Raw genomic sequence first — 142997 nt, 5'->3', positions numbered from 1 at the left:
AGATACAATCTAAGTCAAATCCCTTATGAATACACAGTGGAAGTGAGGAACAGGTTTAAGGATTTAGATTTGGTGGACAGAGTGCCTGAAGAACTATGGATGGAGGCTCGCCACATTATACAGGAGGCAGCAACTAAAACCATCCCAACGAAAAGGAAATGCAAGAAAGCAAAGTGGCTGTCCAACGAGGCCTTACAAATAGCGGGGGAGAGAAGGCAAGCAAAATGCGAGGGAGATAGTGAAAGATACAGGAAATTGAATGCAAATTTCCAAAAAATAGCAAGGAGAGACAAGAAGGCCTTCTTAAACGAGCAATGCAAAGAAATAGAGGAAAACAATAGAATGGGAAAAACCAGAGATCTGTTCAAAAAAATTGGAGATATGAAAGGAACATTTCGTACAAAGATTACCATAATAAAAGACAAAAATGGAAAGGACCTAACAGAAGCAGAAGACATCAAGAAGAGGTGGCAAGAATACACAGAGGAATTATACCAGAAAGATATGGATGCATCGTACACCCCAGGTAGTGTGGTTGCTGACCTTGAGCAAGACATCCTGGAGAGTAAAGTCAAATGGGCCTTAGAAAGCACTGCTAATAACAAGGCCAGTGGAAGTGATGATATTCCAGCTGAACTATTTAAAATTTTAAAAGATGATGCTGTTAAGGTGCTACACTCAATATGCCAGCAAATTTGGAAAACTCAGCAGTGGCCAGAGGATTGGAGAAGATCAGTCTACATCCCAATCCCAAAGAAGGGCAGTGCCAAAGAATGCTCCAACTACCGCACAATTGCACTCATTTCACATGCTAGCAAGGTTATGCTTAAAATTCTACAAGGCAGGCTTAAGCAGTATGTGGACCGAGAACTCCCAGAAGTGCAAGCTGGATTTCGAAGGGGCAGAGAAACCAGAGACCAAATTGCAAACATGCGCTGGATTATGGAGAAAGCTAGAGAGTTCCAGAAAGACATCTACTTCTGCTTCATTGACTATGCAAAAGCCTTTGACTGTGTTGACCACAGCAAACTATGGCAAGTTCTTAAAGAAATGGGAGTACCTGATCACCTCATCTGTCTCCTGAGAAATCTCTATGTGGGACAAGAAGCTACAGTTAGAACTGGATATGGAACAACTGATTGGTTCAAAATTGGGAAAGGAGTACGGCAAGGCTGTATATTGTCTCCCTGCTTATTTAACTTATATGCAGAATTCATCATGCGAAAGGCTGGGCTGGATGAATCCCAAGCCGGAATTAAGATCGCCGGAAGAAATATCAACAACCTCAGATATGCAGATGATACAACCTTGATGGCAGAAAGTGATGAGGAATTAAAGAACCTTTTAATGAGGATGAAAGAGGAGAGCGCAAAATATGGTCTGAAGCTCAACACCAAAAAAACGAAGATCATGGCCACTGGGCCCATCACCTCCTGGCAAATGGAAGGGGAAGAAATGGAGGCAGTGAGAGATTTTACTTTCTTGGGCTCCATGATCACTGCAGATGGTGACAGCAGTCACAAAATTAAAAGACGCCTGCTCCTTGGGAGAAAGGCGATGGCAAACCTAGACAGCATCTTAAAAAGCAGAGACATCACCTTGCCAACAAAGGTCCGTATAGTTAAAGCCATGGTTTTCCCAGTAGTGATGTATGGAAGTGAGAGCTGGACCATAAAGAAGGCTGATCGCCGAAGAATGGATGCTTTTGAATTATGGTGCTGGAGGAGACTCTTGAGAGTCCCATGGACTGCAAGAAGATCAAACGCATCCATTCTTAAGGAAATCAGCCCTGAGTGGTCACTGGAAGGACAGATCATGAAGCTGAGGCTCCAATACTTTGGCCACCTCATGAGAAGAGAAGACTCCCTGGAAAAGATCCTGATGTTGGGAAAGATTGAGGGCACAAGGAGAAGGGGACGACAGAGGACGAGATGGTTGGACAGTGTTCTCAAAGCCACAAACATGAGTCTGACCAAACTGCGGGAGGCAGTGGAAGATAGGAGTGCCTGGCGTGCTCTGGTCCATGGGGTCACGAAGAGTCGGACACGACTAAACGACTAAACAACAACAACCGTAGCTTTGCAAATAAGCCCACAAGTTACTAGCCCTCAACATTTCACTTGTTCGCCTTGACCTCATTAAGTAGAGAAGTGTACTGTCATTTTGTGACAGAGACGTTTCCTCCAAGGCAACTGTCCTAGAATGCCAGTCTGCAAAATTTGCCAGTCACCATTAAGTAGATATCTCATTCGCAAAGTCAGTTGTTTCATTTCACAAATGCTGTTTTTGTAAGAGACCCAAACAAATCGGGGTGCTCTGCTTACCTGTCAGGGGTTCAGGAGCAGAGGCACAGGAAAGGGAGGAAATAGAGAGCGAGGGGGAGGAGTCCGAAGGTAATGTTAGCGATGACAGCGGTCCGAGGTCTCTGAGTCTTTCCAGCGAATCGGAAGATTCACAGAAAGGGGCTCCCATGGTCAGAGCAAGGGGGGTGCCGAGGGGGACACCCCAGGAAGAAGGGGCCAGAGGGGACTCAGAGAGAAGCAGTTGGAAATCAGGACCAGCGTCCACACCAGAGTGCAGTAGGGGGGAGGAGTCCCAGGCATCGGGATCAGGCGGCGCACTGCCAGTGGGAGGACATGAGTCAGGATTGGCCACGCCTCCATCGGGGAGCGAGGAAACGGTCGAGAGGAAGGTTGAAGGCTGGGCGCGCGCGCCAAGTTCAAATGTACAGGAGGGCGGTGCAGTTGGCAGCCCGGATAGGGAGCCAGGTCCCAAAGCCCGCCGAAAAGACGGGGAGGAGTCAGGGGGGTCAACGTCAGCGTCAGAAGAATCCAGGAAGGAAGGGACCCCGGGGGGTAGCAGGACCCAGAGGAGAAAGGAGAGACGGAAGAGGTGGAGTAAGGCTAGAATCTTAAACTGGTGTACAGGGGGCGGAGACTCAGATGGAGCTTCGCCGATCTAACCATGAGACGTAGAGTTGCACGCAGCAGCTTGAGAATGGAAACTGTAACTCAATAAAGACTTTTGTTTAATGATCGCTGGCTAGCGTGATCCTCTGTGAGCTAGGATCTGGAAGCAGCTCTGACATTACCTTTTGGCGTCGATGCTCAGTGAGGACGTCCAGGTGATGATTGTTCAACTTTGAAGATTGGGTATTGCTGCAGGAGTCTCTGTTTCTCTCGAGGTAAATGATTCCTTAAGCTATTACATTATTTCTAGAGGGTGGAGGAAATGCTTGTGCTTTCAGTTTAGAGAGCAAGGGGGAATTCTGGGGAATTCAAGCAAAGAACGAAGCGTCAAAACAGAGCTTTGTGGCTTGAGTATGACTTGATCTCAGTCCAGACAGATCAACCGTATGTGGCCAGTTTACAAGCCCCCCTACCCCTGGTACCCTTTCTCCCTGTATTGCTGCTCCAGAACTTTTCACTGCTTAGAAATGTAGGACACAACATTGGATTGTCGGAGGGGTTGGATTCCTATTGGATCGGTTAGTCTAGGCTTAGCAGAGTGAGCAGGGCAGGCAGCCCCTAGTGCCGTATTTACATGTAAGCTAAACAAGCTATAGTTTAGGGCCCCACTCTCTTGGTCCCCCCCCCCAATTTAAAGGAAATAAAACCTGGATGTACATTTCCAAAATATAAGGTAAAAAATATAAAAATAAAACCTACAGACAGCAACAGTGTTTTGTGTTGTGTAGGGACGCGGGTGGTGCTGTGGTCTAAACCACTGAGCCTCTTGGGCTTGCCGATCAGAAGGTCGGCGGTTCGAATCCCCGCGACGGGGTGAGCTCCCGTTGCTCGGTCCCTGCTCCTGCCAACCTAGCAGTTCGAAAGCACGTCAAAGTACAAGTAGATAGATAGGTACCGCTCCGGCGGGAAGGTAAACGGCATTTCCGTGCGCTGCTCTGGTTCGCCAGTCATGCTGGCCACATGCTGGCCACATGACCCAGAAAAACTGTCTGCGGACACATGCCGGCTCCCTCGGCCTATAGAGCGAGATGAGCGCGCAACCGCAGAGTCGTCCGCGACTGGACCTAACGGTCAGGGGTCCCGTTACCTTTTAGCCATCACAAATAATACTGCTTTCTCTCAAAGTTGACACCTTTCACGAAAACTGATAAGTTACCTGTTGTAGGGAATCATTTCTCCTCTTTTCTTAATCCAAACCCACACTTTTAAGCCACTTACTTAAGCAAACTTAGACAAATTCTTTTCGAAGAATAACAAGGGTCGAGAGGAGGGCTAGGTGTTACCTGGTTTTCAAAATCGGGATAGAGCACCAGCTAAATTTTGCAATATCACCATGTCTGCAATCAGGATGGAGCTATGTAGAGGCACTAGCTGGCTTCACAGTTTTCCCCGCATGGTGATTTTTGCATAGAGCACACACACATACTTTAAGGCTGGGCAATGTATCAATACATTTGGGGGTGAGGAAATAAGTTTGAAGTCCACAGCGTGGTAACAGTGCCATAATATTAATCACAATGTGTGCGCGTGCCGTGTAAAAAACCATTATGTGGGAAAAACCGTGAAGCCAGTCATCGCTTCTCTCATGGTTCCTTCTGTCCCTGTTGCTCTGCACTATAAAATAACAGTTGTAAGTGTCTTAAAGCTAAGTAAAAATGTATCTGTTTTAGACCCCTAAGTAGCAGCAGTTTTCAGGACCTTACCCCCTTCACCTCTACATAGAGAACCCCTAGATATGCCTCTGCGCGTAAGATGTGATCATGCTGTAGGTACAGTCGTACCTCGGAAGTCGAACGGAATCCGTTCTGGAAGTCCGTTCGTCTTCCAAAATGTTTGGGAACCAAGGCGTGGCTTCCAGTCGGAAGCCTCGTAGGCCGCGTTGGACGTTCGGGTTCCAAATAACGTTCGCAAACCGGAACACTCACTTCCGGGCTTGCAGCTTTTGGGAGCCAAAACGTTCGACTTGCAAGGCGTTCGGGATCCAAGGTACGACTGTAAATTTATTAGATTGCCACATATTAAACAACTGAATCAAGCAAGAGGAACAAAACACAAGGACACATTTGGCGGAGAACAGTGAAACTTTATTGCATTTACAAACACACTGGGAAATCAAAGGCAAGCCCCAAAAGTTTGCACCAATTTATGGATTGTACTCTTTTTATTTACTGTTTGCTATATATAAAAAAAATCTGCTACTACTTTAAGTGAATGGATAGGACCACATTAGGGTGTCTCAAGAATATGGTGGATAAAATGCTAATGATTTGTGTTGCTGTACTGTAAAGGATGGGGGGCGGGATTCAACACATTTTTATATGAACAAGTTTATGCCTAAACATTAATTGTACCCTTTCATTATCTGCTTTTCAAAATCCATCTAGGGTTTCCCACTTTACTCATTTTTTGATACGGCCTTTAAAAAGAAATCCTGGAACACCTCCCCGATTTCTTTGTTATACTGTAAATTTGTAAATAGCTACTGCAATCGATTTTAGCTCATTGAAACAAGTATCATGTTATATATATTATATATGTTTTCCATTTTTAAAAACTTTGTGTCAAGCTAAAAACCCTGTGCATCAAAACCGTGGTCAGTTTAGCAGTGATGCCCGAGACAAGTGACTGTCCTTGAAGGATATCAAATTACACGGTAGGCGGATTCCATTCAAGCTGCTGCAGGTGCAGAAGTCTGCTTCAGAAGCTGCCATTTGGGATCATCTGGGAAGTGCTAATAATCAGAACAGGATGGTTGAGGAAGTAAATCACATGGTACCTGAAAAAGAGAGGTCAATAGTGCAGTATTTAGCAACACTATCTAAATCAGCAATAGGGGCAAACAAAGGTATCTAAGGTAGAGCATGGAATACTTACAGACCCAGTTCAGATGTCAAGTGAAACCATGGTTTAGTATGCTGGGAATGAGCCAAAGCAAGACTTGGGCTCACACATTCCCCCCCTCCTCCCTCTACACAAGCGGTGAAGAGTTTGGAAACTACATCCTCGTTAGGCTTAACCACAGCTTGTGCCTCACCCAAATCTGATGAACTATGCTTATTGTTAACCATGGTTGATTGGTTTGATAAGCCATCTTTAAACCATGGCTCATCCAGCTAGCTTGTTTAAACTCTTAATCTCAGGGTCGTGGGTTTGAGCCTCACACGGGGCAAAAATAATAATCCTGCATTGCTGGGGGTTAGGCAAAATGACACTTGTGGTCCCTTCCAACTCTATAATAACTCTATAACTTTATAACGTTAACCACAGCTGAGAGTCTGGGGTGGTGTGCTAAACCAGCCTTCGCCAATCTGATTTCCTCCAGATGTTGCTGAATTCTTATGTCCCATCAACCACATGATAGTCAGGGATGATGGGACATCATCATCATCATCATCATCATTTATTACTTATACCCCGCCCGCCCGCCCAGCCAGGTCTCCCCAGCCACTGTGGACGGCTTCCAACAGGAGCTTAAAAATACATTAAAACATCAGTCATTAAAAAACTTCCCTAAACAGGGCTGCCTTCAGATGTCTTCTAAACATCAGGTAGTTGTTTATTCCTTTGACATCTGATGGGAGGGCGTTCCACAGGACGGGAGCCACTACCGAGAAGGCCCTCTGCCTGGTTCCCTGTAACTTGGCATCTCGCAGTGAGGGAACCGCCAGAAGGCCCTCGGCGCTGGACCTCAGTGTCCGGGCAGAACGATGGGGGTGGAGACGCTCCTTCAGGTCTACTGGACCGAGGCCGTTTAGGCGGCTTTCAAGGTCAGCACCAACACTTTGAATTGTGCTCGGAAATGGACTGGGAGCCAATGTAGGTCTTTCAAGTTCTGTGGTCTGGGCGGCCGCTCCCAGTCACCAGTCTAGCTGCCGCATTCTGGATAAGTTGTAGTGCAGGACCTCTGAAAGGGCCTCTGGTTCTCCATCCCTGTGATATACACTGCAGTAACAGCTTGTACATGAGGCTGATTGTGGATGTAACTGTGATATCAAAGGGAACAAGACAGAGGCTTCTAATTGGCTTTACCCATTTTCAGTGGTTGATGTTCTTATGACTGCGACGGTCAGTCCTTCTGCATTTAAGTCAGATCATGCTGATGCTCCAGTGTCACCGTCTGTTTCAGAAGCTGCCACTTGGGGTCCTCAGGGAAGTGCTTCTTAATAAACAGAGCGGGGTGAGTAAGGAAGTAAAACTCATTGTACCTGCAAAAGGAGAAGGCGCAATAGTCTAGTATTTCATAATAATGCCTAAATCAGCACCAGGGCCAGACAGGCAAACAGAGTGGTGATCCAGAGCAGCTGGAGGGCATCTGGTTGAGGAAGCTGCTGTGTTGCAACAATCCAGCCTCCAGAATCCCCAGATTTTACACATGTAGCCCAGAATAAGCACAACACTCCAGAACTGTTCAAAGAGGATAAATAGATGGTATCTATCCCTGCCATCAGGACGCTCCATGCCCATGGCTTAATAATAATAATAATAATAATAATAATAATAATAATAATAATGAAATATTACTTATACCCCCACCCATCTGGCCGGGCCTCCACAGCCACTCTGCACGGAATAACACTTCAAAGATTAAAAACTTCCCTAAACAGGGCTGCCTTCAGATGTCTTCTAAAAGTCAGATAGTTATTGTATTTCCTTGACATCTGATGGGAGGGCGTTCCACAGGGCGGGCGCCACTACTGAGAAGGCCTGGTTCCCTGTAACCTCACTTCTCACAGTGAGGGAACTGCCAGAAGGCCCTCAGAGCTGGACCTCAGGCTGAAGGATGGGGGTGGAGACACTCCTTCAGGTATACTGGGCCGAGGCCATTTAGGGCTTTAGAGGTCAGCACCAACACTTTGAATTGTGCTTGGAAATGTACTGGGAGCCAATGTAGGTCTTTCAGGGCCGGTGTTATATGGTCTCGGCGGCCGCTCCCAGTCACCAACCTAGCTGCAGCATTCTTATTGCACTTGCTTACATTAATCAGCCCTGTGGCCATCAAATTGCAAACTCTGACAAGTGGTCCAAGCAAAACAAAACCACCTGAAAGCAAATGAAGTTAACTGTGAGAGCCAGTTGGTGGACTCGTAATCTGGGGAACCGGGTTCGCTTCCCTGCTCCTCCACCTGCAGCTAGTCACACTTCTCTGAAGTCTCTCAGCCCCACTCACCTCACAGAGTGTTTGTTGTGGGGGAGGAAGGGAAAGGAGATTGTTGGCCGCTTTGAGACTCCTTAGGGTAGTGAGAAAGCGGGATATCAAATCCAAACTCTTCTTCTTCTGCTATCCCCTCAGTGTGTCCCACGCTCTGCCTGGTCTGCCTAACAACGTACCTGAAAGAGAACTTGCTAAAAGCAGTATTCACAGAGCCACTTCCCCAGGTGCAGTCTAAGAGATGCCACCTTCCATCAATGCGGACAGCATTCCAGGCATGGTCGCTCTTCCCCTTTACGCTGCAGCTGCCTATCAAATACTGGCACTGTATCCCTGCAATACTGAGAGGGGAAGGAAGGTATTCAGGAACAGTGTTGCTACCAAGAGGACAAGTGGTTGCTTTCACCGCTTTGATAGGCTGGAGTGGCCGCCCTTCATTTTGCTGGATCAGAGAAAACAGCAATCAGGTTCTCCACAGATTCTCATTTGCTCCAATTTGGCAGGAAAACACAAGTTTTCCTGGGATGAAAGAACAACAACAACATTTGGACACGGACCTGGAAAGCCAGGACCTGTGCCTATAAAGCACAGAGCAAAGGTAAGTATGGATGAGGAACTAAGTCACACAGGGAAGAGACCCATTAAATTCAAGTAATTTTTAAGTCTATGGATTCCAGTGGATCTACGCAATTCAATGCAGCCCTATATATGCAAGTTTGCTTCAGGATCATTCCTCCACTTACATGGTGGGTCATGTTCCGGAACCCCATGCACATAAGCAAACATTGTGTAAGTAGGGTAAAGGTAAAGGTAAAGGTAAAGGTAAAGGTAAAGGTAAAGGTAAAGGACCCCTGAAAGTTAAGTCCAGTCACAGAGAACTCTGGGGTTGCGGCACTCATCTCACTTTACAGGCCGAGGGAGCCGGCATTTGTCCGCAGACAGTTTTTTCCGGGTCATGTGGCCAGCCTGACAAAGCCGCCTCTGGCGCAACAGAACACCGAAACCAGAGCAGCGCACGGAAACGCCGTTTACCTTCCCGCCGGAGCGGTACCTATTTATCTACTTGCACTTTTTGGCATGTTTTCCAACTGCTAGGTTGGCAGGAGCTGGGACCGAGCAACGGGAGCTCACGCCGTCGTGGGGATTCGAACCGCCGACCTTCTGATCGGCAAGCCCAAGAGGCTCAGTGGTTTAGACCACAGCGCCACCCGTGTCCCTGTGTAAGTAGGGAGCACCCACTAAAAAAAAGCTCATTTTTTCCTGCTCTCCAGCTCTCTCTCCCCACAACACTCCTTTCAACCAGAGTTGAAGCTCTGGAGCTGGCTGGAGGACCTGTGGAAAAGCAGCAGCAGCTGCCATGCTGTGACGTGTGTCAGCTACTAGGTGGGGAGGCTGAGCAGCCTAAACAAAGCCCCACTGTGCCTCCGTTCTCTTTGGGGCTTCCTCCGCTCCCACTGAAGTCCTCTTTGGGTTCTGGCGAGGGTCTCCTCATGAGCCATGAGGACTCTCCAGATCTCTCCCGCCATTTTCTGCTTAGAATCTATTGATTTACATATTTCCGAGGGCTGTCACGTGCGAGTTGATCACGCCTAAGCATGGAGATAGCTGCCTAGGGCAAGGGGTGGGGAACCTGTGGCTCTCCAGATCTCCTATCGCTACAGCCAAGTAACAACCACTTGCCATGATGGCTGGAGCCAACAGAAGTTACCTGCACATTTCTTGAAAGAGTCGAGCATATCCACCGCAAATAGCCTTTCCTGACTGAAGGACATCAGCTGGTTTAAATGACACCTTGTCCAGGTTATAGCAGCCTTCCACATCATATTCTGTAGAAATAAAGACAATGAGCACCCATTCTGATTTGCTTGTGGGGTGGCAACACTTTGCCACACTTTCCATCGTGTTTCTCAATATCTTTCCTGGTTGCCAAAATCTGACTGGGGGGTGGCGTGGCTTGTCTTGCAAGAGCTCCAAATGAACTTTTGATTGCACAACATGAATTTGCCCATATGTGATTGAATCGCACCTCAAAAGAGAAAGTCTGGAAGCACTCGTAAATCTGCTTTGTGTAGACCCAGGGTCTTGTTGCCAAATAAAAATGCACACTGGTGCAAGGGTTAGGAGTCGGGAGACACCTCCTCTCCTCCCGTGCTGCGACCTTTACTTTATTTTGACAAAGTAATAAGAATAAATAAATAAGAATAAAAATGTGCACCCCACCAGCGAGACCATTCCATTGTAACTATCCAACCTCCCAAAATTTCAACACCTCTAGCGATGGTTTGACCCCTTTCCGTTGTAACAGTACAAATTCTACAAACACCCTCCATATCTCCTCAAAATCATTCCTCCTGCATATTCCCCGTCTTACCTTAATGGCACATGTTCATTTATCATTAATAGCTATGTATCCCACACCTCTTCATACCATTTTTCCATTTTATATTCTGCTTGCCCCTTCCACTTGCTAGCTATCATAATTTGTGCAGCTTTCAATAAATTTGTGAGCGAGTCCTTCATAGCCTGCAAACCTTCCACCCCATCGTAAATTGATAATAATGCTACCGCGGCACTTTCAGTGAGCTTTAACCCAGTGATTTCTGTTATCAATGAGCACCTCCTGATCCCTTCTGAGATTCATGGCTGAACAGAGATCCCAGTCAAGCTCTGTGTGAGCCAAACACCAAATCACTGATCCACACAGGTTACAATCCAGAATCCTTTGTGCAAATGGAGCTGACATGACTGGCTATGAAATGGTGAAAATGCCCGAGACAGCTGCAAAGAAGCCATGAGTTTAATGTCCATGAGTTACTTACATCCATTGATTTCAGCCGGTCTACTCTGAATATAACTTGCTTTGATATGACCTTACGTATCCATCTTCCTTGGCTGGCAATCACTGGACTGGGTGTCTGCTACAGAACTCTGCTACAGAGCTGGATTCATGGGCGCAGGGCAGTGACAAAGGCTGATCTTTTAATACCGGAAGTTGTCAGAGGCAAGGGGACTCAAGTATGCAGAAAGGTGGTACCCCCACCTACCTATATGGTGGCAGATCCACATCCAAATGGCTCGCACTTTCTCCAGGTCACTGGGGGCTTTTTGCAGCAAGACACTCACCAGGTTTTTCACGCTATTCCTGACATTCACCTGTTTCACAGAAGGTAAATAGACTTGGAAGCAGTTAATATGGACGAGGGGGTACCAGTTCCTTTCTTCTACCTAAGTCCACTTGTTTAAAGAAATTTTAGGGTGCAATCCTGCGTGCACTTACAAGAGTGTCTCTTGCTGAATTCACTGGGATTGCACAGTTAGTCGATTAAGTGTATGTGTTTTACTTGATTGATCAATCAAAGAATTTATTATACTTGCCAAAAATGTACCCTTGGGGGGGAAGTTGTTCTGAAGGGAGACGCATGATTAACCTTTCCTTTTTCCAGGGTTCACAGGCGTGTTATTTCTACAATCTTCAGCTGAAACCCAAATCCTCTTTGCTACTGTCTCCCCACAAGTGCAGAGTTCCCCCATTGCTACTGGCAGAGGAACGGGGGGGAGCGCACTGCCCCCGGCACCATCGGGGAGGGGGTACCATTGCGGCCGCCCCCGACATGCGCCGTGCACCCCCCCACGTGCCGGGCACCACGCCCCCAGGATGCATGTCACGCCCCCGCAGGCGATGTGCCACGCCCCTGGGACACACGCCAGCCACGCCCCTGCCTGCTCTCCGCCCCTGGTGCCAGAGCATGCAGCTTCGCCACTGCCCATCGCACCTTTGGGTGGGTGGAAGTACAACTGGGGGGGGCATTCTGGGGGCAGGGAGGGACCAAGGCAACCCTGGATCCTGGGCCGGCCCTACTGTTGTCACTTGACAGCACTGGGGGAAACCCAGGGCTGATTACTGCACCAGTATATTAATTTTATGCCAGTTTAATTCTGGCGAGGCCCCCCAGAGATTCCTGGGAGTTGTGGTTTGGCAAGGGCACTGAGAATTTTCTGTTAATGACTGCTAGCCTTGTTCACACAAGTATAGTACTCGGAGTTCCCCGAGGAGAGGAAATAACTACCAAATCAATTTCGGTCTGTAGTATAAATACGATCGAAAGTGAATTGTGAAAGAGAGAGGAGTCGTTCAAACCCTTTCATATTGCCTATGATTGCTAGCTCTCCTCCGAATTGACTTTGGAGCTATCTCCTGAATTTTTAAAGCAAAGCAATGCTGCAAAATAACTAAATATGGGTGTATATACATGCATTTAATTCACGCACGCACACAGAGAGAAAGAGAATCCTGTGGTTTGTTAAGGGTTCTAGAATTTGTAGCTCTGTGAGGGGAAAACTACAGCTCCCATAGTTCTTTTGGGGAGTTGGTGTTCTTTAAATGCATGGTGTGTGCAGCGCATGTGAATAGGTGCTCCACCGTGTTAGTTTTCTGGAAAACAGGAGCAGGGTCTTGTGACTCATGATGTTCCCAGTTCGGACCTTCCATCTCAACAGAAGTAATTGCCTCCTATCAGGAGAGGACACTTGAAAGCACTCTCAAATTCCAAATGCACATTAAAAACCTCAGCATCCTAGCAAATTCCTTGCTGCATATATCACAATAAGAGACAGCATACCTTCTGTGCATAGGCATCCAGTTCCTTAAACTTTGCCAAGTCTATTTGTATTGATTTCTGATTGGATTTATCCCATGGATAATCTAGGAACAAAAATGGAAACGTCCTTCTTGAAACAGTGGGGAAAGGGAGGGGGAGCAGAGGATGACCTATGATGTGATTTAAAGGGTTGGAATACAGGGAACCAATAGGGAATAGAGATAGGGAGCCTTTTCTGCTTCTCCCCAAGGGAAATACAGCAGCAGGGAGTAGACCAACGTTGCTCTGCTTAAAAGGACACAGACAGAAGGAAGGAGAGGGAGAATGCTGAACCAGGTAGGATTTTGATCTGATCTTGCAAGACCACAAGGCATATGGCATGGTTTGCACTTCCCACTGGAAGAGCTGGTACCTCCTTAGAGAAGCCCTCTTCGCACCAAACATCTGGCTTTGATAGGAATCCCTTAAGCCCGGCTGCAAATTTCACTGCATCCGTCTGCAATGTGCATTCAACAGAACGCCAACTGCAAGCTCATTTCAGGAACTATAATGGTAGCATAACAAGAACACAAACAGGGCTGCTTGAGGTGAGGGAGGAAATGTACCCACCCACCCACATGCCACATATTGAAGCTCCAGCCTTAGAGGAAAAAATATAGTGCAGCTTTTCCCCCCAGCCAGAACTCACTGGAACTGAGTTCTGGCACCTCTCAGGTTGGTGCCATTGCCATTGTAAAAGAACAAGGGAAGCGGTCGTGGTGAGTTCTGGCACCTCTTTTTCTAGAAAAATAACACTGAGCACAGTTAATTTTTACCATTCAAGCCTTGTTCCCAGGATATCCCAAGAGGCGGGTGCAGAGATGTAGCTTGGGGGGGGAGGGGGGCACTGGGCGCCACACCACAGGGGGCAGCACTTCCCGCGGGGCCAGAAGCGCGCCCGAGCCACGCATCTCTCCTGGGAGTGACGTGGTGGCTTGGGCCCCTGAGCGGCTAGCTACGCCACTGGGTGGTTGAGTGACGGGCTCATAAAATGATTTCCTAAGATACGCAGCACTACTAAGTAGTATTAATATATACAGCAGGTGTAGGGGATCTTTGGCCCTCCAGATGCTGGGGAACTACAGCTCCCATAATCCCTGGCCATGCTTGCTGGGACTAACAGGTGTTGTCACCCAACAACATCTGGAGGGCCAAAGGTTCCCTGCAGCTGACACAGAGGATCCAGATCAATAGCCATACATAAGCTTCTATTTACCATACAGATCTTCTTCCTGAGGCAGCATTGATGCTTGTACTCCTCCCATCCTGAAAGCCTACTTGAAAGGCGCTCTTTGGTGCTTCGAGCCAGGAATGAAATGCCCAACTGGAGGGATGAGGGAAGAGCATGGCTTGATCTGGGTTTATCAAACCCTTGCTTGGAGACCTTGGCATTAGGAGGCGAGTAGCAGGAAGAGCATCCATGAAGTCAAAACAAAGGGGGAAAGCATAACATGTTGGAGCAAACCAGCGCTGGAGTGTGTCAAAGTTCCCTGCGTGGGGAAGCGCAGATACAGAAGGTGTCCCCATTGCTCATTTCCTCTCCCCTCCTGTGGTTTCCAGCAACTGGTATTCAGAAGCATTTCTGCCTCCAACTGTGAAGGCAGAGCATAGCCATCAATGCTAGTAGCCATTGATAGCCCTCTCCTCCAAGGACGTGTCTAATGCTCTTTCAAAGCCATCGATGTTTCGAGGCCTTCACGGTCTCTTGTGGGAACAAGTTCCATAGTTTAACTATGTGCTCCATGAAAAAGAATATATATTTAGTAATTAGATGCTTCTTTGAGGTTAGCTATCCGACGCATCAGCCTTGTTAGAATTTCTATTTCGCTGCCAGGCCCCCACCCTATTTCTTGAAGCATCTAGCTAGAAGCTTGTGCCAGCTTCCTCAGGTTGGCTCTCTCCAGCTAGGCTGAATAGGTGGGAAACTTTTGGACTTTGCGTGCCAGATCCTTATTGGGATCTGTTTCTTGGGTCAAAATCCCTTTCACTACCAACAAAGAGACGTCAGGCCTAAAAGGGAGGAGGGAAAGAGCCTAATATCACTACAGTCTTGGAGAGTCTCCCCCTTTTAGGACTGCAGTGAGATCAGGCTTAAAGGAAGGAGGGGAAGCCTTCGGGAGCCCCCACCTCTCTCTTGAAGAGCTCAGCAAGCTTGGGCTTCACAGGGAAGGGAAGAAACCTCTCCCTCCTTTTTTAGTGCTCAGAAGGATCTGAAGGGATGGGCAATTCTACTTAGTACTGAGTATTGGCTCGCCAAAGAGCTCTCTGCCAGGAGTGCCATGGCTCAGCCCAACTGAATGGGATGTTCTGCGTTGATATGAAGGGGGAGCCATCCTGCTTAGCAATGGGTCCCTGGTTTCTGCATTTCTTCAGAGGATCCTGACAACTAGTCCCATGCTTTGAGGGCTGTGCAAAGAAAGCAGCTTTGGAAAGCCATGTCCTATCAGTCAAGCCTCACCCCTTACCTGCATGTGAGAATGGCCTCATGGACCAAATGGGGAAGACTTGGGGAGGGGGCAAGATGTGCTCAGAGGTCAGACGTTCCCCACCCCAAAATTTCACCTCAGGAACCGATGGACTCTTACTTTGCCTCACAATCGTTTTGAAATGTGCCGGGTTTTCGACGTTCGGGAGCCGAAACGTTCCAAAACGCAGGCGTTCGGGAGCTGAGCTTTGACTGTAATATATTGGCGTCCGCATGAAATCCGCCCCATCCCATTGTTGTCCCGTGTCTTTAAATGCAGGGTTTTCCCATCCTTTGGAAGTCCAAAAGGGGCATGATCTTTGTACTTAGCACACGACTGAGTGCTAGCAGTAGGAGGAAGTGCAGGGGCTGAGCCCCAGAACAAAATTCCCCCCATCACTGATTCTTGTTTCTTTTCTTATCAAGGCAAAATCCTACGTGTCTTTGCTTTTCGAAAGATCTCCAAGGGTACAAGGGGATCCCTCAGCTCAATTCTAGCAAGCGGGACAGTTCTTGAGTTTTGTGGTTACACATCAATAGTCAGCCAGTCTCCTGAAAGTGCCATGGGGCCTGTTATGTATTCAGTGGTCTTGAGTCTGGACTAAGGATTCTGAGCTCCTGTGTTCTGATTCGATACATGATATCCAATCACAGAACATTTCTGGATTTGGGCTTCTGCCATTGGCACTTAAACTCTGAGTCATGATTCGCAGCTTGGAAGTTTAGACAGCCAATCACGTGGGGAGTGGGAGTGGCCCAGGCCTTCAGAAATGTCTATAAGCAGTTGCTTCGACCCTGTTGTCCAGTTCAGTTACCAATCAACTCCTGTTTTTGCTTATCTTTAATCTTTTCCGAGAGACTATCTATCACACAGGATCTTAGAAAGTTGTCCCAAAACAAAGTTTGTCCTCAATACTGTCCTCTTCACATATATGGGGACATTCACCACCTGCACAGGCTCAATGTTTCCACATATTAAAGTAGCAAAAGTCCACATTAGCGGTGAATGTGAATTGCCACAAGCAATCTTGATTGCTTCTTAGCCCTCTCTAAGCAACATACAAACACGTACTCTAATGTAATTATTCTGTTCTAGTTGGCAAGCGGCTGCTAAGGTCACTTTGGTTTGACATCAAGGTTACTAATAAAGAAATAGAGGTGTTATACTGTGTGTGTATATATATATATATATATATATATATATATATATATATATGGCAATTATATAAATAATGTGTGTGTGTGTATCTCATAAGTGCAATTGTCTCTAAAAACATTAACTTGCCAAATATGCAGATTTCCCCCAGTGCTTCTGCTTTGCTAGGGTATTGGCTTATGTGACGCAGTCCTTCCCTTTTGAAAAACATGAGACCGATTGCCAATGCAACTGTGTTCTGGATAGATGCTTCTAATCGATTTTACATGTTCCAGCGAGTGATGTTTCTGTGGATGTTCCAGTCAGTCAGTCCTACAGAATAAAACTCAGGCATATTTTAGCCATCACACCCGTCCTTCTTCAGCCTTAATGTCTGTTTCAGAAGCTGCCATCTGGGGTCATCTGGGAAGTGATCCTCAATAAACAGAGCAGGATGGGTAAAGAAGTAAAACTCATTGTATCTGCAAAAGAAGACCGTGGAATCATGCAGTCTTTCATAACATTTCTGAAATCAGAACCAGGGTGAAGCAGGCCAAGCTGTTGAAGAATGAGTATGGAATATTTACATGCCCAATTCAGATTTCAAGTAGAACTATAATTTAGCATGTAGAGAATGAGCCCTAGAGGGCCTCAGGCTCACACTCTTCCCACCCCCCTCCATCTCTGCCCACCTGCAAAGAGTTTGGAACCGACCTCCTGGTTTAGATTAAGCAAAGTTTGTTGTCTCACCCAAATCCGACAAACAGCGCTTTATGTTAACTATGGTTTGACAAGCCGTCTTTGAACTATAGTTTACCTAGCTAGCTTGTTTAAACAAACCATGGCTAACATTAGCCACAGTTAAAGGTCTGCATTGAGGGCACAAGGAGAAGGGGACGACAGAGGACGAGATGGTTGGACAGTGTTCTCGAAGCTACCAGCATGAGTTTGACCAAACTGCGGGAGGCAGTGGAAGACAGGAGTGCCTGGCGTGCTCTTGTCCAGGGGGTCACGAAGAGTCGGACATGACTAAACGACTCAACAACAACAACAACTGAGGGTATTGGCGGCGAGCTTTGGCTCGATTGGCAGTTAGGCATTGGTAGGGGTATTGTTATACAAATGAGGGGGGGAGGAAGTGCCATCACCTTCCCCCAAAGCAAAGGGTAGACCAGTAAAGGATTCTGGGGGGCGTTGCCCTGTCCGAAGCCTATAGAGGTGTGGGCCTAAGGCACGCCCCCGAGCAGTGACCCCGGGGGAGATCCTAGTTGATGTACATCAGCAGGACTCCCCCTAGAATCATAGAGTTGGAAGAGACTACAAGGGCCATCGAGTCCATCCTCCTGCCAAGCAGGAAACACCATCAGAGCACTCCTGACATATGGTTCTCAAGCCTCTGCTTAAAGACCTCCAAAGGAGGAGACTCCACCACACTCCTTGGCAGCAAATTCCACTGTCGAACAGCTCTTACTGTCAGGAAGTTCTTCCTAATGTTTAGGTGGAATCTTCTTTCTTGTAGTTTGGATCCATTGCTCCGTGTCCGCTTCTCTGGAGCAGCAGAAAACAACCTTTCTCCCTCCTCTATGTGACATCCTTTTATATATTTGAACATGGCTATCATATCACCCCTTAACCTCCTCTTCTCCAGGCTAAACATGCCCAGCTCCCTTAGCCGTTCCTCATAAGGCATCGTTTCCAGGCCTTTGACCATTTTGGTTGCCCTCCTCTGGACACGTTCCAGTTTGTCAGTGTCCTTCTTGAACTGTGGTGCCCAGAACTGGACACAGTACTCCAGGTGAGGTCTGACCAGAGCAGAATACAGAGGCACTATTACTTCCCTTGATCTAGATGCTATACTCCTATTGATGAGGCCCAGAATTGCATTGGCTTTTTTAGCTGCCGCGTCACACTGTTGGCTCATGTCAAGTTCGTGGTCAACCAAGACTCCTAGATCCTTTTCACATGTACTGCTCTCAAGCCAGGTGTCCCCCATCTTGTATTTGTGCCTCTCATTCTTTTTGCCCAAGTGCAATACTTTACATTTCTCCCTGTTAAAATTCATCTTGTTTGTTTTGGCCCAGTTCTCTAATCTGTCAAGGTCGTTTTGAAGTGTGATCCTGTCCTCTGGGGTGTTAGCCACCCCTCCCAGTTTGGTGTCATCTGCAAATTTGATCAGGATGCCCTTGAGTCCATCATCCAAGTCGTTGATAAAGATGTTGAATAAGACTGTGCCCAAGACAGAACCCTGTGGCACCCCACTAGTCACTCTTCTCCAGGATGAAGAGGAACCATCGATGAGCACCCTTTGGGTTCGGTCAGTCAGCTGAGTGGTAGCATAGTCAAGACCGCATTTTACCAGCTTCTTTACAAGAATATCATGGGGCACTTTGTCAAATGCCTTGCTGAAATCAAGGTAGGCTACATCCACTGTGTTCCCTTCATCTACCAGGCTTGTAATTCTGTCAAAAAATGAGATCAGGTTAGTCTGACATGACTTATTTTTCAGAAATCCATGCTGACTATTGGTGATCACAGCATTCCTTTCTAGGTGCTCACAGACTGTTTGCTTAATGATCTGCTCCAAAATCTTCCCTGGTATGGATGTCAGACTGACTGGGCGGTAATTATTTGGGTCCTCTCTTTTCCCCTTTTTGAAAATAGGGACAACATTTGCCCTCCTCCAGTCTGCCGGGACTTCGCCTGTTCTCCAGGAATTCTCAAAGATGACTGCCAGTGGTTCTGAGATCACATCTGCCAGTTCTTTTAATACTCTTGGATGCAGTTCATCTGGCCCTGGAGATACATCTAAACTAGCCAAGTATTCTTGTACTATCTCCTTAGTTATTCTGGGCTGTGTTTCCTCTGCTGAATCATTTGCTCCAAATTCTTCAGGTTGGGCATTGTTTTCTTTATCGGAGAAGACTGAGGCAAAGAAGGCATTGAGGAGTTCAGCCCTTTCTGTGTCCCCTGTTTGCATTTCACCATCTTCTCCTCTGAGTGACCCCACTGTTTCTTTGTTCTTCCTTTTGCTACGAACATACCCAGAAAAGCCTTTTTTGTTGCTTTTAACCTCTCTAGCAAGCCTGAGTTCATTCTGTGCTTTAGCTTTTCTGACTTTGTGTCTACACGTGCTGGCTATTTGTTTGAATTCCTCTTTGGTGGTTTCCCCCCTTTTCCATTTTTTGTACACATCCTTTTTTAATCCTAACTCAGTTAAAAGTTCTTTAGATAGCCACCCTGGCTTCTTTAGGCACCTTCCATGTTTCCGTCTCATTGGTATTGCCTGAAGTTGTGCTTTTACTATCTCCCTCTTAACAAACTGCCAGCCATCATGAACTCCCTTTCCTTTTAGTATTACTGTCCATGGGATCTCACCCAGCACTTCCCTAAGTTTTATGAAGTCGGTTTTCTTAAAGTCAAGAAATTGAGTCCTAGTATGCTTGGCTGCTCCTTTCCGCTGTATAGTAAACTTCAGAAGAGCATGATCACTCGCGCCTAATGATCCTTCCACTTCTACCCCACTAACCAGGTCATCAACATTGGTTAGGACCAGATCTAAAATGGCTGTTCCTCTTGTTGCTTCTTCCACTTTCTGGACAACGAAGTTGTCTGCAAGGCCAGTGAGGAATCTGTTTGACCTTATGCTCTTGGCTGAGTTTGACATCCAACAAATATCCGGGTAATTGAAGTCCCCCATTACTACTATCTTCCTTCCTTTTGCATGCTTGGCCATCTGTTCCAGGAAGGCATCATCTATGTCCTCCGTTTGGCTTGGGGATCTATAGTAAACTCCCACAATGAGGTCTCTGTTACAGATAGGTAGCCGTGTTGGTCTGCCATAATCAAAATAAAAAAAAATCCTTCCAGTAGCACCTTTAAGACCAACTAAGTTAGTTCTTGGTATGAGCTTTCGTGTGCAAGCACACTTCTTCAGATACACTGAAACAGAAGTTGCCAGATCCTTCTATATAGTGAGAAGGTGGGGAGGGGTATTACTCAGAAGGGTGGTGGGAATGGGAGATTGGCAGATAGCTGGGATGAGCCTGCTGACGACTCTTAACGACTGTAATGGGTCTTACAGGAAAAGGCAAGGGGTGAGAAGGTGAGAAATGGCTTAGTCATGTATAATGGGATAAGAATCCAATGTCTTTGTTCAAACCAGGTTTCTCCATGGTTTTAAGTTTGGTAATGAGTTGCAATTCAGCAGCTTCTCTTTCCAGTCTATTTCTTTACTACAAAGGAATTTCAGAAATAGACTGGAAAGGTTCCCACATGAACCAAGAGGAAGGGGTATTTGTCAGTGGGTTTTATGATTCCTTGCAGTCGTTCAGTTACATCTTGGATCTTAGCCCCGGGGAGACAGCACACTTCCCGAGACATCTTGTCAGGCCCACAGATCACTGCTTCTGTTCCCCTCAGTAGGGAATCCCCTATCACCACTACACGCCTCCTCTTAGGTTTGGTCGGGGTTCTTCCGTGAGCTGTCTGTTCCAAGGTTGCCTGCACATTCCCTGAGGACTGACTTTGCTGCTCATCTTCATATACCTGATCGACTGTAATGAGGGAGAGATCCTCAAATGGAGTCTGCTCTTCGTCTTCCATGCGAGGGGAGAGGACCTCAAAGCGATTGTGTATTTCTAAACAATCAGAGCGAACCCTGGGCCTCCTACTTCTTTGAGTCCCGTTTCTCCATATATCTGGCTCCTGTGTTGGTGAACTAGCCTCCTTCTCAGGGGAGTCCCCTGTCTCCTCCTTGGTGGAGACGGTGTGCTCTGTTGCTTCCAAGAAGAGCTCCAGCTCTCTAATTCTTTGGAGCGTAGCTACACGTTCCTCCAGTTGCTGGACTTTGTCTTCTAAGAGGGCAATCAACATGCAATTGCTGCAGGTAAAGCTGCCTGCAACCTTTGGCAAGATGGCAAACATTGCGCAGGAACCGCAGGTGACTGCAGCTGTTCCCTCCCCCTCCATCTTGAGAACGTGTCGTTGGGGGTGGCTACAGCGGTCCTCCATCATAAAAAGCGTGAAGCCAGGACAAATAACTCCCCCCCCCAAAAAAACCTAGGTCTCCCCCAACGAACGTTTGAGACTAGCTCCCCTAAATCAAAAGATCTTGTTCTTGTTCTTGTCCTGTCCGGTCTGCCTCATTAGGGATGTGCATTGTGGGATTTTGATGGCGAAAATAGAATTATTTTGAGTGTCACCTGGGACCACTACTTTACTTTTCAGAAAAGCCATGGCTCAGTAGTGCTAACAGACCCAACTGTGGCCACAGCCTGCCTCATTTCTTTCTTTCATATTACAAGTTACAGGTAGGTAGCCATGTTGGTCTGCCGTAGTCGAAACAAAATAAAAAAATGCCTTCCAGTAGCACCTTAGAGACCAAATAAGTTTGTTATTGGCATGAGCTTCCGTGTGCATGGTATCTGAAGAAGTGCACAATCAATGAGCTTGATCGAGTGATACCAGTTTTTCAAATTCTGATAGTTATACCCCCAATGCCCCTCTTGCCTCCTAGCACCCTCTGGTTAATCCCACAGCCTGTGCCCACTCTGGGAACCCCTGTTCTGAGCAGTGAAAAACTATGGGGCAACAATACAGAAAGAAAGTGCTTTTTTAAAAAGCCAGTCCTTTTTTTAAAAAAAATGTTTAGAGGTACTCTCATTTTCCTAGGCATATTGAAATACTGCCCCTCAATGAGGCCAAAGGTAGATTCACAAGATGTTTAGGGGTATGCGTATGCCCCTCGCGTCCCCTCAGGAAACAAAGCACTGGGTAGGACAATACGCAGGCCACATCTAGGTGATCTTTCCTCCTGACTGAGTTCAAGCTGCTGCTGTAGTGAGTGCTGGGTGGGCCGCTCCGTTTCCTGCCAACTCCATCTGGCCTAGGGGCGGAGCCTGCACTCACCGCCACAGCTTAAGAGGCCTGAGGGAGGCTTCCGGGACACTGCTGCTGCTGCTCTAGTGAGTGCTGGGTGCGTGGCTCCCTTTCCTGCCAACTCCATCTGGCCTAGGGGGCGGAGCCTGCACGCACCTCCACAGCTTAAGAGGCCTGAGGGAGGCTTCCAGGACACTGCTGCTGCTGCTGCTCCTGCTCTATGGAGTGCTGGATGTGCCGCTCCCTTTCCTGCCAACTCCATCTGACCTAGGGGGCGGAGCCTGCACTCACCGCCACAGCTTAAGAGGCCTGAGGGAGGCTTCCAGGACACTGCTGCTGCTGCTGCTGCTGCTCTATGGAGTGCTGGGTGGGCCGCTCCCTTTCCTGCCAACTCCATCTGGCCTAGGGGGCAGAGCCTGCACTCACCGCCACAGCTTAAGAGGCCTGAGGGAGGCTTCCAGGACACTGCTGCTGTTGTTCTAGTGAGTGCTGGGTGGGCTGCTCCCTTTCCTGCCAACTCCATCTGGCCTAGGGGGCGGAGCCTGCGCTCACCGCCACAGCTTAAGAGGCCTGAGGGAGGCTTCCAGGACACTGCTGCTGCTGCTGCTGCTCTATGGAGTGCTGGGTGGGCCGCTCCCTTTCCTGCCAACTCCATCTGGCCTAGGGGGCGGAGCCTGCACTCACCGCCACAGCTTAATAGGCCTGAGGGAGGATTCCGGGACAATGCTGCTGCTGCTCTAGTGAGTGCTGGGTGGGCCGCTCCCTTTCCTGCCAACTCCATCTTGCCTAGGGGGCGGAGCCTGCACTCACCGCCACAGCTTAAGAGGCCTGAGGGAGGCTTCCGGGACACTGCTGCTGCTGTTCTAGTGAGTGCTGGGTGGGCTGCTCCCTTTCCTGCCAACTCCATCTGGCCTAGGGGGCGGAGCCTGCACTCACCGCCACAGCTTAAGAGGCCTGAGGGAGGCTTCCGGGACACTGCTGCTGCTGCTCTAGTGAGTGCTGGGTGGCCCGCTCCCTTTCCTGCCAACTCCATCTTGCCTAGGGGGCGGAGCCTGCACTCACCGCCACAGCTTAAGAGGCCTGAGGGAGGCTTCCGGGACACTGCTGCTGCTGCTGCTGCTCTAGTGAGTGCTGGGTGGGCCGCTCCCTTTCCTGGCAACTCCATCTGGCCTAGGGGGCGGAGCCTGCACTCACCGCCACAGCTTAAGAGGCCTGAGGGAGGCTTCCGGCACACTGCTGCTGCTGCTGCTGCTGCTGCTCTAGTGAGTGCTGGGTGGGCCGCTCCCTTTCCTGCCAACTCCATCTGGCCTAGGGGGCGGAGCCTGCACTCACCGCCACAGCTTAAGAGGCCTGAGGGAGGCTTCCGGGACACTGCTGCTGCTGCTGCTGCTGCTGCTCTAGTGAGTGCTGGGTGCGCGGCTCCCTTTCCTGCCAACTCCATCTGGCCTAGGGGGCGGAGCCTGCACGCACCTCCACAGCTTAAGAGGCCTGAGGGAGGCTTCCAGGACACTGCTACTGCTGCTGCTGCTGCTCTATGGAGTGCTGGGTGGGCCGCTCCCTTTCCTGCCAACTCCATCTGGCCTAGGGGGCAGAGCCTGCACTCACCGCCACAGCTTAAGAGGCCTGAGGGAGGCTTCCGGGACACTGCTGCTGCTGCTGCTCTAGTCAGTGCTGGGTGGGCCGCTCCCTTTTCTGCCAACTCCATCTTGCCTAGGGGGCGGAGCCTGCACTCACCGCCACAGCTTAAGAGGCCTGAGGGAGGCTTCCGGGACACTGCTGCTGCTGCTGCTGCTCTAGTGAGTGCTGGGTGGGCCGCTCCCTTTCCTGCCAACTCCATCTGGCCTAGGGGGCGGAGCCTGCACTCACCGCCACAGCTTAAGAGGCCTGAGGGAGGCTTCCGGGACAATGCTGCTGCTGCTCTAGTGAGAGCTGGGTGGGCCGCTCCCTTTCCTGCCAACTCCATCTGGCCTAGGGGGCGGAGCCTGCACTCACCGCCACAGCTTAAGAGGCCTGAGGGAGGCTTCCGGGACACTGCTGCTGCTGCTCTAGTGAGTGCTGGGTGGGCCGCTCCCTTTCCTGCCAACTCCATCTGGCCTAGGGGGCGGAGCCTGCACTCACCGCAACAGCTTAAGAGGCCTGAGGGAGGCTTCCAGGACACTGCTGCTGCTGCTGCTGCTGCTCTATGGAGTGCTGGGTGGGCCGCTCCCTTTCCTGCCAACTCCATCTGGCCTAGAGGGCAGAGCCTGCACTAACCGCCACAGCTTAAGAGGCCTGAGGGAGGCTTCCGGGACACTGCTGCTGCTGCTGCTCTAGTGAGTGATGGGTGGGCGGCTCCCTTTTCTGCCAACTCCATCTTGCCTAGGGGGTGGAGCCTGCACTCACCGCCACAGCTTAAGAGGCCTGAGGGAGGCTTCCGGGACACTGCTGCTGCTGTTCTAGTGAGTGCTGGGTGCGCGGCTCCCTTTCCTGCCAACTCCATCTGGCCTAGGGGGCGGAGCCTGCACTCACCGCCACAGCTTAAGAGGCCTGAGGGAGGCTTCCGGGACACTGCTGCTGCTGCTCTAGTGAGTGCTGGGTGGGCCGCTCCCTTTCCTGCCAACTCCATCTGGCCTAGGGGGCGGAGCCTGCACTCACCGCAACAGCGTAAGAGGCCTGAGGGAGGCTTCCAGGACACTGCTGCTGCTGCTGCTGCTGCTCTATGGAGTGCTGGGTGGGCCGCTCCCTTTCCTGCCAACTCCATCTGGCCTAGGGGGCAGAGCCTGCACTCACCGCCACAGCTTAAGAGGCCTGAGGGAGGCTTCCGGGACACTGCTGCTGCTGCTGCTCTAGTGAGTGATGGGTGGGCCGCTCCCTTTCCTGCCATCTCCATCTGGCCTAGGGGGCGGAGTCTGCACTCACCGCCACAGCTTAAGAGGCCTGAGGGAGGCTTCCAGGACACTGCTGCTGCTGCTCTATGGAGTGCTGGGTGCGCGGCTCCCTTTCCTGCCATCTCCATCTGGCCTAGGGGGCGGAGCCTGCACTCACCGCCACAGCTTAAGAGGCCTGAGGGAGGCTTCCGGAACACTGCTGCTGCTGCTCTAGTGAGTGCTGGGTGCGCGGCTCCCTTTCCTGCCAACTCCATCTGGCCTAGGGGGCGGAGCCTGCACGCACCTCCACAGCTTAAGAGGCCTGAGGGAGGCTTCCAGGACACTGCTGCTGCTGCTGCTCCTCTATGGAGTGCTGGGTGGGCCGCTCCCTTTCCTGCCAACTACATCTGGCCTAGGGGGCAGAGCCTGCACTCACCGCCACAGCTTAAGAGGCCTGAGGGAGGCTTCCGGGACAATGCTGCTGCTGCTATAGTGAGTGCTGGGTGGGCCGCTCCCTTTCCTGCCAACTCCATCTGGCCTAGGGGGCGGAGCCTGCACTCACCGCCACAGCTTAAGAGGCCTGAGGGAGGCTTCCGGGACACTGCTGCTGCTGTTCTAGTGAGTGCTGGGTGGGCTGCTCCCTTTCCTGCCAACTCCATCTGGCCTAGCGGAGGAGCCTGCACTCACCGCCACAGCTTAAGAGGCCTGAGGGAGGCTTCCGGGACACTGCTGCTGCTGCTCTAGTGAGTGCTGGGTGGGCCGCTCCCTTTCCTGCCAACTCCATCTGGCCTAGGGAGCGGAGCCTGCACTCACCGCCACAGCTTAAGAGGCCTGAGGGAGGCTTCCGGGACACTGCTGCTGCTGCTACTGCTCTAGTGAGTGCTGGGTGGGCCGCTCCCTTTCCTGGCAACTCCATCTGGCCTAGGGGGCGGAGCCTGCACTCACCGCCACACCTTAAGAGGCCTGAGGGAGGCTTCCGGGACACGGCTTCTGCTGGTCTAGTGAGTGCTGGGTGGGACGCTCCCTTTCCTGCCATCTCCATCTGGCCTAGGGGGCGGAGTCTGCACTCACCGCCACAGCTTAAGAGGCCTGAGGGAGTCTCCCGGGACACTGCTGCTGCTGCTCTAGTGAGTGCTGGGTGGGCCGCTCCCTTTCCTGCCAACTCCATCTGGCCTAGGGGGCGGAGCCTGCACTCACCGCCACAGCTTAAGAGGCCTGAGGGAGGCTTCCGGGACACTGCTGCTGCTGCTCTAGTGAGTGCTGGGTGCGCGGCTCCCTTTCCTGCCAACTCCATCTGGGCTAGGGGGCGGAGCCTGCACGAACCTCCACAGCTTAAGAGGCATGAGGGAGGCTTCCAGGACACTGCTGCTGCTGCTGCTGCTGCTCTATGGAGTGCTGGCTGGGCCGCTCCCTTTCCTGCCAACTCCATCTGGCCTAGGGGGCAGAGCCTGCACTCACCGCCACAGCTTAAGAGGCCTGAGGGAGGCTTCCGGGACACTTCTGCTGCTGCTGCTCTAGTGAGTGATGGGTGGGCGGCTCCCTTTTCTGCCAACTCCATCTTGCCTAGGGGGCGGAGCCTGCACTCACCGCCACAGCTTAAGAGGCCTGAGGGAGGCTTCCGGGACACTGCTGCTGCTGCTGCTGCTGCTGCTGCTGCTCTAGTGAGTGCTGGATGGGCCGCTCCCTTTCCTGCCAACTCCATCTGGCCTAGGGGGCGGAGCCTGCACTCACCGCCAGAGCTTAAGAGGCCTGAGGGAGGCTTCCGGGACACTGCTGCTGCTGCTCTAGGGAGTGCTGGGTGCGCGGCTCCCTTTCCTGCCAACTCCATCTGGCCTAGGGGGCGGAGCCTGCACGCACCTCCACAGCTTAAGAGGCCTGAGGGAGGCTTCCAGGACACTGCTACTGCTGCTGCTGCTGCTCTATGGAGTGCTGGATGGGCCGCTCCCTTTCCTGCCAACTCCATCTGGCCTAGGGGGCAGAGCCTGCACTCACCGCCACAGCTTAAGAGGCCTGAGGGAGGCTTCCGGGACACTGCTGCTGCTGCTGCTCTAGTCAGTGCTGGGTGGGCCGCTCCCTTTTCTGCCAACTCCATCTTGCCTAGGGGGCGGAGCCTGCACTCACCGCCACAGCTTAAGAGGCCTGAGGGAGGCTTCCGGGACACTGCTGCTGCTGCGGCTGCTGCTCTAGTGAGTGCTGGGTGGGCCGCTCCCTTTCCTGCCAACTCCATCTGGCCTAGGGGGCGGAGCCTGCACTCACCGCCACAGCTTAAGAGGCCTGAGGGAGGCTTCCGGGACAATGCTGCTACTGCTCTATGGAGTGCTGGGTGGGCCGCTCCCTTTCCTGCCAACTCCATCTGGCCTAGGGGGCAGAGCCTGCACTCACCGCCACAGCTTAAGAGGCCTGAGGGAGGCTTCCGGGACACTGCTGCTGCTGCTGCTCTAGTGAGTGATGGGTGGGCGGCTCCCTTTTCTGCCAACTCCATCTTGCCTAGGGGGTGGAGCCTGCACTCACCGCCACAGCTTAAGAGGCCTGAGGGAGGCTTCCGGGACACTGCTGCTGCTGTTCTAGTGAGTGCTGGGTGCGCGGCTCCCTTTCCTGCCAACTCCATCTGGCCTAGGGGGCGGAGCCTGCACTCACCGCCACAGCTTAAGAGGCCTGAGGGAGGCTTCCGGGACACTGCTGCTGCTGCTCTAGTGAGTGCTGGGTGGGCCGCTCCCTTTCCTGCCAACTCCATCTGGCCTAGGGGGCGGAGCCTGCACTCACCGCAACAGCTTAAGAGGCCTGAGGGAGGCTTCCAGGACACTGCTGCTGCTGCTGCTGCTACTCTATGGAGTGCTGGGTGGGCCGCTCCCTTTCCTGCCAACTCCATCTGGCCTAGGGGGCAGAGCCTGCACTCACCGCCACAGCTTAAGAGGCCTGAGGGAGGCTTCCGGGACACTGCTGCTGCTGCTGCTCTAGTGAGTGATGGGTGGGCGGCTCACTTTTCTGCCAACTCCATCTTGCCTAGGGGGTGGAGCCTGCACTCACCGCCACAATTAAGAGGCCTGAGGGAGGCTTCCGGGACACTGCTGCTGCTGCTGCTGCTGCTCTAGTGAGTGCTGGGTGGGCCGCTCCCTTTCCTGCCAACTCCATCTGGCCTAGGGGGCGGAGCCTGCACTCACCGCCACAGCTTAAGAGGCCTGAGGGAGGCTTCCGGGACACTGCTGCTGCTGCTCTAAGAAGTGCTGGGTGGGCCGCTCCCTTTCCTGCCAACTCCATCTGGCCTAGGGGGCAGAGCCTGCACTCACCGCCACAGCTTAAGAGGCCTGAGGGAGGCTTCCGGGACACTGCTGCTGCTGCTGCTCTAGTGAGTGATGGGTGGGCGGCTCCCTTTTCTGCCAACTCCATCTTGCCTAGGGGGTGGAGCCTGCACTCACCGCCACAGCTTAAGAGGCCTGAGGGAGGCTTCCGGGACACTGCTGCTGCTGTTCTAGTGAGTGCTGGGTGCGCGGCTCCCTTTCCTGCCAACTCCATCTGGCCTAGGGGGCGGAGCCTGCACTCACCGCCATAGCTTAAGAGGCCTGAGGGAGGCTTCCGGGACACTGCTGCTGCTGCTCTAGTGAGTGCTGGGTGGGCCGCTCCCTTTCCTGCCAACTCCATCTGGCCTAGGGGGCGGAGCCTGCACTCACCGCAACAGCTTAAGAGGAATGAGGGAGGCTTCCAGGACACTGCTGCTGCTGCTGCTGCTACTCTATGGAGTGCTGGGTGGGCCGCTCCCTTTCCTGCCAACTCCATCTGGCCTAGGGGCAGAGCCTGCACTCACCGCCACAGCTTAAGAGGCCTGAGGGAGGCTTCCGGGACACTGCTGCTGCTGCTGCTGCTGCTCTAGTGAGTGCTGAGTGGGCCGCTCCCTTTCCTGCCAACTCCATCTGGCCTAGGGGGCGGAGCCTGCACTCACCTCCACAGCTTAAGAGGCCTGAGGGAGTCTCCCGGGACACTGCTGCTGCTGCTGCTCTAGTGAGTGATGGGTGGGCGGCTCCCTTTTCTGCCAACTCCATCTGGCCTAGGGGGCGGAGCCTGCACTCACCGCCACAGCTTAAGAGGCCTGAGGGAGGCTTCCGGGACAATGCTGCTGCTGCTCTAGTGAGTGCTGGGTGGGCCGCTCCCTTTCCTGCCAACTCCATCTGGCCTAGGGGGCGGAGCCTGCACTCACCGCCACAGCTTAAGAGGCTTGAGGGAGGCTTCCGGGACACTGCTGCTGCTGCTCTAGTGAGTGCTGGGTGGGCCGCTCCCTTTCCTGCCAACTCCATCTGGCCTAGGGGGCGGAGCCTGCACTCACCGCAAAAGCTTAAGAGGCCTGAGGGAGGCTTCCGGGACACTTCTGCTGCTGCCGCTCTAGTGAGTGCTGGGTGGGCCGCTCCCTTTCCTGCCAACTCCATCTGGCCTAGGGGGCGGAGCCTGCACTCACCGCTACAGCTTAAGAGGCCTGAGGGAGGCTTCCGGGACACTGCTGCTGCTGCTGCTGCTGCTGTGAGTGCTGGGCGGGCCGCTCCCTTTCCTGCCAACTCCATCTGGCCTAGGGGGCGGAGCCTGCACTCACCGCCACAGCTTAAGAGGCCTGAGGGAGGCTTCCGGGACACTGCTGCTGCTGCTCTAGTGAGTGCTGGGTGGGCCGCTCCCTTTCCTGCCAACTCCATCTGGCCTAGGGGGCGGAGCCTGCACTCACCGCAACAGCTTAAGAGGCCTGAGAGAGGCTTCCAGGACACTGCTGCTCCTGCTGCTGCTGCTCTATGGAGTGCTGGGTGGGCCGCTCCCTTTCCTGCCAACTCCATCTGGCCTAGGGGGCAGAGCCTGCACTCACCACCACAGCTTAAGAGGCCTGAGGGAGGCTTCCGGGACACTGCTGCTCCTGCTGCTCTAGTGAGTGATGGGTGGGCGGCTCCCTTTTCTGCCAACTCCATCTTGCCTAGGGGGTGGAGCCTGCACTCACCGCCACAGCTTAAGAGGCCTGAGGGAGGCTTCCGGGACACTGCTGCTGCTGTTCTAGTGAGTGCTGGGTGCGCGGCTCTCTTTCCTGCCAACTCCATCTGGCCTAGGGGGCGGAGCCTGCACTCACCGCCACAGCTTAAGAGGCCTGAGGGAGGCTTCCGGGACAATGCTGCTGCTGCTCTAGTGAGTGCTGGGTGGGCCGCTCCCTTTCCTGCCAACTCCATCTGGCCTAGGGGGCGGAGCCTGCACTCACCGCCACAGCTTAAGAGGCATGAGGGAGGCTTCCAGGACACTGCTGCTGCTGCTGCTGCTGCTCTATGGAGTGCTGGCTGGGCCGCTCCCTTTCCTGCCAACTCCATCTGGCCTAGGGGGCAGAGCCTGCACTCACCGCCACAGCTTAAGAGGCCTGAGGGAGGCTTCCGGGACAATGCTGCTGCTGCTCTAGTGAGTGCTGGGTGCGCGGCTCCCTTTCCTGCCAACTCCATCTGGGCTAGGGGGCGGAGCCTGCACGAACCTCCACAGCTTAAGAGGCATGAGGGAGGCTTCCAGGACACTGCTGCTGCTGCTGCTGCTGCTCTATGGAGTGCTGGCTGGGCCGCTCCCTTTCCTGCCAACTCCATCTGGCCTAGGGGGCAGAGCCTGCACTCACCGCCACAGCTTAAGAGGCCTGAGGGAGGCTTCCGGGACACTTCTGCTGCTGCTGCTCTAGTGAGTGATGGGTGGGCGGCTCCCTTTTCTGCCAACTCCATCTTGCCTAGGGGGTGGAGCCTGCACTCACCGCCACAGCTTAAGAGGCCTGAGGGAGGCTTCCGGGACACTTCTTCTGCTGCTGCTCTAGTGAGTGCTGGGTGGGCCGCTCCCTTTCCTGCCAACTCCATCTGGCCTAGGGGGCGGAGCCTGCACTCACCGCTACAGCTTAAGAGGCCTGAGGGAGGCTTCCGGGACACTGCTGCTCCTGCTGCTGCTGCTGTGAGTGCTGGGTGGGCCGCTCCCTTTCCTGCCAACTCCATCTGGCCTAGGGGGCGGAGCCTGCACACACCGCCACAGCTTAAGAGGCCTGAGGGAGGCTTCCGGGACACTGCTGCTGCTGCTCTAGTGAGTGCTGGGTGGGCCGCTCCCTTTCCTGCCAACTCCATCTGGCCTAGGGGGCGGAGCCTGCACTCACCGCAACAGCTTAAGAGGCCTGAGGGAGGCTTCCAGGACACTGCTGCTCCTGCTGCTGCTGCTCTATGGAGTGCTGGGTGGGCCGCTCCCTTTCCTGCCAACTCCATCTGGCCTAGGGGGCAGAGCCTGCACTCACCACCACAGCTTAAGAGGCCTGAGGGAGGCTTCCGGGACACTGCTGCTCCTGCTGCTCTAGTGAGTGATGGGTGGGCGGCTCCCTTTTCTGCCAACTCCATCTTGCCTAGGGGGTGGAGCCTGCACTCACCGCCACAGCTTAAGAGGCCTGAGGGAGGCTTCCGGGACACTGCTGCTGCTGTTCTAGTGAGTGCTGGGTGCGCGGCTCTCTTTCCTGCCAACTCCATCTGGCCTAGGGGGCGGAGCCTGCACTCACCGCCACAGCTTAAGAGGCCTGAGGGAGGCTTCCGGGACACTGCTGCTGCTGCTCTAGTGAGTGCTGGGTGGGCCGCTCCCTTTCCTGCCAACTCCATCTGGCCTAGGGGGCGGAGCCTGCACTCACCGCAACAGCTTAAGAGGCCTGAGGGAGGCTTCCAGGACACTGCTGCTGCTGCTGCTGCTGCTACTCTATGGAGTGCTGGGTGGGCCGCTCCCGTTCCTGCCAACTCCATCTGGCCTAGGGGGCAGAGCCTGCACTCACCGCCACAGCTTAAGAGGCCTGAGGGAGGCTTCCGGGACACTGCTGCTGCTGCTGCTCTAGTGAGTGATGGGTGGGCGGCTCCCTTTTCTGCCTACTCCATCTTGCCTAGGGGGTGGAGCCTGCACTCACCGCCACAATTAAGAGGCCTGAGGGAGGCTTCCGGGACACTGCTGCTGCTGCTGCTGCTGCTGCTCTAGTGAGTGCTGTGTGGGCCGCTCCCTTTCCTGCCAACTCCATCTGGCCTAGGCGGCGGAGCCTGCACTCACCGCCACAGCTTAAGAGGCCTGAGGGAGGCTTCCGGGACAATGCTGCTGCTGCTCTAGTGAGTGCTGGGTGGGCCGCTCCCTTTCCTGCCAACTCCATCTGGCCTAGGGGGCGGAGCCTGCACTCACCGCCACAGCTTAAGAGGCATGAGGGAGGCTTCCAGGACACTGCTGCTGCTGCTGCTGCTGCTCTATGGAGTGCTGGCTGGGCCGCTCCCTTTCCTGCCAACTCCATCTGGCCTAGGGGGCAGAGCCTGCACTCACCGCCACAGCTTAAGAGGCCTGAGGGAGGCTTCCGGGACACTTCTGCTGCTGCTGCTCTAGTGAGTGATGGGTGGGCGGCTCCCTTTTCTGCCAACTCCATCTGGCCTAGGGGGCGGAGCCTGCACTCACCGCCACAGCTTAAGAGGCCTGAGGGAGGCTTCCGGGACACTGCTGCTGCTGCTCTAGTGAGTGCTGGGTGGGCCGCTCCCTTTCCTGCCAACTCCATCTGGCCTAGGGGGCGGAGCCTGCACTCACCGCAAAAGCTTAAGAGGCCTGAGGGAGGCTTCCGGGACACTTCTTCTGCTGCTGCTCTAGTGAGTGCTGGGTGGGCCGCTCCCTTTCCTGCCAACTCCATCTGGCCTAGGGGGCGGAGCCTGCACTCACCGCCACACCTTAAGAGGCCTGAGGGAGGCTTCCGGGACACTGCTTCTGCTGCTCTAGTGAGTGCTGGGTGGGCCGCTCCCTTTCCTGCCATCTCCATCTGGCCTAGGGGGCGGAGCCTGCACTCACCGCCACACCTTAAGAGGCCTGAGGGAGGCTTCCGGGACACTGCTTCTGCTGCTCTAGTGAGTGCTGGGTGAGCCGCTCCCTTTCCTGCCAACTCCATCTGGCCTAGGGGGCAGAGCCTGCACTCACCGCCACAGATTAAGAGGCCTGAGGGAGGCTTCCGGGACACTGCTGCTGCTGCTCCTCTAGTGATTGCTGGGTGGGCCGCTCCCTTTTCTGCCAACTCCATCTTGCCTAGGGGGCGGAGCCTGCACTCACCGACACAGCTTAAGAGGCCTGAGGGAGGCTTCCGGGACACTGCTGCTGCTGCTGCTGCTCTAGTGAGTGCTGGGTGGGCCGCTCCCTTTCCTGCCAACTCCATCTGGCCTAGGGGGCGGATCCTGCACTCACCACCACAGCTTAAGAGGCCTGAGGGAGGCTTCCGGAACACTGCTGCTGCTGCTGCTGCTCTAGTGAGTGCTGGGTGGGCCGCTCCCTTTCCTGCCAACTCCATCTGGCCTAGGGGCGGAGCCTGCACTCAACGCAAAAGCTTAAGAGGCCTGAGGGAGGCTTCCGGGACACTTCTGCTGCTGCTGCTCTACGGAGTGCTGGGTGGGCCCCTTCCTTTCCTGCCAACTCCATCTGGCCTAGGGGGCAGAGCCTGCACTCACCGCCACAGCTTAAGAGGCCTGAGGGAGGCTTCCGGAACACTGCTGCTGCTGCTGCTGCTCTAGTGAGTGCTGGGTGGGCCGCGCCCTTTCCTGCCAACTCCATCTGGCCTAGGGGGCGGAGCCTGCACTCACCGCTACAGCTTAAGAGGCCTGAGGGAGGCTTCCGGAACACTGCTGCTGCTGCTGCTGCTCTAGTGAGTGCTGGGTGGGCCGCTCCCTTTCCTGCCAACTCCATCTGGCCTAGGGGGCGGAGCCTGCACTCACCGCCACAGCTTAAGAGGCCTGAGGGAGGCTTCGGGGACTCTGCTGCTGCTGCTGCTCTAGTGAGTGCTGGGTGGGCCGCTCCCTTTCCTGCCAACTCCATCTGGCCTAGGGGGCGGAGCCTGCACTCACCGCCACAGCTTAAGAGGCCTGAGGGAGGGTTCCGGGACACTGCTGCTGCGGCTCTAGTGAGTGCTGGGTGGGCCGCTCCCTTTCCTGCCAACTCCATCTGGCCTTGGGGGCGGAGCCTGCACTCACCGCCACAGCTTAAGAGGCCTGAGGGAGGCTTCTGGGACACTGCTGCTGCTGTTCCAGTGAGTGCTGTGTGGGCCGCTCCCTTTCCTGCCAACTCCTTCTGGCCTAGGGGGCGTAGCCTGCACTCACCGCCACAGCTTAAGTGGCCTGAGGGATGCTTCCGGGACACTGCTGCTGCTGCTGTTCTAGTGAGTGCTGGGTGGGCCACTCCCTTTCCTTCCAACTCCATCTGGCCTTGGGGGCGGAGCCTGCACGCACCTCCACAGCTTAAGAGGCCTGAGGGAGGCTTCCAGGACACTGCTGCTGCTGCTCTAGTGAGTGCGAGGTGGGCCGCTCCCTTTCCTGCAAACTCCATCTGGCCTAGGGGGCGGAGCCTGCACTCACAGCCACAGCTTAAGAGGCCTGAGGGAGACTTCCGGGACACTGCTGCTGCTGCTGCTCTAGTGAGTGCTGGGTGGGCCGCTCCCTTTCCTGCCAACGCCATCTGGCCTAGGGGGCGGAGCCTGCACTCACCGCCACAGCTTAAGAGGCCTGAGGGAGGCTTCCGGGACACTGCTGCTGCTGCTCTAATGAGTGCTGGGTGGGCCGCTCCCTTTCCTGCCAACTCCATCTGGCCTAGGGGGCGGAGCCTGCACTCACCGCAACAGCTTAAGAGGCCTGAGGGAGGCTTCCGGGACACTGCTGCTGCTGTTCCAGTGAGTGCTGGGTGGGCCGCTCCCTTTCCTGCCAACTCCATCTGGCCTAGGGGGCGGAGCCTGCACTCACCGCCACAGTTTAAGAGGCCTGAGGGATGCTTCCGGGACACTGCTGCTGCTGCTGGCTCTAGTGAGTGCTGGGTGGGCCACTCCCTTTCCTTCCAACTCCATCTGGCCTTGGGGGCGGAGCCTGCACGCACCTCCACAGCTTAAGAGGCCTGAGGGAGGCTTCCAGTACACTGCTGCTGCTGCTCTAGTGAGTGCGAGATGGGCCGCACCCTTTCCTGCCAACTCCATCTGGCCTAGGGGGTGGAGCCTGCACTCACCGCCACAGCTTAAGAGGCCTGAGGGAGGCTTCCGGGACACTGCTGCTGCTGCTGCTGCTCTAGTGAGTGCTGGGTGGGCCGCTCCCTTTCCTGCCAACGCCATCTGGCCTAGGGGGCGGAGCCTGCACTCACCGCCACAGCTTAAGAGGCCTGAGGGAGGCTTCCGGGACACTGCTGCTGCTGCTGCTCTAGTGAGTGCTGGGTGGGCCGCTCCCTTTCCTCCCAACTCCATCTGGCCTAGGGGGCGGAGCCTGCACTCACCGCCACAGTTTAAGAGGCCTGAGGGAGTCTTCCGGGACACTGCTGCTGCTGCTGCTCTAGTGAGTGCTGGGTGGGCCGCTCCCTTTCCTGCCAACGCCATCTGGCCTAGGGGGCGGAGCCTGCACTCACCGCCACAGCTTAAGAGGCCTGAGGGAGGCTTCCGGGACACTGCTGCTGCTGCTGCTCTAGTGAGTGCTGGGTGGGCCGCTCCCTTTCCTCCCAACTCCATCTGGCCTAGGGGGCGGAGCCTGCACTCACCGCCACAGCTTAAGAGGCCTGAGGGAGGCTTCCGGGACACTGCTGCTGCTGCTGCTCTAGTGAGTGCTGGGTGGGCCGCTCCCTTTCCTGCCAACTCCATCTGGCCTAGGGGGCGGAGCCTGCACTCACCGCCACAGCTTAAGAGGCCTGAGGGAGGCTTCCGGGACACTGCTGCTGCTGCTGCTCTAGTGAGTGCTGGGTGGGCCACTCCCTTTCCTGCCAACTCCATCTGGCCTTGGAGGCAGAGCCTGCACTCACCGCCACAGCTTAAGAGGCCTGAGGGAGTCTTCCGGGACACTGCTGCTGCTGCTGGCTCTAGTGAGTGCTGGGTGGGCCGCTCCCTTTCCTGCCAACTCCATCTGGCCTAGGGGGCGGAGCCTGCACTTACCGCCACAGCTTAAGAGGCCTGAGGGAGGCTTCCGGGACACTGCTGCTGCTGCTGCTCTAGTGAGTGCTGGGTGGGCCGCTCCCTTTCCTGCCAACTCCATCTGGCCTAGGGGGCGGAGCCTGCACTCACCGCCACAGCTTAAGAGGCCTGAGGGAGGCTTCCAGGACGCTGCTGCTGCTGCTCTAGTGAGTGCTGGGTGGGCCGCTCCCTTTCCTGCCAACTCCATCTGGCCTAGGGGGCGGAGCCTGCACTCACCGCAACAGCTTAAGAGGCCTGAGGGAGGCTTCCGGGACACTGCTGCTGCTGTTCCAGTGAGTGCTGGTTGGGCCGCTCCCTTTCCTGCCAACTCCATCTGGCCTAGGGGGCGGAGCCTGCACTCACCGCCACAGTTTAAGAGGCCTGAGGGATGCTTCCGGGACACTGCTGCTGCTGCTGGCTCTAGTGAGTGCTGGGTGGGCCACTCCCTTTCCTTCCAACTCCATCTGGCCTTGGGGGCGGAGCCTGCACGCACCTCCACAGCTTAAGAGGCCTGAGGGAGGCTTCCAGTACACTGCTGCTGCTGCTCTAGTGAGTGCGAGGTGGGCCGCACCCTTTCCTGCCAACTCCATCTGGCCTAGGGGGCGGATCCTGCACTCACCGCCACAGCTTAAGAGGCCTGAGGGAGGCTTCCGGGACACTGCTGCTGCTGCTGCTGCTCTAGTGAGTGCTGGGTGGGCCGCTCCCTTTCCTGCCAACGCCATCTGGCCTAGGGGGCGGAGCCTGCACTCACCGCCACAGCTTAAGAGGCCTGAGGGAGGCTTCCGGGACACTGCTGCTGCTGCTCTAGTGAGTGCTGGGTGGGCCGCTCCCTTTCCTGCCAACTCCATCTCGCCTAGGGGGAGGAGCCTGCACTCACCGCCACAGCTTAAGAGGCCTGAGGGAGGCTTCCGGGACACTGCTGCTGCTGCTCTAGTGAGTGCTGGGTGCGCCGCTCCCTTTCCTGCCAACTCCATCTCGCCTAGGGGGAGGAGCCTGCACTCACCGCCACAGCTTAAGAGGCCTGAGGGAGGCTTCCGGGACACTGCTTCTGCTGCTGCTCTAGTGAGTGCTGGGTGGGCCGCTCCCTTTCCTCCCAACTCCATCTGGCCTAGGGGGCGGAGCCTGCACTCACCACCACAGTTTAAGAGGCCTGAGGGATGCTTCCGGGACACTGCTGCTGCTGCTGCTGCTCTAGTGAGTGCTGGGTGGGCCGCTCCCTTTCCTGCCAACTCCATCTGGACTTGGAGGCAGAGCCTGCACTCACCGCCACAGCTTAAGAGGCCTGAGGGAGTCTTCCGGGACACTGCTGCTGCTGCTGGCTCTAGTGACTGCTGGTTGGGCCGCTCCCTTTCCTGCCAACTCCATCTGGCCTAGGGGGCGGAGCCTGCACTTACCGCCACAGCTTAAGAGGCCTGAGGGAGGCTTCCGGGACACTGCTGCTGCTGCTCTAGTGAGTGCTGGGTGGGCCGCTCCCTTTCCTGCCAACTCCATCTGGCCTAGGGGGCGGAGCCTGCACTCACCGCCACAGCTTAAGAGGCCTGAGGGAGGCTTCCAGGACGCTGCTGCTGCTGCTCTAGTGAGTGCTGGGTGGGCCGCTCCCTTTCCTGCCAACTCCATCTGGCCTAGGGGGCGGAGCCTGCACTCACCGCAACAGCTTAAGAGGCCTGAGGGAGGCTTCCGGGACACTGCTGCTGCTGTTCCAGTGAGTGCTGGGTGGGCCGCTCCCTTTCCTGCCAACTCCATCTGGCCTAGGGGGCGGAGCCTGCACTCACCGCAACAGCTTAAGAGGCCTGAGGGAGGCTTCCGGGACACTGCTGCTGCTGCTCTAGTGAGTGCTGGGTGGGCTGCTCCCTTTCCTGCCAACTCCATCTGGCCTAGGGGGCGGAGCCTGCACTCACCGCCACAGCTTAAGAGGCCTGAGGGAGGCTTCCGGGACACTGCTGCTGCTGCTCTAGTGAGTGCTGGGTGGGCCACTCCCTTTCCTTCCAACTCCATCTGGCCTAGGGGGCGGAGCCTGCACGCACGTCCACAGCTTAAGAGGCCTGAGGGAGGCTTCCAGGACACTGCTGCTGCTGCTTCTCTAGTGAGTGCTGGGTGGGCCTCTCCCTTTCCTCCCAACTCCATCTGGCCTAGGGGGCGGAGCCTGCACTCACCGCCACAGTTTAAGAGGCCTGAGGGATGCTTCCGGGACACTGCTGCTGCTGCTGCTCTAGTGAGTGCTGGGTGGGCCACTCCCTTTCCTTCCAACTCCATCTGGCCTAGGGGGCGGAGCCTGCACTCACCGCTAAAGCTTAAGAGGCCTGAGGGAGGCTTCTGGAACACTGCTACTGCTGCTCTGCTGAGTGCTGGGTGGGCCGCTCCCTTTCCTGCCAACTCCATCTGGCCTAGGGGGCGGAGCCTGCGCTCACCGCAACAGCTTAGGAGCCCTGAGGGAGGCTTCTGGAACACTGCTACTGCTGCTCTGCTGAGTGCTGGGTGGGCCGCTCCCTTTCCTGCCAACTCCATCTGGCCTTGGAGGCGGAGCCTGCACTCACCGCCACAGCTTAAGAGGCCTGAGGGAGGCTTCCGGGACACTGCTGCTGCTGCTGCTCTAGTGAGTGCTGGGTGGGCCGCTCCCTCTCCTGCCAACTCCATCTGGCCTAGGGGGCGGAGCCTGCACTCACCGCCACAGCTTAAGAGGCCTGAGGGAGGCTTCCGGGACAATGCTGCTGCTGCTCTAGTGAGTGCTGGGTGGGCCGCTCCCTTTCCTGCCAACTCCATCTGGCCTAGGGGGCGGAGCCTGCACTCACCGCCACAGCTTAAGAGGCCTGAGGGAGGCTTCCGGAACACTGCTTCTGCTGCTGCTCTAGTGAGTGCTGGGTGGGCCGCTCCCTTTCCTGCCAACTCGATCTGGCCTAGGGGGCGGAGCCTGCACTCACCGCAACAGCTTAAGAGGCCTGAGGGAGGCTTCCGGGACACTTCTGCTGCTGCTGCTGCTCTACGGAGTGCTGGGTGGGCCGCTCCCTTTCCTGGCAACTCCATCTGGCCTTGGGGGCGGAGCCTGCACTCACCGCTACAGCTTAAGAGGCCTTAGGGAGGCTTCCGGAACACTGCTGCTGCTGCTGCTGCTATAGTGAGTGCTGAGTGGGCCGCTCCCTTTCCTGCCAACTCCATCTGGCCTAGGGTGCGGAGCCTGCACTCACCTCCACAGCTTAAGAGGCCTGAGGGAGTCTCCCGGGACACTGCTGCTGCTGCTGCTCTACGGAGTGCTGGGTGGGCGGCTCCCTTTTCTGCCAACTCCATCTGGCCTAGGGGGCGGAGCCTGCACTCACCGCCACAGCTTAAGAGGCCTGAGGGAGGCTTCCGGGACAATGCTGCTGCTGCTCTAGTGAGTGCTGGGTGGGCCGCTCCCTTTCCTGCCAACTCCATCTGGCCTAGGGGGCGGAGCCTGCACTCACCGCCACAGCTTAAGAGGCTTGAGGGAGGCTTCCGGGACACTGCTGCTGCTGCTCTAGTGAGTGCTGGGTGGGCCGCTCCCTTTCCTGCCAACTCCATCTGGCCTAGGGGGCGGAGCCTGCACTCACCGCAAAAGCTTAAGAGGCCTGAGGGAGGCTTCCGGGACACTTCTGCTGCTGCCGCTCTAGTGAGTGCTGGGTGGGCCGCTCCCTTTCCTGCCAACTCCATCTGGCCTAGGGGGCGGAGCCTGCACTCACCGCTACAGCTTAAGAGGCCTGAGGGAGGCTTCCGGGACACTGCTGCTGCTGCTGCTGCTGCTGTGAGTGCTGGGCGGGCCGCTCCCTTTCCTGCCAACTCCATCTGGCCTAGGGGGCGGAGCCTGCACTCACCGCCACAGCTTAAGAGGCCTGAGGGAGGCTTCCGGGACACTGCTGCTGCTGCTCTAGTGAGTGCTGGGTGGGCCGCTCCCTTTCCTGCCAACTCCATCTGGCCTAGGGGGCGGAGCCTGCACTCACCGCAACAGCTTAAGAGGCCTGAGAGAGGCTTCCAGGACACTGCTGCTCCTGCTGCTGCTGCTCTATGGAGTGCTGGGTGGGCCGCTCCCTTTCCTGCCAACTCCATCTGGCCTAGGGGGCAGAGCCTGCACTCACCACCACAGCTTAAGAGGCCTGAGGGAGGCTTCCGGGACACTGCTGCTCCTGCTGCTCTAGTGAGTGATGGGTGGGCGGCTCCCTTTTCTGCCAACTCCATCTTGCCTAGGGGGTGGAGCCTGCACTCACCGCCACAGCTTAAGAGGCCTGAGGGAGGCTTCCGGGACACTGCTGCTGCTGTTCTAGTGAGTGCTGGGTGCGCGGCTCTCTTTCCTGCCAACTCCATCTGGCCTAGGGGGCGGAGCCTGCACTCACCGCCACAGCTTAAGAGGCCTGAGGGAGGCTTCCGGGACAATGCTGCTGCTGCTCTAGTGAGTGCTGGGTGGGCCGCTCCCTTTCCTGCCAACTCCATCTGGCCTAGGGGGCGGAGCCTGCACTCACCGCAATAGCTTAAGAGGCCTGAGGGAGGCTTCCAGGACACTGCTGCTGCTGCTGCTGCTGCTACTCTATGGAGTGCTGGGTGGGCCGCTCCCGTTCCTGCCAACTCCATCTGGCCTAGGCGGCAGAGCCTGCACTCACCGCCACAGCTTAAGAGGCCTGAGGGAGGCTTCCGGGACACTGCTGCTGCTGCTGCTCTAGTGAGTGATGGGTGGGCGGCTCCCTTTTCTGCCTACTCCATCTTGCCTAGGGGGTGGAGCCTGCACTCACCGCCACAATTAAGAGGCCTGAGGGAGGCTTCCGGGACACTGCTGCTGCTGCTGCTGCTGCTGCTCTAGTGAGTGCTGTGTGGGCCGCTCCCTTTCCTGCCAACTCCATCTGGCCTAGGCGGCGGAGCCTGCACTCACCGCCACAGCTTAAGAGGCCTGAGGGAGGCTTCCGTGACAATGCTGCTGCTGCTCTAGTGAGTGCTGGGTGGGCCGCTCCCTTTCCTGCCAACTCCATCTGGCCTAGGGGGCGGAGCCTGCACTCACCGCCACAGCTTAAGAGGCATGAGGGAGGCTTCCAGGACACTGCTGCTGCTGCTGCTGCTGCTCTATGGAGTGCTGGCTGGGCCGCTCCCTTTCCTGCCAACTCCATCTGGCCTAGGGGGCAGAGCCTGCACTCACCGCCACAGCTTAAGAGGCCTGAGGGAGGCTTCCGGGACAATGCTGCTGCTGCTCTAGTGAGTGCTGGGTGCGCGGCTCCCTTTCCTGCCAACTCCATCTGGGCTAGGGGGCGGAGCCTGCACGAACCTCCACAGCTTAAGAGGCATGAGGGAGGCTTCCAGGACACTGCTGCTGCTGCTGCTGCTGCTCTATGGAGTGCTGGCTGGGCCGCTCCCTTTCCTGCCAACTCCATCTGGCCTAGGGGGCAGAGCCTGCACTCACCGCCACAGCTTAAGAGGCCTGAGGGAGGCTTCCGGGACACTTCTGCTGCTGCTGCTCTAGTGAGTGATGGGTGGGCGGCTCCCTTTTCTGCCAACTCCATCTTGCCTAGGGGGTGGAGCCTGCACTCACCGCCACAGCTTAAGAGGCCTGAGGGAGGCTTCCGGGACACTTCTTCTGCTGCTGCTCCAGTGAGTGCTGGGTGGGCCGCTCCGTTTCCTGCTAACTCCATCTGACCTAAGGGGCGGAGCCTGCACTCACCGCCACAGCTTAAGAGGCCTGAGGGAGGCTTCCGGGACACTGCTGCTGCTGCTCTAGTGAGTGCTGGGTGGGCCGCTCCCTTTCCTGCCAACTCCATCTGGCCTAGGGGGCGGAGCCTGCACTCACCGCAAAAGCTTAAGAGGCCTGAGGGAGGCTTCCGGGACACTTCTTCTGCTGCTGCTCTAGTGAGTGCTGGGTGGGCCGCTCCCTTTCCTGCCAACTCCATCTGGCCTAGGGGGCAGAGCCTGCACTCACCGCCACAGGTTAAGAGGCCTGAGGGAGGCTTCCGGGACACTGCTGCTGCTGCTGCTGTAGTGATTGCTGGGTGGGCCGCTCCCTTTCCTGGCAACTCCATCTGGCCTAGGGGGCGGAGCCTGCACTCACCGCCACACCTTAAGAGGCCTGAGGGAGGCTTCCGGGACACTGCTTCTGCTGCTCTAGTGAGTGCTGGGTGGGCCGCTCCCTTTCCTGCCATCTCCATCTGGCCTAGGGGGCGGAGTCTGCACTCACCGCCACAGCTTAAGAGGCCTGAGGGAGGCTTTCAGGACACTGCTGCTGCTGCTGCTGCTGCTCTATGGAGTGCTGGGTGAGCCGCTCCCTTTCCTGCCAACTCCATCTGGCCTAGGGGGCAGAGCCTGCACTCACCGCCACAGATTAAGAGGCCTGAGGGAGGCTTCCGGGACACTGCTGCTGCTGCTCCTCTAGTGAGTGCTGGGTGGGCCGCTCCCTTTTCTGCCAACTCCATCTTGCCTAGGGGGCGGAGCCTGCACTCACCGACACAGCTTAAGAGGCCTGAGGGAGGCTTCCGGGACACTGCTGCTGCTGCTGCTGCTCTAGTGAGTGCTGGGTGGGCCGCTCCCTTTCCTGCCAACTCCATCTGGCCTAGGGGGCGGATCCTGCACTCACCACCACAGCTTAAGAGGCCTGAGGGAGGCTTCCGGAACACTGCTGCTGCTGCTGCTGCTGCTCTAGTGAGTGCTGGGTGGGCCGCTCCCTTTCCTGCCAACTCCATCTGGCCTAGGGGCGGAGCCTGCACTCAACGCAAAAGCTTAAGAGGCCTGAGGGAGGCTTCCGGGACACTTCTGCTGCTGCTGCTCTACGGAGTGCTGGGTGGGCCCCTCCCTTTCCTGCCAACTCCATCTGGCCTAGGGGGCAGAGCCTGCACTCACCGCCACAGCTTAAGAGGCCTGAGGGAGGCTTCCGGAACACTGCTGCTGCTGCTGCTGCTCTAGTGAGTGCTGGGTGGGCCGCGCCCTTTCCTGCCAACTCCATCTGGCCTAGGGGGCGGAGCCTGCACTCACCGCTACAGCTTAAGAGGCCTGAGGGAGGCTTCCGGAACACTGCTGCTGCTGCTGCTGCTCTAGTGAGTGCTGGGTGGGCCGCTCCCTTTCCTGCCAACTCCATCTGGCCTAGGGGGCGGAGCCTGCACTCACCGCCACAGCTTAAGAGGCCTGAGGGAGGCTTCGGGGACTCTGCTGCTGCTGCTGCTCTAGTGAGTGCTGGGTGGGCCGCTCCCTTTCCTGCCAACTCCATCTGGCCTAGGGGGCGGAGCCTGCACTCACCGCCACAGCTTAAGAGGCCTGAGGGAGGGTTCCGGGACACTGCTGCTGCGGCTCTAGTGAGTGCTGGGTGGGCCGCTCCCTTTCCTGCCAACTCCATCTGGCCTTGGGGGCGGAGCCTGCACGCACCTCCACAGCTTAAGAGGCCTGAGGGAGGCTTCCAGGACACTGCTGCTGCTGCTCTAGTGAGTGCGAGGTGGGCCGCTCCCTTTCCTGCAAACTCCATCTGGCCTAGGGGGCGGAGCCTGCACTCACAGCCACAGCTTAAGAGGCCTGAGGGAGGCTTCCGGGACACTGCTGCTGCTGCTGTTCTAGTGAGTGCTGGGTGGGCCACTCCCTTTCCTTCCAACTCCATCTGGCCTTGGGGGCGGAGCCTGCACGCACCTCCACAGCTTAAGAGGCCTGAGGGAGGCTTCCAGGACACTGCTGCTGCTGCTCTAGTGAGTGCGAGGTGGGCCGCTCCCTTTCCTGCAAACTCCATCTGGCCTAGGGGGCGGAGCCTGCACTCACAGCCACAGCTTAAGAGGCCTGAGGGAGGCTTCCGGGACACTGCTGCTGCTGCTGCTCTAGTGAGTGCTGGGTGGGCCGCTCCCTTTCCTGCCAACGCCATCTGGCCTAGGGGGCGGAGCCTGCACTCACCGCCACAGCTTAAGAGGCCTGAGGGAGGCTTCCGGGACACTGCTGCTGCTGCTCTAATGAGTGCTGGGTGGGCCGCTCCCTTTCCTGCCAACTCCATCTGGCCTAGGGGGCGGAGCCTGCACTCACCGCAACAGCTTAAGAGGCCTGAGGGAGGCTTCCGGGACACTGCTGCTGCTGTTCCAGTGAGTGCTGGGTGGGCCGCTCCCTTTCCTGCCAACTCCATCTGGCCTAGGGGGCGGAGCCTGCACTCACCGCCACAGTTTAAGAGGCCTGAGGGATGCTTCCGGGACACTGCTGCTGCTGCTGGCTCTAGTGAGTGCTGGGTGGGCCACTCCCTTTCCTTCCAACTCCATCTGGCCTTGGGGGCGGAGCCTGCACGCACCTCCACAGCTTAAGAGGCCTGAGGGAGGCTTCCAGTACACTGCTGCTGCTGCTCTAGTGAGTGCGAGGTGGGCCGCACCCTTTCCTGCCAACTCCATCTGGCCTAGGGGGTGGAGCCTGCACTCACCGCCACAGCTTAAGAGGCCTGAGGGAGGCTTCCGGGACACTGCTGCTGCTGCTGCTGCTCTAGTGAGTGCTGGGTGGGCCGCTCCCTTTCCTGCCAACGCCATCTGGCCTAGGGGGCGGAGCCTGCACTCACCGCCACAGCTTAAGAGGCCTGAGGGAGGCTTCCGGGACACTGCTGCTGCTGCTGCTCTAGTGAGTGCTGGGTGGGCCGCTCCCTTTCCTCCCAACTCCATCTGGCCTAGGGGGCGGAGCCTGCACTCACCGCCACAGTTTAAGAGGCCTGAGGGAGTCTTCCGGGACACTGCTGCTGCTGCTGCTCTAGTGAGTGCTGGGTGGGCCGCTCCCTTTCCTGCCAACGCCATCTGGCCTAGGGGGCGGAGCCTGCACTCACCGCCACAGCTTAAGAGGCCTGAGGGAGGCTTCCGGGACACTGCTTCTGCTGCTGCTCTAGTGAGTGCTGGGTGGGCCGCTCCCTTTCCTCCCAACTCCATCTGGCCTAGGGGGCGGAGCCTGCACTCACCACCACAGTTTAAGAGGCCTGAGGGATGCTTCCGGGACACTGCTGCTGCTGCTGCTGCTCTAGTGAGTGCTGGGTGGGCCGCTCCCTTTCCTGCCAACTCCATCTGGACTTGGAGGCAGAGCCTGCACTCACCGCCACAGCTTAAGAGGCCTGAGGGAGTCTTCCGGGACACTGCTGCTGCTGCTGGCTCTAGTGACTGCTGGTTGGGCCGCTCCCTTTCCTGCCAACTCCATCTGGCCTAGGGGGCGGAGCCTGCACTTACCGCCACAGCTTAAGAGGCCTGAGGGAGGCTTCCGGGACACTGCTGCTGCTGCTCTAGTGAGTGCTGGGTGGGCCGCTCCCTTTCCTGCCAACTCCATCTGGCCTAGGGGGCGGAGCCTGCACTCACCGCCACAGCTTAAGAGGCCTGAGGGAGGCTTCCGGGACACTGCTGCTGCTGCTGCTCTAGTGAGTGCTGGGTGGGCCGCTCCCTTTCCTCCCAACTCCATCTGGCCTAGGGGGCGGAGCCTGCACTCACCGCCACAGCTTAAGAGGCCTGAGGGAGGCTTCCGGGACACTGCTGCTGCTGCTGCTCTAGTGAGTGCTGGGTGGGCCACTCCCTTTCCTGCCAACTCCATCTGGCCTTGGAGGCAGAGCCTGCACTCACCGCCACAGCTTAAGAGGCCTGAGGGAGTCTTCCGGGACACTGCTGCTGCTGCTGGCTCTAGTGAGTGCTGGGTGGGCCGCTCCCTTTCCTGCCAACTCCATCTGGCCTAGGGGGCGGAGCCTGCACTTACCGCCACAGCTTAAGAGGCCTGAGGGAGGCTTCCGGGACACTGCTGCTGCTGCTCTAGTGAGTGCTGGGTGGGCCGCTCCCTTTCCTGCCAACTCCATCTGGCCTAGGGGGCGGAGCCTGCACTCACCGCCACAGCTTAAGAGGCCTGAGGGAGGCTTCCAGGACGCTGCTGCTGCTGCTCTAGTGAGTGCTGGGTGGGCCGCTCCCTTTCCTGCCAACTCCATCTGGCCTAGGGGGCGGAGCCTGCACTCACCGCAACAGCTTAAGAGGCCTGAGGGAGGCTTCCGGGACACTGCTGCTGCTGTTCCAGTGAGTGCTGGGTGGGCCGCTCCCTTTCCTGCCAACTCCATCTGGCCTAGGGGGCGGAGCCTGCACTCACCGCCACAGTTTAAGAGGCCTGAGGGATGCTTCCGGGACACTGCTGCTGCTGCTGGCTCTAGTGAGTGCTGGGTGGGCCACTCCCTTTCCTTCCAACTCCATCTGGCCTTGGGGGCGGAGCCTGCACGCACCTCCACAGCTTAAGAGGCCTGAGGGAGGCTTCCAGTACACTGCTGCTGCTGCTCTAGTGAGTGCGAGGTGGGCCGCACCCTTTCCTGCCAACTCCATCTGGCCTAGGGGGCGGATCCTGCACTCACCGCCACAGCTTAAGAGGCCTGAGGGAGGCTTCCGGGACACTGCTGCTGCTGCTGCTGCTCTAGTGAGTGCTGGGTGGGCCGCTCCCTTTCCTGCCAACGCCATCTGGCCTAGGGGGCGGAGCCTGCACTCACCGCCACAGCTTAAGAGGCCTGAGGGAGGCTTCCGGGACACTGCTGCTGCTGCTCTAGTGAGTGCTGGGTGCGCCGCTCCCTTTCCTGCCAACTCCATCTCGCCTAGGGGGAGGAGCCTGCACTCACCGCCACAGCTTAAGAGGCCTGAGGGAGGCTTCCGGGACACTGCTGCTGCTGCTCTAGTGAGTGCTGGGTGCGCCGCTCCCTTTCCTGCCAACTCCATCTCGCCTAGGGGGAGGAGCCTGCACTCACCGCCACAGCTTAAGAGGCCTGAGGGAGGCTTCCGGGACACTGCTTCTGCTGCTGCTCTAGTGAGTGCTGGGTGGGCCGCTCCCTTTCCTCCCAACTCCATCTGGCCTAGGGGGCGGAGCCTGCACTCACCACCACAGTTTAAGAGGCCTGAGGGATGCTTCCGGGACACTGCTGCTGCTGCTGCTGCTCTAGTGAGTGCTGGGTGGGCCGCTCCCTTTCCTGCCAACTCCATCTGGACTTGGAGGCAGAGCCTGCACTCACCGCCACAGCTTAAGAGGCCTGAGGGAGTCTTCCGGGACACTGCTGCTGCTGCTGGCTCTAGTGACTGCTGGTTGGGCCGCTCCCTTTCCTGCCAACTCCATCTGGCCTAGGGGGCGGAGCCTGCACTTACCGCCACAGCTTAAGAGGCCTGAGGGAGGCTTCCGGGACACTGCTGCTGCTGCTCTAGTGAGTGCTGGGTGGGCCGCTCCCTTTCCTGCCAACTCCATCTGGCCTAGGGGGCGGAGCCTGCACTCACCGCCACAGCTTAAGAGGCCTGAGGGAGGCTTCCAGGACGCTGCTGCTGCTGCTCTAGTGAGTGCTGGGTGGGCCGCTCCCTTTCCTGCCAACTCCATCTGGCCTAGGGGGCGGAGCCTGCACTCACCGCAACAGCTTAAGAGGCCTGAGGGAGGCTTCCGGGACACTGCTGCTGCTGTTCCAGTGAGTGCTGGGTGGGCCGCTCCCTTTCCTGCCAACTCCATCTGGCCTAGGGGGCGGAGCCTGCACTCACCGCCACAGCTTAAGAGGCCTGAGGGAGGCCTCGGGGACACTGCTGCTGCTGCTGCTCTAGTGAGTGCTGGGTGGGCTGCTCCCTTTCCTGCCAACTCCATCTGGCCTAGGGGGCGGAGCCTGCACTCACCGCCACAGCTTAAGAGGCCTGAGGGAGGCTTCCGGGACACTGCTGCTGCTGCTCTAGTGAGTGCTGGGTGGGCCACTCCCTTTCCTTCCAACTCCATCTGGCCTAGGGGGCGGAGCCTGCACGCACGTCCACAGCTTAAGAGGCCTGAGGGAGGCTTCCAGGACACTGCTGCTGCTGCTTCTCTAGTGAGTGCTGGGTGGGCCTCTCCCTTTCCTCCCAACTCCATCTGGCCTAGGGGGCGGAGCCTGCACTCACCGCCACAGTTTAAGAGGCCTGAGGGATGCTTCCGGGACACTGCTGCTGCTGCTGCTCTGCTGAGTGCTGGGTGGGCCGCTCCCTTTCCTGCCAACTCCATCTGGCCTAGGGGGCGGAGCCTGCGCTCACCGCAACAGCTTAGGAGCCCTGAGGGAGGCTTCTGGAACACTGCTACTGCTGCTCTGCTGAGTGCTGGGTGGGCCGCTCCCTTTCCTGCCAACTCCATCTGGCCTTGGAGGCGGAGCCTGCACTCACCGCCACAGCTTAAGAGGCCTGAGGGAGGCTTCCGGGACACTGCTGCTGCTGCTGCTCTAGTGAGTGCTGGGTGGGCCGCTCCCTCTCCTGCCAACTCCATCTGGCCTAGGGGGCGGAGCCTGCACTCACCGCCACAGCTTAAGAGGCCTGAGGGAGGCTTCCGGGACAATGCTGCTGCTGCTCTAGTGAGTGCTGGGTGGGCCGCTCCCTTTCCTGCCAACTCCATCTGGCCTAGGGGGCGGAGCCTGCACTCACCGCCACAGCTTAAGAGGCCTGAGGGAGGCTTCCGGAACACTGCTTCTGCTGCTGCTCTAGTGAGTGCTGGGTGGGCCGCTCCCTTTCCTGCCAACTCGATCTGGCCTAGGGGGCGGAGCCTGCACTCACCGCAACAGCTTAAGAGGCCTGAGGGAGGCTTCCGGGACACTTCTGCTGCTGCTGCTGCTCTACGGAGTGCTGGGTGGGCCGCTCCCTTTCCTGGCAACTCCATCTGGCCTTGGGGGCGGAGCCTGCACTCACCGCTACAGCTTAAGAGGCCTGAGGGAGGCTTCCGGAACACTGCTGCTGCTTCTGCTGCTCTAGTGAGTGCTGGGTGGGCCGCTCCCTTTCCTGCCAACTCCATCTGGCCTAGGGGGCGGTCCCTGCACTCACCGCAACAGCTTAAGAGGCCTGAGGGAGGGTTCCGGGACACTGCTGCTGCTGCTGCTGCTCTAGTGAGTGCTGGGTGGGCCGCTACCTTTTCTGCCAACTCCATCTGGCCTAGGGGGCGGAGCCTGCACTCACCGCCATAGCTTAAGAGGCCTGAGGGAGGCTTCGGGGACACTGCTGCTGCTGCTGCTCTACTGAGTGCTGGGTGGGCCGCTCCCTCTCCTGCCAACTCCATCTGGCCTAGGGGGCGGAGCCTGCACTCACCGCCACAGCTTAAGAGGCCTGAGGGAGGCTTCGGGGACACTGCTGCTGCTGCTGCTCTGCTGAGTGCTGGGTGGGCCGCTCCCTTTCCTCCCAACTCCATCTGCCCTAGGGGGCGGAGCCTGCACTCACCGCCACAGCTTAAGAGGCCTGAGCGAGGCTTCCGGGACACTGCTGCTGTTGCTCTTGTGAGTGCTGGGTGGGCCGCTCCCTTTCCTGCCAACTCCATCTGGCCTTGGGGGCGGAGCCTGCACTCACCGCCACAGCTTAAGAGGCCTGAGGGAGGCTTCCGGGACACTGCTGCTGCTGTTCCAGTGAGTGCTGTGTGGGCCGCTCCCTTTCCTGCCAACTCCTTCTGGCCTAGGGGGCGGAGCCTGCACTCACCGCCACAGCTTAAGAGGCCTGAGGGAGGCTTCCGGGACACTGCTGCTGCTGCTCTAATGAGTGCTGTGTGGGCCGCTCCCTTTCCTGCCAACTCCATCTGGCCTAGGGGGCGGAGCCTGCACTCACCGCAACAGCTTAAGAGGCCTGACGGAGGCTTCCGGGACACTGCTGCTGCTGTTCCAGTGAGTGCTGGGTGGGCCGCTCCCTTTCCTGCCAACTCCATCTGGCCTAGGGGGCGGAGCCTGCACTCACCAGCACAGTTTAAGAGGCCTGAGGGATGCTTCCGGGACACTGCTGCTGCTGCTGCTGCTGCTCTAGTGAGTGCTGGGTGGGCCACTCCCTTTCCTTCCAACTCCATCTGGACTAGGGGGCGGAGCCTGCACGCACCTCCACAGCTTAAGAGGCCTGAGGGAGGCTTCCAGGACACTGCTGCTGCTGCTCTAGTGAGTGCTAGGTGGGCCGCTCCCTTTCCTGCCAACTCCATCTGGTCTAGGGGGCGGAGCCTGCACTCACCGCCACAGCTTAATAGGCCTGAGGGAGGCTTCCGGGACACTGCTGCTGCTGCTGCTGCTCTAGTGAGTGCTGGGTGGGCCGCTCCCTTTCCTGCCAACGCCATCTGGCCTAGGGGGCGGAGCCTGCACTCACCGCCACAGCTTAAGAGGCCTGAGGGAGGCTTCCGGGACACTGCTGCTGCTGCTGCTGCTGCTCTAGTGAGTGCTGGGTGCGCCGCTCCCTTTCCTGCCAACTCCATCTGGCCTAGGGGGCGGAGCCTGCACTCACCGCCACAGCTTAAGAGGCCTGAGGGAGGCTTCCGGGACACTGCTGCTGCTGCGGCTGCTGCTCTAGTGAGTGCTGGGTGGGCCGCTCCCTTTCCTGCCAACTCCATCTGGCCTAGGGGACGGAGCCTGCACTCACCGCCACAGCTTAAGAGGCCTGAGGGAGTCTTCCGGGACACTGCTGCTGCTGCTCTAGTGAGTGCTGGGTGGGCCGCTCCCTTTCCTGCCAACTCCATCTGCCCCAGGGGGCGGAGTCTGCACTCACCGCCACAGCGTAAGAGGCCTGAGGGAGGCTTCCGGGACACTGCTGCTGCTCTAGTGAGTGCTGGGCGGGCCGCTCCCTTTCCTGCCAACTCCATCTGCCCCAGGGGGCGGAGCCTGCACTCACCGCAACAGCTTAAGAGGCCTGAGGGAGGCTTCCGAGACACTGCTGCTGCTGCTGCTCTAGTGAGTGCTGGGTGCGCCGCTCCCTTTCCTGCCAACTCCATCTGGCCTAGGGGGAGGAGCCTGGACTCACCGCCACAACTTAAGAGGCCTGAGGGAGGCTTCCGGGACACTGCTGCTGCTGCTGCTGCTGCTCTGGTGAGTGCTGGGTTGGCCGCTCTCTTTCCTGCCAACTCAATCTGGCCTAGCGAGCGGAGCCTGCACTCACCGCCACAGCTTAAGAGGCCTGAGGGAGGCTTCCGGGACACTGCTGCTGCTGCTGCTGCTCTAGTGAGTGCTGGGTGGGCCGCTCGCTTTCCTGCCAACTCCATCTGCCCTAGGGGGCGGAGTCTGCACTCACCGCCACAGCGTAAGAGGCCTGAGGGAGGCTTCCGGGACACTGCTGCTGCTGCTGCTCTAGTGAGTGCTGGGTGGGCCGCTCCCTTTCCTGCCAACTCCATCTGGCCTAGGGGACGGAGCCTGCACTCACCGCCACAGCTTAAGAGGCCTGAGGGAGTCTTCCGGGACACTGCTGCTGCTGCTCTAGTGAGTGCTGGGTGGGCCGCTCCCTTTCCTGACAACTCCATCTGGCCTAGGGGGTGGAGCCTGCACTCACCGCCACAGCGTAAGAGGCCTGAGGGAGGCTTCCGGGACACTGCTGCTGCTGCTGCTGCTCTAGTGAGTGCTGGGTGGGCCGCTCAGTTTCCTGCCAACTCCATCTGCCCTAGGGGGCGGAGTCTGCACTCACCGCCACAGCGTAAGAGGCCTGAGGGAGGCTTCCGGGACACTGCTGCTGCTGCTGCTCTAGTTACTGCTCGGTGGGCTGCTCCCTTTCCTGCCAACTCCATCTGGAATAGGGGACGGAGCATGCACTCACCGCCACAGTTTAAGAGGCCTGAGGGAGGCTTCCGGGACACTGCTGCTGCTCTAGTGAGTGCTGGGTGGTCCGCTCCCTTTCCTGCCAACTCCATCTGGCCTAGGGGGCGGAGCCTGCACTCACCGCCACAGCGTAAGAGGCCTGAGGGAGGCTTCTGGGACACTGCTGCTGCTGCTGCTGCTCTAGTGAGTGCTGGGTGGGCCGCTCACTTTCCTGCCAACTCCATCTGCCCTAGGGGGCGGAGTCTGCACTCACCGCCACAGCGTAAGAGGCCTGAGGGAGGCTTCCGGGACACTGCTGCTGCTGCTGCTCTAGTGAGTGCTCGGTGGGCTACTCCCTTTCCTGCCAACTCCATCTGGAATAGGGGACGGAGCATGCACTCACCGCCACAGTTTAAGAGGCCTGAGGGAGGCTTCCGGGACACTGCTGCTGCTCTAGTGAGTGCTGGGTGGTCCGCTCCCTTTCCTGCCAACTCCATCTGGCCTAGGGGGCGGAGCCTGCACTCACCGCCACAGCGTAAGAGGCCTGAGGGAGGCTTCTGGGACACTGCTGCTGCTGCTGCTGCTCTAGTGAGTGCTGGGTGGGCCGCTCACTTTCCTGCCAACTCCATCTGCCCTAGGGGGCGGAGTCTGCACTCACCGCCACAGCGTAAGAGGCCTGAGGGAGGCTTCCGGGACACTGCTGCTGCTGCTGCTACTGCTGCTGCTCTAGTGAGTGCTGGGTTGGCTGCTCTCTTTCCTGCCAATTCCATCTGCCCTAGGGGGCGGAGTCTGCACTCACCGCCACAGCTTAAGAGGCCTGAGAGAGGCTTCCGGGACACTGCTGCTGCTGCTGCTCTAGTGAGTGCTCGGTGGGCCGCTCCCTTTCCTGCCAACTCCATCTGGACTGGGGGGGCGGAGCCTGCATTCACCGCCACAGCTTAAGAGGCCTTAGGGAGGCTTCCGGGACACTGCTGCTGCTCTAGTGAGTGCTGGGTGGGCCGCTCCCTTTCCTGCCAACTCCACCTGGCCTAGGGGGCGGAGCCTGCACTCACCGCCACAGCTTAAGAGGCCTAAGGTAGGCTTCCGGAACACTGCTGCTGCTGCTGCTCTAGTGAGTGCTAGGAGGGCCGCTCCCTTTCCTGCCAACTCCATCTGGCCTAGGGGGCGGAGCCTGCACTCACCGCCACAGCTTAAGAGGCCTGAGGGAGGCTTCCGGAGCACTGCTGCTGCTGCTGCTCTAGTGAGTGCTGGGTGGGCCGCTCCCTTTCCTGCCAACTCCATCTGCCCTAGGGGGCGGAGCCTGCACTCACCGCCACAGCTTAAGAGGCCTGAGGGAGGCTTCCAGGACACTGCTGCTGCTGCTCTAGTGAGTGCTGGGTGGGCCGCTCCCTTTCCTGCCAACTCCATCTGGCCTAGGGGGCGGAGCCTGTACTCAACGCCACAGCTTAAGAGGCCTGAGGGAGGCTTCCGGGACACTGCTGCTGCTGCTCTAGTGAGTGCTGGGTGGGCCGCTCCCTTTCCTGCCAATTCCATCTGGCCTAGGGGGCGGAGCCTGCGCTCACCGCCACAGCTTAAGAGGCCTGAGGGAGGCTTCCGGGACACTGCTGCTGCTGCTGCTGCTGCTGCTCTAGTGAGTGTTGGGTGGGCCGCTCCCTTTCCTGCAAACTCCATTGTGACACAGAAACACACACACATTTGTATCCCCCCCACACACTATGTATTATTTTTCCCTGTGGTGAAATAATTACAATTCTTCTACCTGTACCAGGAGTGGAGAATCTTTGGTCCTCTGGAAGCCAGTCCCCATCCAATACCCATCATCCTTGACCACTGGCCATGCTGCCTAGGGAAGATTGGGGATATTGTTTAGCAACATCTAGATGGGCCTACAGGTCCCCCAGCCCTACAGTAGACATTTCCATTCTTCACCCAATGATAGGTATATTCACTGCTTCACTGTCACTAGTGAACCCACCGTGAAAAAAATGTTTTATGCTAAAGGCATCTTTAGCATTCTTTCACTACAATATGCAAGTCATAAAAAGGAGCTTGTTTTTCAGACAAGGAAAGAGCACCGAAAAGAACATACATATGGAGTGCATTACCAAAATACATCCCAGCAGGTATAAACTGAATGGAGAAATTAAAAAAGATCACTTTGTTTGGATCACAGAAGCAAATACAGGCTTTCTGGGCTGCATCAATAGGAGTATAGCATCTAGATCAAGGGAAGTAATAGTGCCACTGTATTCTGCTCTGGTCAGACCTCACCTGGAGTACTGTGTCCAGTTCTGGGCACCACAGTTCAAGAAGGCCATTGACAAACTGGAACGTGTCCAGAGGAGGGCAACCAAAATGGTCAAAGGCCTGGAAACGATGCCTTATGAGGAACGGCTAAGAGAGCTGGGCATGTTTAGCCTGGAGAAGAGGAGGTTAAGGGGTGATATGATAGCCATGTTCAAATATATAAAAGGATGTCACATAGAGGAGGGAGAAAGGTTGTTTTCTGCTGCTCCAGAGAAGCGGACACGGAGGAATGGATCCAAACTACAAGAAAGAAGATTCCACCTAAACATTAGGAAGAACTTCCTGACAGTAAGAGCTGTTCAACAGTGGAATTTGCTGCCAAGGAGTGTGGTGGAGTCTCCTTCTTTGGAGGTCTTTAAGCAGAGGCTTGACAACCATATGTCAGGAGTGCTCTGATGGTGTTTCCTGCTTGGCAGGGGGTTGGACTCGATGGCCCTTGTGGTCTCTTCCAACTCTATGATTCTATGATTCTATGATTCTATGATTCTATGATTCTATGATTCTATGATTCTATGATTCTATGATTCTATTCTATGATTCTATGTTCCTGTTTAATGGCTAAAATTTGCCAGTTTTCAAGAATTCCACAGCAGGAAAGTTAGCAAGGAAGGGAGCAAACTAATATATTTCTCCTTAAACAAGAAAACATTAAAATAAATAATAATAATAATAATAATAATAATAATAATAATAAATAAATTTTATTTATATCCCGCCCTCCCCAGCCAAAGCTGGGCTCAGGGCTGCTAACAACAATCAAAATAATCCACCATTCTAAAAATGTTCATTATAAAATTAATTAAAATCAAATTGATGGCAACCATTAAGCAATATTCTGTGCATATTGCCAGAGGAGGGGGTCAGGCTGCGCCCTGACCAAAGGCCTGGTGGAACAGCTCTGTCTTGCAGGCCCTGCAGAAAGATGTGAAGTCCCGCAGGGCCCTAGTCTCTTGTGACAGAGCGTTCCACCAGATTGGAGCCACGGCCGAGAAAGCCCTGGCTCTAGTTGAGGCCAGCCTAACCTCTCTGTGGCCTGGGACCTTCAAGATGTTTTTATTTGAAGACCGTAAGTTTCTCTGTGGGGCATACCAGGAGAGGCGGTCCCGTAGGTACGAGGGTCCTAGGCCGTATAGGGCTTTAAAGGTTAAAACCAGCACCTTAAACCTGATCCTGTACTCCACCGGGAGCCAGTGCAGCTGGTATAGTACCGGATGAATATGATCTCGCAGCGAAGACCCCATAAGGAGTCTCGCCGCGGCATTCTGCACCCGCTGGAGTTTCTGGGTCAGTCTCAAGGGCAGCCCCACGTAGAGCGAGTTACAATAATCCAGTCTGGAGGTGACCGTCGCGTGGATCACAGTGGCTAGGTCAGGGCGAGAGAGGTAAGGAGCCAACTGCTTAGCTTGGCGGAGATGGAAAAATGCCGCCTTTGTTATAGCTGTAATCTGCGCCTCCATAGAGAGGGAGGTCTCGAAGATTACACCCAAACTCTTAACGGACGATGCTGGCACTAATTGCACCCCTGCAAGAGATGGGAGTTGCCCCCTCAATCCCATATCACCCCGTCCCAGCCAGAGGACCTCTGTCTTCGAAGGATTTAACTTCAACCGGCTCCCACGTAACCATCCAACCATAAAAAGGAGTACTCCTTAGCATGGCATGGTACAGAGCCAACAATATTCCCATTATTGTTTATTATTACTATTACCAAGACTCTTTTCAAAAATAGATTAGAGGTTTGGAAGAAACTCAGCTGACAAAGGAATTGTGAGAAGCAGAAAACTCCATCATTGTACCCATTATTTGCTTTAAAGGAAAACTAAGCACCTCTAAGTAATCATCAGGTATACTTTATTCATCAGCACTAACTATATATGAAGCATCCAAGTATGAAACTAAGGCATTAATAGTGGAAAAACTAACTCTAAGAGAATGGTTTTCAGGACTTTTTTTTTCCTCAGCCCAAATTTGCCTAAGTCTGCAGTCCAACAAATTCTCAGGATCGTTTTACAAACATTTACCTTTACTGCACACTCTTTATGGTTTCTTGCTCCAGTTCTTCCCACTGTAGCCCTCGCAGGAGAGGATCCTCTCGGTGTTTTTTGTGGGCTTTATCCTGCTGCATGGGTCCTCCTACCACCTCAAGAGGGCTCAGCTTTCACAATGGCAGAAGTGGCTCTTTTCAGGTGTAGCCTATCAGAAGGCAGAAGAGGCACATTTCCCAGATACACTCAGTAGAGGACCAGACCTCCTTGGACAGAGACCTTTTCCATGGCACAGGAGCGTCCTGGATAAAGCCTATTTGCACAGACATCTTTAACGCCTGCTTGGCCTTGTCAGTTAATAGCGCAGTTTACTTTGCTACTGTTTACTTTGCTAAGGAAGCCTCCTGCTTGAAGAACTATGCCAAGGAAGCCAACGACAAACTGTTTGGTGTTGATGGGTCACTATTGGAGAGGTAGCTCAAAGCTTAGGTGGTGTACCCCCAGATTTTTGAAGAAAAATTCAGTGGTGCATCCCGGGGTATCAGCCCACGTGTAGTTCAGATTCTGCAGTTTGATTGCACCCACATGGCAGAAAATGCATCGTGCTCTGTGTCAGAGCTGGCCTACACCTCCTTGCAGGCATGTCTTAAGCTTTAAGACCATGGGCCTCCAACCATTTAGGCCATATGACCAAGGAAGGCAACTGTCCAACTGCAGCAGCCCCATTTCCTTTGTAAAAGATGATGAGGAAACAAAAAGGTGAAGAAATAAGAAAGCACAGATTTTTGAAGAAAAATTCAGTGGTGCATCCCGGGGTATCAGCCCATGTGTAGTTCAGAGTCTGCAGTTTGATTGCACCCAAATGGCAGAAAATGCAGAGTGCTCTGTCTCGGAGCTGGAAAATCAATAAAAAAAATTGAAAATCCCCCAAAAACATTGAATATCACATTTTCTTTAGGAAAACAAGGAGAAGGGGGGATTAACCCCATGCTCTGAAAAGGCTGCAAAACAAAGATCATGCATAAATTGTGCCTAAGGAAGGTTCTAAACAGCTGAGGGGTGTAGGTTGGTCCTGCTGCTAGTACCCTTCTGGCTTTTAAGAGCCGCAAAACTGCCGCAACAACCGCAACAAACAAGGGTTGTTTAAAAGATAGGGAATATAGAATGCAAAATGGCTGACAATTCAGACTGCCTGCTCTGGTCCAGTCCTGTACTGACAGTACCTTCCCAGAGTATGATATTGTGATGTTTCCTACATCTCAGCCGTTCAAACAGTGGCTTGGGTGGGTGGCACCAGTCGCAGATAAAGTGCCTTTGCCCGTGCAAGTGGGAGTTGGCCCCCTTCACACCTTTTGGACTTGGGAGCTTTCAGTGTGTTAAAAGGTCATTGTCCGCCTAGTCATAGGAGGCGATAGCAGTGGGGCAGCTACAAGAATTCTTGGAAAACACAGATGATTTAAATCCATGCCCATCTGGGTTCAATCCTGGCCGAAGAACTGAGTCAGTCTTGGTCGCCCTGATGGATGACCTTTGCAGACAGCTGCCTATGAAAATCTAAGGGTTATGAGAATCGGAGGCAGTGTATCTTTACTTAGTTGCTTCCATTTTAAGGGGGGAAGAGAAGCATGCATGTGTAAAAAACAATGTTGTCCAATGAAATTTGATATTGTGTCACACCAGGCCCACAGATGTTTGAAGAAAAATTCAGTGGCTTGGGTGGGTGGCACCAGTCACAGATAAAGTGCCTTTGCCCGTGCAAGTGGGAGTTGGCCCCCTTCACACGTTTTGGACTTGGGAGCTTTCAGTGTGTTAAAAAGTCATTGTCCGCCTAGTCATAGGAGGAAGGATGGAGGGAGTATTAAGGTTCTGCTTGCCCTCTGATGGTCAGATGACTTTCTGTTGAGATTTAGACTTTCAACCCACTTGAAATATACTCAGAGTCGAGAGTGGATTTCATGCTCTTTATTCAGCTCATGGTGGTGAGGAGGGAATGGAAGTCCCCTCAAAGTATCTGCTTTATATACATTATTTACACAATGGGCTGCACATGATTGGCTAATTCCGGAATTCTCCTGTAGGCCAATCAGGTTGTGGATTCACTTCTATCTGGAGCTGGATTGGGTGGCTCCTGCCAACCAATCATACTGCTGCATTGTTCTAGGACCAATCAGACTCCTGCAGTTTGGATCCTATTCAACTCAGTACATAACACCCCTCCCCTCTAAGTTCCAGTCCTGCCCGGGAGGTCGCATTCATAGTCCTCGAGGTACGCCGGCGGCCTACGTGTGCGTTGTGGCCTGGGGTGTTCCCTGGTCCGGGGTTCAGGTTCTGGCTTGTGTTCCAAGGATGCTGGCTGTGATGGGGCCGTTTGGTCTGGCGCAACCGGCTCGCTCAGTCGTGGTTCTTGTTCCGGTGTCTTTTTGGCCTCGCGTGTCCTCTCTGTATTTACTGATTCTGCCTCTCCTCCTGGCCCCTCCTGTTCTATGGGCCTCACTGCCCCACTGTTCCCTTGGGACTCCTCTGACCTGTCCTCCTCCTGGTTTTCTCCCGGGAATCGTCGCCATATCTGGTCGCAGTGGCAGCGCCAGCATCGCCCCCCATCCGTTAGCAGCTTGTACGACACGGGGCCAGTGACCCTGGTGACTGTGGCGGGTACCCATGCTGGGCCTGCCCCAAAATTCTTTGCGTACACTGGTTCCTGGGCCTCGAAGGTCCGGGGGTTCCTTCCTTCCCCCACCACTACCTCATCCTGAGCTCTATCGGGGTGAAGGCGGTCCAATCTGATTACAAGGCGCTGACCCATAAGTAGTTCAGCGGGGCTCTGGCCAGTCGTTGAGCTGGGTGTGCTGTGCTGTGCTAGAAGGAATGTGGCAAGGCGGTACTCCCAATCCCCTTGCGTCATGCGGCGAAGGGTGTCCTTGGTGGTCCGCACCATGCGTTCTGCTTGGCCATCGGTGGCAGGGTGGAATGGCGCCGAACGGATGTGGCGGATGGCGTTCTGCGCTGTGAAGGTTTGGAATTCTCCTGACGTAAATGCAGTCCCGTTGTCTGAGACGAGAGTGTCAGGGAGCCCGTGGGTTGCAAACAGCCTGCGTAGTACCCGGATGGCTGCGGACGTGGAAGTGGACGGTACCAGTGCGACTTCCAACCATTTGGTGTAGGAGTCCACCACTATGAAGAATGTTTTCCCCTGAAAGGGGCCAGCGAAGTCCACATGCAGGCGTGACCATGGTGCTCGGGCGGACTCCCATGACTGGACTGGGGCCCTTGGGGGATCTGGGCGGGATTCTTGGCAGGCCTGGCAGTGTTTGACCCAGGCCTCTATCTCTCCGTCGATCCCGGCCACCACACATAACTCCTGGCCAGGGCCTTCATTCTTACTACCCCTGGGTGTGTCTCATGTAGGGCTGTGAGGACCCTTTTGCGGAGGGGCTGGGGAACAACTACCCTGCTTCCCCATAACAGGCACCCCTTGTGGGCCGACAGTTCATGTTTGCGGGTTGTGTATCTGGCGAATTCTGGCCCAGGGCTGCTGCTGGGCCATCCCCTCCACACCCAGTCCAGGACCCGGGAGATGACCCTATCTTTCTTGGAATGGTGTGCAACTTCTTGCGCCTGAATGGGGCGGTCGGGAAGCAGCTCCAGGCTCATAACCTCTCATGCAGGTGCTGGGTCGGGGCCTGTTTCCGGTAGTGGTAGCCTGCTGAGGGCGTCCGCATGGCCCATCACCTTCCCAGGGCGGTGAATCAGTGCATACTGGTAGCTGGCAAGGAAAATTGACCACCTGAGGACGCGAGGAGACAGCACTTGGGGGGTCTGCTTTTCGGGGGCAAACAAGCCAAGCAACGGCTTGTGGTCAGTCACCACGGTAAAGGGAATTTTTTTACTCCCTTCACGATTGCCAGACCCTCCTTGTCGATTTGCGAGTAGTTCCGCTCGGTTGCGTTGAGTGTCTGGGAAAAGTATGCCACCGGTACCTCTCTTCCATCTGGGAGTTGGTGTCCCAGGACAGCGCCGATGCCATAGGGCGAGGCGTCGCATGCTAGCACCACCGGCAGCCTCTCGTTGAAGTGTGCCAAGACAGCGTTTGAGACAAGCAAGTCCTTGACTGCCTGGAATGCGGCCTCCTGGCACTGGCCCCACACCCAAGGGGCCCGCTTGTCCAGGAGTCTGTGTAGGGGCTCCGCTACCGCTGCCTTGTGGGGAAGGAAGGAATGGTAAAAGTTCAATAGTCCCAAGAAGGCCTGAAGTTCAGTCTTGCTCTTGGGCGCTGGGGCATCACAAATGGCCCGTACCTTGTCCCCAGTCGGGTGGACCCCTTCTGCGTCCACCATAAATCCCAGAAAGTCCACCTGAGGCACTCCTAGTAGACATTTTTCCCGCTTCACCTTGAGACCCGCCGTCTGGAAACAGTGCAGAACGGTGCGGAGGCGGTCCTCAAACTCCTCTGGTGTGGGCCCGGCAATCAACACATCATCGCAGAAGGGGGTGACGCCAGGAATCCCTTTAAGGAGAGAGTCCATTAGATTCTGGAATATGCCTGGTGCCATGCTGACACCGAATTGCAGCCGCTTTACCCTGAACGCTCCTCTGTGCATCACAATTGTCTGTGCCTCTGCTGTGGCCTCATCTACTGGCAGCTGTTGATATGCTTGGGCCAAGTCCAGCTTGCCAAAATTTTTTGACCCAGCCAGGGTGGCAAGGACATGGCTGACCACTGGCACTGGGTATGCGTGGGCCGTGAGGGCCTTGTTTATGGTACATTTGTAGTCTGCGCAGATGCGGACCGAACCATTAGGCTTGACGGGTGTGACGATTGGGGTTTCCCAGGGGGCATTAGGCACCGGCTCCAGCACTCCCTGCTCCACGAGCTGGTCCAATTCCTCGTCTATACGAGGTTTCAGGGCAAACGGGACCCGGCGGGCCTTGAGCCTGACAGGTCGTACTGCGGGATCAAGCTGTAGAGCAATGGGGGGGGGGGCCCGTATACTGTCCCAATTTCCCATCAAAAACCCCTGGAAATTCCTTGCATATGGCATCCATGTCCACTTGTAAGCTAGTGTGGTTCACCCCGGTGACGGCTAGCCCCAGTGGTCCAAACCATGCCAATCCCAGTAAGCTAATGTAGGGGCCCTTGACCACAAGCAAGTCCAGTTGCCGCGTCCGCCCTCTATATTGCACCCTGAAGGTCCCCACCCCCATTGTGGGGACCTTACGTTTCTGGAAGTCCCGGAGGGTGAATTGGGCCGGCCTGAGTTTGGGACCCCCACTAGGACACAGTTTCTTTAAGGTCCTTGCCGAGATTATGGATAGAGTTGAACCCGTGTCAAGCTCCATGCGGCACGGGGCCCCCTCTATCTGTACCTCTACATAAATTTTCTCTACATTGGGGTGGGGCAACTGGTATACCTGGAAGTCTGTGAGCTCCGTCGAGTTGCCTTGGTGCGTTGGGCCCCGGGACCTGGGGCTCTTGGATCGGTCATCTGATGCCTGGCGTCGGGTGGGCCGAGCCCGACACACCCGGGCGATGTGTCCCAATTTTCCGCACTGCCTGCACTCTGCGTTGCAGAAACGGCAGGTCCTCCTCTCGTGACTCTCCCCGCAGCTTGCGCAGTTCCCTCCTTCTCGTCGAGGCAGCTGTGGTCTGTGCGCTGCTTGAGTGCGCTGCTGTACTCGGTGCACCTCCTCCCTGTCAGATCCTGAGTCGTCGGTGAGGTCTTCGTGGTGGACCCTCGGTTGGGACGGCAGGCTTGGTCGTGCCTCTTGCGTCGACCTCTCGGCAGCTTCTGTTGCCAGGGCCTCCTCCAGGGCGACCTGGAATGTTAGGTCCTTCTTAGCGTAGAGGCGTCGTTGCAGCTTCTCATCCTTCAGGCCACCGACGAGGCGGTCACGAAGCATGTTCTCCAATTCTGAGAAGTTGCAGAACCGGGCAGCTTGGCGGAGAGAGGTCACAAACCCAGTTATGGTTTCCCCAGGGGCTTGCCGCTTTGCGTAGAAGGCATTTCGACGAGCCACCACTCAGGGCTGCGGCGAAAAGTGCCCCTTCAGCCGTTCCATTATTGTTTTGTATGGAACAGTAGCGACGTCTTCAGGCACAAGGAGAGCCCGGGCGATTTCAAACGTCTCCTCTCCGCAGACGCTGAAGAATATCGCCCTCTTCTTGGCATCTTCTTCATCGGTGACCCCTTTGGCTTCTAGGAGGAAGGTGAAACGGGAGGCATACTGTCAGAGCTGGCTCCAGGTCCCAGCTCACAGAGGACCAACGCTAGCCGGCAGTAATGTACAAAAGTCTTTATTGAAGTACAGTCTCCATTTTCAAGCCGCAGCGCCCCAGCTCTACGTCTAGGGGTTAGATCGGCGAAGCTCCATCTGAGTCTCCGCCCCCTGTACACCAGTTTAAGATTCTAGCCTTACTCCACCTCTTCCGTCTCTCCTTTCTCCTCTGGGTCCTGCTACCCCCCGGGGTCCCTTCCTTCCTGGATTCTTCTGACGCTGACGTTGACCCCCCTGACTCCTCCCCCTCTTTTTGGCGGGCTTTGGGACCTGGCTCCCTATCCGGGCTGCCAACTGCGCCGCCCTCCTGTACATTTGAACTTGGCGCGCGCGCCCAGCCTTCAACCTTCCTCTCGACCGTTTCCTCGCTCCCCGATGGAGGCGTGGCCAATCCTGACTCATGTCCTCCCACTGGCAGTGCGCCGCCTGATCCCGATGCCTGGGACTCCTCCCCCCTACTGCACTCTGGTGTGGACGCTGGTCCTGATTTCCAACTGCTGCTCTCTGAGTCCCCTCTGGCCCCTTCTTCCTGGGGTGTACCCCTAGGCACCCCCCTTGCTCTGACCATGGGAGCCCCTTTCTGTGAATCTTCCGATTCGCTGGAAAGACTCAGAGACCTCGGACCGCTGTCATCGCTAACATTTCCTTCGGACTCCTCCCCCTCGCTCTCTATTTCCTCCCTTTCCTGTGCCTCTGCTCCTGAACCCCTGACATCCATCCCCCCCTCGAAGCCCCCCCTTCCCCCCTCCCCTCCTTCAGGTGTGGGTACTGGGTGCTCCGTCGTTGTGGGGGTGAGTGCCGGATACAGTTCGTCCCCCGTGGCGTGCATCCAGCCGGATAAGTCCGGCTCGTCCTCCGTGCTCTCGCCGACCTCAATTTCCTCTGCTTCCATCTCTTTGCCGCCGTGCTCGAACCCAAGGTCCTCCCCCAACACGTCCATGTCCGTCTCTCCCCCGGTCTCCTCCGGGGACGTTGCCTGCCAAGGACCCCCCAGCCACTTCCTGCGCCACTGCTCCTCTGGTCGATCGTCCCACCAATAGGAACGGTCTGAGGCAGACCCCGAGGGTGATCCCTCCGGGGAACGTGTTTCTAGTGCCGGTTCCTCGTCCGAGGTGAACCCCTGGAATGTGCTGGCTGAAAATGTGGGTGTGAAAAGCCAGTCGTCGAAATACTCGGCTGGCATGGGCCTGTGTGGGAAAAGGGCATGAAACTCGTCCTTGAGAAGAGGTTCGTCCAAGGCATAGTCTGGCACCCAACTGTTGGCGCTGGCCGGGGCACCTTCTCTGGCGAGAAGATATTCTACTCCCTCTTCCCCCCATCTCGAGTCTAAAATCTCTGTGACCTCGTTGACGGGTTCCCGCCTTGGCGACCCCCCCCTTGTGGGCGTCTCCCTGAACGGGTCTGGTGCCGTGCCTGGCTCCTGAAATCTATGAGGTGCTTTGTAGGGCGTGAGCACTGATCTATGGAAAACTGGGTGCATTCTGGATCCCTCCGGCAGTGTCAACCGGAAGGCCACTGGATTGACCTGTGCCTCGACTTGGTAAGGTCCTAGCTGCTTATGCCCTAGCTTCTTCTTCGCTAACGATCTGGCCGGCACTGCCTGGGCTGCTAACCAAACCCAGTCTCCCACCTGTATGTCTTCCCCAACCCTTCTGTGCTTGTCAGCCTGCAGTTTGTATGCGTGCTTTGCTAGTTCTAACTGCCTCCGAAGCTGTTCGTGAACCTCCTGCAACTCTGATGCTAAGGCTTCCGCTGCCTGTGGCTCCCCCTCCCCCGCTCTCGCTAATCCCGGGAAGGTTCTGGGATGCCTCCCGTTGTTGGCGAAGAACGGTGTCACCCCCGTGGACACGTGCTTCGTGTTGTTGTAGGCGAACTCAGCGAGCGGCAGGTAGTCCACCCATGTTGCCGGCTGCTGATTGGCGTAGCATCGCAGGTACTGCTGCATGATGGCGTTGACTCGCTCCGCTTGTCCGTTCGTCTGCGGGTGTCTCGCCGACGCTAGGTTGATCTTGACGTTCAGGAAACCCATCAGCTTCTGCCAGAAGTTCGAGATGAACTGTCGCCCCCGGTCGGACAGGATAGACCGTGGCAGACCGTGAACCCTGAACACGTGGTCTATGAACAGTTTGGCGGTCTGTTCCGCCGTGGCCACCTTCGCGCACGGAATGAAGTGGGCCATTTTGGTGAACATGTCCACCACCACTAGCACTGCCGTCTTGCCCCTCGAGCTGGGTAGATCCGTGACAAAGTCCAGGGCCACCCTCTCCCACGGTTCGAGCGGTGTCTGCAGCGGTTCGAGCAGTCCCGCCGGCGGTTTGTGCACTGACTTGGCCCTTTGGCAGGTGTCGCACCTCGAGACGTAATCCGCGACTTCCCCCCGCATCTTGGGCCACCAAAAATCTCTGGCTACTAATTCTACCGTCTTCTCTTTGCCAAAGTGCCCGGCGGTGGGTGCGTCGTGCAACTGCTGCAGTACTTTCGCGCGGAGGTCGTCTCCCGGTACGTAGAGGGCCCCTCTGCGGATGAGCAATCCGTCGCGTATCTGGAACTCGTCGTCCTCCGCCGTGCCCCTGTGCACCTCCTCCATCTTGGCTTGTGCGAAGGGGTCCTCCTGCAGTGCTCGACGTACAGCATCCAGGTCCACGGTTGCTGAAGCGCACGCCCACGCTTTCGGTGCGAAAATGTGCTTGGCCGCCGCTGGTGCCGCCTCCTCGAGGTATTGCGGCTTTCTGGACAGTGCATCCGCCATGATGTTGTTGTCGCCTGGGATGTACTCTATCCTGAAGTCGAAATCCGCAAAGAACTCCGCCCATCGTATGTGCCTCTGGTTCAGGAACCTTGCCGTGCGCCAGTACTCCAGGTTTTTATGGTCCGTGCGGACCTGCACTGTGTGTTTGGCTCCAATGAGGAAGTGCCGCCACGCCTTGAATGCTGCATGAATGGCCAGCAACTCCCTGTCCCAGATGGTGTAGTTCTGCTCTGACTTGCTGAGCTTCCTGGAGTAGAAGGCACACGGTCTCCAGTCCCCATGCGGGTCTTGCTGCAACAGTACTGCTCCCACGGCTCTGTCTGAGGCGTCCGTTTCAACCCTCATCGGTCTGCTGGGATTCACATGCAGTAGCTGCTCTTCGGACGAGAAGAGACGCTTGAGTTTCTGAAAGGACTGCTCCGCTTGCTCCGTCCAGATAAACTTCTTCTTCTTGGAGCTGAGCGTGTCGGTAATGGCCGCCGTCTGCATCGCGAACCCCTTGATGAACTTGCGGTAAAAGTTGGCGAAACCGACAAACCGCTGGACCTCCTTCCGATTGCGCGGGCTCTTCCAGTCCAACACTGAGCGAACCTTGGCGCTGTCCATGGCGAGCCCCTTGTCCGACAACTTGTAGCCCAGGAAATCTACCTCCTTCATGTCGAACTGGCACTTCTCCAGCTTGGCGTACAGCCTGTGCTCCTGCAGTCTCTGCAGAACTTCCTTGACGTCTCCCTCGTGGGTCTCCTCTGATTCTGAAAATATCAGGATGTCGTCCAGGAAGCAGACGCATTTCTTGTAGAGGAGACCCGCCAATACGTGATGCATGAAGGCTTGAAAACAGTGGGAGCCATTTTGTAATCCAAAGGGCATAACTCTGTATTCATAGGTGCCCAGGGGCGTGAACATGGCAGTCTTCCATTCGTCGCCCTCCCGTATGCGAATCAGGTTGTACGCCCCTCGCAGATCCAACTTTGTGAAAACGCGTCCTTTCCTCACCGTTGCGAGCAGGTCATCTATCTTGGGCATGGGAAAGGCTGTGGGCTTGGTTTTCGAGTTCAAAATTCTATAGTCCACCACAAGCCTTTTTTGGGGCGTGTCCTTCTTCTTCACAAAGAATACAGGACTGCCCCCCACTGCCTTCGACTCCTGGATGAAACCGCGCTTCAAGTTGAGGTCTATGAACTCCCTGAGTTCCTGCAGCTCGTCTTCAGACATGGAATACAGTTTCCCGGTTGGCAGCGTCGCCCCTGGCAGGAGGTCAATCTTGCAGTCATAGGACCTGTGGGGAGGCAGCTTGTCCGCTTCCTTCTCGCAGAAAACCTCCAAAAACGCTGCGTACTTGAGTGGCACTGCTTGCAGCGTGCCTAATTGTAGCTGCGGGTCATCCTCTTCCCCTTCCGGGCGAGGCAGAATGCAATGTTCCGCACAGTATGAGGAGCCGAAGGTCAGTTGTCGCTGGTACCACGCCAATGCTGGGCTGTGCCTGTGCAGCCAACTCATGCCTAATACTATAGGCGTGTCCGACAGTTGGGTGACATTGAAGCTGATGACTTCTCGGTGATTCCCAATTTGCATCACCATCGGAGGCGTTTGCTGCACCACCTGCCCCCCCAGCAATTCCCTGCCATCCACCGTGACAACCTTCAGAGGCAGCGTGGCTGGCAGGAGTGCTATGTTGTGCTCTTGAATGAAATCCAGTCCTATGAAGTCTGCGTTACTACCAGAGTCAATGGTAATCGGCACTTCCATAGTGAGTCCATTGGGTAGTTGGAGCGATGCTGTGAGCTGCACCACTGGTTTGGGCGGGAGGGGGTCTGTGGGCTGCAAAATCTCTGGGGACGGCTTCATTGACTTGTCTGGCTGGGCCCCAGTGCCTCTTCCTCCAACCAGACTCTGTCGTTTCCCTGCTGTGGTTCTCTCTGCTGAGTTGCGTCTGTTACTGTTGCTGAGGCTGCAGTGTGCTTGTGGAGCCTCTGGGGACACTCTTTCGCCATGTGCTGAGCACTGTCGCAGATGTAGCACTTCCTGTTTCCTCTAGGAGGCTTCGCTTTGACTGCTCCCGGTGTTAGGGCTCTGGTTGCTGACTGAGCCCTGGCGCCTCCAATTTCCATCGGTTCCTCTCCCCCTCCCTGCGGAGGTGTGGATTGCGCACGCGCTGCATCCTTGGGAAAGAGGGGAGGTGCTCTCACTGGCGTACGTCCCCAACGTCCTTCTTCTTTGTTCCATGGACGTTCTTCCAGACGCACCCCAATTTGCAGCGCCCGCCGGACAACCTCCTGAGTGCTCTTTGGTCTCTCCCCCCCTTGCAATCTCATCTTTCACATTTGCATTCAAGCCTTCCCAAAAAAGGTCTCTGGCTGGGGCAGAATCCTTCTCCCATCCCAGCGCATGGACTAATGCAAAAAAGCGGGAATGGTACTGCCTTACACTGGCTCTGCCTTGTTTGAGCCCATGTATGTCTTTTCTGGCGATATCAATGTCTATATTTGATAAAAAACACGAATCCATCGCTTTAATGAATGCATCCGCATTTTGGAGCGCCGGATCCTTATCTCTCCACAGATTGCGCAGCCACGCTTTAGCTTCCCCATGCAAATGGGACAAGATAAACCCCACCTTCTCTTGCTCATCTCTAAAGTCTTTATCCAGCAGTTCCAGCGCAAACAGCACGTCTGCTCGGAAGTTAGGGTACTGCTGCAAATTCCCATCGAAATGAGATACCAGGCTGCCTCCTCTTTTCCCCAGCCCAATCCCCTCTGATTTGGGTCCCGGTTGCCCCTGCTTAGCAAGCACTTCCAACCTGGCTTGGAGATCCCTGCAGGCGGCAGCCGCTTCCTCTTCCCTTTTCCTGGATGCGAGTACCTCCGCGTTGAGTTGTGTCACTGCATCTTGCAGGGCTGCTAGTTGCTGTTCTGTAGTCATCTTGCCTGACTTTTGTGAGCTCGCGAAGCACCAATCTTCTTCCCTCGCTGCGTCCACTCACGTTACGAGGTTTTTGGTGCAAAACTTTTGGAGAGATGGAGCTTACTGTCAGAGCTGGCTCCAGGTCCCAGCTCACAGAGGACCAACGCTAGCCGGCAGTAATGTACAAAAGTCTTTATTGAAGTACAGTCTCCATTTTCAAGCCGCAGCGCCCCAGCTCTACGTCTAGGGGTTAGATCGGCGAAGCTCCATCTGAGTCTCCGCCCCCTGTACACCAGTTTAAGATTCTAGCCTTACTCCACCTCTTCCGTCTCTCCTTTCTCCTCTGGGTCCTGCTACCCCCCGGGGTCCCTTCCTTCCTGGATTCTTCTGACGCTGACGTTGACCCCCCTGACTCCTCCCCCTCTTTTCGGCGGGCTTTGGGACCTGGCTCCCTATCCGGGCTGCCAACTGCGTCGCCCTCCTGTACATTTGAACTTGGCGCGCGCGCCCAGCCTTCAACCTTCCTCTCGACCGTTTCCTCGCTCCCCGATGGAGGCGTGGCCAATCCTGACTCATGTCCTCCCACTGGCAGTGCGCCGCCTGATCCCGATGCCTGGGACTCCTCCCCCCTACTGCACTCTGGTGTGGACGCTGGTCCTGATTTCCAACTGCTGCTCTCTGAGTCCCCTCTGGCCCCTTCTTCCTGGGGTGTACCCCTAGGCACCCCCCTTGCTCTGACCATGGGAGCCCCTTTCTGTGAATCTTCCGATTCGCTGGAAAGACTCAGAGACCTCGGACCGCTGTCATCGCTAACATTTCCTTCGGACTCCTCCCCCTCGCTCTCTATTTCCTCCCTTTCCTGTGCCTCTGCTCCTGAACCCCTGACACATACGCTTCCCAGTCTCCGGATGCTGTGTTGAACGGCGAGAAGCTGCTGTTGGTTGCCATTCTGAGTTCTTTGGGTCCCGGAGCTGAAGCCTGGATACACGGTGCGAGGCAGCGGTGCAGCAGGTGGCGGTGCTGCGGTGCTGTGTGTGGCGGTCAGCTCAGCGGTATCCCCTCCTCGTCGCCAGTGAAATATACTCAGAGTCGAGAGTGGATTTCATGCTCTTTATTCAGCTCATGGTGGTGAGGAGGGAATGGAAGTCCCCTCAAAGTATCTGCTTTATATACATTATTTACACAGTGGGCTGCACATGATTGGCTAATTCCGGAATTCTCCTGTAGGCCAATCAGGTTGTGGATTCACTTCTATCTGGAGCTGGATTGGGTGGCTCCTGCCAACCAATCATACTGCTGCATTGTTCTAGGACCAATCAGACTGCTGCATTCTGAATCCTATTGTTCTAGGACCAATCAGACTGCTGCATTTTGGAGCCTATTGTTCTAGGACCAAGCAGACTGCTGCAGTTTGGATCCTATTCAACTCAGTACATAACACCACTTTTTCCCTTTCTAGAGGCAAGGGACCTATTAGGATTATCCGCCTCTGGAGGCTGATGTATCTAATGGGTTTCCAGGTAACGCTGAGATTTTTTTCTGTCTGATATGACTGGCACTCCTATCAAAGCCCTGGCCAGCCTCTGGAACATCTGAATGGCTCGGGCTTTTGACATGATCACTTCTGAGCATCCTCTCCCACTTGACTCCTTGGTATACTGCAGAACTTAGGGAAAGGAAACAAGTTGAAAGATGGAGGAAAGATCTGGCTGCATACAACTGAACAGTGGTGTGGGCTCATCATTAAGCATACATAGTGGTATTGAAGATAGCAGTATACTCAGCTACAAGTGATCGCTAATGAAGAAGAAAGACAGTCCGACTCAAGGAGGTGGTGGAACCAATGGTAGCTATGTGTAAGCACTGTGACTTGTTTGCAAAGCATTTTGAGGATAAAACCACTTGCATCCGCTGGGATCTTGACTCTGCTGTTATAGCAGATGAGTCTCATGGGTGTCCAGAGCACTGTCTAGTCCTGTTGTTTTGGATAATTTTCAGATAGTAAGGCTTGAGGATGTGGACAAGGTGTTCGTATTAGTCAGGGCAACGACTTGTGCTTCGGACTCTTGCCCTTCTTGGCTGATAAAAAGTAGCGGGGGTGGTGGTAATTGACTGGGCCAGGAAGAGTGTTCCTATTTCCATCTGAAATGCAGGACGGCATAACATTCTGATCCAAGTTTCATTCAGAAAACATTATCCATAATATCAGCAGCAGGCTGCTGCAGTCAAATTGGCCAGTCAGAATAGAAAAGCCTATTTTAACAAAACCAATAAAAGAGAGCGGCAATACTATTTTCTTGTTTCCCTTGTTCAACTACAATTCCATAAAACAGTGGGTTTGTAGGTTCTCATTAATAAAAAATAAATAAAGGGTGTGAGGGGTGGGTGGGATCAATGTGCCTATACTTCTTAATTCCACCCCTGGGCCTTTTCTATACTGAAAATAGTGTTAATTTGTTCCCCTTCCACTGCTGTAAATATTGCTCCCTTAGAAAATAAGTGATTTATTTGACTGGAACAAAATCCATCTTGTGTCTCCAAGTGGTTTAGGGTTGTATGATCTATGTCTGGATTGGCCCACTTAATGCTATTTATTGCTCTATGAATGATATTAAGATGGATTTCTTAAGTCTGGTGGAATTACTTTTTCTTCTTTTGTGCAATTTTTACTTGCCATAGCAAACAAGACTTTGTCCATGTACCCATATAAAATAACTATTATCGTTCTTTTCCTCTGCATTTTTAAAGCATAAATATTATTGGCTTTGAGGCAACAGTGACAGAATGTGCTGACATCAGAAAAATGCCAGCTCCAGCCCAACCAGAAGTAAAATGTATAGGGCATATTGAGAGATGGGTGGCAAAGCTGTGCATATGCTTTGTCCTCCCCAGCAGTATATATTGTGGGAGAGTAGCTAGAGGAAGCAGAGAAAAGCTCCAACCAGTATTATTTTTTCTATTTTTTTTTTTCAATTTTGGAGTTTGCTTGTTTATTTTAAATTCAATTTGTAAAGGTCCCTTTAGAAACGAAAAGATACAAACACAAGTTAAGCACACAGTTTGCTTTTAGTTCAACACTTTCTTCATCCATCAATTTTACCCAAAATCACAAAAGTAATATTACAAAGCTTTCACAGTGCACATTTACATATTCTGCATATACATCTATTCACTCTTCAAACAATGCATTTCCATTGAATTTGGCTTAAAAAACAACAACACAGCCCCTACATCAGGCTGGAAATATATAACGTTTTAAACCAATGTGTTTTTCCTCTTAAATAAAGAAAATATATTACTTGGCAAGAAGCCCATATTGCACTAATTCCCAAACAAGACACGGACATAAGGCAGGTGAAAAATTATAGGCCAATCTCGCTCCTAAATAATGATTACAAATTATTTGACAGTATATTGGCCAATAGACTTAAAAATGTATTTGGATAGGAGATTGGAAAGAACCAAACTGGATTTCTACCTGGTAGACAGATGAAGGACAATGTTAGAAATATAATTGATATGGCGGGAGCCGGGGCGTTTTTCCGACGGCTTGTTGCGCTGAGCGGGGCTGCGGCCATCGGGGCGGCCACCTACGGGGCTCACAATTTCCGTCGCAGCGACCGAGATGACGACTTGAAAGAGCTCTACGAGATGGCCAACAAATACCACTTCCTCCACAGCCTGGCCCTCCTGGCTGTGCCCCACTGCCGCTATCCCATGATGGCCGGCAGCATCCTGTCTCTGGGCATGGGGATGTTCTCTGATATTACCACGCCGTGACAGGGGACCCGATCCTGACCAAGGCAGCCCCGTATGGTGGTTCCCTCCTCATCCTTGGCTGGATCGCCATGGCCCCTTGACACCCCGTTCTGTCCCCATGTGGCCCCCATCTCCCAACGCCAGGGCAGCCAGCCCTGCCCCTCCCTCCTCCCTTAGGCTAGCCAGAAGGGAGCCCTAGGAGAGGAGAGATTTCCAAATGTCAGAGTGGGATCCCTCGAGGTCTTTAGCCCGCCCCGAATGCATCTCTATCCTGCATCTTGGAATTCCCCGAATGCCAAATCCCTTTTAAAAAAGCCAAGATCCTTCCCCCCCCCCAAAAAAAATTGCAACCAGATTTGAGTTTGCGATGGAGGCCTCGAAATGCAATGTCTGATTGGTGCTTTTCAATTGCTGTTTTTTTAACTTAATAAATGATGAGAGTGATTTCACTTTTTTAAAAACCCACACACCTTTTTTTCCTGTGAATAAATTTATTCCGTGGGGGGAGCGGGAAGAAAGAAATATAATTGATATAATGGAATATCTGGACTCCAGGAGAGACAAACAAGCCGCCCTAATGTTTCTGGATGCTGAAAAAGAATTTGATAATGTGTCTTGGCATTTTATGAAAAGAAATTTAGGATTTATGGATATCGGTGAAAAACGTTTAAATGGTATTCGGACTATTTATTCGGAACAATATGCTAAATTGATAGTTAATAATAACTTCACAGACAAAATTGAGATAACAAAGGGAACCAGACAGGGGTGCCCGCTATCGCCATTGTTATTTATAACAATACTAGAGGTCCTGTTGAGGAAAAGAGAAGCAACAAAAGAAATAAAGGGAATTGGTGTAGGCTCAAAAGAATATAAGTATAAGGCCTTTGCCGACGACGTTGTCTTGAATTTAGAACAACCTATGTCCAGTGCAATAGAAGCTTTGAAAAAGATTGATGAGTATGGGCAATTAGCAGGCTTTAAGCTCAACAAAAATAGGACAAAAATATTAACTAAAAATTTGGACAGTAAAGAAATAGGAGAACTACAACAAAAGACAGGTATGTCGATAGAAAAAAAGGTAAAATACCTAGAGTCTGGCTCACATCTAAACCTCTTTAAAGACAACTATGAAAAGGTGTGGAATGAAGTGAAGAGAGATCTGGAGATATGGACTAGAATGAAATTATCAATGATGGGTAGAATCTCAACTATCAAAATGAACGTGTTACTGAGACTGTTGTTTTGATTTCAGACAATTCCGGTTATCAGTGGAACAAAACAATTTAATGTATGGCAAAGAAGATTGTCTAAATTTATCTAGCAGGTTAAAAAGCCAAGAATTGAGTATAAAATATTGACAGATGCAAAAGATCTAAAAATTTACTACGAGGCGGCTTGTTTTTGTTGGTTGAGAGAATGGATAAGGTAAAAGGTAAAGGTACCCCTGCCCGTACGGGCCAGTCTAGAAATTTGATATTGTGTCACACCAGGCCCACAGATGTTTGAAGAAAAATTCAGTGGTGCATCCCGGGGTATCAGCCCATGTCTCCCTAGACGGCATGAGCACAACATGGAGTGTGCTGAAATTGCATGACCCCAGGGAATTTTGGGGGGCCCTTCAAAAAATTGGGGGCCCTCAGCCCATGTCCCCCTAGACGGCATGAGCACAACATGGGGTGTGCTGAAACTGCATGACCCCAGGGAATTTTGAGGGGGGCCCTTCAACATTTTGGGGGCCCTCAGCCCATGTCCCCTTAGATGGCATGAGCACAACATGGGGTGTGCTGAAACTGCATGACCCCAGGGAATTTTGAGGGGGGCGCTTCAACATTTTGGGGCCCCTCAGCCGATGCCCCCCTAGATGGCACAAGAACATCATGTGGTGTGCTGAAATTGCATGACATGACCCTAGGGAATTTTGAGTGGAGCCCTTCAACATTTTGGGGGCCCTCAGCCCATGTCCCCCTAGACAGCATGAGCACAACATGGAGTGTGCTGAAACTGCATGACCCCAGGGAATTTTGAGGGGGGCCCTTCAACATATTGGGGGCCCTCAGCCCATGTCCCCCTAGACGGCATGAGCACAACATGGGGTGTGCTGAAATTGCATGACCCCAGGGAATTTTGAGGGGGGCGCTTCAACATTTTGGGGGCCCTCAGCCCATGTCCCCCTAGACGGCATGAGCACAACATGGGGTGTGCTGAAACTGCATGACCCCAGGGAATTTGAGGGGGGCGCTTCAACATTTTGGGGGCCCTCAGCCCATGTCCCCTTAGATGGCATGAGCACAACATGGGGTGTGCTGAAATTGCATGACCCCAGGGAATTTTGAGGGGGGCGCTTCAACATTTTGGGGGCCCTCAGCCCATGTCCCCCTAGACGGCATGAGCACAACATGGGGTGTGCTGAAACTGCATGACCCCAGGGAATTTGAGGGGGCCCTTCAACATATTGGGGGCCCTCAGCCCATGTCCCCTTAGATGGCATGTGCTGACATCACACCGTTCCAGGGCATTTTGAGGGGGGCACCCCCTTGAAAATTTGGAGTCCTTGGCCTCCCCATCTTGTATATGTCACAAGCACACCATGGGGGTGTGCTGACATTGTGTGATCCCAGGGAATTTTGAGGGGGCCCACGCCTATTGAAAATTTTGGGAGTACCTTGACCCCCTCGATATCTCAAGCACACCATAGGGAGTGTTAAAGTCTCACTGTCCCAGGGAATTTTGAAGGGGCCCACCCCTTCTTTAAAATTCCGGGGGTCCTCAGTCCTTTGCCACTATAGGCTGTGCAGTCATGCCACAGGGTGTGCTGATGTCAGGCCTCTGGATTTCCCTCTTGCATAGATGCTGTATTGGGTCCCTGGACAGCAGGTGGAGGATATCTGCAGGATTAGAAGCAACTGCGGAAAGACACAGTTGTTGAAAATTAGGCTTTGGGGTACTTATAGAGGAGAAGGAAGGGGTGAGGCATACAGAACTTGGCTGGGAGTGGGATTTGTGGGGCTGGCAGGGTGAGGTTTGGGGCTGGGGCTGCAGCAAGAAACTGCTAGGGTGTTTTCCTTGGGGGAACAGTTTGCGATATAACACTGGGGAAAGAGTTTGTGGTGTAAAAATCCTTTTTTAAAAAAGTTTGTATTTATTGATTGATACTTATTCTAAGACAGACAGAAATAATATTCATTATAAATATATATTTTATAATATACTGAGTTAAAACAGCTACTTAAGCTAAGAAAGAGCAGAAAGAAAGTCGGAAGGAAGAAAATACAAGAAAAAGAGAAAACAAAAGTAGAAGACAAAGGGAAAGAAAGAAAACAACTAAAGGGAGAGACTAGAATAAAAGGACTTCTGGGTTTCAGTAGCTACCTATGATACTGGTTTATAGAAAATAGAATGTTAAAGAGAGGTGTTTTTTTCCCAATCTTCAAATTCAGATACTGCAAGTTCATTTTCTCTTTCACACAAAAGGTCCATAGGAAACTTCCAATCCTTAACAAATGCTAGTAATGATTTTTCTCTAATTAAACATGTTAGCTTAGCCATCTAAGGCAATGTGGGGTAAAACTCCTGTGGTTGTAGATATTTTTATTTTATTTTTTGCAGCAAGGGAAGGGCTGGGAGCAAGGTCATTGAGGCTTTTCCCAGTCCATGAAATTCAGAAGCATTATAAACAAACATTACAATTCAACTTTAGCTTAAACACATTCCTACTTTCATCTCGGGTTTCCCCCACCTTAAAAAAGAAAGAAAGAAAGCTTTCAGACTACCCAAAAAGGATTAGCAATGAGATTGTAAACTTGAGGACGGGAACTATCTTTTTTGTTTGTGTGTGGGGAAAATTATTTACTTAGACATAATATTTGTACCTACTTAACATTTGGTTTATCAGTTTTCCTACTACATAAAAACCAAATATTAATACAACTTTTATAGTAGCAAAAAGCAGAGGCAGCTTTGCATAGCCTATTGCGTTTAGGCGTTATTCAAGCTTAAGCTTTAGGCCCGGACCAAAAATTTCAAAGCCAATGTTTCCAAAAGATTGTGCTGTTTTAATATTAAGTGTGAAAACATTTAAACAGTCGTCACTTACAGTTCCCATAGTTGTTTGCTAATAGGTAATGGAGAATCTGTGACTCTTTTGGATGCTATTGGGACTCTAGCTGGAAGAGAAGCTGGGGAAAGACACAGCTGTTGATAATGAGGCTTCAGCGTTCTTAGAGGAGAAAGGGGCGAGGCAGAAAGGCTTTTGATTTTCTTTCACCCATAGAAGCCCAGCTAATACATTTATATATATTAGAAAATTTCAGTACTTCCTAATCCATGAAATTCAGAAGCTTTATAACGAAACATCGCAGTACACCTTTAGCTTAAACACATTCCTGCTTTTCTCTCTGGTACTGAATGTGGGAAACACCCTATGTGCTTTACAGGCATTTCACACAACCTTGCCATTACTTGATAAGTGTAATTGCGTGTCAAGGTCCCCAAGCCACCCCTCAAATAACTCACAACACACACATAATTTTTGTTTAAGGTTTTTGGCATAATTTTGGCCACAACTTTATTAACATACATGATTGTTAGTGGTTGCTTAGGCACTGGTTAAGACTATCTGTCCCCCTCCCCGCCCCCCGCCTGGGGACAGAACTTACTTCCGGATTCCACCGAAAGCCAGTAAGGGAAAACAATATTGGGGAGAAATGGAGCTGAGCGACAGGCCCTCACTTCTCCCCGCATGCTCCCTAGGGCTTGCCGGTCCTAGCCCCATTCCAGGGATTCGGACGAAAACATGGCAAGCCCCTGGGTTCCTTTAACGGAACTCCCTTTCCACGGCAGCGTTGGAGGGGCAGGCCCAGCCAATCCTTGCCCCTCTTCCAACCAATTTGATAACCAATGCCTAACCGCAACTTACAAGTTGTGACGATTTGCAGTAGGCAAAAAACAAATCAGCCAGATGGACAAAATTCCTGCCAGTCCCCTGCCACAACAGCAGATGACCCCATGACAGGCATAGCAAGGTCAACGCCGAAAACCCTTAAATTTAGGGCGGGTGGGCGGGCGGGCGGGCGGGTGCACGCAGCAAAGAGAAAGTTTCCAAGCTGCGTGCACAGAATATAAAGCATTAGATCCCTCCCACCAAATTGCAACACATAAATTGCCCCAGCGACTCAACCAACTAATGATTGCCACAGGCCAACTTTCCAATCCTGCCTGGCAACCAAGGGGGGGTGGCCTGATAGACCCCACCGCAACCAGCGCTCTCCATTAAGGAGAACACTCTTTGTCACATGAAAGTGGTGGGGCGTGGGTGAGAAGGCAAAACCTGTTTACATCCCAGGGGAAAGAAATGACTTGGGTATCAATCACCCATTTTCTGACTTCCTTCTACACTTGACCAGATGTACCCTCTTCGGCTGTGTCTGTCTTTCCAACCAGGGAAATGTTAATGCAATTTGGACTGTAAACAGAGTCAGGTACAGCTGTCCCCATGATCATAGCTGGAAGAAAATTACATCTGTGTCCACAGAAATGCCTGCCAGTGTTTCAGTCAGTAGTTCAGTTCATGCTTACATGCCCACATGTGATTTCAGCTGAAGTCTGCTTATGTGCTAGGGAAATCAAGCAGGCAAACATTTGGCAGCAACTCGCCATGCACTCGTAATGTACAGTACTTCCAGTCTGTAGGATGGTTCAGTTAAGAGAGATGTGATGTTTCGTTTCTCTGTGCCAAGTAACTGCAGCATCACAAGCAAGTTCCCCAGAGGTTGCAAAACTTGACACAAACATTCCATAAGCCCCTCTGCTTCTCAAAAGGCTAAACTGTGCTCTCGCCTCTTTTTTTTGCTCATTGTTAGTGCCCTCACGTATGCATCTGGCTTTGTTGGGTTGCCAGGCTCCATAGCATGCTATATTTTTCCATTTTCAGCTAGCTGGCACTTATCACTTTATTTGTCTGTTCCCTAAGATTGCCCTCCCCCCACCCCATCTTTGAAACGTGTCATTCATTTAATAAATGAGGGAGATGGGAGGGGTGTGTGTCGGAGGCTAGCACAAAACTGCAGACAAACTTAGCAGGTCGGACAGCAAAAACCCTCAGTCTTGTCAAGTTTGTTTCAGAAATTCATCTCTGCTGCTACCATTGATAACCTGGATTACTAGACTATGCCAGTCCAGAGAACACAGGCTGTTTCAAAGTGAGTTTTAGGAACATAGGAAGCTGTTTCATACCAGGTCAGCTGGTTTGTCCATCAAGCACAGTGTTGTCTATTCTGACTGGCAGCACCTCTCCAAGGTGTCAAGCAGAAGTCTTTTCAATCACTTGCTATCTGATCTTCTAAGCAGGAAATGCCAAGATTTCAGTCTGGAACCTTAAACGTGCAGTGTATGTGCTGTGCCTCTAAGATTATGGTCTCTTCTTTGAAAGCAGATACCTTGTGTAGCAGCTCTAGACCCTTGGTTAGGGGTACTTAAAGGGTTAAGATGTTCTACATGAGCAGAGGCTTGGGCTCACAGGGCTCAAGTTTATTATTTCTTCAATACCAAGCTGCAATCTACTCTGAATTTTAGAGGCAAATGGCAAGTTGTCTTTTTTGAAGATTTCATTTAACTGGTGATACTGTAACAAGTTTTCTTATCCATTCTTGAATGTCTTTTGGAAGAGCATACATGAAAGAATGGTGCATGCACACACACACGCGCACACACACAAAAACGGCGGTGTAGTCCATACTTATTTAGCACCATGTAGTTAATCAGTTCCCTTTTCCTATTTGCAACCAGAACTTGAGGTATCTGGGGTTGACTTCTCTCCTGTTTGGAAGGTTAACCTTTGAAACCCTCAGAGATAGAACACTTAAAGCAAACGAATAAGAGAGTGTGGTTTCACTCATGGCCTACGGGTCCCAAGAATGTGGCCTCCAAACTACATCTCTTCCTTAAACCGGCAGGATGGCTATTATTTGGAAGAAGGGGGTAGTTCATCCCAATTCTGAGTTCTTATCTCTGCTTTGCTTTGTTGGTGGTCTGAACTAATTAGTGCCGAAAGCAGTCCTTGTTACCACATATGAGACTCTGGATAAGTGACAGGTCTTTGTGCAGATGTGAATCCTTTCTTTTTTGTAACTCACTGTTTTGTCTTGTCTGCATTCGGCATCCCACAGAACAAGCGTCTACCAAACCTCACCCATGCTGTGCAAAATCTATTGGAAACTGTCCCTATCTTCAAACGTACAAAGACATATTATCCTGATTTCTCCCTCTCTCTTTCCATAGACTATGATCAGGCATTCCTGAGCTAGCTTGTCTGCAACCTATTTCCTTCACTGAAACAATGCCTGAATTATATTACTGAAAGCAGGAGAGGATCATTCCCCCCCCCCTTTGTTTTCTTTTGAAAAGAACAACAACAAACAAGGTAGAGCAGAAATGGAGATCAAGGCAACAGATCTGGAAAGGTACTTTGAAAGTCAGAATACGAACTATTCTAGGCGAAAGGGTGGACAATAGAAGAAGATATACAGATTGACAGGGACTGGCCTCAGGCCTGCTGACTGGGAAGTGGCATTTATTGACTCCTGCTCGCAGGGCTGAGAACTGGGAAAGGTGGTAATTCCATCATCTTGTTTCATTGATTTCCATAGGATTTAAATATGACTAACGGAGTGGTATAACGGTTAATTCTGCAGTGCTAGAGCTAACCATGACAGTCCCAAGTCATGTCCTCAATGCAAGTAAATAGCACAAGGCCCAGTTTATTAGGATCAGTATGTTCCTACATAAAGTTTCTTGGTGCAAAGCCGCATTGAGTGCAATGAAATTTATTTCTGGCTGCATAAGTACAACTTGCAAAACACACTGAGCTTTAACAAAATCTTCAGCCAGTGCAAATGCAGCTTTAGTTTTAATTAGAAATGCAAACAATATTGCACAGGAGTGTTACCATTCAAATTACTAATGTGCAGTAGGAACCCCCTCAAAGTAATGAAATGTGTGGCCTTCCTTGGTTGCTTCCCTTGTTCTCTTGACCTCCTCCATTCTAACGTTACAAAGAAACTTGAATGAGGCAAGAATAAGGGTGTAAATTAACTGGACACCCCTGCAGATAATATCAACCCTCTGGTTCTGCAAAACGTCCAGGAATTAGATGCTTCTCTACATTCTCCTTTCAGCACACCACAGGACTAAAGTTTAACCAGTTCCATGTGTTTGTGATTTGCTCTGGTTAGCATATGTAACAACACCCAGAACTTAATTGTCTGCTTTTAAGTGGCATATTTCAAGTCTCCACCTCTCCTCAATTGCTGCTCAAAATAATGCATACCTTTTTTAAAAAAAACCTGCCTGATAGAGCCATTTCCTTTTCTCTCACTTTTGTTTTGTTACACACACACACACACACACACACACACACGTAAGACAGAATGAAATGACATGGGTAAGGATATAAGGGGAACAGTTGAAGTTCTAACGAGGTCCTTGTGGATGGCATAATGACCCGCAGAGAATCTTGTGGTAGATAATGAGGTATGAAAAACAATAAATCACATTTTCTGCTACATTGTTAAGCATCAGGTCACCACTAGATCTTGACAATTTCCTGCAATGATCGGTGCTTAGAAAGCCTATGATTCAGTTCCAGGAGATATTGGTGACAGGCGCTGTAAGGCAAATACTGCTTCAGCCTACCAAGAAATTCCTCTTGAAAGAAATTTGTCTCTCACCTGAGGGATAATTACCTCCTGTACCTGGAAATGCTTCATTTCCACTTACCGTGGACTTGACTGTTCACATAATTTCACTCTCTGTGCTTATGTGCACATTCCACATGTACTAATCCAGGGATTCAAAGGGGAAAAGTAGGCGAATACGTAAGCAGTGGCGGCGGTGGGGGGAGAATGGTGGGGCCAGAATGCACAAACTTTTCAAGGCTAACTTTACTGAAGCTGCATAGGCAGACCAAGCAGCTACTCACAGGCAGGAGAAGGGATGGCGGGCACAATTCAAGAGGCAGCTGCTATTCTGTAATCAGCTTTTTGCCAAATTGCAGTCAAATTCCTCGGATGTGACCCAGGCGTGTCCATCCACGTCCATCGCATGTCCTACTTGGCTACCTACATCCCATGCCTCCTGTGGCTGCTCAAGACGGCCACTTGCAGTCCCATAACAACCCAGCGGTGGCCGGTGGCGGCCCCTTCGGTATCGGAGGGACTGATCCCCCTGCCTAGAAATATTGAGGGAGCTGAAGCCCCATATACCCGTTACCCCTGCTTTCTTGTATCTTTTGGTTTAGAAAGGGGTCCTTACTGTCACAGTTGCTTCTCTCATAGGAGATAGATGGTGAAGACTCCACCTGTTCTGATTCTCTCATGTCCCACTCGGCTACCTATGGTGTGTGCCTCCTGCAGCTGTAGGTGACTGTCATTTGCAGCCCCATAACTACAACCTGGCGATGGGGGATAGTGGGGGGGGGGGGGCGGGCTGAGCCCCCATGGCCAGGATTTAATCCAGCTGGGAATGGATTTAATAATCTTGTGTTTTCCGAGAATGCATGTAGCTGCCCCACCAGTTTGCCTGAGATGGGTGGGAGGAGTTATTAACATTCCAAATTCTCCTTCATCTTTCACTCAGTGGCCCGTCTGTGTGGTCAAATTCCTCAATGTGACCTAGATGTGTTCATCCACATCTGTCGTACGTCCCGCTCAGGTACCTACGCCCGGCGCCAAATGAATTGTTTGGTCCCATAGGCTGCATTAAGATGGGGTGAAAAACTAAGGATTTTGCTCTAGTTTGAGTTGCCAATCATTCTGGTTCCTTCCTCTTGGTTAAAAGTTGTTTATTTGTTTGGAAACCTGTTATGATACCCTGCAGTATGCAAATGGATTAAATCAAATTTCCCCCCTCCCCTCTCCTCCATCTTCGCCTCCCCTGCCAGGCGTGGCCATTCATATTTGTCGCATGTCCCTCGTGGCTAACAGGGCCCTTGGCCTCCCACGGCTGCTGGTGACAGTCATTTGTGGCCACAGCAACAGCCTGGTGGTGGGGGATGGCGGTCCCCTCAATACTGGGGGGACTGAGCACCCTTCCTAGAAATATTGAGGGGGCTAAAGCCCTGGGTGTCTACGAGGTCTGCCCTGCCTTGTACCTGCAGTCCGTCATTCCGGCCAACTGAGGCAACAAGTCCTCAGTCGAGAATCAGCTCTGCTGGGATCATTAGAATTCTGCAAATAGCAGGGGCAGCAGTGCCTTGGTACTTCATCCTCTGTTGGGTTCCTCATCGTCTTTTACAAAGGAAATGGGGCTGCTGCAGTTGGACAGTTGCCTTATTTGGTCATATGGCACAAATGGTTGGAGGCCCATGGTCTTAAAGCTTAAGACATGCCTGCAAGGAGGTGTGGGCCAGCTCTGACACAGAGCACTCTGCACTCAAATGGCAGGAAATGCAATCCAACTTCCGAATCTGAACTACACACAGGCTAACACCAGGCAGGCCCCAGAAGAAGGATCTTTCTTGTATCTTTTTGTTTACAAGGGGTCCTTGCACAAGCTATTTCCGATGCTCCTCTGACCCGGAAGTGACCGGAAATAGCATGTGCGCACGCATATGGGCAAGCACTCCCCCGCACTCTGGCCTGCTGCGCGATTGGCGCTGGAAACACTGGACCGAGGCACAGTAAGTTTGCTGACCCCTGTCCTAGACCAGTCACAGGGGAGTGGCGGGTTTGCCACCATCTTTTTACTTGAATTGTGGCCAATCCAAACAGGCCAAGTTGACAGGCCTTTAGACCCGATAAAGGTTGTCTGTATCTGAACCCAGGCTCCACAGTTGGTTGCAGAAAAACCCTCCTTATTCTCCCCCCCCCCCCATTTAATGATGCTCTGTGTTTATGTAAGCTAACATTGTCCTTCTAGGGCACTGCATTCCTTGGCTTTGTTGTGGTCCAATAATGGTTGCCATTTTCAGAGCCAGGAAGGAATTTTCCTCCAAACAGATTGACCCCGTTTGGAGGTTTTGTCTTCACCATAGCAATAGTCATAACTTTGGTGGATAAGGCATTGAAGGAGCATGTGATATGATGAGAGAAGCCCATCCTTAAGTTGCACTGGTTAAACTGCTTGAAATCCACATTGTAGATGTGATCTTGCAAAGAGAAGGCATGGTTCCACATGCCCTGCTCAAAAGCTGCAATGAGTGAAAAAGGCTCTTCATACTCCATCCATTTCCTTCCAGTAAGCCTACCATTGTTGACAAAGGAATCGGGGGTGCTGCAGTTGGACAGTTGCCTTGCTTGGTCAGATGGCCCAAATGGTTGGAGCACCATGGTATTTAAGGCATGCCTGCAAGGAGGTGTGGCCAGCTCTGACACAGAGCACTCTGCACTCAAATGGCAGGAAATGCAATCAAACTTCCGAATCTGAACTACACACAGGCTAACACACACAGTTTACTATACAGCGGAAAGGAGCAGCCAAGCATACTAGGACTCAATTTCTTGACTTTAAGAAAGCCGACTTCATAAAACTTAGGGAAGTGCTGGGTGAGATCCCATGGACAGTAATACTAAAAGGAAAGGGAGTTCATGATGGCTGGGAGTTTGTTAAGAGGGAGATAGTAAAAGCACAACTTCAGGCAATACCAATGAGACGGAAACATGGAAGGTGCCTAAAGAAGCCAGGGTGGCTATCTAAAGAACGTTTAACTGAGGTAAGATTAAAAAAGGATGTGTACAAAAAATGGAAAAGGGGGGAAACCACCAAAGAGGAATTCAAACAAATAGCCGGCACGTGTAGACACAAAGTCAGAAAAGCTAAAGCACAGAATGAACTCAGGCTTGCTAGAGAGGTTAAAAGCAACAAAAAAGGCTTTTATGGGTATGTTCGTAGCAAAAGGAAGAACACAGAAACAGTGGGGTCACTCAGAGGAGAAGATGGTGAAATGCAAACAGGGGACACAGAAAGGGCTGAACTCCTCAATGCCTTCTTTGCCTCAGTCTTCTCCGATAAAGAAAACAATGCCCGACCTGAAGAATTTGGAGCAAATGATTCAGCAGAGGAAACACAGCCCAGAATAACTAAGGAGATAGTACAAGAATACTTGGCTAGTTTAGATGTATTCAAGTCTCCAGGGCCAGATGAACTGCATCCAAGAGTATTAAAAGAACTGGCAGATGTGATCTCAGAACCACTGGCAGTCATCTTTGAGAATTCCTGGAGAACAGGCGAAGTCCCGGCAGACTGGAGGAGGGCAAATGTTGTCCCTATTTTCAAAAAGGGGAAAAGAGAGGACCCAAATAATTACCGCCCAGTCAGTCTGACATCCATACCAGGGAAGATTCTGGAGCAGATCATTAAGCAAACAGTCTGTGAGCACCTAGAAAGGAATGCTGTGATACCAATAGTCAGCATGGATTTCTGAAAAATAAGTCATGTCAGACTAACCTGATCTCGTTTTTTGACAGAATTACAAGCCTGGTAGATGAAGGGAACGCAGTGGATGTAGCCTACCTTGATTTCAGCAAGGCATTTGACAAGGTGCCCCATGATATTCTTGTAAAGAAGCTGGTAAAATGCGGTCTTGACTATGCTACCACTCAGTGGATTTGTAACTGGCTGACTGACCGAACCCAAAGGGTGCTCATCGATGGTTCCTCTTCATCCTGGAGAAGAGTGACTAGTGGGGTGCCGCGGGGTTCTGTCTTGGGCCCGGTCTTATTCAACATCTTTATCAACGACTTGGATGATGGACTCAAGGGCATCCTGTTCAAATTTGCAGATGACACCAAACTGGGAGGGGTGGCTAACACCCCAGAGGACAGGATCACACTTCAAAACGACCTTGACAGATTAGAGAACTGGGCCAAAACAAACCAGATGAATTTTAACAGGGAGAAATGTAAAGTATTGCACTTGGGCAAAAAAAATGAGAGGCACAAATACAAGATGGGGGACACCTGGCTTGAGAGCAGTACATGTGAAAAGGATCTAGGAGTCTTGGTTGACCACAAACTTGACATGAGCCAACAGTGTGACGCGGCAGCTAAAAAAGCCAATGCAATTCTGGGCCTCATCAATAGGAGTATAGCATCTAGATCAAGGGAAGTAATAGTGCCACTGTATTCTGCTCTGGTCAGACCTCACCTGGAGTACTGTGTCCAGTTCTGGGCACCACAGTTCAAGAAGGACACTGACAAACTGGAACGTGTCCAGAGGAGGGCAACCAAAATGGTCAAAGGCCTGGAAACGATGCCTTATGAGGAACGGCTAAGGGAGCTGGGCATGTTTAGCCTGGAGAAGAGGAGGTTAAGGGGTGATATGATAGCCATGTTCAAATATATAAAAGGATGTCACATAGAGGAGGGAGAAAGGTTGTTTTCTGCTGCTCCAGAGAAGAAGCGGACACGGAGCAATGGATCCAAACTAAAAGAAAGAAGATTCCACCTAAACATTAGGAAGAACTTCCTGACAGTAAGAGCTGTTCGACAGTGGAATTTGCTGCCTCCTCCCCCAACAGGCCCATCTCCGCAGTGCACGCCTCCTGCTTCCTCTGTTCTGTGAGTAGCTAGTTCCGGGCACTGGCTCTCCCCCCTCCCTATTTCCTCCTCGGAGTCAGATGAGAGACTGCTGATGAGCTCTTTAGGCTCTCTGTAATTGCCTCTCTCCCCCCTCGGCTCTTTGGCAGCTTCCAATTCCCTGACAGGCGGCTTGCAACAAAATCTTAAAATAAAAGAGTTCGTCAAACGTTAAAAGCTTCCCTAAACTTAATGTTTTCCCTGGCTGGTATGTTGCATTGAATCTGATTGATAGCAATGGGCCTGGTGTGACATATTATCAAATAACATTGGACAACATTGCTTTTCACATATTTCTGTTCCCTCATTAAAATGGATGCAAAGAACTAAAGGTAAAGGTAAAGGACTCCTGGATGGTTAAGTCTAATAAAATTTGACTATGGGGTGCTCATCTCCGTTTTTAGGCCTTCCACTGAAGGAACTCCATCCCTTCCCACTGTAGCCCTCGCAGGAGAGGATCCTCTCGGTGTTTTTTGTGGGCTTTATCCTGCTGCATGGGTCCTCCTACCACCTCAAGAGGGCTCAGCTTTCACAATGGCAGAAGTGGCTCTTTTCAGGTGTAGCCTATCAGAAGGCAGAAGAGGCACATTTCCCAGATACACTCAGTAGAGGACCAGACCTCCTTGGACAGAGACCTTTTCCATGGCACAGGAGCGTCCTGGATAAAGCCTATTTGCACAGACATCTTTAACGCCTGCTTGGCCTTGTCAGTTAATAGCGCAGTTTACTTTGCTACTGTTTACTTTGCTAAGGAAGCCTCCTGCTTGAAGAACTATGCCAAGGAAGCCAACGACAAACTGTTTGGTGTTGATGGGTCACTATTGGAGAGGTAGCTCAAAGCTTAGGTGGTGTACCCCCAGATTTTTGAAGAAAAATTCAGTGGTGCATCCCGGGGTATCAGCCCACGTGTAGTTCAGATTCTGCAGTTTGATTGCACCCACATGGCAGAAAATGCATCGTGCTCTACATCTCACCCTTTTCATTTATTTATTATTTGTGTACAGGAAGGCTTAAGAGAAGAGAGGCATTGCGTCCTCATAATCTTCCGGCATGTGTTTCTGTATCACATGAAGATCTCTAGCAGACAGTCCTGAAGGGGGACGTGGAAAAAAGGTAGTGCAGAGAGAGAACAAGGAAGGGATACGTTTAAAAAAACAAGAAGTTCCAATTAAGGCAACAATGATTAGCACACCATACATGAGCCAGCTTCAAAACCACCCAATCTAACCAAGACCACAGAGCGTCCCACCAGGAGGGAAGAACATCCTGTGTGATGTTGTGTGCTAGTGCTTGCAATTGATCAATTTGATTTTGCACATGGTAACTATTATCAGTCAAATTAAAACAGCAAAGATTAGACACAACTTGACATCCTAGATGCTGGCGTAGCAAGAGATAGTCTACAGAAGCTTTCAGTGCAATAACAGCTTCTCTTAAAATCTTCTGTTCTTGATTTAAAAGAGCTAAAGCACATGAGGTATGATTTATAGATGTTGTCAAAGAACAGGCCAGGTGAGCACCCATGCGAGCATTGTATATAGCCAAAGCAGGAACTCCCACTAAGGAAACAGCCAAGGAAGTATACTCTGCTTTGGAAAAAAGCTGTAGATTGGAGTCACACATGTCTGTTAATCTTTCGGCATGACGTTGAGGGCGCTTTGAGTGCTGCCGCCTGTTTTGTTCTAAAAGTGAGCAACTAGGCATAACTAACGTCAATCGGCTAAGGCAGCATTGAGCATCAGATAAATTGGCGGGAATGTAGTTACAACTTCTTTGATTACACGTGAAAAACCAGCCATCTGGTAAGCGCACATGAGCATAATTAAAAGTAATCTGCTGAACACGTGAACAATTCCAAGTTGGCCTTCCTGTGTCCAGACAGCGAGTTGCTTTCTTACTGCAATTCACAATCTGAGCACAAGAGGTGTCTGGCGGTGCTGCAACTCTAGGTGTGTATAATGAGATTGCACTGAGGGGTAACTTTGCGTCACCGTTCCCCAATCATGGAGATTGGTATAACCAATGATACCTTTAGAAATCCATTAAAAAACCCACTTTCCCACGTGTGTGGCATGTGCCATATGAAAAGCTGCTTACAAACTGGAATCATACAATTTTCTAAGGCAGTGTGCATATCATATGTTTCACTCAAACAAAAATGAGAGACATTAGTAATTTTAGCTAAACGCATCCACAAATTATAGGTATGACTAGAAGAAGTTTCAGGAGAAGATACATACATGAAGTACTAGGTAGCAAAAAAACCAAATGGTATACATGTAAAAATCAGCATAGAGTTCATATGTAGCTGAGTTATTAAAGCTACTAAAAAGTCTCTGGTGCTTCTGGAACATCATGATGCTAAAATTGTGTCCTGGCATCAGAGGTCCAGGTCTTCAGCATTCCCCATGTCACCTTTGGGCATCCCTCAGCCTTTCGAGGATGAGGATGGACACGATGGACTTTTGCACGGGGCTGCTGAGCCTGTAGAAGCGAAGTCAGGGTCATGATCCTTGCAAAGTCTGGAATGGGATTCTGCAGGCCTTGGTGCAAGCGCATGTCTTAGCCCATAGGGATGGCTACCGCGACCTGGAATCCACACAGGACCTGAGGAAGTAAGAACAGTAGGGCATCCTGCCCCTAGGTAATTAAAGGAACAGGTCCCTCTCACTGCAGGTTGGGGAGCTGCTGTTACGTCACTAGAGGGCGTTCCAGAGGTACTTCCAGAGATACCTCTTTCCTACAATGGCATTTCATAGGAGAAAATTTATTAGGAAAGGAAAAAAATGATTTAAGGTAAAGTTAACAGAAGTTAAAGCGCAGGAAGGACATCCATCAACAATATCCTTAGCTTGTGTCAGAGGAATGAAAACATTATTTTATCAGCTGCATAGTTCCCTGATGAAAAAATGCATGGCTGTCAATTACATTAGAAAATAATGGACAGAAAGATTTCAGAGCAGAATCAGTATGTTGATTTCCTTCTGAAATTACATCTTTGAAATCCTGTATGGGAGCAAACGTGAGAGTAAACATGAGCAGCATAGAAAGGCATAGTTCTATTTGTCAAGAGATATTTCAGTGTCAAGAACAAAGAGAGTAGATTAAAATCTAGCATCGGAGAAAGAGAGGAAGTAGCCAAACGTGATAAAAAAAATCCCACTTCACACAAAAATCACAAAATGCAGTGGAAGTGTAGACTGGTCTCTGTCAGTTTCCTGATTAGCTGCAATATATATATGTATATATATATATATATATATATATATATATATATATGTGCCAGTTATTTTCAGAATCCTTATACGTTAAAACACTCTAGAGTTGTTGAATAGGAACCTGTTTTTGGACAGAAACCAAATTTCAGGGTACCTGTTGAATTAAAACTAGGCGTGAATCTTTAGGAGGGTTAAAATAAACTATCCCAAGTTAGTCAGAACTCATTAGGGACTCATGCTCCTGTTTTAGAAAAAAGCAAATAACAAACAGCAATATCAAATCCAGTGTTAGGCAAATCAGAGAGTAGCCACTCTAAAATCCCTATTCTGTCAGCAGCGTCTGGGGGGGAAAGTAGTTCTGTAGGATTAGGTAAAAATATTGTATTAAGGGAAATCACGCGTATGAAGTGACCCCCAAACTCTGCAACTGCTGTAAATTCATTAGGAATTTTAAGTTCAGGGAGGAAAGGAGAAAAAACAGTCTGCAATAGCGATGAAGAATGAGTCTCACTGTCTGAGGTGGAAATCAGACCTGTATGCTATGTCTTAATTTTATAAACCACCATAGGGAACTGGAACTGAAAAGTAGCAAGTTCTGCTGTCAGTAGATTCAAACCAGCACTGCCCTTAGCGGCATGGCGCAGATTTGTCACAGGAGACTGTGTGTTAAAAGCAAGTGTGTTAGAAGATCATGCATAAATTGTGCCTAAGGAAGGTTCTAAACAGCTGAGGGGTGTAGGTTGGTCCTGCTGCTAGTACCCTTCTGGCTTTTAAGAGCCGCAAAACTGCCGCAACAACCGCAACTGTAATGAGTATGAGTTACTCGTGCGTAAACTGGTGCCTCTCTAGGCTAGTTTGCCTTGTTAAACCTTTCTGACTGCACAGCCCTTTCTCATCATGACTGTCTCAGTCACTAGCAGAATCCGTCAGTGGGCGTTTCTTGAATCTCTTCCAACATAAGAGTTGTTTGACACCCAATCTCCTCCGCCTCTCACTGCGCGGGAGCCTTCTGCGCAGGGTGGGCGTGGGTAGCGGGGGACCTGTCCCCTCCTCACTGAGTTCCAGTGAAGAGTCCGTGAGCCCTCTCTCCGATTTCCCCATCTGCTCACTTTTGTTCCTGGTGCTGCGCTTAAATGCTTCCCCCTCCACTGAGTTGCCTCTCCCCCTGCTGCTGGGTCCTTCTCCAGCATCATCCAGGAGCCTCCCCTTCGCCTCCCGCTCTGATGTCAGTTCCCTGACATCCACCTCCCCCCCAGAATCCCCTCCACCCCTGGACCGACCTGTGGGACCAACTTCATCCCCTTCGTCGGCCGAGGAGGCGGGGAAATCCCGGAAGGAACTGTCACTATCTTCTGTGGGTTCGAAACCCGCTTCCCAATCGCTCTTCCACCTACCTGATGCTTCTTCCTCCGAAACCTCTCCTCCCTCCTCGGAGTCAGAAAATCCCTCAAAAACCTCTTCCTCATCTGTGGTCCCAAATTGCTCCTCCCAGAATCTCTCCAGGGGTTTGGGTTTGTCCGGAAACCGGCGGTGGAATACCTCCACCAGATACCTGTCCTCGACGGCTTCCGTGGGGACCCACGTGTTTTCGGACCTGGGTTCCCCTTCCCACGCTACCAAATACTCCACCCGGCGCCCTTGCCACCTTGAGTCCAGTATTTCCGTGGCCCTGTGGTGGTGTTCCCTTTCTTCTACCTGCGGGTGTGTGGTGACTTCTCCCTCTTGCCCCTGGAATTCCCGCCCTTCCCTATGCGGTGAAAGCAGGGACCTATGGAAAACCGGGTGTATTTTCATGCTATCAGGCAACCTGAGCTTAAATGCCACGGGATTAACTTGCTGTGTTACCTCAAAAGGTCCCAGCCGTCTGGGCTGCAACTTCTTGCACCCCCCTTTGAAAGGTAGCCCTTGGGTGGACAACCACACCCTGTCCCCCACCCGTATGGTCTCCCCTTCCCTGCGGTGCTTGTCTGTCTGCCTCTTGTAAGTTTCCTTGGCCCGCTCCAAGTTCATCTTAAGTTGCTGGTGTAGGGCCTCCATTTCTTCCACAAACTGCTCTGCAGCGGGTACGCTCCAGCTTTCCTCCCCACTCCCCGGGAAGGCCCTGGGATGACACCCATGGTTGGCCATGAATGGGCTCATTCCCGTGGACACGTGTTCCGCGTTGTTGTACGCGAATTCAGCCAGCGCTAGTTTTTCTACCCAATCGTTCTGCCTCTCACTGACATAGCAGCGTAGGTATTGCTGGAGTATACTGTTCGCTCTTTCTGCTTGCCCGTTGGTTTCTGGGTGTCTCGCCGTCGAGAAACCCACCTCCACCTGCAGTAAGCTCATGAGCTTCCTCCAGAACCGGGAAGTAAATTGTTTTCCGCGGTCGGAGATAACCCTCAAGGGGGCGCCATGCAGCCGGAATATGTGCTCCACAAACAACCGGGCTGTTTCCTCTGCCGTTACAGCATGTGAGCAAGCTATAAAATGGCACATTTTTGTCAGTAGGTCGACCACTACCATGACTGCTGTCTTTCCCCGGGACTTGGGCAAATCTGTCATAAAATCAATGGATACCACCTCCCAGGGTTTCCCCGGCGTGGGTAAGGGTTCCAGCAATCGTGTGGGGGCAGCCCGCTCCCCCTTTGCCCTTTGGCAGCGGTCGCACCCCCGTACATATTCCCGTACATCCTCCCTCACCCTGGGCCACCAGAACTGCCTGGTCACAAGCATCATGGTTTTGTGCTGTCCAAAGTGCCCTGCTGTGGGGTTGTCGTGGAGTTGTTTGAGTACCTTTCCCCTCCGGGTCTCCCCCGGTACGTACAGCGCTCCCCTATAGTACAGTACCCCTTCCTTCTCCTCAAACCCTTCTTGGGTCCCTCTTCCGTCTCGTAGTTCCCGGATTTTAGTTTGCGCGAACACGTCGTTTCTGGTCAGCCCGGCTAGTTCTCGTTTCCCCACCAAAGTTCCCCCACACACCCATCGGTCCTCGGGGATCACGTGTCGTTTCTCCGGCGGCCCCTCTCCTTCCAGGTACTCCGGTTTACGCGAGAGAGCGTCTGCTCTTACGTTTTCTTCTCCGGGCACGTAGCGGATTTCAAAGAAAAACTTGGAGAACTCCTGTGCCCATCGAATCTGTCTCTGGTTGAGTACTCGTGTGGTTCTCCAGTACTCCAAGTTCTTGTGATCTGTGCAAACCTGGATCTGTTGTTGCGCCCCTATCAGTAGCTGGCGCCAACGACGAAAGGCCGCGTAGATTGCCAGCAGTTCGCGGTCATACACTGTATAGTTTTGCTCCGACTTGCTCAGTTTTCTCGAGAAAAAGGCACACGGTTTCCATTCCTGCTTTCCCTTCCCTGGCTGCAAAAGGACCGCCCCTACGGCTCTGTCGGACGCGTCGGTCTCTAGCCTCAGGGGTTTCTCCAGATCTACGTGCAGGAGTTGCTCTTCCGATGCGAACGCCTTCTTCAGTCTTTCGAAGGATTGTTGGGCCTCTTCTGTCCACACAAACTTCTTTTTGCTACTGAGACAATCCGTGATGGGCGCTGTCAAGTGGGCGAAGTTCTTGATGAACTTCCTGTAGAAGTTGCTGAACCCTAGGAACCTCTGTACATCCTTCCGTGTTTTGGGAGCCTTCCACTCCAGCACTGCCTGCACCTTGCTTGGGTCCATCGCTAAGCCTTTGTCAGACAACTTGTACCCCAGAAACTCGACTTCTCTGGCGTGAAACTGACATTTTTCCAGCTTGACCCACAACTGGTGCTTCTGCAGTCGTTGTAACACTTCCCTGACGTCTCTAACATGTTGTTCCTCATTGTCCGAATAAATTAAGACGTCGTCCAAGAAGGCTACGCAGTTCTTGTACAGCAGAGACCCCAACACGTGGTGCATGAAAGCTTGAAAACAGGCGGAGCCCGACTGTAATCCAAAAGGCATAACTAAGTACTCAAAGGCACCTAGGGGTGTGAACATTGTGGTCTTCCATTCGTCCCCCTCCCTCATCCTGATCAAATTGTATGCGCCCCTGAGGTCCAGCTTGGTAAAAATTTTGCCTTTCCTCACTCGCGTTAAAATGTCGTCAATCCTGGGCATTGGGAAGGTCACGGGTTCTGACACCAAATTGACAGCTCTATAGTCCACTACGAGCCTGGGTTTATTTGTGTCCTTTTTGTCCACAAAGAACACCGGACTGCCCCCTACTGCCTTTGATTCTCTTATGAAGCCTCTTTTCAGGTTCTTGTCGATAAATTCTCGCAACTCCTTCATCTCCCTGTCTGACATGGCGTACAGCTTACCCACTGGCAGCTGAGCCCCCGGAAGCAAGTTGATCTGGCAGTCAAAGGGCCTATGGGGTGGCAGTCTATCTGCCTCTTTCTCGTTGAAGACCTCCCGCAGATCTGCGTATTGTGGCGGCACCTCCCCTTTCCGCTCCACCGCCATCCCAGCCACCCTGGCCACGGTCATTCTTGGGGCTTCCCCCCCTAGACAGTGTTCCAGGCAGTAAGCTGACCCAAAGGTGACTGTCCTCTGATGCCACGCCACCACTGGATCATGTTGTGCTAGCCAGCTCATCCCTAATATTATTGGGGGTCCTGCTAGCGAGGCGACGTGAAAGGCGATGGTCTCCGAGTGCCTGGACACCCTCATTCTCATTGGCGGGGTCTGGTGTGTCACTTCCCCTCCTAGAAGCTCCCTGCCATCAATGGTGGTCACTTGCAAGGGAAAATCCAAAGGCAGTAAGTGGAGCTGGTGCTCTAATGCAAAGTCCTTGCTGAAGAAATTACATGAGCTGCCTGAATCCAGCATGCCTTTCACCTTGACTGGGTGCCCGTTCGGGAGTTCTAGCACCACTTCGATGGCTATTGCCGCCTTGGGGGGGTCTGGTTGGGGCACTTTTACTGGTGGCTGGCTTGGCTGTTGTGCCCCTTGATTGGCAGCCAAGCGTTCCCGTTTCCCTGTTCCTGTTCCTTTACCACCACCTCCTCACCCCCTGCAGTTCCCACCATTCCTTGCCAAGCCTTTCTTTGAGGGCAGGCTCTGGCAAGATGGCCTGGCTGCTGGCAAAGGTAACATTTCTTGGAGGTTTTCCAATCCTTTCCCTCCTTCTTGCGCCCTTCGCTGGTGCTTGAAACTTCCCGCGCGCGCGCCCCATCTATTTCCATTGGCTCTGCTGGCGGGGAGGGCTGCCTTGGTATTTCAGGAATGCGGTAGTCATGGCAACGTTGCTCTCTCCCTTCCCGCCTCTCCTGGGCCCGCGCTTCCTGGCGCACGCCAATCGCAAGCACAGCCTTGGTCAGCTGATCCATCCCCTGTGGGCGGGGTGCGCGGGAAAGTTCATCCCTAACCGTTGGGGACAACCCCTCCTCGAATAACATCTGTATGGGTTCGGAGCCCAGTTCCCACCCGAGGCGGTGAACTATCATGGCAAAGCGCGACCAGTAGTCCCTAACTGACTGGCTCCCCTGTTTACAGTTCATCAATTCCCGTTTTGTCACACTTTTTTGAACATCAGTGGAAAACATCGCGTCCATCGCTTGGAAGAATTTCCTCAGGTCCTGCATGGCGGAATTCTGCGTCGCCATGAGGGGTCTGACCCATTCCCTGGCCCCGTCCTGCAGGTGACCCACAACATATGCCACCCGCGCCGCGTCGTCTTCAAAATCGTTATGCTGCAATTCCAATGCGTACTCTATTTCCGTTCGAAACGCACTGTATTCTTGCGGCTTTCCCCCAAACTTATGCACCAGTCCCGGTACATTCCTTGCTATGGGGGTGGGTCTGACCTGTGCATCTTGAGACCGCCTTTCGTCCAGCCGTGCCGTCAGAATGGCCACATGCTGCTCCAAATCTCGGTTCCTCTCCTCCAGCGTTTGCCCTCCAGCTGCTCCCCCCTGGGTGCCTGCTTCTCCGGGCTTGCTCATGATGCTGCCTGCCTGCTGCTGCGCACGAGCAACTTTTCAGGGACTGACGGATTGCTGTAATGAGTATGAGTTACTCGTGCGTAAACTGGTGCCTCTCTAGGCTAGTTTGCCTTGTTAAACCTTTCTGACTGCACAGCCCTTTCTCATCATGACTGTCTCAGTCACTAGCAGAATCCGTCAGTGGGCGTTTCTTGACTCTCTTCCAACATAAGAGTTGTTTGACACCCAATCTCCTCCGCCTCTCACTGCGCGGGAGCCTTCTGCGCAGGGTGGGCGTGGGTAGCGGGGGACCTGTCCCCTCCTCACTGAGTTCCAGTGAAGAGTCCGTGAGCCCTCTCTCCGATTTCCCCATCTGCTCACTTTTGTTCCTGGTGCTGCGCTTAAATGCTTCCCCCTCCACTGAGTTGCCTCTCCCCCTGCTGCTGGGTCCTTCTCCAGCATCATCCAGGAGCCTCCCCTTCGCCTCCCGCTCTGATGTCAGTTCCCTGACAGCAACAAACAAGGGTTGTTTAAAAGATAGGGAATATAGAATGCAAAATGGCTGACAATTCAGACTGCGATGTTTCCTACATCTCAGCCGTTCAAACAGTGGCTTGGGTGGGTGGCACCAGTCGCAGATAAAGTGCCTTTGCCCGTGCAAGTGGGAGTTGGCCCCCTTCACACCTTTTGGACTTGGGAGCTTTCAGTGTGTTAAAAGGTCATTGTCCGCCTAGTCATAGGAGGCGATAGCAGTGGGGCAGCTACAAGAATTCTTGGAAAACACAGATGATTTAAATCCATGCCCATCTGGGTTCAATCCTGGCCGAAGAACTGAGTCAGTCTTGGTCGCCCTGATGGATGACCTTTGCAGACAGCTGCCTATGAAAATCTAAGGGTTATGAGAATCGGAGGCAGTGTATCTTTACTTAGTTGCTTCCATTTTAAGGGGGGAAGAGAAGCATGCATGTGTGAAAAACAATGTTGTCCAATGAAATTTGATATTGTGTCACACCAGGCCCACAGATGTTTGAAGAAAAATTCAGTGGTGCATCCCGGGGTATCAGCCCATGTCCCCCTAGACGGCATGAACACAACATGGGGTGTGCTGAAATTGCATGACCCCAGGGAATTTTGAGGGGGGCGCTTCAACATTTTGCGGCCCCTCAGCCGATGCCCCCCTAGATGGCACAAGAACATCATGTGGTGTGCTGAAATTGCATGACATGACCCTAGGGAATTTTGAGTGGGGCCCTTCAACATTTTGGGGGCCCTCAGCCCATGTCCCCCTAGACAGCATGAGCACAACATGGGGTGTGCTGAAACTGCATGACCCCAGGGAATTTTGAGGGGGGCGCTTCAACATTTTGGGGGCCCTCAGCCCATGTCCCCCTAGACGGCATGAGCACAACATGGGGTGTGCTGAAACTGCATGACCCCAGGGAATTTGAGGGGGGCCCTTCAACATTTTGGGGGCCCTCAGCCCATGTCCCCTTAGATGGCATGAGCACAACATGGGGTGTGCTGAAATTGCATGACCCCAGGGAATTTTGAGGGGGGCGCTTCAACATTTTGGGGGCCCTCAGCCCATGTCCCCCTAGACGGCATGAGCACAACATGGGGTGTGCTGAAACTGCATGACCCCAGGGAATTTGAGGGGGCCCTTCAACATATTGGGGGCCCTCAGCCCATGTCCCCTTAGATGGCATGTGCTGACATCACACCGCTCCAGGGCATTTTGAGGGGGGCACCCCCTTGAAAATTTGGAGTCCTTGGCCTCCCCATCTTGTATATGTCACAAGCACAAGCACACCATGGGGGTGTGCTGACATTGTGTGATCCCAGGGAATTTTGAGGGGGCCCACGCCTATTGAAAATTTTGGGAGTACCTTGACCCCCTCGATATCTCAAGCACACCATAGGGAGTGTTAAAGTCTCACTGTCCCAGGGAATTTTGAAGGGGCCCACCCCTTCTTTAAAATTCCGGGGGTCCTCAGTCCTTTGCCACTATAGGCTGTGCAGTCATGCCACAGGGTGTGCTGATGTCAGGCCTCTGGATTTCCCTCTTGCATAGATGCTGTATTGGGTCCCTGGACAGCAGGTGGAGGATATCTGCAGGATTAGGAGCAACTGCGGAAAGACACAGTTGTTGAAAATTAGGCTTTGGGGTACTTATAGAGGAGAAGGAAGGGGTGAGGCATACAGAACTTGGCTGGGAGTGGGATTTGTGGGGCTGGCAGGGTGAGGTTTGGGGCTGGGGCTGCAGCAAGAAACTGCTAGGGTGTTTTCCTTGGGGGAACAGTTTGCGATATAACACTGGGGAAAGAGTTTGTGGTGTAAAAATCCTTTTTTAAAAAAGTTTGTATTTATTGATTGATACTTATTCTAAGACAGACAGAAATAATATTCATTATAAATATATATTTTATAATATACTGAGTTAAAACAGCTACTTAAGCTAAGAAAGAGCAGAAAGAAAGTCGGAAGGAAGAAAATACAAGAAAAAGAGAAAACAAAAGTAGAAGACAAAGGGAAAGAAAGAAAACAACTAAAGGGAGAGACTAGAATAAAAGGACTTCTGGGTTTCAGTAGCTACCTATGATACTGGTTTATAGAAAATAGAATGTTAAAGAGAGGTGTTTTTTTCCCAATCTTCAAATTCAGATACTGCAAGTTCATTTTCTCTTTCACACAAAAGGTCCATAGGAAACTTCCAATCCTTAACAAATGCTAGTAATGATTTTTCTCTAATTAAACATGTTAGCTTAGCCATCTAAGGCAATGTGGGGTAAAACTCCTGTGGTTGTAGATATTTTTATTTTATTTTTTGCAGCAAGGGAAGGGCTGGGAGCAAGGTCATTGAGGCTTTTCCCAGTCCATGAAATTCAGAAGCATTATAAACAAACATTACAATTCAACTTTAGCTTAAACACATTCCTACTTTCATCTCGGGTTTCCCCCACCTTAAAAAAGAAAGAAAGAAAGCTTTCAGACTACCCAAAAAGGATTAGCAATGAGATTGTAAACTTGAGGACGGGAACTATCTTTTTTGTTTGTGTGTGGGGAAAATTATTTACTTAGACATAATATTTGTACCTACTTAACATTTGGTTTATCAGTTTTCCTACTACATAAAAACCAAATATTAATACAACTTTTATAGTAGCAAAAAGCAGAGGCAGCTTTGCATAGCCTATTGCGTTTAGGCGTTATTCAAGCTTAAGCTTTAGGCCCGGACCAAAAATTTCAAAGCCAATGTTTCCAAAAGATTGTGCTGTTTTAATATTAAGTGTGAAAACATTTAAACAGTCGTCACTTACAGTTCCCATAGTTGTTTGCTAATAGGTAATGGAGAATCTGTGACTCTTTTGGATGCTATTGGGACTCTAGCTGGAAGAGAAGCTGGGGAAAGACACAGCTGTTGATAATGAGGCTTCAGCGTTCTTAGAGGAGAAAGGGGCGAGGCAGAAAGGCTTTTGATTTTCTTTCACCCATAGAAGCCCAGCTAATACATTTATATATATTAGAAAATTTCAGTACTTCCTAATCCATGAAATTCAGAAGCTTTATAACGAAACATCGCAGTACACCTTTAGCTTAAACACATTCCTGCTTTTCTCTCTGGTACTGAATGTGGGAAACACCCTATGTGCTTTACAGGCATTTCACACAACCTTGCCATTACTTGATAAGTGTAATTGCGTGTCAAGGTCCCCAAGCCACCCCTCAAATAACTCACAACACACACATAATTTTTGTTTAAGGTTTTTGGCATAATTTTGGCCACAACTTTATTAACATACATGATTGTTAGTGGTTGCTTAGGCACTGGTTAAGACTATCTGTCCCCCTCCCTGCCCCCCGCCTGGGGACAGAACTTACTTCCGGATTCCACCGAAAGCCAGTAAGGGAAAACAATATTGGGGAGAAATGGAGCTGAGCGACAGGCCCTCACTTCTCCCCGCATGCTCCCTAGGGCTTGCCGGTCCTAGCCCCATTCCAGGGATTCGGACGAAAACATGGCAAGCCCCTGGGTTCCTTTAACGGAACTCCCTTTCCGCGGCAGCGTTGGAGGGGCAGGCCCAGCCAATCCTTGCCCCTCTTCCAACCAATTTGATAACCAATGCCTAACCGCAACTTACAAGTTGTGACGATTTGCAGTAGGCAAAAAACAAATCAGCCAGATGGACAAAATTCCTACCAGTCCCCTGCCACAACAGCAGATGACCCCATGACAGGCATAGCAAGGTCAACGCAGAAAACCCTTAAATTTAGGGCGGGCGGGCGGGTGCACGCAGCAAAGAGAAAGTTTCCAAGCTGCGTGCACAGAATATAAAGCATTAGATCCCTCCCACCAAATTGCAACACATAAATTGCCCCAGCGACTCAACCAACTAATGATTGCCACAGGCCAACTTTCCAATCCTGCCTGGCAACCAAGGGGGGGTGGCCTGATAGACCCCACCGCAACCAGCGCTCTCCATTAAGGAGAACACTCTTTGTCACATGAAAGTGGTGGGGCGTGGGTGAGAAGGCAAAACCTGTTTACATCCCAGGGGAAAGAAATGACTTGGGTATCAATCACCCATTTTCTGACTTCCTTCTACACTTGACCAGATGTACCCTCTTCGGCTGTGTCTGTCTTTCCAACCAGGGAAATGTTAATGCAATTTGGACTGTAAACAGAGTCAGGTACAGCTGTCCCCATGATCATAGCTGGAAGAAAATTACATCTGTGTCCACAGAAATGCCTGCCAGTGTTTCAGTCAGTAGTTCAGTTCATGCTTACATGTCCACATGTGATTTCAGCTGAAGTCTGCTTATGTGCTAGGGAAATCAAGCAGGCAAACATTTGTCAGCAACTCGCCATGCACTCGTAATGTACAGTACTTCCAGTCTGTAGGATGGTTCAGTTAAGAGAGATGTGATGTTTCGTTTCTCTGTGCCAAGTAACTGCAGCATCACAAGCAAGTTCCCCAGAGGTTGCAAAACTTGACACAAACATTCCATAAGCCCCTCTGCTTCTCAAAAGGCTAAACTGTGCTCTCGCCTCTTTTTTTTGCTCATTGTTAGTGCCCTCACGTATGCATCTGGCTTTGTTGGGTTGCCAGGCTCCATAGCATGCTATATTTTTCCATTTTCAGCTAGCTGGCACTTATCACTTTATTTGTCTGTTCCCTAAGATTGCCCTCCCCCCCCCCCATCTTTGAAACGTGTCATTCATTTAATAAATGAGGGAGATGGGAGGGGTGTGTGTCGGAGGCTAGCACAAAACTGCAGACAAACTTAGCAGGTCGGACAGCAAAAACCCTCAGTCTTGTCAAGTTTGTTTCAGAAATTCATCTCTGCTGCTACCATTGATAACCTGGATTACTAGACTATGCCAGTCCAGAGAACACAGGCTGTTTCAAAGTGAGTTTTAGGAACATAGGAAGCTGTTTCATACCAGGTCAGCTGGTTTGTCCATCAAGCACAGTGTTGTCTATTCTGACTGGCAGCACCTCTCCAAGGTGTCAAGCAGAAGTCTTTTCAATCACTTGCTATCTGATCTTCTAAGCAGGAAATGCCAAGATTTCAGTCTGGAACCTTAAACGTGCAGTGTATGTGCTGTGCCTCTAAGATTATGGTCTCTTCTTTGAAAGCAGATACCTTGTGTAGCAGCTCTAGACCCTTGGTTAGGGGTACTTAAAGGGTTAAGATGTTCTACATGAGCAGAGGCTTGGGCTCACAGGGCTCAAGTTTATTATTTCTTCAATACCAAGCTGCAATCTACTCTGAATTTTAGAGGCAAATGGCAAGTTGTCTTTTTTGAAGATTTCATTTAACTGGTGATACTGTAACAAGTTTTCTTATCCATTCTTGAATGTCTTTTGGAAGAGCATACATGAAAGAATGGTGCATGCACACACACGCGCGCACACACACAAAAACGGCGGTGTAGTCCATACTTATTTAGCACCATGTAGTTAATCAGTTCCCTTTTCCTATTTGCAACCAGAACTTGAGGTATCTGGGGTTGACTTCTCTCCTGTTTGGAAGGTTAACCTTTGAAACCCTCAGAGATAGAACACTTAAAGCAAACGAATAAGAGAGTGTGGTTTCACTCATGGCCTACGGGTCCCAAGAATGTGGCCTCCAAACTACATCTCTTCCTTAAACCGGCAGGATGGCTATTATTTGGAAGAAGGGGGTAGTTCATCCCAATTCTGAGTTCTTATCTCTGCTTTGCTTTGTTGGTGGTCTGAACTAATTAGTGCCGAAAGCAGTCCTTGTTACCACATATGAGACTCTGGATAAGTGACAGGTCTTTGTGCAGATGTGAATCCTTTCTTTTTTGTAACTCACTGTTTTGTCTTGTCTGCATTCGGCATCCCACAGAACAAGCGTCTACCAAACCTCACCCATGCTGTGCAAAATCTATTGGAAACTGTCCCTATCTTCAAACGTACAAAGACATATTATCCTGATTTCTCCCTCTCTCTTTCCATAGACTATGATCAGGCATTCCTGAGCTAGCTTGTCTGCAACCTATTTCCTTCACTGAAACAATGCCTGAATTATATTATTGAAAGCAGGAGAGGATCATTCCCCCCCCCCTTTGTTTTCTTTTGAAAAGAACAACAACAAACAAGGTAGAGCAGAAATGGAGATCAAGGCAACAGATCTGGAAAGGTACTTTGAAAGTCAGAATACGAACTATTCTAGGCGAAAGGGTGGACAATAGAAGAAGATATACAGATTGACAGGGACTGGCCTCAGGCCTGCTGACTGGGAAGTGGCATTTATTGACTCCTGCTCGCAGGGCTGAGAACTGGGAAAGGTGGTAATTCCATCATCTTGTTTCATTGATTTCCATAGGATTTAAATATGACTAACGGAGTGGTATAACGGTTAATTCTGCAGTGCTAGAGCTAACCATGACAGTCCCAAGTCATGTCCTCAATGCAAGTAAATAGCACAAGGCCCAGTTTATTAGGATCAGTATGTTCCTACATAAAGTTTCTTGGTGCAAAGCCGCATTGAGTGCAATGAAATTTATTTCTGGCTGCATAAGTACAACTTGCAAAACACACTGAGCTTTAACAAAATCTTCAGCCAGTGCAAATGCAGCTTTAGTTTTAATTAGAAATGCAAACAATATTGCACAGGAGTGTTACCATTCAAATTACTAATGTGCAGTAGGAACCCCCTCAAAGTAATGAAATGTGTGGCCTTCCTTGGTTACTTCCCTTGTTCTCTTGACCTCCTCCATTCTAACGTTACGAAGAAACTTGAATGAGGCAAGAATAAGGGTGTAAATTAACTGGACACCCCTGCAGATAATATCAACCCTCTGGTTCTGCAAAACGTCCAGGAATTAGATGCTTCTCTACATTCTCCTTTCAGCACACCACAGGACTAAAGTTTAACCAGTTCCATGTGTTTGTGATTTGCTCTGGTTAGCATATGTAACAACACCCAGAACTTAATTGTCTGCTTTTAAGTGGCATATTTCAAGTCTCCACCTCTCCTCAATTGCTGCTCAAAATAATGCATACCTTTTTTAAAAAAACCTGCCTGATAGAGCCATTTCCTTTTCTCTCACTTTTGTTTTGTTACACACACACACACACACACACACACACACACGTAAGACAGAATGAAATGACATGGGTAAGGATATAAGGGGAACAGTTGAAGTTCTAACGAGGTCCTTGTGGATGGCATAATGACCCGCAGAGAATCTTGTGGTAGATAATGAGGTATGAAAAACAATAAATCACATTTTCTGCTACATTGTTAAGCATCAGGTCACCACTAGATCTTGACAATTTCCTGCAATGATCGGTGCTTAGAAAGCCTATGATTCAGTTCCAGGAGATATTGGTGACAGGCGCTGTAAGGCAAATACTGCTTCAGCCTACCAAGAAATTCCTCTTGAAAGAAATTTGTCTCTCACCTGAGGGATAATTACCTCCTGTACCTGGAAATGCTTCATTTCCACTTACCGTGGACTTGACTGTTCACATAATTTCACTCTCTGTGCTTATGTGCACATTCCACATGTACTAATCCAGGGATTCAAAGGGGAAAAGTAGGCGAATACGTAAGCAGTGGCGGCGGTGGGGGGAGAATGGTGGGGCCAGAATGCACAAACTTTTCAAGGCTAACTTTACTGAAGCTGCATAGGCAGACCAAGCAGCTACTCACAGGCAGGAGAAGGGATGGCGGGCACAATTCAAGAGGCAGCTGCTATTCTGTAATCAGCTTTTTGCCAAATTGCAGTCAAATTCCTCGGATGTGACCCAGGCGTGTCCATCCACGTCCATCGCATGTCCTACTTGGCTACCTACATCCCATGCCTCCTGTGGCTGCTCAAGACGGCCACTTGCAGTCCCATAACAACCCAGCGGTGGCCGGTGGCGGCCCCTTCGGTATCGGAGGGACTGATCCCCCTGCCTAGAAATATTGAGGGAGCTGAAGCCCCATATACCCGTTACCCCTGCTTTCTTGTATCTTTTGGTTTAGAAAGGGGTCCTTACTGTCACAGTTGCTTCTCTCATAGGAGATAGATGGTGAAGACTCCACCTGTTCTGATTCTCTCATGTCCCACTCGGCTACCTATGGTGTGTGCCTCCTGCAGCTGTAGGTGACTGTCATTTGCAGCCCCATAACTACAACCTGGCGATGGGGGATAGTGGGGGGGGGGGGCGGGCTGAGCCCCCATGGCCAGGATTTAATCCAGCTGGGAATGGATTTAATAATCTTGTGTTTTCCGAGAATGCATGTAGCTGCCCCACCAGTTTGCCTGAGATGGGTGGGAGGAGTTATTAACATTCCAAATTCTCCTTCATCTTTCACTCAGTGGCCCGTCTGTGTGGTCAAATTCCTCAATGTGACCTAGATGTGTTCATCCACATCTGTCGTACGTCCCGCTCAGGTACCTACGCCCGGCGCCAAATGAATTGTTTGGTCCCATAGGCTGCATTAAGATGGGGTGAAAAACTAAGGATTTTGCTCTAGTTTGAGTTGCCAATCATTCTGGTTCCTTCCTCTTGGTTAAAAGTTGTTTATTTGTTTGGAAACCTGTTATGATACCCTGCAGTATGCAAATGGATTAAATCAAATTTCCCCCCTCCCCTCTCCTCCATCTTCGCCTCCCCTGCCAGGCGTGGCCATTCATATTTGTCGCATGTCCCTCGTGGCTAACAGGGCCCTTGGCCTCCCACGGCTGCTGGTGACAGTCAGTTGTGGCCACAGCAACAGCCTGGTGGTGGGGGATGGCGGTCCCCTCAATACTGGGGGGACTGAGCACCCTTCCTAGAAATATTGAGGGGGCTAAAGCCCTGGGTGTCTACGAGGTCTGCCCTGCCTTGTACCTGCAGTCAGTCATTCCGGCCAACTGAGGCAACAAGTCCTCAGTCGAGAATCAGCTCTGCTGGGATCATTAGAATTCTGCAAATAGCAGGGGCAGCAGTGCCTTGGTACTTCATCCTCTGTTGGGTTCCTCATCGTCTTTTACAAAGGAAATGGGGCTGCTGCAGTTGGACAGTTGCCTTATTTGGTCATATGGCACAAATGGTTGGAGGCCCATGGTCTTAAAGCTTAAGACATGCCTGCAAGGAGGTGTGGGCCAGCTCTGACACAGAGCACTCTGCACTCAAATGGCAGGAAATGCAATCCAACTTCCGAATCTGAACTACACACAGGCTAACACCAGGCAGGCCCCAGAAGAAGGATCTTTCTTGTATCTTTTTGTTTACAAGGGGTCCTTGCACAAGCTATTTCCGATGCTCCTCTGACCCGGAAGTGACCGGAAATAGCATGTGCGCACGCATATGGGCAAGCACTCCCCCGCACTCTGGCCTGCTGCGCGATTGGCACTGGAAACACTGGACCGAGGCACAGTAAGTTTGCTGACCCCTGTCCTAGACCAGTCACAGGGGAGTGGCGGGTTTGCCACCATCTTTTTACTTGAATTGTGGCCAATCCAAACAGGCCAAGTTGACAGGCCTTTAGACCCGATAAAGGTTGTCTGTATCTGAACCCAGGCTCCACAGTTGGTTGCAGAAAAACCCTCCTTATTCTCCCCCCCCCCATTTAATGATGCTCTGTGTTTATGTAAGCTAACATTGTCCTTCTAGGGCACTGCATTCCTTGGCTTTGTTGTGGTCCAATAATGGTTGCCATTTTCAGAGCCAGGAAGGAATTTTCCTCCAAACAGATTGACCCCGTTTGGAGGTTTTGTCTTCACCATAGCAATAGTCATAACTTTGGTGGATAAGGCATTGAAGGAGCATGGGATATGATGAGAGAAGCCCATCCTTAAGTTGCACTGGTTAAACTGCTTGAAATCCACATTGTAGATGTGATCTTGCAAAGAGAAGGCATGGTTCCACATGCCCTGCTCAAAAGCTGCAATGAGTGAAAAAGGCTCTTCATACTCCATCCATTTCCTTCCAGTAAGCCTACCATTGTTGACAAAGGAATCGGGGGTGCTGCAGTTGGACAGTTGCCTTGCTTGGTCAGATGGCCCAAATGGTTGGAGCACCATGGTATTTAAGGCATGCCTGCAAGGAGGTGTGGCCAGCTCTGACACAGAGCACTCTGCACTCAAATGGCAGGAAATGCAATCCAACTTCCGAATCTGAACTACACACAGGCTAACACACACAGTTTACTATACAGCGGAAAGGAGCAGCCAAGCATACTAGGACTCAATTTCTTGACTTTAAGAAAGCCGACTTCATAAAACTTAGGGAAGTGCTGGGTGAGATCCCATGGACAGTAATACTAAAAGGAAAGGGAGTTCATGATGGCTGGGAGTTTGTTAAGAGGGAGATAGTAAAAGCACAACTTCAGGCAATACCAATGAGACGGAAACATGGAAGGTGCCTAAAGAAGCCAGGGTGGCTATCTAAAGAACGTTTAACTGAGTTAAGATTAAAAAAGGATGTGTACAAAAAATGGAAAAGGGGGGAAACCACCAAAGAGGAATTCAAACAAATAGCCGGCACGTGTAGACACAAAGTCAGAAAAGCTAAAGCACAGAATGAACTCAGGCTTGCTAGAGAGGTTAAAAGCAACAAAAAAGGCTTTTATGGGTATGTTCGTAGCAAAAGGAAGAACACAGAAACAGTGGGGTCACTCAGAGGAGAAGATGGTGAAATGCAAACAGGGGACACAGAAAGGGCTGAACTCCTCAATGCCTTCTTTGCCTCAGTCTTCTCCGATAAAGAAAACAATGCCCGACCTGAAGAATTTGGAGCAAATGATTCAGCAGAGGAAACACAGCCCAGAATAACTAAGGAGATAGTACAAGAATACTTGGCTAGTTTAGATGTATTCAAGTCTCCAGGGCCAGATGAACTGCATCCAAGAGTATTAAAAGAACTGGCAGATGTGATCTCAGAACCACTGGCAGTCATCTTTGAGAATTCCTGGAGAACAGGCGAAGTCCCGGCAGACTGGAGGAGGGCAAATGTTGTCCCTATTTTCAAAAAGGGGAAAAGAGAGGACCCAAATAATTACCGCCCAGTCAGTCTGACATCCATACCAGGGAAGATTCTGGAGCAGATCATTAAGCAAACAGTCTGTGAGCACCTAGAAAGGAATGCTGTGATACCAATAGTCAGCATGGATTTCTGAAAAATAAGTCATGTCAGACTAACCTGATCTCATTTTTTGACAGAATTACAAGCCTGGTAGATGAAGGGAACGCAGTGGATGTAGCCTACCTTGATTTCAGCAAGGCATTTGACAAGGTGCCCCATGATATTCTTGTAAAGAAGCTGGTAAAATGCGGTCTTGACTATGCTACCACTCAGTGGATTTGTAACTGGCTGACTGACCGAACCCAAAGGGTGCTCATCGATGGTTCCTCTTCATCCTGGAGAAGAGTGACTAGTGGGGTGCCGCGGGGTTCTGTCTTGGGCCCGGTCTTATTCAACATCTTTATCAACGACTTGGATGATGGACTCAAGGGCATCCTGATCAAATTTGCAGATGACACCAAACTGGGAGGGGTGGCTAACACCCCAGAGGACAGGATCACACTTCAAAACGACCTTGACAGATTAGAGAACTGGGCCAAAACAAACCAGATGAATTTTAACAGGGAGAAATGTAAAGTATTGCACTTGGGCAAAAAAAATGAGAGGCACAAATACAAGATGGGGGACACCTGGCTTGAGAGCAGTACATGTGAAAAGGATCTAGGAGTCTTGGTTGACCACAAACTTGACATGAGCCAACAGTGTGACGCGGCAGCTAAAAAAGCCAATGCAATTCTGGGCCTCATCAATAGGAGTATAGCATCTAGATCAAGGGAAGTAATAGTGCCACTGTATTCTGCTCTGGTCAGACCTCACCTGGAGTACTGTGTCCAGTTCTGGGCACCACAGTTCAAGAAGGACACTGACAAACTGGAACGTGTCCAGAGGAGGGCAACCAAAATGGTCAAAGGCCTGGAAACGATGCCTTATGAGGAACGGCTAAGGGAGCTGGGCATGTTTAGCCTGGAGAAGAGGAGGTTAAGGGGTGATATGATAGCCATGTTCAAATATATAAAAGGATGTCACATAGAGGAGGGAGAAAGGTTGTTTTCTGCTGCTCCAGAGAAGAAGCGGACACGGAGCAATGGATCCAAACTAAAAGAAAGAAGATTCCACCTAAACATTAGGAAGAACTTCCTGACAGTAAGAGCTGTTCGACAGTGGAATTTGCTGCCTCCTCCCCCAACAGGCCCATCTCCGCAGTGCACGCCTCCTGCTTCCTCTGTTCTGTGAGTAGCTAGTTCCGGGCACTGGCTCTCCCCCCTCCCTATTTCCTCCTCGGAGTCAGATGAGAGACTGCTGATGAGCTCTTTAGGCTCTCTGTAATTGCCTCTCTCCCCCCTCGGCTCTTTGGCAGCTTCCAATTCCCTGACAGGCGGCTTGCAACAAAATCTTAAAATAAAAGAGTTCGTCAAACGTTAAAAGCTTCCCTAAACTTAATGTTTTCCCTGGCTGGTATGTTGCATTGAATCTGATTGATAGCAATGGGCCTGGTGTGACATATTATCAAATAACATTGGACAACATTGCTTTTCACATATTTCTGTTCCCTCATTAAAATGGATGCAAAGAACTAAAGGTAAAGGTAAAGGACTCCTGGATGGTTAAGTCTAATAAAATTTGACTATGGGGTGCTCATCTCCGTTTTTAGGCCTTCCACTGAAGGAACTCCATCCCTTCCCACTGTAGCCCTCGCAGGAGAGGATCCTCTCGGTGTTTTTTGTGGGCTTTATCCTGCTGCATGGGTCCTCCTACCACCTCAAGAGGGCTCAGCTTTCACAATGGCAGAAGTGGCTCTTTTCAGGTGTAGCCTATCAGAAGGCAGAAGAGGCACATTTCCCAGATACACTCAGTAGAGGACCAGACCTCCTTGGACAGAGACCTTTTCCATGGCACAGGAGCGTCCTGGATAAAGCCTATTTGCACAGACATCTTTAACGCCTGCTTGGCCTTGTCAGTTAATAGCGCAGTTTACTTTGCTACTGTTTACTTTGCTAAGGAAGCCTCCTGCTTGAAGAACTATGCCAAGGAAGCCAACGACAAACTGTTTGGTGTTGATGGGTCACTATTGGAGAGGTAGCTCAAAGCTTAGGTGGTGTACCCCCAGATTTTTGAAGAAAAATTCAGTGGTGCATCCCGGGGTATCAGCCCACGTGTAGTTCAGATTCTGCAGTTTGATTGCACCCACATGGCAGAAAATGCATCGTGCTCTACATCTCACCCTTTTCATTTATTTATTATTTGTGTACAGGAAGGCTTAAGAGAAGAGAGGCATTGCGTCCTCATAATCTTCCGGCATGTGTTTCTGTATCACATGAAGATCTCTAGCAGACAGTCCTGAAGGGGGACGTGGAAAAAAGGTAGTGCAGAGAGAGAACAAGGAAGGGATACATTTAAAAAAACAAGAAGTTCCAATTAAGGCAACAATGATTAGCACACCATACATGAGCCAGCTTCAAAACCACCCAATCTAACCAAGACCACAGAGCGTCCCACCAGGAGGGAAGAACATCCTGTGTGATGTTGTGTGCTAGTGCTTGCAATTGATCAATTTGATTTTGCACATGGTAACTATTATCAGTCAAATTAAAACAGCAAAGATTAGACACAACTTGACATCCTAGATGCTGGCGTAGCAAGAGATAGTCTACAGAAGCTTTCAGTGCAATAACAGCTTCTCTTAAAATCTTCTGTTCTTGATTTAAAAGAGCTAAAGCACATGAGGTATGATTTATAGATGTTGTCAAAGAACAGGCCAGGTGAGCACCCATGCGAGCATTGTATATAGCCAAAGCAGGAACTCCCACTAAGGAAACAGCCAAGGAAGTATACTCTGCTTTGGAAAAAAGCTGTAGATTGGAGTCACACATGTCTGTTAATCTTTCGGCATGACGTTGAGGGCGCTTTGAGTGCTGCCGCCTGTTTTGTTCTAAAAGTGAGCAACTAGGCATAACTAACGTCAATCGGCTAAGGCAGCATTGAGCATCAGATAAATTGGCGGGAATGTAGTTACAACTTCTTTGATTACACGTGAAAAACCAGCCATCTGGTTTTTCACTCTAGAGTTGTTGAATAGGAACCTGTTTTTGGACAGAAACCAAATTTCAGGGTACCTGTTGAATTAAAACTAGGCGTGAATCTTTAGGAGGGTTAAAATAAACTATCCCAAGTTAGTCAGAACTCATTAGGGACTCATGCTCCTGTTTTAGAAAAAAGCAAATAACAAACAGCAATATCAAATCCAGTGTTAGGCAAATCAGAGAGTAGCCACTCTAAAATCCCTATTCTGTCAGCAGCGTCTGGGGGGAAAAGTAGTTCTGTAGGATTAGGTAAAAATATTGTATTAAGGGAAATCACGCGTATGAAGTGACCCCCAAACTCTGCAACTGCTGTAAATTCATTAGGAATTTTAAGTTCAGGGAGGAAAGGAGAAAAAACAGTCTGCAATAGCGATGAAGAATGAGTCTCACTGTCTGAGGTGGAAATCAGACCTGTATGCTATGTCTTAATTTTATAAACCACCATAGGGAACTGGAACTGAAAAGTAGCAAGTTCTGCTGTCAGTAGATTCAAACCAGCACTGCCCTTAGCGGCATGGCGCAGATTTGTCACAGGAGACTGTGTGTTAAAAGCAAGTGTGTTAGAAGATCATGCATAAATTGTGCCTAAGGAAGGTTCTAAACAGCTGAGGGGTGTAGGTTGGTCCTGCTGCTAGTACCCTTCTGGCTTTTAAGAGCCGCAAAACTGCCGCAACAACCGCAACTGTAATGAGTATGAGTTACTCGTGCGTAAACTGGTGCCTCTCTAGGCTAGTTTGCCTTGTTAAACCTTTCTGACTGCACAGCCCTTTCTCATCATGACTGTCTCAGTCACTAGCAGAATCCGTCAGTGGGCGTTTCTTGAATCTCTTCCAACATAAGAGTTGTTTGACACCCAATCTCCTCCGCCTCTCACTGCGCGGGAGCCTTCTGCGCAGGGTGGGCGTGGGTAGCGGGGGACCTGTCCCCTCCTCACTGAGTTCCAGTGAAGAGTCCGTGAGCCCTCTCTCCGATTTCCCCATCTGCTCACTTTTGTTCCTGGTGCTGCGCTTAAATGCTTCCCCCTCCACTGAGTTGCCTCTCCCCCTGCTGCTGGGTCCTTCTCCAGCATCATCCAGGAGCCTCCCCTTCGCCTCCCGCTCTGATGTCAGTTCCCTGACATCCACCTCCCCCCCAGAATCCCCTCCACCCCTGGACCGACCTGTGGGACCAACTTCATCCCCTTCGTCGGCCGAGGAGGCGGGGAAATCCCGGAAGGAACTGTCACTATCTTCTGTGGGTTCGAAACCCGCTTCCCAATCGCTCTTCCACCTACCTGATGCTTCTTCCTCCGAAACCTCTCCTCCCTCCTCGGAGTCAGAAAATCCCTCAAAAACCTCTTCCTCATCTGTGGTCCCAAATTGCTCCTCCCAGAATCTCTCCAGGGGTTTGGGTTTGTCCGGAAACCGGCGGTGGAATACCTCCACCAGATACCTGTCCTCGACGGCTTCCGTGGGGACCCACGTGTTTTCGGACCTGGGTTCCCCTTCCCACGCTACCAAATACTCCACCCGGCGCCCTTGCCACCTTGAGTCCAGTATTTCCGTGGCCCTGTGGTGGTGTTCCCTTTCTTCTACCTGCGGGTGTGTGGTGACTTCTCCCTCTTGCCCCTGGAATTCCCGCCCTTCCCTATGCGGTGAAAGCAGGGACCTATGGAAAACCGGGTGTATTTTCATGCTATCAGGCAACCTGAGCTTAAATGCCACGGGATTAACTTGCTGTGTTACCTCAAAAGGTCCCAGCCGTCTGGGCTGCAACTTCTTGCACCCCCCTTTGAAAGGTAGCCCTTGGGTGGACAACCACACCCTGTCCCCCACCCGTATGGTCTCCCCTTCCCTGCGGTGCTTGTCTGTCTGCCTCTTGTAAGTTTCCTTGGCCCGCTCCAAGTTCATCTTAAGTTGCTGGTGTAGGGCCTCCATTTCTTCCACAAACTGCTCTGCAGCGGGTACGCTCCAGCTTTCCTCCCCACTCCCCGGGAAGGCCCTGGGATGACACCCATGGTTGGCCATGAATGGGCTCATTCCCGTGGACACGTGTTCCGCGTTGTTGTACGCGAATTCAGCCAGCGCTAGTTTTTCTACCCAATCGTTCTGCCTCTCACTGACATAGCAGCGTAGGTATTGCTGGAGTATACTGTTCGCTCTTTCTGCTTGCCCGTTGGTTTCTGGGTGTCTCGCCGTCGAGAAACCCACCTCCACCTGCAGTAAGCTCATGAGCTTCCTCCAGAACCGGGAAGTAAATTGTTTTCCGCGGTCGGAGATAACCCTCAAGGGGGCGCCATGCAGCCGGAATATGTGCTCCACAAACAACCGGGCTGTTTCCTCTGCCGTTACAGCATGTGAGCAAGCTATAAAATGGCACATTTTTGTCAGTAGGTCGACCACTACCATGACTGCTGTCTTTCCCCGGGACTTGGGCAAATCTGTCATAAAATCAATGGATACCACCTCCCAGGGTTTCCCCGGCGTGGGTAAGGGTTCCAGCAATCGTGTGGGGGCAGCCCGCTCCCCCTTTGCCCTTTGGCAGCGGTCGCACCCCCGTACATATTCCCGTACATCCTCCCTCACCCTGGGCCACCAGAACTGCCTGGTCACAAGCATCATGGTTTTGTGCTGTCCAAAGTGCCCTGCTGTGGGGTTGTCGTGGAGTTGTTTGAGTACCTTTCCCCTCAGGGTCTCCCCCGGTACGTACAGCGCTCCCCTATAGTACAGTACCCCTTCCTTCTCCTCAAACCCTTCTTGGGTCCCTCTTCCGTCTCGTAGTTCCCGGATTTTAGTTTGCGCGAACACGTCGTTTCTGGTCAGCCCGGCTAGTTCTCGTTTCCCCACCAAAGTTCCCCCACACACCCATCGGTCCTCGGGGATCACATGTCGTTTCTCCGGCGGCCCCTCTCCTTCCAGGTACTCCGGTTTACGCGAGAGAGCGTCTGCTCTTACGTTTTCTTCTCCGGGCACGTAGCGGATTTCAAAGAAAAACTTGGAGAACTCCTGTGCCCATCGAATCTGTCTCTGGTTGAGTACTCGTGCGGTTCTCCAGTACTCCAAGTTCTTGTGATCTGTGCAAACCTGGATCTGTTGTTGCGCCCCTATCAGTAGCTGGCGCCAACGACGAAAGGCCGCGTAGATTGCCAGCAGTTCGCGGTCATACACTGTATAGTTTTGCTCCGACTTGCTCAGTTTTCTCGAGAAAAAGGCACACGGTTTCCATTCCTGCTTTCCCTTCCCTGGCTGCAAAAGGACCGCCCCTACGGCTCTGTCGGACGCGTCGGTCTCTAGCCTCAGGGGTTTCTCCAGATCTACGTGCAGGAGTTGCTCTTCCGATGCGAACGCCTTCTTCAGTCTTTCGAAGGATTGTTGGGCCTCTTCTGTCCACACAAACTTCTTTTTGCTACTGAGACAATCCGTGATGGGCGCTGTCAAGTGGGCGAAGTTCTTGATGAACTTCCTGTAGAAGTTGCTGAACCCTAGGAACCTCTGTACGTCCTTCCGTGTTTTGGGAGCCTTCCACTCCAGCACTGCCTGCACCTTGCTTGGGTCCATCGCTAAGCCTTTGTCAGACAACTTGTACCCCAGAAACTCGACTTCTCTGGCGTGAAACTGACATTTTTCCAGCTTGACCCACAACTGGTGCTTCTGCAGTCGTTGTAACACTTCCCTGACGTCTCTAACATGTTGTTCCTCATTGTCCGAATAAATTAAGACGTCGTCCAAGAAGGCTACGCAGTTCTTGTACAGCAGAGACCCCAACACGTGGTGCATGAAAGCTTGAAAACAGGCGGAGCCCGACTGTAATCCAAAAGGCATAACTAAGTACTCAAAGGCACCTAGGGGTGTGAACATTGTGGTCTTCCATTCGTCCCCCTCCCTCATCCTGATCAAATTGTATGCGCCCCTGAGGTCCAGCTTGGTAAAAATTTTGCCTTTCCTCACTCGCGTTAAAATGTCGTCAATCCTGGGCATTGGGAAGGTCACGGGTTCTGACACCAAATTGACAGCTCTATAGTCCACTACGAGCCTGGGTTTATTTGTGTCCTTTTTGTCCACAAAGAACACCGGACTGCCCCCTACTGCCTTTGATTCTCTTATGAAGCCTCTTTTCAGGTTCTTGTCGATAAATTCTCGCAACTCCTTCATCTCCCTGTCTGACATGGCGTACAGCTTACCCACTGGCAGCTGAGCCCCCGGAAGCAAGTTGATCTGGCAGTCAAAGGGCCTATGGGGTGGCAGTCTATCTGCCTCTTTCTCGCTGAAGACCTCCCGCAGATCTGCGTATTGTGGCGGCACCTCCCCTTTCCGCTCCACCGCCATCCCAGCCACCCTGGCCACGGTCATTCTTGGGGCTTCCCCCCCTAGACAGTGTTCCAGGCAGTAAGCTGACCCAAAGGTGACTGTCCTCTGATGCCACGCCACCACTGGATCATGTTGTGCTAGCCAGCTCATCCCTAATATTATTGGGGGTCCTGCTAGCGAGGCGACGTGAAAGGCGATGGTCTCCGAGTGCCTGGACACCCTCATTCTCATTGGCGGGGTCTGGTGTGTCACTTCCCCTCCTAGAAGCTCCCTGCCATCAATGGTGGTCACTTGCAAGGGAAAATCCAAAGGCAGTAAGTGGAGCTGGTGCTCTAATGCAAAGTCCTTGCTGAAGAAATTACATGAGCTGCCTGAATCCAGCATGCCTTTCACCTTGACTGGGTGCCCGTTCGGGAGTTCTAGCACCACTTCGATGGCTATTGCCGCCTTGGGGGGGTCTGGTTGGGGCACTTTTACTGGTGGCTGGCTTGGCTGTTGTGCCCCTTGATTGGCAGCCAAGCGTTCCCGTTTCCCTGTTCCTGTTCCTTTACCACCACCTCCTCACCCCCTGCAGTTCCCACCATTCCTTGCCAAGCCTTTCTTTGAGGGCAGGCTCTGGCAAGATGGCCTGGCTGCTGGCAAAGGTAACATTTCTTGGAGGTTTTCCAATCCTTTCCCTCCTTCTTGCGCCCTTCGCTGGTGCTTGAAACTTCCCGCGCGCGCGCCCCATCTATTTCCATTGGCTCTGCTGGCGGGGAGGGCTGCCTTGGTATTTCAGGAATGCGGTAGTCATGGCAACGTTGCTCTCTCCCTTCCCGCCTCTCCTGGGCCCGCGCTTCCTGGCGCACGCCAATCGCAAGCACAGCCTTGGTCAGCTGATCCATCCCCTGTGGGCGGGGTGCGCGGGAAAGTTCATCCCTAACCGTTGGGGACAACCCCTCCTCGAATAACATCTGTATGGGTTCGGAGCCCAGTTCCCACCCGAGGCGGTGAACTATCATGGCAAAGCGCGACCAGTAGTCCCTAACTGACTGGCTCCCCTGTTTACAGTTCATCAATTCCCGTTTTGTCACACTTTTTTGAACATCAGTGGAAAACATCGCGTCCATCGCTTGGAAGAATTTCCTCAGGTCCTGCATGGCGGAATTCTGCGTCGCCATGAGGGGTCTGACCCATTCCCTGGCCCCGTCCTGCAGGTGACCCACAACATATGCCACCCGCGCCGCGTCGTCTTCAAAATCGTTATGCTGCAATTCCAATGCGTACTCTATTTCCGTTCGAAACGCACTGTATTCTTGCGGCTTTCCCCCAAACTTATGCACCAGTCCCGGTACATTCCTTGCTATGGGGGTGGGTCTGACCTGTGCATCTTGAGACCGCCTTTCGTCCAGCCGTGCCGTCAGAATGGCCACATGCTGCTCCAAATCTCGGTTCCTCTCCTCCAGCGTTTGCCCTCCAGCTGCTCCCCCCTGGGTGCCTGCTTCTCCGGGCTTGCTCATGATGCTGCCTGCCTGCTGCTGCGCACGAGCAACTTTTCAGGGACTGACGGATTGCTGTAATGAGTATGAGTTACTCGTGCGTAAACTGGTGCCTCTCTAGGCTAGTTTGCCTTGTTAAACCTTTCTGACTGCACAGCCCTTTCTCATCATGACTGTCTCAGTCACTAGCAGAATCCGTCAGTGGGCGTTTCTTGACTCTCTTCCAACATAAGAGTTGTTTGACACCCAATCTCCTCCGCCTCTCACTGCGCGGGAGCCTTCTGCGCAGGGTGGGCGTGGGTAGCGGGGGACCTGTCCCCTCCTCACTGAGTTCCAGTGAAGAGTCCGTGAGCCCTCTCTCCGATTTCCCCATCTGCTCACTTTTGTTCCTGGTGCTGCGCTTAAATGCTTCCCCCTCCACTGAGTTGCCTCTCCCCCTGCTGCTGGGTCCTTCTCCAGCATCATCCAGGAGCCTCCCCTTCGCCTCCCGCTCTGATGTCAGTTCCCTGACAGCAACAAACAAGGGTTGTTTAAAAGATAGGGAATATAGAATGCAAAATGGCTGACAATTCAGACTGCCTGCTCTGGTCCAGTCCTGTACTGACAGTACCTTCCCAGAGTATGATATTGTGATGTTTCCTACATCTCAGCCGTTCAAACAGTGGCTTGGGTGGGTGGCACCAGTCGCAGATAAAGTGCCTTTGCCCGTGCAAGTGGGAGTTGGCCCCCTTCACACCTTTTGGACTTGGGAGCTTTCAGTGTGTTAAAAGGTCATTGTCCGCCTAGTCATAGGAGGCGATAGCAGTGGGGCAGCTACAAGAATTCTTGGAAAACACAGATGATTTAAATCCATGCCCATCTGGGTTCAATCCTGGCCGAAGAACTGAGTCAGTCTTGGTCGCCCTGATGGATGACCTTTGCAGACAGCTGCCTATGAAAATCTAAGGGTTATGAGAATCGGAGGCAGTGTATCTTTACTTAGTTGCTTCCATTTTAAGGGGGGAAGAGAAGCATGCATGTGTGAAAAACAATGTTGTCCAATGAAATTTGATATTGTGTCACACCAGGCCCACAGATGTTTGAAGAAAAATTCAGTGGTGCATCCCGGGGTATCAGCCCATGTCCCCCTAGACGGCATGAACACAACATGGGGTGTGCTGAAATTGCATGACCCCAGGGAATTTTGAGGGGGGCGCTTCAACATTTTGCGGCCCCTCAGCCGATGCCCCCCTAGATGGCACAAGAACATCATGTGGTGTGCTGAAATTGCATGACATGACCCTAGGGAATTTTGAGTGGGGCCCTTCAACATTTTGGGGGCCCTCAGCCCATGTCCCCCTAGACAGCATGAGCACAACATGGGGTGTGCTGAAACTGCATGACCCCAGGGAATTTTGAGGGGGGCGCTTCAACATTTTGGGGGCCCTCAGCCCATGTCCCCCTAGACGGCATGAGCACAACATGGGGTGTGCTGAAACTGCATGACCCCAGGGAATTTGAGGGGGGCCCTTCAACATTTTGGGGGCCCTCAGCCCATGTCCCCTTAGATGGCATGAGCACAACATGGGGTGTGCTGAAATTGCATGACCCCAGGGAATTTTGAGGGGGGCGCTTCAACATTTTGGGGGCCCTCAGCCCATGTCCCCCTAGACGGCATGAGCACAACATGGGGTGTGCTGAAACTGCATGACCCCAGGGAATTTGAGGGGGCCCTTCAACATATTGGGGGCCCTCAGCCCATGTCCCCTTAGATGGCATGTGCTGACATCACACCGCTCCAGGGCATTTTGAGGGGGGCACCCCCTTGAAAATTTGGAGTCCTTGGCCTCCCCATCTTGTATATGTCACAAGCACACCATGGGGGTGTGCTGACATTGTGTGATCCCAGGGAATTTTGAGGGGGCCCACGCCTATTGAAAATTTTGGGAGTACCTTGACCCCCTCGATATCTCAAGCACACCATAGGGAGTGTTAAAGTCTCACTGTCCCAGGGAATTTTGAAGGGGCCCACCCCTTCTTTAAAATTCCGGGGGTCCTCAGTTCTTTGCCACTATAGGCTGTGCAGTCATGCCACAGGGTGTGCTGATGTCAGGCCTCTGGATTTCCCTCTTGCATAGATGCTGTATTGGGTCCCTAGACAGCAGGTGGAGGATATCTGCAGGATTAGGAGCAACTGCGGAAAGACACAGTTGTTGAAAATTAGGCTTTGGGCTACTTATAGAGGAGAAGGAAGGGGTGAGGCATACAGAACTTGGCTGGGAGTGGGATTTGTGGGGCTGGCAGGGTGAGGTTTGGGGCTGGGGCTGCAGCAAGAAACTGCTAGGGTGTTTTCCTTGGGGGAACAGTTTGCGATATAACACTGGGGAAAGAGTTTGTGGTGTAAAAATCCTTTTTTAAAAAAGTTTGTATTTATTGATTGATACTTATTCTAAGACAGACAGAAATAATATTCATTATAAATATATATTTTATAATATACTGAGTTAAAACAGCTACTTAAGCTAAGAAAGAGCAGAAAGAAAGTCGGAAGGAAGAAAGTACAAGAAAAAGAGAAAACAAAAGTAGAAGACAAAGGGAAAGAAAGAAAACAACTAAAGGGAGAGACTAGAATAAAAGGACTTCTGGGTTTCAGTAGCTACCTATGATACTGGTTTATAGAAAATAGAATGTTAAAGAGAGGTGTTTTTTTCCCAATCTTCAAATTCAGATACTGCAAGTTCATTTTCTCTTTCACACAAAAGGTCCATAGGAAACTTCCAATCCTTAACAAATGCTAGTAATGATTTTTCTCTAATTAAACATGTTAGCTTAGCCATCTAAGGCAATGTGGGGTAAAACTCCTGTGGTTGTAGATATTTTTATTTTATTTTTTGCAGCAAGGGAAGGGCTGGGAGCAAGGTCATTGAGGCTTTTCCCAGTCCATGAAATTCAGAAGCATTATAAACAAACATTACAATTCAACTTTAGCTTAAACACATTCCTACTTTCATCTCGGGTTTCCCCCACCTTAAAAAAGAAAGAAAGAAAGCTTTCAGACTACCCAAAAAGGATTAGCAATGAGATTGTAAACTTGAGGACGGGAACTATCTTTTTTGTTTGTGTGTGGGGAAAATTATTTACTTAGACATAATATTTGTACCTACTTAACATTTGGTTTATCAGTTTTCCTACTACATAAAAACCAAATATTAATACAACTTTTATAGTAGCAAAAAGCAGAGGCAGCTTTGCATAGCCTATTGCGTTTAGGCGTTATTCAAGCTTAAGCTTTAGGCCCGGACCAAAAATTTCAAAGCCAATGTTTCCAAAAGATTGTGCTGTTTTAATATTAAGTGTGAAAACATTTAAACAGTCGTCACTTACAGTTCCCATAGTTGTTTGCTAATAGGTAATGGAGAATCTGTGACTCTTTTGGATGCTATTGGGACTCTAGCTGGAAGAGAAGCTGGGGAAAGACACAGCTGTTGATAATGAGGCTTCAGCGTTCTTAGAGGAGAAAGGGGCGAGGCAGAAAGGCTTTTGATTTTCTTTCACCCATAGAAGCCCAGCTAATACATTTATATATATTAGAAAATTTCAGTACTTCCTAATCCATGAAATTCAGAAGCTTTATAACGAAACATCGCAGTACACCTTTAGCTTAAACACATTCCTGCTTTTCTCTCTGCTACTGAATGTGGGAAACACCCTATGTGCTTTACAGGCATTTCACACAACCTTGCCATTACTTGATAAGTGTAATTGCGTGTCAAGGTCCCCAAGCCACCCCTCAAATAACTCACAACACACACATAATTTTTGTTTAAGGTTTTTGGCATAATTTTGGCCACAACTTTATTAACATACATGATTGTTAGTGGTTGCTTAGGCACTGGTTAAGACTATCTGTCCCCCTCCCCGCCCCCCGCCTGGGGACAGAACTTACTTCCGGATTCCACCGAAAGCCAGTAAGGGAAAACAATATTGGGGAGAAATGGAGCTGAGCGACAGGCCCTCACTTCTCCCCGCATGCTCCCTAGGGCTTGCCGGTCCTAGCCCCATTCCAGGGATTCGGACGAAAACATGGCAAGCCCCTGGGTTCCTTTAACGGAACTCCCTTTCCGCGGCAGCGTTGGAGGGGCAGGCCCAGCCAATCCTTGCCCCTCTTCCAACCAATTTGATAACCAATGCCTAACCGCAACTTACAAGTTGTGACGATTTGCAGTAGGCAAAAAACAAATCAGCCAGATGGACAAAATTCCTACCAGTCCCCTGCCACAACAGCAGATGACCCCATGACAGGCATAGCAAGGTCAACGCAGAAAACCCTTAAATTTAGGGCGGGCGGGCGGGTGCACGCAGCAAAGAGAAAGTTTCCAAGCTGCGTGCACAGAATATAAAACATTAGATCCCTCCCACCAAATTGCAACACTTAAATTGCCCCAGCGACTCAACCAACTAATGATTGCCACAGGCCAACTTTCCAATCCTGCCTGGCAACCAAGGGGGGGTGGCCTGATAGACCCCACTGCAACCAGCGCTCTCCATTAAGGAGAACACTCTTTGTCACATGAAAGTGGTGGGGCGTGGGTGAGAAGGCAAAACCTGTTTACATCCCAGGGGAAAGAAATGACTTGGGTATCAATCACCCATTTTCTGACTTCCTTCTACACTTGACCAGATGTACCCTCTTCGGCTGTGTCTGTCTTTCCAACCAGGGAAATGTTAATGCAATTTGGACTGTAAACAGAGTCAGGTACAGCTGTCCCCATGATCATAGCTGGAAGAAAATTACATCTGTGTCCACAGAAATGCCTGCCAGTGTTTCAGTCAGTAGTTCAGTTCATGCTTACATGTCCACATGTGATTTCAGCTGAAGTCTGCTTATGTGCTAGGGAAATCAAGCAGGCAAACATTTGGCAGCAACTCGCCATGCACTCGTAATGTACAGTACTTCCAGTCTGTAGGATGGTTCAGTTAAGAGAGATGTGATGTTTCGTTTCTCTGTGCCAAGTAACTGCAGCATCACAAGCAAGTTCCCCAGAGGTTGCAAAACTTGACACAAACATTCCATAAGCCCCTCTGCTTCTCAAAAGGCTAAACTGTGCTCTCGCCTCTTTTTTTTGCTCATTGTTAGTGCCCTCACGTATGCATCTGGCTTTGTTGGGTTGCCAGGCTCCATAGCATGCTATATTTTTCCATTTTCAGCTAGCTGGCACTTATCACTTTATTTGTCTGTTCCCTAAGATTGCCCTCCCCCCCCCCCATCTTTGAAACGTGTCATTCATTTAATAAATGAGGGAGATGGGAGGGGTGTGTGTCGGAGGCTAGCACAAAACTGCAGACAAACTTAGCAGGTCGGACAGCAAAAACCCTCAGTCTTGTCAAGTTTGTTTCAGAAATTCATCTCTGCTGCTACCATTGATAACCTGGATTACTAGACTATGCCAGTCCAGAGAACACAGGCTGTTTCAAAGTGAGTTTTAGGAACATAGGAAGCTGTTTCATACCAGGTCAGCTGGTTTGTCCATCAAGCACAGTGTTGTCTATTCTGACTGGCAGCACCTCTCCAAGGTGTCAAGCAGAAGTCTTTTCAATCACTTGCTATCTGATCTTCTAAGCAGGAAATGCCAAGATTTCAGTCTGGAACCTTAAACGTGCAGTGTATGTGCTGTGCCTCTAAGATTATGGTCTCTTCTTTGAAAGCAGATACCTTGTGTAGCAGCTCTAGACCCTTGGTTAGGGGTACTTAAAGGGTTAAGATGTTCTACATGAGCAGAGGCTTGGGCTCACAGGGCTCAAGTTTATTATTTCTTCAATACCAAGCTGCAATCTACTCTGAATTTTAGAGGCAAATGGCAAGTTGTCTTTTTTGAAGATTTCATTTAACTGGTGATACTGTAACAAGTTTTCTTATCCATTCTTGAATGTCTTTTGGAAGAGCATACATGAAAGAATGGTGCATGCACACACACACGCGCACACACACAAAAACGGCGGTGTAGTCCATACTTATTTAGCACCATGTAGTTAATCAGTTCCCTTTTCCTATTTGCAACCAGAACTTGAGGTATCTGGGGTTGACTTCTCTCCTGTTTGGAAGGTTAACCTTTGAAACCCTCAGAGATAGAACACTTAAAGCAAACGAATAAGAGAGTGTGGTTTCACTCATGGCCTACGGGTCCCAAGAATGTGGCCTCCAAACTACATCTCTTCCTTAAACCGGCAGGATGGCTATTATTTGGAAGAAGGGGGTAGTTCATCCCAATTCTGAGTTCTTATCTCTGCTTTGCTTTGTTGGTGGTCTGAACTAATTAGTGCCGAAAGCAGTCCTTGTTACCACATATGAGACTCTGGATAAGTGACAGGTCTTTGTGCAGATGTGAATCCTTTCTTTTTTGTAACTCACTGTTTTGTCTTGTCTGCATTCGGCATCCCACAGAACAAGCGTCTACCAAACCTCACCCATGCTGTGCAAAATCTATTGGAAACTGTCCCTATCTTCAAACGTACAAAGACATATTATCCTGATTTCTCCCTCTCTCTTTCCATAGACTATGATCAGGCATTCCTGAGCTAGCTTGTCTGCAACCTATTTCCTTCACTGAAACAATGCCTGAATTATATTATTGAAAGCAGGAGAGGATCATTCCCCCCCCTTTGTTTTCTTTTGAAAAGAACAACAACAAACAAGGTAGAGCAGAAATGGAGATCAAGGCAACAGATCTGGAAAGGTACTTTGAAAGTCAGAATACGAACTATTCTAGGCGAAAGGGTGGACAATAGAAGAAGATATACAGATTGACAGGGACTGGCCTCAGGCCTGCTGACTGGGAAGTGGCATTTATTGACTCCTGCTCGCAGGGCTGAGAACTGGGAAAGGTGGTAATTCCATCATCTTGTTTCATTGATTTCCATAGGATTTAAATATGACTAACGGAGTGGTATAACGGTTAATTCTGCAGTGCTAGAGCTAACCATGACAGTCCCAAGTCATGTCCTCAATGCAAGTAAATAGCACAAGGCCCAGTTTATTAGGGTCAGTATGTTCCTACATAAAGTTTCTTGGTGCAAAGCCGCATTGAGTGCAATGAAATTTATTTCTGGCTGCATAAGTACAACTTGCAAAACACACTGAGCTTTAACAAAATCTTCAGCCAGTGCAAATGCAGCTTTAGTTTTAATTAGAAATGCAAACAATATTGCACAGGAGTGTTACCATTCAAATTACTAATGTGCAGTAGGAACCCCCTCAAAGTAATGAAATGTGTGGCCTTCCTTGGTTACTTCCCTTGTTCTCTTGACCTCCTCCATTCTAACGTTACGAAGAAACTTGAATGAGGCAAGAATAAGGGTGTAAATTAACTGGACACCCCTGCAGATAATATCAACCCTCTGGTTCTGCAAAACGTCCAGGAATTAGATGCTTCTCTACATTCTCCTTTCAGCACACCACAGGACTAAAGTTTAACCAGTTCCATGTGTTTGTGATTTGCTCTGGTTAGCATATGTAACAACACCCAGAACTTAATTGTCTGCTTTTAAGTGGCATATTTCAAGTCTCCACCTCTCCTCAATTGCTGCTCAAAATAATGCATACCTTTTTTAAAAAAACCTGCCTGATAGAGCCATTTCCTTTTCTCTCACTTTTGTTTTGTTACACACACACACACACACACACACACACACGTAAGACAGAATGAAATGACATGGGTAAGGATATAAGGGGAACAGTTGAAGTTCTAACGAGGTCCTTGTGGATGGCATAATGACCCGCAGAGAATCTTGTGGTAGATAATGAGGTATGAAAAACAATAAATCACATTTTCTGCTACATTGTTAAGCATCAGGTCACCACTAGATCTTGACAATTTCCTGCAATGATCGGTGCTTAGAAAGCCTATGATTCAGTTCCAGGAGATATTGGTGACAGGCGCTGTAAGGCAAATACTGCTTCAGCCTACCAAGAAATTCCTCTTGAAAGAAATTTGTCTCTCACCTGAGGGATAATTACCTCCTGTACCTGGAAATGCTTCATTTCCACTTACCGTGGACTTGACTGTTCACATAATTTCACTCTCTGTGCTTATGTGCACATTCCACATGTACTAATCCAGGGATTCAAAGGGGAAAAGTAGGCGAATACGTAAGCAGTGGCGGCGGTGGGGGGAGAATGGTGGGGCCAGAATGCACAAACTTTTCAAGGCTAACTTTACTGAAGCTGCATAGGCAGACCAAGCAGCTACTCACAGGCAGGAGAAGGGATGGCGGGCACAATTCAAGAGGCAGCTGCTATTCTGTAATCAGCTTTTTGCCAAATTGCAGTCAAATTCCTCGGATGTGACCCAGGCGTGTCCATCCACGTCCATCGCATGTCCTACTTGGCTACCTACATCCCATGCCTCCTGTGGCTGCTCAAGACGGCCACTTGCAGTCCCATAACAACCCAGCGGTGGCCGGTGGCGGCCCCTTCGGTATCGGAGGGACTGATCCCCCTGCCTAGAAATATTGAGGGAGCTGAAGCCCCATATACCCGTTACCCCTGCTTTCTTGTATCTTTTGGTTTAGAAAGGGGTCCTTACTGTCACAGTTGCTTCTCTCATAGGAGATAGATGGTGAAGACTCCACCTGTTCTGATTCTCTCATGTCCCACTCGGCTACCTATGGTGTGTGCCTCCTGCAGCTGTAGGTGACTGTCATTTGCAGCCCCATAACTACAACCTGGCGATGGGGGATAGTGGGGGGGGGGCGGGCTGAGCCCCCATGGCCAGGATTTAATCCAGCTGGGAATGGATTTAATAATCTTGTGTTTTCCGAGAATGCATGTAGCTGCCCCACCAGTTTGCCTGAGATGGGTGGGAGGAGTTATTAACATTCCAAATTCTCCTTCATCTTTCACTCAGTGGCCCGTCTGTGTGGTCAAATTCCTCAATGTGACCTAGATGTGTTCATCCACATCTGTCGTACGTCCCGCTCAGGTACCTACGCCCGGCGCCAAATGAATTGTTTGGTCCCATAGGCTGCATTAAGATGGGGTGAAAAACTAAGGATTTTGCTCTAGTTTGAGTTGCCAATCATTCTGGTTCCTTCCTCTTGGTTAAAAGTTGTTTATTTGTTTGGAAACCTGTTATGATACCCTGCAGTATGCAAATGGATTAAATCAAATTTCCCCCCTCCCCTCTCCTCCATCTTCGCCTCCCCTGCCAGGCGTGGCCATTCATATTTGTCGCATGTCCCTCGTGGCTAACAGGGCCCTTGGCCTCCCACGGCTGCTGGTGACAGTCAGTTGTGGCCACAGCAACAGCCTGGTGGTGGGGGATGGCGGTCCCCTCAATACTGGGGGGACTGAGCACCCTTCCTAGAAATATTGAGGGGGCTAAAGCCCTGGGTGTCTACGAGGTCTGCCCTGCCTTGTACCTGCAGTCCGTCATTCCGGCCAACTGAGGCAACAAGTCCTCAGTCGAGAATCAGCTCTGCTGGGATCATTAGAATTCTGCAAATAGCAGGGGCAGCAGTGCCTTGGTACTTCATCCTCTGTTGGGTTCCTCATCGTCTTTTACAAAGGAAATGGGGCTGCTGCAGTTGGACAGTTGCCTTATTTGGTCATATGGCACAAATGGTTGGAGGCCCATGGTCTTAAAGCTTAAGACATGCCTGCAAGGAGGTGTGGGCCAGCTCTGACACAGAGCACTCTGCACTCAAATGGCAGGAAATGCAATCCAACTTCCGAATCTGAACTACACACAGGCTAACACCAGGCAGGCCCCAGAAGAAGGATCTTTCTTGTATCTTTTTGTTTACAAGGGGTCCTTGCACAAGCTATTTCCGATGCTCCTCTGACCCGGAAGTGACCGGAAATAGCATGTGCGCACGCATATGGGCAAGCACTCCCCCGCACTCTGGCCTGCTGCGCGATTGGCACTGGAAACACTGGACCGAGGCACAGTAAGTTTGCTGACCCCTGTCCTAGACCAGTCACAGGGGAGTGGCGGGTTTGCCACCATCTTTTTACTTGAATTGTGGCCAATCCAAACAGGCCAAGTTGACAGGCCTTTAGACCCGATAAAGGTTGTCTGTATCTGAACCCAGGCTCCACAGTTGGTTGCAGAAAAACCCTCCTTATTCTCCCCCCCCCCCCATTTAATGATGCTCTGTGTTTATGTAAGCTAACATTGTCCTTCTAGGGCACTGCATTCCTTGGCTTTGTCCAATAATGGTTGCCATTTTCAGAGCCAGGAAGGAATTTTCCTCCAAACAGATTGACCCCGTTTGGAGGTTTTGTCTTCACCATAGCAATAGTCATAACTTTGGTGGATAAGGCATTGAAGGAGCATGGGATATGATGAGAGAAGCCCATCCTTAAGTTGCACTGGTTAAACTGCTTGAAATCCACATTGTAGATGTGATCTTGCAAAGAGAAGGCATGGTTCCACATGCCCTGCTCAAAAGCTGCAATGAGTGAAAAAGGCTCTTCATACTCCATCCATTTCCTTCCAGTAAGCCTACCATTGTTGACAAAGGAATCGGGGGTGCTGCAGTTGGACAGTTGCCTTGCTTGGTCAGATGGCCCAAATGGTTGGAGCACCATGGTATTTAAGGCATGCCTGCAAGGAGGTGTGGCCAGCTCTGACACAGAGCACTCTGCACTCAAATGGCAGGAAATGCAATCCAACTTCCGAATCTGAACTACACACAGGCTAACACACACAGTTTACTATACAGCGGAAAGGAGCAGCCAAGCATACTAGGACTCAATTTCTTGACTTTAAGAAAGCCGACTTCATAAAACTTAGGGAAGTGCTGGGTGAGATCCCATGGACAGTAATACTAAAAGGAAAGGGAGTTCATGATGGCTGGGAGTTTGTTAAGAGGGAGATAGTAAAAGCACAACTTCAGGCAATACCAATGAGACGGAAACATGGAAGGTGCCTAAAGAAGCCAGGGTGGCTATCTAAAGAACGTTTAACTGAGTTAAGATTAAAAAAGGATGTGTACAAAAAATGGAAAAGGGGGGAAACCACCAAAGAGGAATTCAAACAAATAGCCGGCACGTGTAGACACAAAGTCAGAAAAGCTAAAGCACAGAATGAACTCAGGCTTGCTAGAGAGGTTAAAAGCAACAAAAAAGGCTTTTATGGGTATGTTCGTAGCAAAAGGAAGAACACAGAAACAGTGGGGTCACTCAGAGGAGAAGATGGTGAAATGCAAACGGGGGACACAGAAAGGGCTGAACTCCTCAATGCCTTCTTTGCCTCAGTCTTCTCCGATAAAGAAAACAATGCCCGACCTGAAGAATTTGGAGCAAATGATTCAGCAGAGGAAACACAGCCCAGAATAACTAAGGAGATAGTACAAGAATACTTGGCTAGTTTAGATGTATTCAAGTCTCCAGGGCCAGATGAACTGCATCCAAGAGTATTAAAAGAACTGGCAGATGTGATCTCAGAACCACTGGCAGTCATCTTTGAGAATTCCTGGAGAACAGGCGAAGTCCCGGCAGACTGGAGGAGGGCAAATGTTGTCCCTATTTTCAAAAAGGGGAAAAGAGAGGACCCAAATAATTACCGCCCAGTCAGTCTGACATCCATACCAGGGAAGATTCTGGAGCAGATCATTAAGCAAACAGTCTGTGAGCACCTAGAAAGGAATGCTGTGATACCAATAGTCAGCATGGATTTCTGAAAAATAAGTCATGTCAGACTAACCTGATCTCGTTTTTTGACAGAATTACAAGCCTGGTAGATGAAGGGAACGCAGTGGATGTAGCCTACCTTGATTTCAGCAAGGCATTTGACAAGGTGCCCCATGATATTCTTGTAAAGAAGCTGGTAAAATGCGGTCTTGACTATGCTACCACTCAGTGGATTTGTAACTGGCTGACTGACCGAACCCAAAGGGTGCTCATCGATGGTTCCTCTTCATCCTGGAGAAGAGTGACTAGTGGGGTGCCGCGGGGTTCTGTCTTGGGCCCGGTCTTATTCAACATCTTTATCAACGACTTGGATGATGGACTCAAGGGCATCCTGATCAAATTTGCAGATGACACCAAACTGGGAGGGGTGGCTAACACCCCAGAGGACAGGATCACACTTCAAAACGACCTTGACAGATTAGAGAACTGGGCCAAAACAAACCAGATGAATTTTAACAGGGAGAAATGTAAAGTATTGCACTTGGGCAAAAAAAATGAGAGGCACAAATACAAGATGGGGGACACCTGGCTTGAGAGCAGTACATGTGAAAAGGATCTAGGAGTCTTGGTTGACCACAAACTTGACATGAGCCAACAGTGTGACGCGGCAGCTAAAAAAGCCAATGCAATTCTGGGCCTCATCAATAGGAGTATAGCATCTAGATCAAGGGAAGTAATAGTGCCACTGTATTCTGCTCTGGTCAGACCTCACCTGGAGTACTGTGTCCAGTTCTGGGCACCACAGTTCAAGAAGGACACTGACAAACTGGAACGTGTCCAGAGGAGGGCAACCAAAATGGTCAAAGGCCTGGAAACGATGCCTTATGAGGAACGGCTAAGGGAGCTGGGCATGTTTAGCCTGGAGAAGAGGAGGTTAAGGGGTGATATGATAGCCATGTTCAAATATATAAAAGGATGTCACATAGAGGAGGGAGAAAGGTTGTTTTCTGCTGCTCCAGAGAAGAAGCGGACACGGAGCAATGGATCCAAACTAAAAGAAAGAAGATTCCACCTAAACATTAGGAAGAACTTCCTGACAGTAAGAGCTGTTCGACAGTGGAATTTGCTGCCTCCTCCCCCAACAGGCCCATCTCCGCAGTGCACGCCTCCTGCTTCCTCTGTTCTGTGAGTAGCTAGTTCCGGGCACTGGCTCTCCCCCCTCCCTATTTCCTTCTCGGAGTCAGATGAGAGACTGCTGATGAGCTCTTTAGGCTCTCTGTAATTGCCTCTCTCCCCCCTCGGCTCTTTGGCAGCTTCCAATTCCCTGACAGGCGGCTTGCAACAAAATCTTAAAATAAAAGAGTTTGTCAAACGTTAAAAGCTTCCCTAAACTTAATGTTTTCCCTGGCTGGTATGTTGCATTGAATCTGATTGATAGCAATGGGCCTGGTGTGACATATTATCAAATAACATTGGACAACATTGCTTTTCACATATTTCTGTTCCCTCATTAAAATGGATGCAAAGAACTAAAGGTAAAGGTAAAGGACTCCTGGATGGTTAAGTCTAATAAAATTTGACTATGGGGTGCTCATCTCCGTTTTTAGGCCTTCCACTGAAGGAACTCCATCCCTTCCCACTGTAGCCCTCGCAGGAGAGGATCCTCTCGGTGTTTTTTGTGGGCTTTATCCTGCTGCATGGGTCCTCCTACCACCTCAAGAGGGCTCAGCTTTCACAATGGCAGAAGTGGCTCTTTTCAGGTGTAGCCTATCAGAAGGCAGAAGAGGCACATTTCCCAGATACACTCAGTAGAGGACCAGACCTCCTTGGATAGAGACCTTTTCCATGGCACAGGAGCGTCCTGGATAAAGCCTATTTGCACAGACATCTTTAACGCCTGCTTGGCCTTGTCAGTTAATAGCGCAGTTTACTTTGCTACTGTTTACTTTGCTAAGGAAGCCTCCTGCTTGAAGAACTATGCCAAGGAAGCCAACGACAAACTGTTTGGTGTTGATGGGTCACTATTGGAGAGGTAGCTCAAAGCTTAGGTGGTGTACCCCCAGATTTTTGAAGAAAAATTCAGTGGTGCATCCCGGGGTATCAGCCCACGTGTAGTTCAGATTCTGCAGTTTGATTGCACCCACATGGCAGAAAATGCATCGTGCTCTACATCTCACCCTTTTCATTTATTTATTATTTGTGTACAGGAAGGCTTAAGAGAAGAGAGGCATTGCGTCCTCATAATCTTCCGGCATGTGTTTCTGTATCACATGAAGATCTCTAGCAGACAGTCCTGAAGGGGGACGTGGAAAAAAGGTAGTGCAGAGAGAGAACAAGGAAGGGATACGTTTAAAAAAACAAGAAGTTCCAATTAAGGCAACAATGATTAGCACACCATACATGAGCCAGCTTCAAAACCACCCAATCTAACCAAGACCACAGAGCGTCCCACCAGGAGGGAAGAACATCCTGTGTGATGTTGTGTGCTAGTGCTTGCAATTGATCAATTTGATTTTGCACATGGTAACTATTATCAGTCAAATTAAAACAGCAAAGATTAGACACAACTTGACATCCTAGATGCTGGCGTAGCAAGAGATAGTCTACAGAAGCTTTCAGTGCAATAACAGCTTCTCTTAAAATCTTCTGTTCTTGATTTAAAAGAGCTAAAGCACATGAGGTATGATTTATAGATGTTGTCAAAGAACAGGCCAGGTGAGCACCCATGCGAGCATTGTATATAGCCAAAGCAGGAACTCCCACTAAGGAAACAGCCAAGGAAGTATACTCTGCTTTGGAAAAAAGCTGTAGATTGGAGTCACACATGTCTGTTAATCTTTCGGCATGACGTTGAGGGCGCTTTGAGTGCTGCCGCCTGTTTTGTTCTAAAAGTGAGCAACTAGGCATAACTAACGTCAATCGGCTAAGGCAGCATTGAGCATCAGATAAATTGGCGGGAATGTAGTTACAACTTCTTTGATTACACGTGAAAAACCAGCCATCTGGTTTTTCACTCTAGAGTTGTTGAATAGGAACCTGTTTTTGGACAGAAACCAAATTTCAGGGTACCTGTTGAATTAAAACTAGGCGTGAATCTTTAGGAGGGTTAAAATAAACTATCCCAAGTTAGTCAGAACTCTTTAGGGACTCATGCTCCTGTTTTAGAAAAAAGCAAATAACAAACAGCAATATCAAATCCAGTGTTAGGCAAATCAGAGAGTAGCCACTCTAAAATCCCTATTCTGTCAGCAGCGTCTGGGGGGAAAAGTAGTTCTGTAGGATTAGGTAAAAATATTGTATTAAGGGAAATCACGCGTATGAAGTGACCCCCAAACTCTGCAACTGCTGTAAATTCATTAGGAATTTTAAGTTCAGGGAGGAAAGGAGAAAAAACAGTCTGCAATAGCGATGAAGAATGAGTCTCACTGTCTGAGGTGGAAATCAGACCTGTATGCTATGTCTTAATTTTATAAACCACCATAGGGAACTGGAACTGAAAAGTAGCAAGTTCTGCTGTCAGTAGATTCAAACCAGCACTGCCCTTAGCGGCATGGCGCAGATTTGTCACAGGAGACTGTGTGTTAAAAGCAAGTGTGTTAGAAGATCATGCATAAATTGTGCCTAAGGAAGGTTCTAAACAGCTGAGGGGTGTAGGTTGGTCCTGCTGCTAGTACCCTTCTGGCTTTTAAGAGCCGCAAAACTGCCGCAACAACCGCAACTGTAATGAGTATGAGTTACTCGTGCGTAAACTGGTGCCTCTCTAGGCTAGTTTGCCTTGTTAAACCTTTCTGACTGCACAGCCCTTTCTCATCATGACTGTCTCAGTCACTAGCAGAATCCGTCAGTGGGCGTTTCTTGAATCTCTTCCAACATAAGAGTTGTTTGACACCCAATCTCCTCCGCCTCTCACTGCGCGGGAGCCTTCTGCGCAGGGTGGGCGTGGGTAGCGGGGGACCTGTCCCCTCCTCACTGAGTTCCAGTGAAGAGTCCGTGAGCCCTCTCTCCGATTTCCCCATCTGCTCACTTTTGTTCCTGGTGCTGCGCTTAAATGCTTCCCCCTCCACTGAGTTGCCTCTCCCCCTGCTGCTGGGTCCTTCTCCAGCATCATCCAGGAGCCTCCCCTTCGCCTCCCGCTCTGATGTCAGTTCCCTGACATCCACCTCCCCCCCAGAATCCCCTCCACCCCTGGACCGACCTGTGGGACCAACTTCATCCCCTTCGTCGGCCGAGGAGGCGGGGAAATCCCGGAAGGAACTGTCACTATCTTCTGTGGGTTCGAAACCCGCTTCCCAATCGCTCTTCCACCTACCTGATGCTTCTTCCTCCGAAACCTCTCCTCCCTCCTCGGAGTCAGAAAATCCCTCAAAAACCTCTTCCTCATCTGTGGTCCCAAATTGCTCCTCCCAGAATCTCTCCAGGGGTTTGGGTTTGTCCGGAAACCGGCGGTGGAATACCTCCACCAGATACCTGTCCTCGACGGCTTCCGTGGGGACCCACGTGTTTTCGGACCTGGGTTCCCCTTCCCACGCTACCAAATACTCCACCCGGCGCCCTTGCCACCTTGAGTCCAGTATTTCCGTGGCCCTGTGGTGGTGTTCCCTTTCTTCTACCTGCGGGTGTGTGGTGACTTCTCCCTCTTGCCCCTGGAATTCCCGCCCTTCCCTATGCGGTGAAAGCAGGGACCTATGGAAAACCGGGTGTATTTTCATGCTATCAGGCAACCTGAGCTTAAATGCCACGGGATTAACTTGCTGTGTTACCTCAAAAGGTCCCAGCCGTCTGGGCTGCAACTTCTTGCACCCCCCTTTGAAAGGTAGCCCTTGGGTGGACAACCACACCCTGTCCCCCACCCGTATGGTCTCCCCTTCCCTGCGGTGCTTGTCTGCCTGCCTCTTGTAAGTTTCCTTGGCCCGCTCCAAGTTCATCTTAAGTTGCTGGTGTAGGGCCTCCATTTCTTCCACAAACTGCTCTGCAGCGGGTACGCTCCAGCTTTCCTCCCCACTCCCCGGGAAGGCCCTGGGATGACACCCATGGTTGGCCATGAATGGGCTCATTCCCGTGGACACGTGTTCCGCGTTGTTGTACGCGAATTCAGCCAGCGCTAGTTTTTCTACCCAATCGTTCTGCCTCTCACTGACATAGCAGCGTAGGTATTGCTGGAGTATACTGTTCGCTCTTTCTGCTTGCCCGTTGGTTTCTGGGTGTCTCGCCGTCGAGAAACCCACCTCCACCTGCAGTAAGCTCATGAGCTTCCTCCAGAACCGGGAAGTAAATTGTTTTCCGCGGTCGGAGATAACCCTCAAGGGGGCGCCATGCAGCCGGAATATGTGCTCCACAAACAACTGGGCTGTTTCCTCTGCCGTTACAGCATGTGAGCAAGCTATAAAATGGCACATTTTTGTCAGTAGGTCGACCACTACCATGACTGCTGTCTTTCCCCGGGACTTGGGCAAATCTGTCATAAAATCAATGGATACCACCTCCCAGGGTTTTCCCGGTGTGGGTAAGGGTTCCAGCAATCCTGTGGGGGCAGCCCGCTCCCCCTTTGCCCTTTGGCAGCGGTCGCACCCCCGTACATATTCCCGTACATCCTCCCTCACCCTGGGCCACCAGAACTGCCTGGTCACAAGCATCATGGTTTTGTGCTGTCCAAAGTGCCCTGCTGTGGGGTTGTCGTGGAGTTGTTTGAGTACCTTTCCCCTCCGGGTCTCCCCCGGTACGTACAGCGCTCCCCTATAGTACAGTACCCCTTCCTTCTCCTCAAACCCTTCTTGGGTCCCTCTTCCGTCTCGTAGTTCCCGGATTTTAGTTTGCGCGAACACGTCGTTTCTGGTCAGCCCGGCTAGTTCTCGTTTCCCCACCAAAGTTCCCCCACACACCCATCGGTCCTCGGGGATCACGTGTCGTTTCTCCGGCGGCCCCTCTCCTTCCAGGTACTCCGGTTTACGCGAGAGAGCGTCTGCTCTTACGTTTTCTTCTCCGGGCACGTAGCGGATTTCAAAGAAAAACTTGGAGAACTCCTGTGCCCATCGAATCTGTCTCTGGTTGAGTACTCGTGCGGTTCTCCAGTACTCCAAGTTCTTGTGATCTGTGCAAACCTGGATCTGTTGTTGCGCCCCTATCAGTAGATGGCGCCAACGACGAAAGGCCGCGTAGATTGCCAGCAGTTCGCGGTCATACACTGTATAGTTTTGCTCCGACTTGCTCAGTTTTCTCGAGAAAAAGGCACACGGTTTCCATTCCTGCTTTCCCTTCCCTGGCTGCAAAAGGACCGCCCCTACGGCTCTGTCGGACGCGTCGGTCTCTAGCCTCAGGGGTTTCTCCAGATCTACGTGCAGGAGTTGCTCTTCCGATGCGAACGCCTTCTTCAGTCTTTCGAAGGATTGTTGGGCCTCTTCTGTCCACACAAACTTCTTTTTGCTACTGAGACAATCCATGATGGGCGCTGTCAAGTGGGCGAAGTTCTTGATGAACTTCCTGTAGAAGTTGCTGAACCCTAGGAACCTCTGTACGTCCTTCCGTGTTTTGGGAGCCTTCCACTCCAGCACTGCCTGCACCTTGCTTGGGTCCATCGCTAAGCCTTTGTCAGACAACTTGTACCCCAGAAACTCGACTTCTCTGGCGTGAAACTGACATTTTTCCAGCTTGACCCACAACTGGTGCTTCTGCAGTCGTTGTAACACTTCCCTGACGTCTCTAACATGTTGTTCCTCATTGTCCGAATAAATTAAGACGTCGTCCAAGAAGGCTACGCAGTTCTTGTACAGCAGAGACCCCAACACGTGGTGCATGAAAGCTTGAAAACAGGCGGAGCCCGACTGTAATCCAAAAGGCATAACTAAGTACTCAAAGGCACCTAGGGGTGTGAACATTGTGGTCTTCCATTCGTCCCCCTCCCTCATCCTGATCAAATTGTATGCGCCCCTGAGGTCCAGCTTGGTAAAAATTTTGCCTTTCCTCACTCGCGTTAAAATGTCGTCAATCCTGGGCATTGGGAAGGTCACCGGTTCTGACACCAAATTGACAGCTCTATAGTCCACTACGAGCCTGGGTTTATTTGTGTCCTTTTTGTCCACAAAGAACACCGGACTGCCCCCTACTGCCTTTGATTCTCTTATGAAGCCTCTTTTCAGGTTCTTGTCGATAAATTCTCGCAACTCCTTCATCTCCCTGTCTGACATGGCGTACAGCTTACCCACTGGCAGCTGAGCCCCCGGAAGCAAGTTGATCTGGCAGTCAAAGGGCCTATGGGGTGGCAGTCTATCTGCCTCTTTCTCGTTGAAGACCTCCCGCAGATCTGCGTATTGTGGCGGCACCTCCCCTTTCCGCTCCACCGCCATCCCAGCCACCCTGGCCACGGTCATTCTTGGGGCTTCCCCCCCTAGACAGTGTTCCAGGCAGTAAGCTGACCCAAAGGTGACTGTCCTCTGATGCCACGCCACCACTGGATCATGTTGTGCTAGCCAGCTCATCCCTAATATTATTGGGGGTCCTGCTAGCGAGGCGACGTGAAAGGCGATGGTCTCCGAGTGCCTGGACACCCTCATTCTCATTGGCGGGGTCTGGTGTGTCACTTCCCCTCCTAGAAGCTCCCTGCCATCAATGGTGGTCACTTGCAAGGGAAAATCCAAAGGCAGTAAGTGGAGCTGGTGCTCTAATGCAAAGTCCTTGCTGAAGAAATTACATGAGCTGCCTGAATCCAGCATGCCTTTCACCTTGACTGGGTGCCCGTTCGGGAGTTCTAGCACCACTTCGATGGCTATTGCCGCCTTGGGGGGGTCTGGTTGGGGCACTTTTACTGGTGGCTGGCTTGGCTGTTGTGCCCCTTGATTGGCAGCCAAGCGTTCCCGTTTCCCTGTTCCTGTTCCTTTACCACCACCTCCTCACCCCCTGCAGTTCCCACCATTCCTTGCCAAGCCTTTCTTTGAGGGCAGGCTCTGGCAAGATGGCCTGGCTGCTGGCAAAGGTAACATTTCTTGGAGGTTTTCCAATCCTTTCCCTCCTTCTTGCGCCCTTCGCTGGTGCTTGAAACTTCCCGCGCGCGCGCCCCATCTATTTCCATTGGCTCTGCTGGCGGGGAGGGCTGCCTTGGTATTTCAGGAATGCGGTAGTCATGGCAACGTTGCTCTCTCCCTTCCCGCCTCTCCTGGGCCCGCGCTTCCTGGCGCACGCCAATCGCAAGCACAGCCTTGGTCAGCTGATCCATCCCCTGTGGGCGGGGTGCGCGGGAAAGTTCATCCCTAACCGTTGGGGACAACCCCTCCTCGAATAACATCTGTATGGGTTCGGAGCCCAGTTCCCACCCGAGGCGGTGAACTATCATGGCAAAGCGCGACCAGTAGTCCCTAACTGACTGGCTCCCCTGTTTACAGTTCATCAATTCCCGTTTTGTCACACTTTTTTGAACATCAGTGGAAAACATCGCGTCCATCGCTTGGAAGAATTTCCTCAGGTCCTGCATGGCGGAATTCTGCGTCGCCATGAGGGGTCTGACCCATTCCCGGGTCCCGTCCTGCAGGTGACCCACAACATATGCCACCCGCGCCGCGTCGTCTTCAAAATCGTTATGCTGCAATTCCAATGCGTACTCTATTTCCGTTCGAAACGCACTGTATTCTTGCGGCTTTCCCCCAAACTTATGCACCAGTCCCGGTACATTCCTTGCTATGGGGGTGGGTCTGACCTGTGCATCTTGAGACCGCCTTTCGTCCAGCCGTGCCGTCAGAATGGCCACATGCTGCTCCAAATCTCGGTTCCTCTCCTCCAGCGTTTGCCCTCCAGCTGCTCCCCCCTGGGTGCCTGCTTCTCCGGGCTTGCTCATGATGCTGCCTGCCTGCTGCTGCGCACGAGCAACTTTTCAGGGACTGACGGATTGCTGTAATGAGTATGAGTTACTCGTGCGTAAACTGGTGCCTCTCTAGGCTAGTTTGCCTTGTTAAACCTTTCTGACTGCACAGCCCTTTCTCATCATGACTGTCTCAGTCACTAGCAGAATCCGTCAGTGGGCGTTTCTTGAATCTCTTCCAACATAAGAGTTGTTTGACACCCAATCTCCTCCGCCTCTCACTGCGCGGGAGCCTTCTGCGCAGGGTGGGCGTGGGTAGCGGGGGACCTGTCCCCTCCTCACTGAGTTCCAGTGAAGAGTCCGTGAGCCCTCTCTCCGATTTCCCCATCTGCTCACTTTTGTTCCTGGTGCTGCGCTTAAATGCTTCCCCCTCCACTGAGTTGCCTCTCCCCCTGCTGCTGGGTCCTTCTCCAGCATCATCCAGGAGCCTCCCCTTCGCCTCCCGCTCTGATGTCAGTTCCCTGACAGCAACAAACAAGGGTTGTTTAAAAGATAGGGAATATAGAATGCAAAATGGCTGACAATTCAGACTGCCTGCTCTGGTCCAGTCCTGTACTGACAGTACCTTCCCAGAGTATGATACTGCGATGTTTCCTACATCTCAGCCGTTCAAACAGTGGCTTGGGTGGGTGGCACCAGTCGCAGATAAAGTGCCTTTGCCCGTGCAAGTGGGAGTTGGCCCCCTTCACACCTTTTGGACTTGGGAGCTTTCAGTGTGTTAAAAGGTCATTGTCCGCCTAGTCATAGGAGGCGATAGCAGTGGGGCAGCTACAAGAATTCTTGGAAAACACAGATGATTTAAATCCATGCCCATCTGGGTTCAATCCTGGCCGAAGAACTGAGTCAGTCTTGGTCGCCCTGATGGATGACCTTTGCAGACAGCTGCCTATGAAAATCTAAGGGTTATGAGAATCGGAGGCAGTGTATCTTTACTTAGTTGCTTCCATTTTAAGGGGGGAAGAGAAGCATGCATGTGTGAAAAACAATGTTGTCCAATGAAATTTGATATTGTGTCACACCAGGCCCACAGATGTTTGAAGAAAAATTCAGTGGTGCATCCCGGGGTATCAGCCCATGTCCCCCTAGACGGCATGAACACAACATGGGGTGTGCTGAAACTGCATGACCCCAGGGAATTTTGAGGGGGGCGCTTCAACATTTTGCGGCCCCTCAGCCGATGCCCCCCTAGATGGCACAAGAACATCATGTGGTGTGCTGAAATTGCATGACATGACCCTAGGGAATTTTGAGTGGGGCCCTTCAACATTTTGGGGGCCCTCAGCCCATGTCCCCCTAGACAGCATGAGCACAACATGGGGTGTGCTGAAACTGCATGACCCCAGGGAATTTTGAGGGGGGCGCTTCAACATTTTGGGGGCCCTCAGCCCATGTCCCCCTAGACGGCATGAGCACAACATGGGGTGTGCTGAAACTGCATGACCCCAGGGAATTTGAGGGGGGCCCTTCAACATTTTGGGGGCCCTCAGCCCATGTCCCCTTAGATGGCATGAGCACAACATGGGGTGTGCTGAAATTGCATGACCCCAGGGAATTTTGAGGGGGGCGCTTCAACATTTTGGGGGCCCTCAGCCCATGTCCCCCTAGACGGCATGAGCACAACATGGGGTGTGCTGAAACTGCATGACCCCAGGGAATTTGAGGGGGCCCTTCAACATATTGGGGGCCCTCAGCCCATGTCCCCTTAGATGGCATGTGCTGACATCACACCGCTCCAGGGCATTTTGAGGGGGGCACCCCCTTGAAAATTTGGAGTCCTTGGCCTCCCCATCTTGTATATGTCACAAGCACACCATGGGGGTGTGCTGACATTGTGTGATCCCAGGGAATTTTGAGGGGGCCCACGCCTATTGAAAATTTTGGGAGTACCTTGACCCCCTCGATATCTCAAGCACACCATAGGGAGTGTTAAAGTCTCACTGTCCCAGGGAATTTTGAAGGGGCCCACCCCTTCTTTAAAATTCCGGGGGTCCTCAGTCCTTTGCCACTATAGGCTGTGCAGTCATGCCACAGGGTGTGCTGATGTCAGGCCTCTGGATTTCCCTCTTGCATAGATGCTGTATTGGGTCCCTGGACAGCAGGTGGAGGATATCTGCAGGATTAGGAGCAACTGCGGAAAGACACAGTTGTTGAAAATTAGGCTTTGGGGTACTTATAGAGGAGAAGGAAGGGGTGAGGCATACAGAACTTGGCTGGGAGTGGGATTTGTGGGGCTGGCAGGGTGAGGTTTGGGGCTGGGGCTGCAGCAAGAAACTGCTAGGGTGTTTTCCTTGGGGGAACAGTTTGCGATATAACACTGGGGAAAGAGTTTGTGGTGTAAAAATCCTTTTTTAAAAAAGTTTGTATTTATTGATTGATACTTATTCTAAGACAGACAGAAATAATATTCATTATAAATATATATTTTATAATATACTGAGTTAAAACAGCTACTTAAGCTAAGAAAGAGCAGAAAGAAAGTCGGAAGGAAGAAAATACAAGAAAAAGAGAAAACAAAAGTAGAAGACAAAGGGAAAGAAATAAAACAACTAAAGGGAGAGACTAGAATAAAAGGACTTCTGGGTTTCAGTAGCTACCTATGATACTGGTTTATAGAAAATAGAATGTTAAAGAGAGGTGTTTTTTTCCCAATCTTCAAATTCAGATACTGCAAGTTCATTTTCTCTTTCACACAAAAGGTCCATAGGAAACTTCCAATCCTTAACAAATGCTAGTAATGATTTTTCTCTAATTAAACATGTTAGCTTAGCCATCTAAGGCAATGTGGGGTAAAACTCCTGTGGTTGTAGATATTTTTATTTTATTTTTTGCAGCAAGGGAAGGGCTGGGAGCAAGGTCATTGAGGCTTTTCCCAGTCCATGAAATTCAGAAGCATTATAAACAAACATTACAATTCAACTTTAGCTTAAACACATTCCTACTTTCATCTCGGGTTTCCCCCACCTTAAAAAAGAAAGAAAGAAAGCTTTCAGACTACCCAAAAAGGATTAGCAATGAGATTGTAAACTTGAGGACGGGAACTATCTTTTTTGTTTGTGTGTGGGGAAAATTATTTACTTAGACATAATATTTGTACCTACTTAACATTTGGTTTATCAGTTTTCCTACTACATAAAAACCAAATATTAATACAACTTTTATAGTAGCAAAAAGCAGAGGCAGCTTTGCATAGCCTATTGCGTTTAGGCGTTATTCAAGCTTAAGCTTTAGGCCCGGACCAAAAATTTCAAAGCCAATGTTTCCAAAAGATTGTGCTGTTTTAATATTAAGTGTGAAAACATTTAAACAGTCGTCACTTACAGTTCCCATAGTTGTTTGCTAATAGGTAATGGAGAATCTGTGACTCTTTTGGATGCTATTGGGACTCTAGCTGGAAGAGAAGCTGGGGAAAGACACAGCTGTTGATAATGAGGCTTCAGCGTTCTTAGAGGAGAAAGGGGCGAGGCAGAAAGGCTTTTGATTTTCTTTCACCCATAGAAGCCCAGCTAATACATTTATATATATTAGAAAATTTCAGTACTTCCTAATCCATGAAATTCAGAAGCTTTATAACGAAACATCGCAGTACACCTTTAGCTTAAACACATTCCTGCTTTTCTCTCTGGTACTGAATGTGGGAAACACCCTATGTGCTTTACAGGCATTTCACACAACCTTGCCATTACTTGATAAGTGTAATTGCGTGTCAAGGTCCCCAAGCCACCCCTCAAATAACTCACAACACACACATAATTTTTGTTTAAGGTTTTTGGCATAATTTTGGCCACAACTTTATTAACATACATGATTGTTAGTGGTTGCTTAGGCACTGGTTAAGACTATCTGTCCCCCTCCCCGCCCCCCGCCTGGGGACAGAACTTACTTCCGGATTCCACCGAAAGCCAGTAAGGGAAAACAACATTGGGGAGAAATGGAGCTGAGCAACAGGCCCTCACTTCTCCCCGCATGCTCCCTAGGGCTTGCCGGTCCTAGCCCCATTCCAGGGATTCGGACGAAAACATGGCAAACCCCTGGGTTCCTTTAACGGAACTCCCTTTCCGCGGCAGCGTTGGAGGGGCAGGCCCAGCCAATCCTTGCCCCTCTTCCAACCAATTTGATAACCAATGCCTAACCGCAACTTACAAGTTGTGACGATTTGCAGTAGGCAAAAAACAAATCAGCCAGATGGACAAAATTCCTACCAGTCCCCTGCCACAACAGCAGATGACCCCATGACAGGCATAGCAAGGTCAACGCAGAAAACCCTTAAATTTAGGGCGGGCGGGCGGGTGCACGCAGCAAAGAGAAAGTTTCCAAGCTGCGTGCACAGAATATAAAACATTAGATCCCTCCCACCAAATTGCAACACTTAAATTGCCCCAGCGACTCAACCAACTAATGATTGCCACAGGCCAACTTTCCAATCCTGCCTGGCAACCAAGGGGGGGTGGCCTGATAGACCCCACTGCAACCAGCGCTCTCCATTAAGGAGAACACTCTTTGTCACATGAAAGTGGTGGGGCGTGGGTGAGAAGGCAAAACCTGTTTACATCCCAGGGGAAAGAAATGACTTGGGTATCAATCACCCATTTTCTGACTTCCTTCTACACTTGACCAGATGTACCCTCTTCGGCTGTGTCTGTCTTTCCAACCAGGGAAATGTTAATGCAATTTGGACTGTAAACAGAGTCAGGTACAGCTGTCCCCATGATCATAGCTGGAAGAAAATTACATCTGTGTCCACAGAAATGCCTGCCAGTGTTTCAGTCAGTAGTTCAGTTCATGCTTACATGTCCACATGTGATTTCAGCTGAAGTCTGCTTATGTGCTAGGGAAATCAAGCAGGCAAACATTTGTCAGCAACTCGCCATGCACTCGTAATGTACAGTACTTCCAGTCTGTAGGATGGTTCAGTTAAGAGAGATGTGATGTTTCGTTTCTCTGTGCCAAGTAACTGCAGCATCACAAGCAAGTTCCCCAGAGGTTGCAAAACTTGACACAAACATTCCATAAGCCCCTCTGCTTCTCAAAAGGCTAAACTGTGCTCTCGCCTCTTTTTTTTGCTCATTGTTAGTGCCCTCACGTATGCATCTGGCTTTGTTGGGTTGCCAGGCTCCATAGCATGCTATATTTTTCCATTTTCAGCTAGCTGGCACTTATCACTTTATTTGTCTGTTCCCTAAGATTGCCCTCCCCCCCCCCCATCTTTGAAACGTGTCATTCATTTAATAAATGAGGGAGATGGGAGGGGTGTGTGTCGGAGGCTAGCACAAAACTGCAGACAAACTTAGCAGGTCGGACAGCAAAAACCCTCAGTCTTGTCAAGTTTGTTTCAGAAATTCATCTCTGCTGCTACCATTGATAACCTGGATTACTAGACTATGCCAGTCCAGAGAACACAGGCTGTTTCAAAGTGAGTTTTAGGAACATAGGAAGCTGTTTCATACCAGGTCAGCTGGTTTGTCCATCAAGCACAGTGTTGTCTATTCTGACTGGCAGCACCTCTCCAAGGTGTCAAGCAGAAGTCTTTTCAATCACTTGCTATCTGATCTTCTAAGCAGGAAATGCCAAGATTTCAGTCTGGAACCTTAAACGTGCAGTGTATGTGCTGTGCCTCTAAGATTATGGTCTCTTCTTTGAAAGCAGATACCTTGTGTAGCAGCTCTAGACCCTTGGTTAGGGGTACTTAAAGGGTTAAGATGTTCTACATGAGCAGAGGCTTGGGCTCACAGGGCTCAAGTTTATTATTTCTTCAATACCAAGCTGCAATCTACTCTGAATTTTAGAGGCAAATGGCAAGTTGTCTTTTTTGAAGATTTCATTTAACTGGTGATACTGTAACAAGTTTTCTTATCCATTCTTGAATGTCTTTTGGAAGAGCATACATGAAAGAATGGTGCATGCACACACACGCGCGCACACACACAAAAACGGCGGTGTAGTCCATACTTATTTAGCACCATGTAGTTAATCAGTTCCCTTTTCCTATTTGCAACCAGAACTTGAGGTATCTGGGGTTGACTTCTCTCCTGTTTGGAAGGTTAACCTTTGAAACCCTCAGAGATAGAACACTTAAAGCAAACGAATAAGAGAGTGTGGTTTCACTCATGGCCTACGGGTCCCAAGAATGTGGCCTCCAAACTACATCTCTTCCTTAAACCGGCAGGATGGCTATTATTTGGAAGAAGGGGGTAGTTCATCCCAATTCTGAGTTCTTATCTCTGCTTTGCTTTGTTGGTGGTCTGAACTAATTAGTGCCGAAAGCAGTCCTTGTTACCACATATGAGACTCTGGATAAGTGACAGGTCTTTGTGCAGATGTGAATCCTTTCTTTTTTGTAACTCACTGTTTTGTCTTGTCTGCATTCGGCATCCCACAGAACAAGCGTCTACCAAACCTCACCCATGCTGTGCAAAATCTATTGGAAACTGTCCCTATCTTCAAACGTACAAAGACATATTATCCTGATTTCTCCCTCTCTCTTTCCATAGACTATGATCAGGCATTCCTGAGCTAGCTTGTCTGCAACCTATTTCCTTCACTGAAACAATGCCTGAATTATATTATTGAAAGCAGGAGAGGATCATTCCCCCCCCCTTTGTTTTCTTTTGAAAAGAACAACAACAAACAAGGTAGAGCAGAAATGGAGATCAAGGCAACAGATCTGGAAAGGTACTTTGAAAGTCAGAATATGAACTATTCTAGGCGAAAGGGTGGACAATAGAAGAAGATATACAGATTGACAGGGACTGGCCTCAGGCCTGCTGACTGGGAAGTGGCATTTATTGACTCCTGCTCGCAGGGCTGAGAACTGGGAAAGGTGGTAATTCCATCATCTTGTTTCATTGATTTCCATAGGATTTAAATATGACTAACGGAGTGGTATAACGGTTAATTCTGCAGTGCTAGAGCTAACCATGACAGTCCCAAGTCATGTCCTCAATGCAAGTAAATAGCACAAGGCCCAGTTTATTAGGATCAGTATGTTCCTACATAAAGTTTCTTGGTGCAAAGCCGCATTGAGTGCAATGAAATTTATTTCTGGCTGCATAAGTACAACTTGCAAAACACACTGAGCTTTAACAAAATCTTCAGCCAGTGCAAATGCAGCTTTAGTTTTAATTAGAAATGCAAACAATATTGCACAGGAGTGTTACCATTCAAATTACTAATGTGCAGTAGGAACCCCCTCAAAGTAATGAAATGTGTGGCCTTCCTTGGTTACTTCCCTTGTTCTCTTGACCTCCTCCATTCTAATGTTACGAAGAAACTTGAATGAGGCAAGAATAAGGGTGTAAATTAACTGGACACCCCTGCAGATAATATCAACCCTCTGGTTCTGCAAAACGTCCAGGAATTAGATGCTTCTCTACATTCTCCTTTCAGCACACCACAGGACTAAAGTTTAACCAGTTCCATGTGTTTGTGATTTGCTCTGGTTAGCATATGTAACAACACCCAGAACTTAATTGTCTGCTTTTAAGTGGCATATTTCAAGTCTCCACCTCTCCTCAATTGCTGCTCAAAATAATGCATACCTTTTTTAAAAAAACCTGCCTGATAGAGCCATTTCCTTTTCTCTCACTTTTGTTTTGTTACACACACACACACACACACACACACACACGTAAGACAGAATGAAATGACATGGGTAAGGATATAAGGGGAACAGTTGAAGTTCTAACGAGGTCCTTGTGGATGGCATAATGACCCGCAGAGAATCTTGTGGTAGATAATGAGGTATGAAAAACAATAAATCACATTTTCTGCTACATTGTTAAGCATCAGGTCACCACTAGATCTTGACAATTTCCTGCAATGATCGGTGCTTAGAAAGCCTATGATTCAGTTCCAGGAGATATTGGTGACAGGCGCTGTAAGGCAAATACTGCTTCAGCCTACCAAGAAATTCCTCTTGAAAGAAATTTGTCTCTCACCTGAGGGATAATTACCTCCTGTACCTGGAAATGCTTCATTTCCACTTACCGTGGACTTGACTGTTCACATAATTTCACTCTCTGTGCTTATGTGCACATTCCACATGTACTAATCCAGGGATTCAAAGGGGAAAAGTAGGCGAATAC

At 51.4% G+C, this 142997-nt stretch overlaps 1 pseudogene across 1 annotated transcript; it reads left to right on the top strand.

The window, feature by feature from the left end:
- The first annotated feature begins 71156 nt into the window (after positions 1-71156).
- LOC308467594 (transmembrane protein 256 homolog pseudogene) lies at positions 71157-71863 on the top strand (annotated as a pseudogene). Its single transcript has one exon. The product of its transcript is annotated as a transmembrane protein 256 homolog pseudogene (transcript).
- The last annotated feature ends 71134 nt before the right edge of the window (positions 71864-142997 follow it).

Source organism: Podarcis pityusensis, assembly GCF_964106645.2.
Source record: "Podarcis pityusensis genome assembly, chromosome: W".
Classification (NCBI taxonomy): Eukaryota; Metazoa; Chordata; class Lepidosauria; order Squamata; family Lacertidae; genus Podarcis; species Podarcis pityusensis.
This window is presented reverse-complemented; position numbering and strand designations above follow the sequence as displayed.